Source organism: Muntiacus reevesi, chromosome 12, assembly GCF_963930625.1.
Source record: "Muntiacus reevesi chromosome 12, mMunRee1.1, whole genome shotgun sequence".
Classification (NCBI taxonomy): domain Eukaryota; kingdom Metazoa; phylum Chordata; class Mammalia; order Artiodactyla; family Cervidae; genus Muntiacus; species Muntiacus reevesi.
This window is the reverse complement of record NC_089260.1, coordinates 52,636,519-52,780,697: the sequence shown is the minus strand read 5'-3', so window position 1 is coordinate 52,780,697 and position 144,179 is coordinate 52,636,519. Positions and strand designations below refer to the sequence as shown.

The 144,179-nt window shown below is 41.1% G+C and overlaps 1 protein-coding gene across 2 annotated transcripts; it reads right to left on the bottom strand.

The window, feature by feature from the left end:
* Window positions 1-34,513: 34,513 nt before the first annotated feature.
* On the bottom strand, window positions 34,514-118,740 carry CA8 (carbonic anhydrase 8). Of its 2 annotated transcripts, none has more exons than XM_065902746.1 (9): window positions 118,350-118,740; window positions 116,711-116,902; window positions 106,772-106,896; window positions 70,565-70,660; window positions 65,402-65,464; window positions 63,870-63,918; window positions 62,760-62,872; window positions 54,156-54,325; window positions 34,514-38,008 (listed from the first exon to the last, which is right to left on the bottom strand). In XM_065902746.1, exons 1-8 carry the CDS (start codon window positions 118,447-118,449, stop codon window positions 54,191-54,193), a joined length of 873 nt encoding a protein of 290 aa, XP_065758818.1. In that variant the 5' UTR covers window positions 118,450-118,740; the 3' UTR covers window positions 34,514-38,008; window positions 54,156-54,190. The 2 variants fall into 2 exon arrangements, with proteins under 2 accessions (XP_065758818.1, XP_065758819.1); XM_065902747.1 differs by lacking the exon at window positions 34,514-38,008 and adding an exon at window positions 41,477-42,038.
* Between the last annotated feature and the right edge of the window lie 25,439 nt (window positions 118,741-144,179).

Here is a 144,179-nt window from a genome sequence, read left to right as displayed (position 1 = left end):
GAACTTTGAAGACCTTGCAGAAAGTGAAATAAGCAAAATAGGCACAAAAGGACAGACTCTGCATGACTCCAGACATGTAAGTTATCTACAGCAGTCAAAATCATAGACTCAGAGAGTGAAATGATGGTTACCAGGGTCTGGGGAGATGGAATATGCAGAGTTGCTAATCAGTGGACATAAACTTTGCTTTTCAAGGTGAATAAGTTCTAGAGGTTTACTGTACAATTCTGCACCTACAGGTAGCACTGTATTGCACATCTAGAAGTCTGTTAAGAGGGACTTCCCTGGGGGTCCAGCAGTTAAGATGCCTTGCTTCCAATGCAAGGGGCATGGATTTGACGCCTGGTCAGAGAACTAAGATCCTACATGCCGCGTGGTATGGCCAAAAAAAATTAAAAAATAAAATAAAAATCTGCTTAAAGGGTAGATCTCATGTGAAGTATTCTTAACTAAATAAATAGCATTTTTTATTAAAAGCAGTGATTGACCTTTGAAATATGTATGTTTTATTTGAAAAACACTTTTTGTGCTCTTTATTGATTGTGTGTAGACATACAAATACATACACAGGCACACATGGACATACACACACGCACACAAATGACTTACCTTCAGTAACATAATACACTTACCTGTTTTCACATATATCATGTATTCTCAAGTGTACTCACAGCATGCAAAAAAGGCTATAATTAACATAATGAGGTAAACTGACGGAAAACCTGTTGTTTTTCGGCTTCACTGTGTCTCCTGGGCTGCCATGAGAATCAACCTCCAAGTCGTTTTTGACATTTGATAACAGACTTTGCTTTGCAATACCAGTTTTTAAAGTTCTTATCTACAACAGGTGTTCTTGCTATTCTTCCGACTGCATTTTACAGCTTATTTTGGAGGTGACTGTAAGGCAATTTCCCCATCCTACCCCTTCCTTATCCAAAGAACATGACACTAAAATTCCCCTAAAAATATCTCCTTTATTCTCTTCCCTGTGTCTCTTCCTATTCCAGTCTCACCACAGAATTTTTTTTAATCTAATAACAAAAATGGCTGCTTGCCCAAAGCTCAGAAAGAATTGAAATGTGGGTAACCTGGCTCTTTTCTCTATTAACCATGCAGTCAAGGGCTGAATCTGACAGCTTTCTCAGAAATATTTTTGCTTGTCAGTATCATGGTAATGATTCAAGAATGGTTGGGCTAAACGCTTCAGACTTTTCTAAACACACAGCTGATGCCATGTTCTTTTCCTTTTATGAGCTGCTGTTGACATTGAGATTTTCCACAGCCTCAGAGTTCTTCTACCTCTGTTGGAAGGATGGGCTATTGCAGTTAACCTGAGTTGCTCTGACAAAAAACGTGCTTAGAACATCCTCTGGTGGTGATAACGGGAATCATCGGTTTCAACACAATTAAAGGGTCACTGCCCCATTCCACACAATCAACACGTCCCTGGACACATAATAATGATAAAAATACCTGCTGCTTTCAAGACATTTCCATGCCCAGGCCACTTGCTTTAATCCTTCTGCTGTCAAAGCTCTTAACACATAGTGGCAACATCTCATCACAGGACTTGTTTTCCACTTTTTTTCTATCATAGGTGTAAATCTGAAAGTGAAAAACAAAGAGACCTTACAATCTGGTTTTTCAAAAGTTCCACAAAACTTTTGGGAAAAAAAAAGTTCTCATGTGCAAAGTTCCACAAAGATAAATAAAATATTATTCCACAAAAATGAGCATTAAAAATTATTCCACACTAAGAAAAAGTCAAACTCATAGAAACAGAGAGTAGAATGGGGGTTGCCAGAGTTTGGGGGATGAGGGATGTTGGTCAAAGGGTACAAACTTTCAGTTATGAAATGAGTAAGTTTTGAAAATCTAATGTGCAATATGGTGACTGTAGTTAATGATACTGGATCATCTACTTGAAATTTCACTAAACAGGTTGATCATAAGGGTTCACTACATGCACACTCACACACAGAGGCAACAACTTTGTCTAACTCTGTGGTGGTAATCATTCCACAATGTATGCCATATCACATCATCAGGTTGTACTTTTTTATTTTGGCCACCCCACACAACATGCAGGATATGAGCTCCCCAAGCAGGGAAGGAGACTGTGCCCACGATAGTGGAAGTGTGGAATCTTAACCACTGGACCGCCAGGGAAGTCCCGCGTTTTACATTTTAAATACAAGCCATTTTATTTGTCAATTACCCCTCTACGAAGCTGACAAAAAAAACAAATTTTCATAAATAAAAATGAAACATTCCACAGAGCTAAACAATTGCTTGGATTTCTTAGTCATGAAAATTAAAGTCTAAACTGCCCAATTCCAACAGTTTGAGATTCCAGAGCTGCTCAGAGACATGTCCTCTCTCAACGGCTATGGTCTTCACGCTTTGTTTCAAAGCTGCAAACACTACAGAGACTTTTTTTCTTTCCCCAACAGTAAATTATAGAAATCTGTAAACAATGACAGTCTTTCTGGGGAAAGAAGGGCTAAGGCACCAATTATGAATTAATTAAGCTTATTGGCAAACAAAACCTGTGAATTAGGTGAGAATCAGCATTCATTTAAGCCAGCGATGAGAGGGACTGAGAGCATCACGCCTCCTGATATATGCACGTGTTCTCTGTATTTTATTACACATCATAGAATGAATTAAAACTAATGAGGCTGGCTGGTATGACTAATTTCTTTAATGATTTTGATTAATGCAAAGTTTAAGGAACGTGGCACATGACTATCTGTTAAATGCCATGGCACTGATGTTTCATACATCAGCTGGCTCCCATGGAGGTCATCGTCCACAGGAATTACTCTGTAAACGTTTCCTTTGTAAATCTTTCAGGATGTAAAAAGGTAAATATGAATATGCTTTTCCCATTCACGGACTGGAACATTGAACTTAAGGCAATCATAAGCTGAAAATAAGAACACTACGGTGTCAAAGGAGGCTTCCCAGGCAGCTCAGATGGTAAAGAATCCGCTTGCAATGCAAGAGATCTGGATTCAATCCCTGGATTGAGAAGATCCTCTGGAGGAGACACTGGCAACACACTCCAGTATTCTTGCCTGAGAATTCCAGTCCTTCAGAGAGCCAGAGTCCACACCAGAGCAAAGCCTGGAGACTGAGCACTCACAGAAAGCCAGGGAGGAAGGATGTACCTCAAGTACCAGATGCTGAGACCAAGGGCAAGACACTAAGGCTAGACGGGGCAGCCCTGTAGGAAGGACTGGGTTGGAACACATTTCTCAGTGTGGTCAAAGTTAGTGACGACAAAACACTGCATTTACAAAGTAACAATTCCCTGTGTGATGACATCGCCAGAAGGCAAGGGACCTACAAAAGGCCGCTGCCATCTCCATCTTGCCATTCACTAGATAGTTGTGTGGCCTGGACTGATGAAATCAGAAAAAACACAACCACAGTATTTTTTAGCCTTGCTCCCCTCACCACCGCCCATCCTCAAACCCAAGGAACAACAACAGAAAAAAGTTTTTTTTGTTGTTGTTGTTCATTGAGGGGTTATAGGGAAGGAGATCTCATTTTCTAGCACATAAGAGATCGGATGTAGAAATCAGCACCTACTCACCTGTTATCACAAGGTGGGAATGAATTAAGCATCTTTAATATATTTTCCTGACCCTTTGTTATTATTACTACCTGTGTGTTTGTGTGTATGTGCTCAGTCGTGTCTGGCTCTTTGTGGCCCCATTCACTGTAGCTTGCCAGACTCCTATGGAATTTTTCAGGCAAGAACACTGGAGTGGGTTGCCATGCCCTCCTCCAGGAAATTTTCCTGACCCAGGGATCGAACCCACATCTCTTGTGTCTCCTGCATTAGCATGCAGATTCTCTACCACTCTGCCACCTGGGAAGCCCCTTATTATTACCTAAATAACCATAAATACATATATAAAAGTCAGTATACTTTTAATACAAACATTGGTTCTCCTATGCCCAAAGAACATTACTATGTGCCTGGAAATATCCCTCAGGGCTGGGGAGAAATTGTTATATAAATGTAAAGCAAAGTGATGGAAGAGATTACCCTGGAATTAAGCTAGGAAAATATTAGAGAAATGTTAAGAAATAATCAGGAGAACTGGTTGTATTACTTTCTGGTGGGCAGGAACTATGCCTGCTGTTTTCAGTGTCATTTATCATAATTCATCATTGGACCTGATAGTAATACAAATGTCTAGCAACAATAATACTTTGTCTCCACTTAATTAGCTAATTGTTTTCCCAATTCAGATCATCAAATATTCTTGTACCCTCAATCAAATAGGTGCAATAGGGATGCAAAGAAGACATCACATGAGTCCTACTCTCAAGGAGATTACAACATGCATGTATGCATGTTCAGTTGTGTCCGACTTTTTGCGACCCCATGGACTGTAGCCTTGGGGCTACAGTAGGCTCCTCTGTCCATGGGATTCTCCAGGCAAGAATACTGGAGTGAGTTGTCATGCCCTACTCCAGGGTATCTTCCCAACCCAGAGATCGAACCTACATCTCTTAATGTCTCCTGCCTCAGGCGGCAGGTTCCTTACCACTAGACTAGCACCACCTGGGAAGCCCCTAATACAACCTAGTACTGGAGAGTAACTGTAAGGGTGAGTGACACAGTCGATGACCACAAAGGGTTAAAGGAACAAAGTCAAGACAAGTTACGTGGAAGGTGATATCCTCAGAAAGGCCAAACAGCTTATCCTGACACTGTATTTGGTAAGAAGATCTTTCTACTTGAGAAGGTCTTGTGTTCATTCTTCTTCTCTGGCACATATTATAAATAAAACAGTACCCTCCACAGCAGTGGACCTTGAACTTCAGTTTGCATAAGGATACCTAGAGAAATGGGAAACATGGAGATGCTACCCCAATTCCTAAGCATCTGATTCAGCAGGCTTACATTTTAATGTGTATTCAAGGTACTCTTGGTATGGGTCCTTGGGCCCTATTTTGAGGTATATCACTTAAACATTGATACTTGGCTCAATGTCCTTCAGAAAGTTTACTCCTTTTAGCGTTGCATTTGACTCATTTCTAATGAGGTGGATGAACCTACAGCCTACTATACAGAATGAAGTAAGTCAGAAAGAGAAAAACAAATAATGCATATATAGAGAATCTAGAAAGATGATACTGATGAACTTATTTGCAGGACAACATCAGAGACGCAGATGTAGAGAACAGACTTTGGACACAGTAGGGGAAGGAGAGGGTGAGATGAATTGGGACAGTAGCATTGAAACATATACATCAATTACCATGTGTAAAATAGATAGCCAGTGGGAATTTGCTGTATGACATAAGGAATTCAAACCCAGTGCTCTGTGAAAACCTTGAGGAGTGAGATAGGGTGGGAGGTGGAAGGGAGGTTCAAGAGGGAGGGGACATATGTATTCCTGTGGCTGATTCATGTTGATGTATGGCAGAAACCAAGATAATATTGTAAAATAATTATGCCGCAATTAAAAATAAATAAATGTTTTAAAAGCTGCCAAAGTGAAATGAAGCACAAGCTGGAATCAAGATTGCCGGGACAAATATCAGTAACCTCAAATATGGAGATGACACCACCCTTATGGCAGAAAGTGAAGAGGAACTAAAAAGCCTCTTGATGAAAGTGAAGGAGAGTGAAAAAGTTGGCTTAAAGCTCAACATTCAGAAAACTAAGATCATGGCATCTGGTCCCATCACTTTATGGGAAATAGATGGGGAAACAGTGGAAACAGTGTCAGACTTTGTTTTTTGGGGCTCCCAAATCACTGCAGATGGTGATTGCAGCCATGACATTAAAAGACGCCTACTCCTTGGAAGGAAAGTTATGACCAACCTGGATAGCATATTTAAAAGCAAAGATTTTAATGTCCATCTAGTCAAGACTATGGTTTTTCCAGTAGTCATGTATGGATGTGAGGGTTGGACGGTGAAGAAAGTTGAGCACTGAAGAATTGATGCTTTTGAACTGTGGTGTTGGAGAAGATTCATGAGAGTCCCTTGGACTGCAAGGAGATCCAACCAGTCCATTCTAAAGGAGATCAGTCCTGGGTATTCATTGGAAGGGCTGATATTGAAGCTGAAACTTTAATACTTTGGCCACCTCATGTGAAGAGTTGACTCATTGGAAAAGACCCTGATGCTGGGAGGGATTGGGGGCAGGAAAAGACGGGGCCAACAGAGGGTGAGATGGCTGGATGACATCACCAACTCGATGGACATGGGTTTGGGTGGACTCCAGGAGCTGGTGATGGACAGGGAGGTCTGGCGTGCTGCGATTCATGGGGTCGCAGAGAGTCGGACATGACTGAGCGACTGAACTGAACTGAACTGAAAGTGAAATGACAAGGGTCCAGTAAAGTTTTGTAAGACACTTTATAAAGACCCTGCTCTTCCCTCCAGATGACACCTATGAACTAGCCCTTTTGGCACAACCTACTCTGTACTTGAAGTTAATATGTGGCTGCATTTTTATCAAGGCTAATGAAGAAATCTCAGGTGGGTTAAACAATAGGAGAGCAAAACTTACACCATAAGGTCTAGATATCTTTTGTCCATAAACCATTATTTGGAAAGAAGTAGACACATTTGACATAAAATTATTTAGAAGAGACAGACATAGACACTTTCACTCCTTTGCATTGCAAATTTTATGTGATATCTTATCATTATATTCCCAAAATGTGTTCAGGTTTATGTGACATTGATTTGTTTTTAATAAATCCATGCTGCCTGAGTCTCAATTCATTTGATTGTAGAATTCTGAATAGACTATAAAAACAAATTTCTAGAGTTAATGACCTAAAAAATTGCCATTAATTGAAGTACAAGCATCTATTTCAATTAAAGAATGTCACAATATTTAGTTTACATCTCATAGCTACCACCGTAAATTTAATCATTGGCATAATTTATACTGAAGAGCAATTTGAATAATTTAATACACTGTACTTAATGTTGGTCATTAGATGTAATTGCAAATTTATACTATTATAAATGCAATATGCACTGTACTAGTCTTTATTCTCTTTATTTCCTGTCATATTGTTTACTATTAAAAAACAAAACAGAGGAAACTATCTCTCTTAACCAAATAGCCTTAGAGAAAGTCTAACCAATGTAATCTCATGGGCAAAATCCATCCTTCATAAATAAACTCATAAAAACAACAGACTTTATAAATATTTAACATGCAAGTACTCGGGATTATTCAGCAAATTTAATTATCTATATTCTGATTTCTCTTTTTGTGCCAATTAGCTCTTAATCAGCCAATATTCAATTTCTATAGAAAAAAGCAAAAATCAGTGATTACTTCCTACATCTAACATTCCCATCTCCAGGAGATGAAGGCTGACATCATCAGGGATAATTCGGGAAGAGCATGGACCCTTTATGCTGTGGTGACATGTTGTCTCCCCTCTTGGTGTCCTTCCCGGAAAACATCATCCCAGTCAAACTACGGAAACATATCAGACAAACAAAATTCTATTTTGTAAAACTGAGGGAGGTTCTACAAAATACATGACCAGTATCCCTCAAAACTGTCAAGGTTATTTAAAAAAGAAGACGGGAGAAGCCTGAGAACATGTCACATCCAGAGGAGGCCAAGGAGACTTGACAACTAATGTCACCTGGTGTCCTGAATGGAAAAGTGCGGCAGGAAAAGAGCACTGGTGAGAACTAATAAAAATAAAATGTGAATTCAGTGTGTTGATGTCATTGTTGTTGTTTAGTCGCTTTGTTGTATCTGACTCTGTGCAACCCCATGAACCGTAGTCCACCAGGCTCCTCTGTCCATGGGATTCTCCAGGCAAGACTAGTGGAGTGGGTTGCCATCTCCTCTCCAGAGGATCCTCCCGACCCAGGGATCAAACCCACATCTCCTGTGTGGGCAGGTGGATTCTTTACCACTGAGCCACCAGGGAAGCATGAACTAAGTATGGATTTAGTTCATAACAATATACCATTATTGATTCTTTTGTTGTGACAAATGTGCTATATAGTACTTGAAGGGTTAACAATAGGGGAAACTGGGTGAGGGGTATATGGGACCACACTGTACAACCTTTGCAACTTTTTTGTGGACTGAACATTAATTTAAATTAAAAAGATTAAAGTTGAAAACAATGCTATGAAAGGACCATGTAAGAAAACACTCAAACCATAATAAATGACATATGATTAATATCCAGATTATGGTCTACAAATTGATTAGGGAAAAAAGCCAAAATATAGTATAATATAGGAATATATTATATATTATAGTAAAATAAAGTAATATTTTATTACTATATAGTAATAAGGATATAGTAATATAGTAAACTATAGTAAATATTTTAAATATAGTAAATATAGCAAAATAAGGAAATATAGTAAATATAGTAAATATATTATAGTAAATATATTAAATATATTTAGTATATATAGTAATATATATAGTAAAATAAGGAAATATAGTAAATATAGTAAAATATAGTAAATATAGTAAAATATATATAGTAAATATAGTAAATAAGGATATATAGTAAATAAGTATACAGTAAATATAGTAAAATAAGGAAAGCACCAGAACAGTTTTTTTCCTGAAAACAAATAACAAATATTCAGTAAATATGAAATTATGCTAAAGGTACACAGAGATCAAGGAAAAACAAATTAAATTAGGAAATGTACACTGATTAAGTCTGGGTCAAGATTAGAGAAACTGGGTAGCCATTCACCCCTGACAGAGCTGTGAATTATTACAGCAACTTTGGAAAGAATTTGACAGTTTATATTAAAATTATAAATGCTTAGGCCATTAAGTCCAGAAATTCCAAGTGTCACTATTTATCCTAGACATACGGTGGCCAGAAAATAGGTATAAGAACATTTGTTGCTGCAATGTTTATCAAGGCAAAAATGACAACTATGTCCATGTTCATAAATAGCAAAGTGAAGTGAAAGTCTCTCAGTTGTGTCCAACTCTTTGCAACCCCATGGAATATACAGTCCATGGAATTCCCCAGGCCAGAATACTGGAGTGAGTAGCCTTTTCCTCCTCCAGGGGATCTTCCCAACCCAGGGATCAAACCCAGGTCTCCCACATTGTAGGCAGATTCTTTACCAGCTGAGCCACAAGGGAAGCCCATTCACAAACAGAGCAGTTGCTAAATAAGTTACATGATTTGATAGTATATATATATACTATGTATATGATACTTGAGATAATATAGAAAAGGAGAGAGACCCAAGATTTTGTTGAGGGGGGAGAAAAGCAAGCTACCAAAGAGTAAATTGCCACACTTTAAAAAATAAATAGGAAAAACATTAGCAAAATTATATTTTTCATCCAGGAACCCTAAATTATGTAAACACACAGAAAATAATGTGGAAGATGCTTCCTAAATTGATGGTAGTGGGTACATCTTGAGAGTTGGGGAGACACAACATGTGTTAAGGATGCTTAACAAAAGGACTCCAGCCAGTGCTGTCTGCTACAGATTTGACAACCAGCTCTCCCACTGGGGCTTCCCAGGTGGTGCTAGTGGTAAAGAATCCACCTGCCAATGCAGGAGATGTACGAGTCGTGGGTTTGATCCCTGGGTCAGGAAGATCCCCTGGAGGAAGAAATGGCAACCCACTCCACTATTCTTGCCTGGAGAACCCCATGGATAGAGGAGCCTGGCGGGAGTCCATGGGTCACAAAGAGCTGGACGTGACTGAAGCAACTTAGCAAAGACACCTCCCACTGTAGTGTCTACTGGTTTCTGAGGAATAAATCCATCTACCATGAATAATTTTATGGCTTCAAAAGCTACTATTTTAACAGCTGTATCTTCCAAGCCCATATAAGGTGGCTCTAATGTATTACTGACTCTAGCTATGCTCCTTTTTTTTGACTTGTATAGTTAGAACTATTTTTAAATAAGAAATAAAAATACTCTATCTGTATTATTCAGAGACTATCCAGAATCAGAAATGTCCTGAATGGCATATAAAAATCCTTGGCATGCCACCATGTGCTCTTGATGTCATTTAAAATTTCTATGCCAGCAATAGCAGGAATCAAACTCACATCCTCTGTGTTAGAAGTCAAAATCTTAATCACTGGGCCACCAGGGAAGTCCCAAACAACAAAAGTTTTAGCAGCACCGAATGTGAAATCAATGTTGTATTTATGAAAGAACTCAGATGGAGATGAAAGTTTCAAGATGTATTCAGTACCAATAAGATGAAGACACATTGACTTCTATAGACAATAGATAGGATGCAGCAAGGTTAATCAGGGAAGAAGAAAAAAACACTAATTGTATTCCTTCCATGCAGAGAAGGAATTTGGTTCTTAAAAAATACTGTCTCGGGTGGGGGGCCGGGGGAGGAGCCAAGATGGCAGAGGAATAGGATGGAGAGACCACTTTCTCTCCTACAAATTCATGAAAAGAATAACTGAACACAGAGCAAACTTCACAAAACAACTTCTGATCACTAGCTGAGGTCATCAGGCACCCAGAAAAGCAGCCCATTGTCTTCGAAAGGAGGTAGGACAAAATATAAAAGATAAAAAGAGAGACAAAAGAGCTAAGGACGGAGATCCATCCCCGGAAGGGAGTCTTAATAGAGGAAGTTTCTAGACACCAGGAAACCCTCGCACTGGCGGGTCTGGGGGAAGTGTTTGAATCTCGGAGGGCAACCTGACTGGGAGGAGAACAATAAATAAAACACACAGATTACGAGCCTAAAAGCAACTCCCAGCAGAAAAGTACCCCAGACGTCCGCATCCGCCACCAGCAAGTGGGGGGAACGGAGAGGAGCGGGCGGCATTGCTTAGGGTAAGGACCGGGCCTGAGTGCCCTGAGGGCAATCGGAGGGAGCTTTTGTGAGTTACCAACTTAAACTGTGGATAGCAAAAGAGAGAGAGAAAATTAACCGGCCCTAACACACTGCAGGCCGTTCGCAGAACAAAGGGACCGAGCAGGTCCAGAGAAGAGCTCGCAGGCTGCGAACCAGCCCAGCCCCGCCGGAGGCAGGAGGCAGGGGAGAGGGGAAAGGGGCAGGCTTGGCCCCAAGGACTGCATCCCCTACCGCACTGCAAACGGGCCTCCAGTTTCTAATCAAAGACCTCCTGAGATTCTGGATGGTCGACATCCGCAGGGAGGGTCGCGGCGAGACAGAGGGCTCAGGCACCCGACCGGCATAAGCGGGGATTGGGGCTGGGGACGCTGAGGGCAGAAGGTGGGACTGGGGACGCGGAGGGCAGAAGGCGCACGCACCCGACTGGCGCGGGCGGAAACTGAGGCTGGGATCGCGCAGGACAGAAGGCACAGGCACCTGACTGGCTGGCACTGGTGGAAACTGAGACCAGGACCGTGGAAGGGAGTAGGCTCGCCACACCCGGGGAGGGTGCACCCATCAAGCTTCTAGCTGCCTGAGCCGCTGGGACGGGGAAGGCACAAAAAGCAGTCGCAGCTTTTTATTCCGCGCTTTTGTGGAACACCCTAGGGCTGGAACCGCGCGCAGCACAGGGCACGCTCCAAATAGAGCAGCCGGGAGCCTGAGCCGCGCAGAGGGGAAAGCAGCGCCAGTCCCTCCCCACAGCGCGACGCAACTAGCAACCTGAGTAAGAGTCCACCTCCGCCAACCTGTGTCAGGGCGGAAATGAGGCACTGAAGAGACCGACAGACAGAAGCCAAATAAACAAAGGGAACCGCTTCAGAAGGGACCGGTGCAACAGATTAAAATCCTTGTAGAAAACACCGACTACACCGGAAGGGGCCTGTAGATATCGAGAAGTGTAAGCTGGAACGAGGAGCTATCTGAAACTGAGCCGAACCCACACTGACTGCAACAGCTCCAGAGAAATTCCTAGATATATATTTACTTTTTTTTTTTTTTAAGTAAGAAAAAAATTTTTTTTATTTTTCCTTTTTTATTTTTTCTCTTTTATTTTCTTTTAAAATTTCCTATTACTCCCCCATTACTCCTTACCTTTCATTTTCATAGATTTTTATGACTTTTTTAATTAGGAAAAATTTTTTTTCTTTTTTTTTCTCTTTTCTTTTTTCTTGTTTTTTTTCTTTTTCTCTTCTATTTTCTATTTTTGTTTTTCTCTTATTTCTTTTTAAAGTTCTCTATTACTCCTCTACTACTCCTTAATTTTCATTTTCATTACCCTATAACCTTACAAAAAAAAAAAAGAGAGAAGCCCTATTTTTAAACCGAACTTCATATATATTACTAAAATTTTTTTGTGTGTTTTGGTTTTTGTTTTTAACATAGTATTTTTAAGAGTCTAACCTCTACTCTAGATTTTTAATTTTTGTTTTTCTGTATATGATATAAATTGTGAACATTTAAGAATCCAATATTCAGTTCCCATATTTATTCAGGAGGGTGTTGATTATTCTCTCCCAATCTTGACTCTCTGTTTTCCACCTCAGAACACCTCTATTTCCTCCTTTCCCCTTCTCTTCCCAGTCCAATTCTGTGAATCTTTGTGGGTGTCTGGGCTACGGAGAACACTCTGGGAACAGACAACGGCATACATATGTCTCTGTCCTCTTGAGTCCCCCTTTTTCTCCTCCTGCTCATCTCTATCTGCCTCCTCCCTCTCCTCTTCTTCATGTAACTCTGTGAATCTCTCTGGGTGTCCCTAATGGGGGAGAATCTTTTTGCCATTAACCTAGAAGTTTTATTATCAGTGCTGTATAGTTGGAGAAATCCTGAGACTATTGGAAGAATAAAACTGAAATCCAGAGGCAGGAGACTTAAGCCCAAAACCTGAGAACACCAGAAAACTCCTGACTACATGGATCTTTAAGTAATAAGAGACTGTCCAAAAGCCTCCATACCTACACTGAAACCAACCACCACCCAAGAGCCAATAAGTTATAGAGCAAGACATACCATGCAAAGTCTCCAGCAATACAGGAACATAACCCTGAACGTCAACATACAGGCTGCGCAAGGTCACACCTAACACATAGACCCATCTCAAAACTCATTACTGGGCACTCCATTGCTCTCCAGAGAGAAGAAATCAAGTTCCATGCACCAGAACACCGACGCAAGTTTCCCTAACCAGGAAATCTTGTCAAGCCAATAGTCCAAACCCACCCACTGAAAAAAGGAACCACAGACCTCCAGAATACAGAAAGCCCACTCCAGACACAGCAATCTAAACAAGATGAAAAGGCAGAGAAATACCCAACAGGTAAAGGAACATGAAAAATGCCCACCAAGTCAAACAAAAGAGGAGGAGATAGAGAATCTATCTGAAAAAGAATTTAGAATAATGATAATAAAAATGATCCAAAATCTTGAAAACAAAATGGAGTTACAGATAAATAGCCTGGAGACAAAGATTGAAAAGATGCAAAAAATGTTTAATAAAGACCTAGAAGAAATAAAAAAGAGTCAATTAAAAATGAATAATGCAATGAATGAGATCAGAAACACTCTGGAGGGAACCAAGAGTAGAATAATGGAGACAGAAGATAGGATAAGTGAGATAGAAGATAAAATGGTGGAAATAAATGAAGCAGAGAGGAAAAAAGAAAAAAGGATCAAAAGAAATGAGGACAACCTCAGGGACCTCTGGGACAATGTGAAACACCCCAACATTCGAATCATAGGAGTCCCAGAAGAAGAAGACAAAAAGAAAGGCCATGAGAAAATACTCGAGGAGATAATAGCTGAAAACTTCCCTAAAATGGGGAAGGAAATAGCCACCCAAGTCCAAGAAACCCAGAGAGTCCCAAACAGGATAAACCCAAGGCAAAACACCCCAAGACACATATTAATCAAATTAACAAAGATCAAACACAAAGAACAAATACTAAAAGCAGCAAGGGAGAAACAACAAATAACACACAAAGGGATTCCCATAAGGATAACAGCTGATCTATCAATAGAAACCCTCCAGGCCAGAAGGGAATGGCAGGACATACTGAAAGTAATGAAAGAGGATAACCTACAACCTAGATTACTGTACCCAGCAAGGATCTCATTCAGATATGAAGGAGAATTCAAAAGCTTTACAGACAAAGCAAAAGCTGAGAGAATTCAGCACCACCAAACCAGCTCTTCAACAAATGCTAAAGGATCTTCTCTAGACAAGAAATGCAGAAAGGTTGTATAAACGTGAACCCAAAACAACAAAGTAAATGGCAACAGGACCACACCTATCAATAATTACCTTAAATGTAAATGGGTTGAATGCCCCAACCAAAAGACAAAGATTGGCTGAATGGATACAAAAACAAGACCCCTATATATGCTGTCTACAAGAGACCCACCTGAAAACAAGAGACACATACAGATTAAAAGTGAAGGGCTGGAAAAAAATATTTCACACAAATGGAGACCAAAAGAAAGCAGGAGTCGCAATACTCATATCAGATAAAATAGACTTTCAAATAAAGGATGTGAAAAGAGACAAAGAAGGACACTACATAATGATCAAAGGATCAATCCAAGAAGAAGATATAGCAATTATAAATATATATGCACCCAACATAGGAGCACCGCAATATGTACGGCAAACGCTAAGGAGTATGAAAGAGGAAATTAATAGTAACACAATAATAGTGGGAGACTTTAATACCCCACTCACAACTATGGATAGATCAACTAAACAGAAAATTAACAAGGAAACACAAACCTCAAATGTCACAATGGACCAGCTAGACCTAATTGATATCTATAGGGCATTTCACCCCAAAACGATCAATTCACCTTTTTCTCAAGTGCATACAGAACCTTCTCCAGAATAGATCACATCCTGGGCCATAAATCTGGTCTTAGAAAATTCAAAAAAAATTGAAATCATTCCAGTCATCTTTTCTGACCACAGTGCAGTAAGATTAGATCTCAATTATAGGGAAAAAATTGTTAAAAATTCAAACATATGGAGGCTAAATAACACACTTCTAAATAACCAACAAATCATAGAAGAAATCAAAAAAGAAATCAAAATATGTATAGAAATGAATGAAAATGAAAACACAACAACCCAAAACCTATGGGACACTGTAAAAGCAGTGCTAAGGGGAAGGTTCATAGCATTACAGGCTTACATCAAGAAACAAGAAAAAAACCAAATAAATAACCTAACTCTACACCTAAAGCAATTAGAGAAGAAAGAAATGAAGAACCCCAGGGTTAGCAGAAGGAAAGAAATCTTAAAAATTAGGGCAGAAATAAATGCAAAAGAAACTAAAGAGACCATAGCAAAAATCAACAAAGCTAAAAGCTGGTTTTTTGAAGAAATAAACAAAATTGACAAACCATTAGCAAGACTCATTAAGAAACAGAGAAGAACCAAATTAACAAAATCAGAAATGAAAATGGAGAGATCACAACAGACAACACTGAAATACAAAGGATCATAAGAGACTACTACCAACAGCTCTATGACAATAAAATGGACAACTTGGATGAAATGGACAAATACTTACAAAAGTATAACTTTCCAAAACTGAACCAGGAAGAAATAGAAGATCTTAACAGAGCCATCACAAGCAAGGAAATCGAAACTGTAATCAAAAATCTTCCAGCGAACAAAAGCCCAGGACCAGATGGCTTCACAGCTGAATTCTACCAAAAATTTAGAGAAGAGCTAACACCTATCTTACTCAAACTCTTCCAGAAAATTGCAGAAGAAGGCAAACTTCCAAACTCATTCTATGAGGCCAGCACCACCCTAATTCCAAAACCAAAGACGCTACAAAAAAGAAAACTACAGGCCAATATCACTGATGAACATAGATGCAAAAATCCTTAACAAAATTCTAGCAAACAGAATCCAACAACATATTAAAAAAATCATACACCATGACCAAGTGGGCTTTATCCCAGGAATGCAAGGATTCTTTAATATCTGCAAATCAATCAATGTAATACACCACATTAACAAATTGAAAGATAAAAACCATATGATTATCTCAATAGATGCAGAGAAAGCCTTTGACAAAATTCAACACTCATTTATGATTAAAACTCTCCAGAAAGCAAGAATAGAAGGAACATACCTCAACATAATAAAAGCTATATATGACAAACCCACAGCAAGCATCACCCTCAATGGTGAAAAATTGAAAGCATTTCCCCTGAAATCAGGAACAAGACAAGGGTGCCCACTCTCACCACTACTATTCAACATAGTGTTGGAAGTTTTGGCCACAGCAATCAGAGCAGAAAAAGAAGTAAAAGGAATAAAGATAGGAAAAGAAGAAGTGAAACTCTCGCTGTTTGCAGATGACATGATCCTCTACATAGAAAACCCTAAAGACTCTTCCAGAAAATTACTAGAGCTAATCAATGATTATAGTAAAGTTGCAGGATATAAAATTAACACACAGAAATCCCTTGCATTCCTGTATACTAACAATGAAAAAACAGAAAAAGAAATTAAGGAAACAATACCATTCACCACTGCAACAAAAAGAATAAAATACTTAGGAGTATATCTACCTAAAGAAATGAAAGACCTATACATAGAAAACTATAAAACACTGATGAAAGAAATCAAAGAGGACACAAACAGATGGAGAAACATACCGTGTTCATGGATTGGAAGAATCAATATTGTCAAAATGACTATTCTACCCAAAGCAATCTATAGATTCAATGCAATCCCTATCAAGCTATCAACGGTATTTTTCACAGAACTAGAACAAATAATTTCACAATTTGTATGGAAATACAAAAAAACCTCGAATAGCCAAAGCAATCCTGAGAAAGAAGAATGGAACTGGAGGAATCAACCTGCCTGACTTCAGACTCTACTACAAAGCCACAAGTCATCAAGACAGTATGGTACTGGCACAAAGACAGAAATATAGATCAATGGAACAGAATAGAAAGCCCAGAGATAAATCCACGAACCTATGGACACCTTATCTTTGACAAAGGAGGCAAGGATATACAATGGAAAAAAGACAACCTCTTTAACAAGTGGTGCTGGGAAAACTGGTCAACCACTTGTAAAAGAATGAAACTACAACACTTTCTAACACCATACACAAAAATAAACTCAAAATGGATTAAAGATCTAAATGTAAGACCAGAAACTATAAAACTCCTAGAGGAGAACATAGGCAAAACACTCTCTGACATAAATCTCAGCAGGATCCTCTATGATCCACCTCCCAGAATATTGGAAGTAAAAGCAAAAATAAACAAATGGGACCTAATGAAACTTAAAAGCTTTTGCACAACAAAGGAAACTATAAGTAAGGTGAAAAGACAGCTCTCAGATTGGGAGAAAATAATAGCAAATGAAGCAACAGAAATGGATTAATATCAAAAATATACAAGCAACTCCTGCAGCTCAATTCCAGAAAAATAAATGACCCAATCAAAAAATGGGCCAAAGAACTAAACAGACATTTCTCCAAAGAAGACATACAGATGGCTAACAAACACATGAAAAGATGCTCAACATCACTCATTATCAGAGAAATGCAAATCAAAACCACAATAAGGTACCATTACACACCAGTCAGGATGGCTGCTATCCAAAAGTCTACAAGCAATAAATGCTGGAGAGGGTGTGGAGAAAAGGGAACCCTCTTACACTGTTGGTGGGAAAGCAAACTAGTACAGCCACTATGGAAAACAGTGTGGAGCTTTCTTAAAAAACTGGAAATAGAACTGCCATATGACCCAGCAATACCACTTCTGGGCATACACACTGAGGAAACCAGATCTGAAAGAGACATGTGCACCCCAATGTTCATTGCAGCACTGTTTATAATAGCCAGGACATGGAAGCAACCTAGATGCCCATCAGCAGATGAATGGATAAGGAAGCTGTGGTACATATACACCATGGAATATTACTCAGCCGTTAAAAAGAATTCATTTGAATCAGTTCTAATGAGATGGATGAAACTGGAGCCCATTATACAGAGTGAAGTAAGCCAGAAAGATAAAGACCATTGCAGCATACTAACACATATATATGGAATTTAGAAAGATGGTAATGATAACCCTATATGCAAAACAGAAAAAGAGACACAGATGTACAGAACAAACTTTTGAACTCTGTGCGAGAAGGTGAGGGTGGGATGTTTCAAAAGAACAGCATGTATATTATCTATAGTGAAACAGATCACCAACCCAGGTGGGATGCATGAGACAAGTGCTCGGGCCTGGTGCACTGGGAAGACCCAGAGGAATTGGGTGGAAAGGGAGGTGGGAGGGAGGATCGGGATGGGGAATACATGTAACTCTATGGCTGATTCATGTCAATGTATGTCAAAACCCACTGCAATGTTGTGAAGTAATTAGCCTCCAACTAATAAAAAAAAATAAAATAAAAATAAAAACATTTATGGATATTAACATTATAAAAAAAATACTGTCTCGTATTTTCAGCTAACTGATACAGACACCATAATATAATCTTCACCTTTTGATAAGTATGTTTGATATCTAATTTAGTACTACAGTAGTTTGGTCAAAGTACTCAAAGGGTTTAAGTTTGTTAACTGTTAAATCCAACATGAGGACCAGATCCCAAAACCCAGAAGTTGGATGCTGCATGGTGCTGAGGTTCAGATGCTCAAACTGGCATCTGGTCTCCTCACCCAGGGAGGCAGGTCCGCCTCCATCTCGAACATTCAGTGAACTTTACATAGTGAAGGAGCTTAAGAAATCTAATGAAATATAATCTTAGTCTATGATGCTTCAGATAGCTACCTTGTTCTTTTCTTCATCCCTCCTTTTTTTACCCCTTAAGTTGAAAGTGAAAAAGTATTTGAATTTTTGAGAAAGATAATGAAAATGACATGGTTATCTCTGCTTCTTCCCCACCTCAACCAAAAAAAGCTTTTTAAAAAATTGAAGTGAGAAATTACTACTCCACTCAACAAATAAAAAATAAAAAGCAAAGAAAAATTAAATTACTTTCTTTTCAGAGTAGAGCAAAATGCAGAGTTTCTTTATATGAAAATGAAGGAAAAATTCATTTCTGCATTTTATCTCATTTTTGTTTCATTGTGTTTTGTTTCAATATGGTCTCCATGAGGAGATGGTAATATAATGAAGAAAAGAGGTTTGGGCAGAAAGAAAGGTAATAGATTCAAATAATATTAATTCTCTCATTATCTGTTCTTTTATCTAAAGTCTGGGTATGATTGCATTCCCTGTGGAAAGAGGAAAATACATCTGGTGGTCCGATTATAAAGAGACCAATATTTTATTCCTGTGTTGCAAAAGAGAGAAATTGTAAGTAAACCTATATGTGTGTTGCTTATTTGAGTAATATATTTCTAATCCTAGAAACATTTGGGAAAATAGTATAATGTAAAGCCTCATTTTCCCCAAAGGAACAATGTTATAATCAGAGGGATAACTGTGAGATACTTACAGTTAAAAGTAATAAAGTTGAAGAAAGAGTTAAAATAAAGTAAGATAATAGTCTGGCAAGAAATGAAAATGAAAAGGGAATTTTTATGACTTGCTGCAATTTGGTTTTATCTTCTTGTTGAAATGAATATTGAATTCAAGGAGGCACAATTATTGGCGGTTCCTAGAAAAGAATGAATTCCATGCTTAATAGTTAATAAACTCAAATTGTATCAAAGTAACTTTCAAAACTTATTTCTTTTATCTACAGTATTCTATAATATCAAGCAGGTAGCTATTCACTATAATCTCCAGGGGTCTGTATCACTGTGATCAAAATCTCATAGATTCTGTAAGAGGCCAACAGTATAATCAGGACAAATTACTGTGTAATATAGTGTGACTGTTCTTGTGCAAATGTAATGTGACTCCATTATTTGCATCTCATATTTTAAGATAGTAGGAACAGAAAGAAATCACATATAGAAATTAACTTTTTTAAAAGAACATTAATTTTTAATTCAGACAATATAAATACATTTACTAATCAGTTAAAACTGTGAAGGTCATGTGACTCAGAATATCATATCTGGAATAATTTTTTTATTGTTCACAGTATACAACAAGAAGCTTAAAAGGGAAACTAGAACATCAAAAAAATCAGTTCTAATGAAATATGCAAAACTCAGGGATACAAATGCTTGGTCTAGAGTTAGCTATTAGATCAAGTTAACTTCCCCAGGTTAAAGCTTTTAATAATATGAATAGATAGATTAAAGGTAGAGATACACATAAGCTTTTCAACAATACAATGGAATCACATTAATTTGAAACTCACAAATGTTGTAGATAAATCAAAAATTTTTTATAATTTAATAAATTCTCTAAAGATATTCAAGATAAGTTTATATCATCTGGGACCTCAGATTATTCCTATAATTTCAGATGTTCAGCAAGATAAGAGATAACTAAACAGCTGAAAACACAAGACCCTATAAATAAGAATCAGCAGAAATAACAGAAAACTGAAATGGATGCATAGGAACTCTCAGTTCAGTAGCTCGGTCATGTCCAACTCTTTGCAATCCCATGGACTGCAGCACACCAGGCTTCACTGTCTATCACCAACTCCCAGAGCTTGCTCAAATCCTTGTCCATTGAGTCAATGATGCCATTAAACCATCTCATCCTCTGTCATCCACTTCTCCTCCTGCCTTCAATCATTCCCAACATCAGAGTTGTTTCCAATGAGTCAGTTCTTTGCATCAGGCAGCCAATGTATTGGAGCTTCAGTATCAGTCCTCCCTGAATATTCGGGACTAATTTCCTTTAGGAACTCTAGATAGTAGAATTATCAGACTACAAATAAGTAATTTATTATAAGCCAAGGTTAAAATTATTAGCAGCATAATGGAAACTGTTGCACAATGACTTAGATGGTTTGGAGAAAAATAAAGTGCAAAATTTAAAGCTAAAAAATATAGTAACTGAAATTAAGAACTCAGTGGGAGAGTTTTCACAAGACATCCAGCTGAAGAGTTAGTGAAACAAAAGACAGGTTAGAAGAAATTAGTTGAGTGAAATATGGAGTAACAAAAAGATTTAAAATAATGTTTAAATGTAGGTGATATTGTTGCTGATGCTCTGTGGCCAAGTCGTGTCTGACTTTTTGGGACCCCATGGACTGCAGCACACCAGGCTTCCCTGTCCCTCATCATCTCCTGGAGTTTGCTAAAACTCATGCCTATTGAGTCAGTGATGCCATCCAACCATCTCATCCTCTGTCGTTCCCTTCTCCTGCCTCCATTCTTTGCCAGCATCACGGTCTTTTCCAAAGAGTTGGCTCTTTGCGTTAGGTGACCAAAGTATTGGAGCTTCAGTTTCAGCATTAGTTCTTCCAGTAAATATTCAGGGCTGATTTCCTTTAGGATTGATTGGTTTGATCTCCTTGCTGTCCAAGGGACTCTCAAGAATCTTCTCCAGCACCACAATTTGAAACTATCAGTTCTTCAGCGCTCAGCCTTCTTTATGGTCTAACATTCACATCCATCCATGACTACTGGAAAAATCATAGCTTTCGCTATATAGACCTTATCTGCAAAGTGATGTCTCTGCTTTTTAATATGCTGTCTAGGTTTGTCATAGCTTTTCTTTCAAGGAGCAGGTGTCTTTTAATTCCATAACTGCTGTGTCTGATCTGATGTTAATCTCATTCGGTCTATTTTTGTGTGTGTATGTATTATATTTTTCACCTCTCAAAGTTTCCTTTGGTCTTTATCATGTTTATCATTTCTTTCCTGATATTTTCCATGTTTTCTTCTACATCCTTGAGCATATTTAAGATTTGTAAACATTGTCTTAAGATCCTTGTCTCCTAATTTCTTTATCTCTGTCATTTTTGGTGATGATTTTCATTTGGGTATTGGGCACAGTTTCCTGCTTATCTGCAAACAAAGTAACTTCTTTATCATTTACTGATCACTATGAGGGTTATGTCATTCAGAGTTGGATTTTTTTGTTTGTTTTCTTTTAATGAGTATTTGCTTCTCTGGCACTTTCACTTGTACACCATTTTGACCCCTTCAAGTCTTGTTGCTAATCTTTATCAGGTGAGCCCAGAGAAGATGACTCTAGGAGTAATTTAGCCCCAAGATGATGGTGTGACCCCCGGGAGAATTTTGCCAATACCCCATGTCATACCAGTTTTCTTCACGCAGATTGTGAAGACCATGAACTCTCCCCAGTCCTGTGTGAGCTCCTGGAATCCTTTGGCCTACTGCTTCCTGGTGGCTCTTTTCTTGGCTTCTGTAGATTCACCTCCTACATGTGCAAATGAGTATTTAGCCAAAGACTCAGAAGGAACCCTCTGCAGATCTCCAGCACTCTCTACTTTCCCTGGTCCTCTGCTCATGAAGTGTGACCGCATTAGCCTCCCCAAACTGCCATCTCTGTCTCCGTAAGTCAGTAAGCCACCAGCTCCATATATGTCCTCCCGCCCTGTACCACAGCCTGGAAACTGCTCCACGCAGTTACCAGGGCACTTATAGGGCTCAGTCCATTGTTTTCCTTCTCTTGGGCTCACAGTCCAGTTTTCTAAGTTTTATGAAAGAAGAGCAGCTTCCAAAGCATTTAATTCTTCCTGGGCAGAAGTGAAAGTCCTGCAGTAGCTACTATTGTATGCTTTCTTAGGATTTAATAGTGCTCATGCAGCCTACATTTAAACCTATCTAAAGAACTTCCCTAGTGGCTCAGATGGCAAAGAATCTGCCTGCAATGCAAGAGACCTGGGTTCGATCCTGGGTTGGGAAGTTCCCCTGGAGAAGGCAATGGCTACGCACTCCAGTATTCTTGCCTGGAAAATCTCATAGACAAGGAGGCTGGGAGGGTACAGTCCATGGGGTCGCTAAGAGTCGAACATGGCTAAGCAACTAATAATTTCAAACAGCTTACAAGTTTTATCGTAGGCTGCATTAGCACAATTAATTACTAAGAAAGCATTCTTGCCTGGAGAATCCCTTCTACAGAGGAGCCTGGCGGGCTATATTCCATGGGATTGCAAAGACTTGGACACGACTGAAATGACTCAGCATGCATGCACACAAATGTAAAGATACAATATTTTGTCTATTTGTCTCTGAGAATTTTTAATCCAATCAAATTCCAGGACAAAAACTGTTGGCATCTAAGGTTTTCTTCCTCCTCCTCCTCACTCGGTCACTTGACTGTTTATCTCCTTTTGCTCCTTCAAATATTTGCTTAAATTCCTGTCTCTCATTATAAAATATTCAGTGATAAGATTTGACATATAAGAGAATGGATATGCCCTGCACTGGGTAGGCTGTCTAGTGCCCCTCCCTTAGGGAATACCAAGAAAATCTTCCTGCAATGAGCTGGTTGGTCAAGGGTTAAAGATTAGTCATTTCTGTTTCAAAAATGACAATACATTACTTGTCACTTCCTGACTGTGAGTCATTCATATCAGCCTGATAGCTGGCATTATAAAGAATAGATCTTTCTTTATGACTTTTTTCCATCAGATTTATTTTTGCTATTTCTGAGGCAAGTGTCACAGGAAAGCAATAAGTATATACATTCTCTGAACAAACTGCACCAGGTAAAACATTAAAAGGATTGGAGGCTGGCTTATAACTGTGTCTGTGAGGAGGGGCAGGGGCCATGTGGAAGGGTGGGGTAATTGAGGGAAAGGATGGAGGAAGAAATTTTCAACACTTGGCCAACAAGACACTGCTGTCAGTGCTGAAAATGTGAAGAGAATGTTAGCATCAACAGGATTCTACCTCCAAAAGAATTCTAAGGTTTTAATGCTGTATCATAATCTTTCCTACAGTACAAAATGTTTAAACGCTGTATGTTAGAAAGGTTCTCATATAGACACAAAGATGGATACTGATGGCATCTTTGGTGGTTAAAGGGAAGATTTCTGCTTCATGCCATGTTTCACATTTTTGACAAACAGCCTGAGCTAATATGACGTTTTCTTTATAGTTAATTCTTGATGTTTAGAAAATACATATTCTTAATTTTATTACCATTATTTTAACTTTCTCTAAACTTCAAACTTACAGATTTATTGTTCAAAAGAAAAAAGTAAAAAGATACTCAAAGCCTGAGAATTTAGTGATGATTTCAGTAGTTTGGCTTGGTGATAAAGAGAAGATGGAGAGAAGATCACAAGAAATCTTTAAGGAAAATACTACTATTATTCCAGTTTTACCAGCAAAAACCCAAAATGTCCTCGTCAAGACTCAAACTGGTCTAAACAAAATGAAACATAAAAAAAAAGTTGGTGGGGGGGGGAAGCTTGAAAAATTTTCCTCTACACTTATAAGTTCTTTTGGCTGATCTAATAATTAAACTGACATGAGACAGATTAATAGGAGAAAAGCAGATGTAATTTCCAATGTATGACAGGCTCACAAAGACATGAAAGGGTCAAAAGCAGTTAGGCAATTGAGGCTTATCCCCCATCCTGAGCTAAGGAGGCTGGGGTGGACTTCTGCTGACAGTTCTCTCTGCTGATGGTTCTGTTTTCTTGTTTGCTTATCTATCCTTTTTACTCAGCTTGTTTCATTTCACATAATTATTTTTAAATTTCTGATTTTGTGTATATCATGAGTGCATTCCATTTATTCCTGAATAGTACTCCATTATGGGGATATTGTTTTTGTTATTTACTCACTCAGTCACGTTCATCTCTTTTCAATCCCATGGACCATAGCCCACCAGGCTCCTCTGTCGATGGAATTCTCCAGGCAAGAACACTGGAGCGGGTTGCCATTTCCTTCTCCAGGGGATCTTCCCAACCCAGGGATCAAACCTGTGTCTCCTGCATTGGCAGGAGGGTTAAAGATTACCACTGAGCCACCAAGGGAAGCCTTATGTGGATATACCACAATTCATTTTTACGTTTACTTGTTGATGTACATTTGGACCATTTCCTGTCTGGGGCTGTCACATACATGATACGAATATGTGTGTACAAATATTCATATAGACATGTGCTATCCTTTGTCGTGGAGAAACTGCCAGACTTCCCACAGTGGCGGTACCATTTTCCATTTCCACCATTAATGTATGAGCATTCTAGCTGCTCCACCAAAAGCAGACAGTTCTTAGACCAGGCCCTCTATTTAAATCCTTTAGTCAGTTAAGGGGGACGTAAAAAGCTCTTTCTGAGCCTTTTGGACCTTGGTCATCTTCAGTTTAGAATAATCCACATACCAGAGTGGCACATTTTGGAAAGGCTCATTCCGAACTCCTTTAATTCCATGGAACTAAAACATCCAGAACTGGATCCAGTAAGCTTAAACACAACGATTCAAAGCACATTATCAGAGCTCTCTTGTGTGGACTCTTTACAGCTCCATAGACCTCCTCCTCTGTGGGTTAAAAGTTACTCTCTATGTGGTTTCCCTGGTGGCTCAGTTGGTAAAGAATCCTCCTGCAATGCAGGTTGGGGAGATCCTCTGGAGAAGGAAATGGAAACCCACTCCGGTATTCTTACCTGGGAAATCCCGTGGACTGAGGAGCCTGGCGGACTACAGTCCATGAGGTCACAAAGAGTCGGATACAGCTAGAGCCACTGAGTACGCATGCACGTGAAAACTAATTTAACACCATCCTCATAACTTGTGATCATGAAGAGCAGCTCTCTCACTCCTCTGTCCAGGAAGCTCCAGCAAAATTCTCAGACTGGCTCAGTTCAGGCCATGTATGCTCAGTCACTTCAGTCATGTCTGACTCTTTGTGACCCCATGGACTGTATAGGCTTCCAGGTTCTTCTGTCCATGGGATGTCCCAGGTAAGAATACTGGAGTGTTTACCATGCCCTCCTCCAGGGGAATCTTTCTGAAACCAGGGATCGAGCCAACATCTCTCGTGTCTTTTGCATTGGCAGGCAAGTTCTTTACCACTAAGCCATTTGGGAAGCCCTCAGGCCATGGGCCCATCCCAAATTAATCACAGTGGCCACGGGGGCTCAGTGTTTAGACTGCCCTCTCTGAGTCACTCTGTGGAGGAGGTAAGACCTTGGACTTCCCTGCCGGCTCAGCGGTAAAGAACCCGTCGGCAACACAGGAGACTCAGGTTTGATCCCTGGGTTGAGAAGATCCCCTGGAGAAGGGAATAGCAACCCACTCCAGCATTCTTGCCTGGGAAATCCCATGGACAGGCTGGCGGGCTACAGTCCATGGGATTGCAAAGAGCTGGACACAACTTGGTGACTAAACAAGAAGATCTTGGCAACTTTGCTAGGTGGGAGAGTTGTAGTTCCTGAAAGAAAATTGGTTAGAAGACAAAAGGTAATATATTTCCATAGAAATATACTCAGAAAAACAAGTTGAATATTCAAGATTCCATAACGGTTTGAGGCTGAGCACTGGAGCGAGTAGCATGTAAGTATTTTCTGACTGACTAAACTTGAGTCTGTGTTCTAAGCTCCAAACCCATGCCCTTTCCTGCACACACAGCCTCTTATTTTTCGAACAACATACCCACGTCTCTTATGTCTCCTGCATCGGCAGGTGGGTGCTTTACCATAGAGCCACCTGGGAAGCCCTACTGAACTACCCCTACCCTAAATTCTCAAAGCGAACAGAATTCACCATGTGAATTGACAAAGAACATTGAAACATGAAATGATAGTTCTTAGAAGAACAATGCTACATGACACTGCTCTATTGTCAGTTCTTTGTACTACTCTTGGTTGTAAGGATTTGCTAATGACCTTGCTAATTCTTTGAAAATGAAGCATTTTCTGTGCACTCAACCCTCCAACATCAGGGGTAGTTTAGCTTAAGAAGAATGATAGAATCTGCTCCCTTAACAGCCCGAGAACAGGACTATTATGCTGCTACTATTTCCATATGTGTCTTTCATCTATTGTGTTTTATCTCCTCTTTTTCTCAGATTTTATCAATAAGAACGCTTGATTTGAATTAATGGGAGAATGAGCTGCTAGTATCTGTTAAATGTTTTTCAAAATCTGTTTTAACTTTTAAAAATCAAAACAATTTTTCTTTTCCTTTCAAAGTGAAAAAGGAAAGAGAAACCTGAAAATTATCAAGCACGGAGGGAGACATTTGCATTTAGGCTCTGACACTAAGTTATTTTTCTGTTGTCAACAAAAGGAGAGCTTGATTTTAAGTGTTGCCAGCTTCTCTCTAAGCTTCATTACTCCATTTGGCTCCACAATAAAAAGAAAGAAGTTACAGACACTCTTTCTTTATCATCTAGGATTCCTGGGGAAACACTGAAGCATCCTTTCTGGCTTTGAGGGAAAATGCGTGACTTTCATTAACATGAACAGGAGTACTTTGCGCTGGAAGAAGAGATTCCATGTTTTAAATGCTTGAGTGATGATTCCTGCAAAGCTGGAAGAGGCTTTTTGTCTCAGGCGGCTCTGCCTACTGTTGCAGGACCAGAATTATGAATCACAGTAGGCTGTCTTTTTAAGACAGGCTCTCCATCCACAGTGATTCCAGGACACTTGTGCAGAAAAAGATGTCATTGGAAGCAATGCCATGTACCAGGCACGCTTCATCACTCCAGCATTACTAGAGAAGGCTTCCGGGCAACACACTTGTTACCACTGGAGAAAGAAAGACTAAGCTAATTGAAATCCTATGTAACACTCTTCTTTTCTCTGGTAGGTTTAAGGTAAAATAAAAATAATAGTATTTAAAAAAATAATAGTATTGCTTTTGAAGTTGCAAAGGCTGAAGAAAACCCATTGAAATATATGTGGACACAAAAACCTGATTTTTTTTTTTAATATTCTGTATGTACTATGTAAACAGAAGTACATGATTCTTCTTATGTTCACATCTGAATAAGAAAAATTGCCTTTTAAGTAAAATAATTATGGAATAGGAAGAGATAGCAATGGTTTTTTAAAGACCCAATAAATCATATAAACAGATCTTTCCAAAAAAATGTTTGTAGGTTGCTAAAGATATGAAGAGAAGAAGAAATAACTGAAATTAATTCTGAAGACAAATCCCCATCAAAATGAGAAAGTGCACCAGCTTACACTAAATGAAAAAGCACTCGTGTGGCATAAAGCAGATAGAATAAATCAGCTTTTAAAGTGGTACAAATATTCAAAAGGAGGGTTGTTTGAAAACAAACAAAAAAGAAGTTAGAAGATGACGAAAATGCCAGAGTGAGGAATGGGCCAGGCCAGTGGCCCAGGGGGGTTTACCAGTTCTCCTGAGGCTGCCCTGAATCTCCTCAGCTAGAGCCCTGCTCAGTCTGGGGACACACCCAGTCCAACTGGTACCCTCAACTCTCAATGTGAGGGCAGAGGACCACCCAGGGCACACCAACTCACCTGGCCTTGTAGACACCCAGTTCCAGAGTCCTTGGAGATTGGTCTTATGCTGCTTGGTCTGGAGAAAGGAGACTGGCAGGAGTCCAGGATGTTGAGAAAGAGTTGAAGGGTCTGGGTGTGTCAGAGCTGACCCAGACATCCTCTTAGAGAAAGTGTAGAAAATAGAAAAAGGGTCAAAAGCTGCTAGGACAATCACATGTCTGTTATTTTTTACCAAGAAGACACACCCATCCTGAGTGTATGACCCTTAACAATTGTGTTGTTAGCAAGTTGGAAAGAGAAAGATGCTTGCCTTTAGGATAATATTAAACACCAAGAATTTACTGGCTGTTTTCCAGGTTTTTTTTTTACCATGAAATCATGGATTTAGCAATGAGAGCTGAGAAAAGCTGGAGGAAGACACACACACACACGCAGAGGTTTATTTTGCATTTCCAAAAAGATAAGTAAATCTGAAGTTAGTTGTTACTGAGGCTGGCTTGTGTCTGGTGCAAGTTCAGAATCTTTTGTCTTACTGGAAAATCTGTCAGGCAACAAGGGTATGGGGGGAAGACATACAGTGGGAACCTACCTGTCAGAGAGTCTGGGAACACAGTCCTTAACTTTGAGGCGCTTCAACACTACCTGGGAGGATCAGACAGGAACACAATACAGTTCTTTTAGGGACAATTTACAAGCAAGACATTTCATAAGACAGAGAACTATTCTATATCTCTTGGAGCCTGAGGAGCCATGTAAAAAACTTGCAAATGACTCTCCCCAAACAGTAAGCTGAGGCAGCAGCTCACTCACACCGGCATACATCTATTTGTTAGATGAAGAGGCGAAGATGTGATACAGGAAGCAGCTTCAGGCACTGGCTCTCAAGCCCTAGCGGGTACAGCAGGCACTGTCCTGTCTTGTCTGTTTCTGTTTCGCTTCTTGGCCCTGATCTCTCACTCCATGCTCATACCTTGTCAACCCCCAGTTTTACACCATTCCAGCCCATCATGAATTACACATGGGGTAACCTCCAGAAGACATCAGCCTCATGTTCGAACCTCTTCTGAGTCTTGCTGCTGCCTCTAGTTTAAGGATGTGGGTGCATCATTAATCTCCAGTCTTTCTGGGGTCTATTCCAGTGCCTACTACTCAAGGACTCCATAATTAACATGCATAATGGATAGCTTGAAAGAAAGTGAAAGTGAAAGTCGCTCAGTCATGTCCAACTCTTTGCAACCCCATGGACAGTACAGTCCATGGAATTCTCCAGGCCAGGATACTGGAGTGGGTAGCCTTTCCCTTCTCCAGGGGATCTTTCCAACCCAGGGATTGAACCTAGGTCTCCCACATTGCAGGCGGATTCTTTACCAGCTGGGCCACAAGGGAAGTCCAAGAATACTGGAGTGGATAACCTTTCCCTTCTCCAGGGGATCTTCTTTGAACCCAGGTCTCCTGTACTGAAAGCAGATTATTAGCTGAGTCAATCTCCTGTAAATAAAGGTGTAACATCATCATCTAGCTCTCAAAGTCCTCAGGCTGACTCCTTCATCCTTTTATCATAACATCTCTTCACTCTCTTGTACATATTTTAATTCAGCTTCATGCACCAACTCTGTATCAGGTCACTGGCTTCACTTTCTTCACACCTTTTCTCCTACTGTTTTGCACACCTGGACCCCTTCTTCTCACCTGCCACACCACCTTTTAAGTCCTATGACACCTTCTCCATAAACATGCCGTCCACCTCAGGATAGTCTTTTTTTCTCTTTTGAACATATAATTTGTGCCACTCCTATGGCTTTTGGAATTCTAACTGGGTGTGTTCTGGGCAAGTTTTGAATTTTCTTTGCACCAGCACAGTAACTGACACACAGTAAGAAATCAGTAAAAGTGTTTGTTGAATAAACGAATAACAGATTTGTACCCTGTCCCCCTTACTGTTAAGGAAAAATATTAGACGTTAGCAACCATGTTTAGTTTGCAGCAAAAGAGGAAGTAAAAGAAAGTGAAGTTGCTCAGTCATGTCTGACTCTTTGCGACCCCATGGACTATAGCCTACCAGGCTCCTCCATCCATGGGATTCTCCAGGCAAGAATACGGAAGTGGGTTGCCATTTCCTTCTCCAGGAGATCCAGGAGAACCCTCACCCAGGGTTCGAACCTGGGTCTCCCACATTGTAGACAAACATTTTACCATCTGAGCCACCAGGGAAGAAGAGGAAGAAGAGATGCAAATAAGGGAGAGGGCCTTAATTACTGCCCTCAATTTTGCCCACTTTCCCATGCCATCCACACCATCCTCCATGTACCCTTCCTACTACCCAAAAGTCCATGCATTTGTGGATACAAATACCCACTCTCCAAAACAAAACAAAACAAAACAATCTGCATCAGGACAGGCATTGTATCAAAGAAAGCTAAGGACTAGGTGGGGGCTTCCTTAGTGGCTCTGTGTTAAAGAATCTGCCCGCAAATCCAGGAGACAGGTTTGATCCCTGGATGGGAAAGGTACCATGGAGGAGGAAATAGCAAACCACTCCAATTCTTGCCTGAAAAATCCCTTAGACAGAGGGGCGTAGCATGCTACAGTCCATGGGGTCACAAAAGATTCGGACATGACCTAGCGACTAAACAACAGCAACACACTAGATGACGAGCATCAAACGAAATCATCGTAATGGGCTTTTCTGACCCCAACAACACATAAACCTCATTTTATTCTATTTTCTGCTTCTGAGTGAGCCAGACCATCATCCCAGGTGGCATCTCGGTGAGTAATAATCCTCTGTCTCCATCATTTAGGGACCTCTGTCAGAGGACTGCTTTCCAGAAATCTCTGTATCTCCAAGAAAAGACAATGCATCAGTTAGATGCAAGTATGAAAGCACTTTGCTTCAGGGATAGTTTTATAGTAAAGGATGGGGACATTTTTTAAAATATTTCTGATGGATAGAAGTTGAAAGGCAGATAATAATATGTTGCTACATAAATTTCACTGGTCCTAAGTGGTCATGAAAATAAATGGAATGTGTATATTAAGAAAATTTGTCATTGGAGATACTATACATTGGGGTTTTGTAATATAAATATAAAAAGGAGCAAAATAAAGCAGTGGTCCAATAGGGTGTGATTAATTAGGAATATGAAGGGGGAGAATTAACAGGAATACTGTTACCTCATACTTATGTGAGGATCATCTCCCACAAACTGACATCCTGTCACGAAGGGACTGTCCAATGTGTAAGGAATCAAGAATTTTAGTCTCAGGAGTCCTCAAGCCTCATTATCACTTAATTCAGTAGTCAGTATGCTGACAAAAGTCTTGCCCACTTCTTACCTTTGCAATTCACTAATTCAGCAATTGCTGACTTTTTTAGCGATTCATCTAAAATCCAGTTAAGACAAAACTATCACAATTTTAATGTACTAGAACCAGGTCAAATTCCACTGCTTGTGTGACAGTGAAAGTGTTAGTTGCTCAGTCGTGTCTGACTCTTTGAGACCCCATGGAGGTGTAGTCCACCAGGCTTCTCAGTCCATGGAACTTCCCAGGCAAGAATACTGGAGTGGGTAGCCATTCCCTTCTCCAGGGGACCTTCCTGACCCAGAGACTGAACCCAGGTCTCCCACATTGTAGGCAGATTCTTTACCGTTTGAGCCACCAGGGAAACTGCATCTTATGACTCACATGAATCAAATGACCATCTATTTTATTTGCTTCAGATTCTCTTGCTAGAATATTTTCAGGCAGAAACTTTAGAAAGTTCAGCTACTGTCATCCATTTGGTTGGTAGCAGGAGGACAACTGAAAATCTATGTCTGTGCAGGTTTAAGAGGTCTCTGTGTACACCAGGATGAAGTGAAGGGTCCACGCACTGCATTCATTTGTCTTCAATGTTCTGTCATTATGACAAAGTAGGATTTATCAGTGTAGATGGGAAAATTGAGGAGCATACTTTTACTCATCCATCTGGCCCTCAAAGATGTCTTATTTTTTTATAATTTTATTTATTTATTTTTGGCTGTGCTGGGTCTTCACTGATGCGGGGAAATTTCTTCAGTTACAGTACACCAGCTTCTCATTGTGGAGGCTTCTCTTGTTGCAGAGCATGGGCACTAGGGCATGCAGGCTCAGTAGTTGAGGCTCCTGGGCTCCAGAGCACAGGCTCAATAGTTGTAGTGCACAGACTTAGTTGCTCCATGGTGTGTGGGATCTTCCTGACCCAGGGACTGAACCCATATCTCCTACATTGGCAGGTGGATTCTTTACCACTGAGCCACCAGGAAAACCCCCATGGTGTAGGAAAATACAGAATTAATTGCAGGACTCCAAGCAAGGAGAATGGGCAGTTCATGCGCAAAAGACCTGAACTACCTGATTGCTTTCAAGGAAGGGTTTTTAAAGGGTTTGGGGGTTGAAGGTTGCAGCTCATGGACTTTCTTTTCATTGGGTGGTAGTAAGGAAACAGGGCAATGTTTCAGGAATCTTAATCCTTGGTTTTCAGTTCTAACAAGTCTGGAATCTATGGGCTTGTGGTCAGGGTGCAGTCACCACCTTCCAAGGGGGTGAGTTAGAATCCTAGTTTCTGCGGAACAAGTCAAATATATGGATCAGATTACTATGTTTATGCCTTGAGGAAGAACTAGGTCTCTGTTTTATAACTGAAGTATTTTCTAAGCTGTTATCAACCTGTATCTGCACATTCCACAGAGAGTTTGGCTTCATTGCAATTCTCTCTCCTTTACTTGACTTTTCTCATGTCTGCACCCACCCCAAGTACATTCTCTTATTAGACATCACATCCTCCTGGGAGGTGCCATTGGCCTCCACTGACTATTGTGGTTCTCTTCCCACATATCAGCTGGAGAAGCTGTACCAAGCTTCCTTCTACTCATCTTCTGCCTCCCAAGGTGGTTGTGGAAACTTATACTGTTGAGGAAAACTGGAAATATCCTACAGGAATTCAAAATTAAAATAATTCTTCATTAGATGCATAGGTTTGACCATATGAATACTTGACACATTTTTCTATCTGGTTAAAAATAGGAAAGAAAGTTGCCCTTCATTAAATCAGAGGACAGAATTAAGAAACCCCCAAAATCAATTACATCAACCTATGTGGCCAGTTTTTAACATATGATTTAGAAAGGAAAATATAAAGCTTCTTTTGACTTAAATGTTATCTGTCTCCTTTAAGCTACCTCCCAACCTAGTGATTATGATGACTAAAATATATCTAATACAAAGTCATGAGATGGCAAAAACAATACAGACCAATTCAGAAATAGGAAAAGGTCTCCAAGAATGGTATTGAAAATACATGTTCTCTTGCTAAGGACGTAGACATTAGCAACAATGGACCCTTTAGTCTTCTGGGGGGAGTGGGTGGGAAGGGGTTTTGAGAACAGAGAAATGCAAGTCTAGAACCCAAAGGTGGGAACTGCATTGAGAAATAATAGGTGTACAACGTCTATTGGAGAAGGCAATGGCAACCCACTCCAATACTCTTGCCTGGAAAATCCCATGAAGGAGCCTGGTGGGCTGCAGTCCATGGGGTCGTGAAGAGTTGGACACGACTGAGTGACTTCACTTTCACTTTTCACTTTCATGCATTGGAGAAGGAAATGGCAACCCACTCTAGTACTCTTGCCTGGAGAATCCCAGGGACGGTGGAGCCTGGTGGGCTGCCGTCTATGGGTCGCACAGAGTCGGACACGACTGAAGCAACTTGGCTGCATGCAGCAGCAGCACAACATCTATGAAATGTTTTCCAGTAAACATTTTCATGCAAGGACTAACAGTAAGCATGGCCCTGGGCTCTGGGAGATGCATGCTCCTTGGAGTTAACTGCTCTCCTGTACTTATCTGGCACAAGAGGGTACCACCTAATAACTTCATTCACTTTTCTTTTCTGTGGATATAGAAAACCAAGATCTGTGGAAATATAGGTTTTTCTTACCTGGTCCCTGTATTTTCCAAACTGCTTCATGTTTCTGGTTATGTATGAAAATTGAGGTTTACCATCATAACTACTGAGTCTAAGAGGAAAATCCTCATAAGAGACTTCATAGACACGCATGTGAATTGTCTAATAGGGCCCCAAACATATTTCTTGAATTTTTGGAACTATGTCATATAAAGATCACTTCTAAGTATGAGTAGAAGAGTAAGGGGAACCATGTTAATTATAAAGATTTTGTTGTTGTTAAGATTATTTTATTCAAACAAGATTTGCTGAGAACAGTTTCTATTAGGAAATTTATTTAATATGACTGAAATTTCCAGGCGTTAATTTTCCTCCCAGTCTTTTACTATAATAACACTGTAGATTTCCTTTATGTCACAAAGAAGCATCTTCACATTATAAAAGATAACATGTTTTTCATGCAATGTATAGACTTTATTATGCTTTAAAAAAAAAAAATCCCTTTGGACCAGATTCTAATTTCAGAAGAAAATTCCTATTGAAGTTGACTGAATTCCAATGTAATTTGAAAGCAACTAAAGTTTATCAAAGGAATTTTGCAGTAGAGTCATTCTGGAAATGAATCCAGCCCAAAAGGGAATAACACAAGCGTATCTAGGTCTTTGGAGCAGTGCTAAGAAATTCTTTAAGTTTTATTGACTCACAAAAACTACAGTGTTCCATTGGATGGTAGGAATGTAAAAGCCTTACAAGTCAGTCATTTATGCAGATTCACTGAAGTTTTAGAAATTGAAAACTTTCTTAAAACTCAATAGCATCATCCTCAAATGGGTATTCCTATATAACCAGAAGTAGAAAATGTCTGGTATACTTTATTAAAATGTAATCTAAGTCAAACACAACATAAAGTTTCCAATAAAACTTTTTCTTCTATATTGTTATCATTCTTAAAAAAAAAAAAAGAAAGAAAGAAAAATCCATGTGAAGGGTCACGTGTCAGCACCACATGACCTGAGTGTCAGTTAACAGTGTCACACAGAAGTGGCACAGGAGCGACTTCCTGGTGGTCCAGTGGTGAAGAACCCACCTTCCAAGGCAGGGGATGCACTTCCATTCCTGGTCAAGGAACCAAGATCCCACATCTAACCCTGACTGGGGAATAACACCACAGGGGCGACTAGAACCGTATACGCCAACTAGAGAAGACCCTGAGCACCGCAATGAAGACCCAGCACAGCCAAAAAAAATTTTTTTTTAAACTAGTAGAAGAAAACACCTCCTAACAAAGGAAGGAAACACAGCAAAAGAAGAACAAATGTTTCTGTGAGCCTCTCTTTAGGGATTGTGTTACATTATTGATGTAGAATGCCTCATCGTTTACATAATACTCCATACTATGATGCAAATAATAATCTGTATGAAATAAAAGCTTGCTTTTTATCATATCGATATCTGCTATATTAATATACTCTAACAGAAGTGCATGGATTCTAAGGAAAATGAGGCTTCTGGGGTGCCTCTTCATGCACATGCTATTTTGAGGCACAGTCTTGTAGAGGTCAGACTTGAAAGTCATTAATCAGCACATACTAATTAATTGTTCTTAATTAAATAGAAAAATAAAATGGAGAAAATTTCAGAGTAATAAACACAGTAGGTTAATGACTATTATTGTTATGTCAACTTCACTTTCAAGAAACTTTAAGTTATCCAAAAGCATGAGTCTACCTTCAATCACAATGATGGTATTTGACACACAATTTTGCTTACTCAAGTGAAAATCCCAAAAGGAACTTGACAGCCTAACCTTTTGAGTAATGTACCATCTTAGATGACAGAGCATTACAGCCAGAGTGGCCACATGAGAAGCTCCACAGACCCGCTTCCAAGTGAAATAACCATACTGATAGAATTTTTTTTTAAAGTGAGGGGAGAACTTCCCTGGTGGTCCAGTGATTAAGATTTTGCCTTCCAACAGGAGGTGAGGGTTCAATCCCTGGTCAGGAAGCTAAGATCCCACATGCCTCATGGGTAAAAAAGGGAAAACATTTAAAAAGAAGAAGAAGAAGCAATATTGTAACAAATTCAGTAGAAACTTCAAAAATGGTCCAGAAGAAAAACTTTAATTAAAAAAAAGAAGAAGAAATGCAAAGTGTCCAGAAATTTTCCTAAGGACATGCAACAAATGGAGAAAAATGTATTCAAGAAAACTCTCCTGAATCTCAGTAAGATTGTTTGGAATCTGAACCATAAACACACTCAATGCAGTTTAGCAGGATTAAATACCCATTTTAGGTGGATATGGCCAGGAAGATGGGGTTCCTTCTTCCCTCAAACCTCAATCAAGGGATCCTTAAAAGGTTTACAGAGGCTAACTTTCAAGAGCTCCTAAGCCCCCTTCCTCCACCCAACCCCCACTCACAGAGCAGAGTTTTTCCACCCAGAAGCAGACGGAGAATACTTAGCACCTTTCTCACCTTAACCTCAGCTTATTCATAGGGTGAAAGTTTCATGCTGGGCAAGGCAAGCCACAAAAACCAGAGGCTTCACCCTGACCAAGAACCCTGCTTGCAAAGCACGAGAGTCAATCCACAAGCAAACCACTGTCCCCACCCACAGCTCCAGAGATATGACTCCAACTGCCCAAGTCTCCACCATGAACCATCTTGGCTTCCATTTTCAGGGACATTTGGTGTGATTTTTTTTTATTTGCATTTAATGCTTTTGATTATTACAAACTCCACCCAACACATCTAAAATCTCTCAACACATACTTCCTAATTCCATCCTAATTCCATCTAACTTTGATATTTTGTATCACGAAATCCCTCAAAATTGGGTCTATGTTACTGAAGTTTTACAAGAATAATTATAACAATGACTAATAACATATACTAAGTACTAGCTTTGTGCCAGGCACTCTACTGCTTTACATAAGTTATCTCTTTCTGCCACATCTAATTGCATCTAAGCATATGCTTAAATTTGCCAGTAGCACTTAATATTAATTAAAATAAGGATATTGATCATCTTCAAAAGAAATATCTCAATATACTGACGTGAAACCTATAGAATAAAATATTCTAAAGACTTACAAAATGTATACCACTTAATTGTTATGCCATACTATTAAATTTATGTTTCTATTATGGAAAATAAACCTATAAAATAAAAATAAAGTATCTGCTTTTTATCCTATTTATTTCTTACACCTTTCTCAAATTCCTAGAAACCACAGCATCTCATATGTCAAATAAGTATGATTAGATTCATATATTCAATTAAATCCTCTAACTATGAAAGTAATATATAAAGTAAGTATTATGTTCTTGCATTAACTCCCAAATTATGTTGTATAACAAATCACCCTGATGTTAATCATGGTACGAGGGTTGAAAAGTAACACAGGATAAGATTTTTACTAATCCTTCACATTCCATTTTGAAGCTGTATGCTGCTCTTGATCAGAACTCTCATTTTATTATCAAGAATTACATTATTCTCCGAATGAGTGAATTTTCTGTTGGAGACAGGAAATGAAGGACTGCAAATGCTGGAAATGTATTTTTCCTGTCTCAGTGTTAATACATGATATATATGCATTCATATTAACAATAACTCTGAAAACTAGTTTCATTTCCTCTACACATAAGCAATAAACAGTAAGTGCAAAAATGTGAATACTAGCAGCAGTGATGTGGATACAGAATACGGGGTTCCATTTGAATGTACAGCCATTTCTAATATTTCATTAGAGCATGTGTACAGGCAACTGTCGCAGATGTCCATCACAGTTGGATTAGATGAAGAAAACAATGCAGGCTTTGAGGATAAACCGAAGCTGCAGCTCAAAGTTTTCATTTCTTATCCAAGGGCACCATAGGACCACTGTCTTCCTCCTTCAAGGCAAAAAAGAAGGAGTCAATTATGTTACTGACATTCTTCCACAGCAAACTGAAAAGTCTTTTCTACAGTCCAACAGGAGGCAGCAACAATGAGAAGTTTCATAAGAAAACATGGAAATTTCAAAAATATCTTCATGCTCAAGTTTGTCATCTCTGCAATTTTTCCACCAAGTCTACCATAACTTCATTTCTTTGACAGAATCTATTAATGCAAAATTTCATAGAAACATATATTTTTAACCCAAATAAATGAATGCTTGAACTGTTTTCTAAAGAAAAAATTTGTATGTCATGCAAAATAATAAATAAAGCTTTTAAGTTGTCATTAATTTCCCGTGTAATAGTTGCAGGTGGTAACTAAGCACAAAGACCACTTCTTCCTAGTCCCCAAATTCTATTAAATAAATGAAGAGATAATAAATACAGAATAGCACAGGAAACAATCAGACATTTTGAGATAACTAAGAGTCTTCTCATTTAGAAAACAATATCAGCTAAGATTTTCATTCAATACGTCTACTTATGTTACAACAGATGGACTGGGAAAACTGACAACTGGTTCATACAGTTGCTAAACATAAACTAGTCCAATTTTTTGGGCAACAAATATCTATTAAAATAATGTATATACTTTTTACCCAGAATTACACTTCTTGGAACTTATGATAGAGATCAATCACCTAATTATACAAAAATTTTATGTATAAGAATATTCACTGCAGAAAAAAAAAACCTAGAAAAAAACCAAACAATTTCCTTCTTTAATAAACTATGATACAATAGAATACTTTAAAATTGTTCATACATGATACACATATAGATTTCCTTGTATATATGTACATACACATGACTACACATTTATTTATATATTCACATCAGTTCAGTTGCTCAGTCGTGTTCAACTCTCTGCAGCCCCATGAACCACAGCACGCCAGGCTTACCTGTCCATCACCAACTCCCAGAGCCCACCCAAACCCATGCCCATTAAGTCGGTGATGCCATCCAACCATCTCATTCTCTGTTGTCCCCTTCTCCTCTTGCCCTCAATCTTTCCCAGCATCAGGGTCTTTTCAAATAAGTCAGCTCTTCCCAACAGACAGCCAAAGTACTGGAGTTTCAGCTTCAACATCAGTCCTTCCAATGAACACCCAGGATTGATCTCTTTTAGGATGGACTGGTTGGATCTCCTTGCTGTCCAAGGGACTCTTAAGAGTCTTCTTCAATACCACAGTTCAAAAAGCATCAATTCTTTGGCACTCAGCTTTCTGTATAGTCCAACACTCACATCCACACGTGGCCACTGGAAAAACCATAGCCTTGACTAGATAGACCTTTGTTGACAAAGTAATGTCTCTGCTTTTTAATATGCTGTCTAGGTTGGTCATAACTTTCCTTCCAAGGAGTAAGCGTCTTTTAATTTCATGGCTGCAATCACCATCTGCAGTGATTTGGGAACCCAGAAAAATAAAGTCTGACTCTGTTTCCACTGTTTCCCCATCTATCTGCCATGAAGTGATGGGACCGGATGACATGATCTTAGTTTTCTGAATGTTGAGCTTTCAGCCAACTTTTTCACTCTCCTCTTTCACTTTCATCAAGAGGCTCTTTAGTTCTTCTTCACTTTCTGCCACAAGGGTGGTGTCATCTGCATATCTGACGTTATTGATATTTCTCCCAGCAATCTTGATCCCAGCTTGTGCTTCCTTCAGCTCAGCGTTTCTCATGATGTACTCTGCATGTAAGTTAAATAAGCAGGGTGACAATATACAGCCTTGACGTACTCCTTTCCCGATTTGGAACCAGTCTGTTGTTCCATATCCAGTTCTAACTGTTGCTTCCTGACCTGCATACAGGTTTCTCAATAGGCAGGTCAGGTGGTCTGCTTTTCCCATCTCTATATGGAACAATTTATTAGAAAACATTAGTAATGCTAGGGTATATATTTCCAAACTAAATTTCTAATAAGATAGTGAGCCATGATCAAATATTTTAAGATTATGCCTCAAAGACATGATTTTGAAGGTAAAACAGGATGCTGTTTATATACGTATTTGACAACTATAACCCAACAAATTATAAATCAAAGTGACTGACATAAAACTGATGATCCACATTGTCAAGCCTCAGCATTAGAACTTTTTAAAGGAAGCCTAAAGGTCAGCATGCATGAATTTTTTGCAAAAGGGAAATAAACTGGAGGCCCCCCTGCCACTTGCTCAAATATGTTCCACATAACTCTGGAAGTTAGGTGGAAAAAATGGATCTATAGTCAAAAAAACAGTGAAAACTCTGATCAAATTGAGTAAAACATGATTCTTTTATACGAAATCATATGTCTCTAATATGCTAATGTGCATTGTTAATCTCCAAAAGGAAAATATCATATTCAGGATTCCCCAAATGTACGGCAACAGTCACCTCTTGATTTAACAAACATCTCGAGGGAATACTGCTCTGCAGAACATAGTTGGGAAAGGGTGTTCTACAGGTGGAGATTACAAGTTTATGAAAGTAATTCAATTTCATTTTAAGAATATATCCAATTATTCTAAAAATTAAGTTGTGTGTGCTGTGCTTAATCACTCAGTTGTGCCCGACTCCTTGCAATTCCGTGGACTGTAGCCCGCCAGGCTCCTCTGTCCATGGGGATTCTCCAGACAAGAATAATGGGGTGGGTTGCTGTTCCCTCCTCCAAGGGATCTTCCCAACTCAGAAATTGAACCCAGGTTTCCTGCATTGCAGGCAGATTCTTTACCATCTGAGCCAGGAGGGAAGCAAAAAAATTAAGCTACCATGGTCCAAAACATCAATTAGGCAAAAGATAGATAGATAGATAGATAGATCGATCCTCTTTTCCTTCTGTCAATCACCATCCCTCTACACACACACACACACACACACACACACACACACACACACACACATCACATCACATACTGTAAACCCTTCCCTTCAACCTCCCAATACAGTATATAGCAATTTTGGTTGGAAAAACATTCAATTTCGTTTATTGTGATTACGTAAATATTATTCAGCTTCCCAGGTGGCATTATGGTAAAGAACCCAGCTGCAAAAGCAGGAGACATAAAAGACACAAGTTTCATCCCTGGGTTGGGAAAATCCTCTGGAAGAGGGTATTCAAACCCACTCCAGTTTACAGAGGAGCCTGGTGGGCTACAGTCCATAAGGTCGCAAAGAGTCGGACACCACTGAAGTAACTTAGCAAACACAGAAATATTATTCAGAGCTGAACTACCTGTATTAATATATCATTCATTTTACTTTCTTGCACAACTTTTTGTTTTCTCTGGAATGAACCGTTATCTCAAGCTTTCCTCACCTAGGTACTCAATCCCAAATTGCCTACAATTGTCTGACACTCCTCTTAAGAAGTTAAGACATATCACACAGTCTATCAAATTTGTATTCCTGGAGGAAGCTCTTCTAGAACCTTCTCGCCTGCTCATATCTGGACTCACACCCTCCACACTGGCCACCTTGCTTCACCATCACTCTGGGGATCTCCTTTGCCTTTCTCTTTGTCGGGTTTCCTGGTTCCCACATCTGTTTCCTTGGATTACTTTGGTCAAGCACATCAGCCATTTGAGTAGAGGTCTTCCTGCCAGGGTATTGACAGATGAGTGGGGGAGGAGGTGCACAGTAAGGATGTTATTTAATCACCCTGTCTTCAGAAAGGTTTCCTGACCCTCAATCGAGCCTATGTGCCTTAAGAGAGGAACTCTCCCTTCATCACAGCATAAAGACTTCCGGGGATCCACCACAGATTAGGGGGGCACCTGGAGATGTAACTGCTTCTCCCACAGCTATTAACAAGTCCAGATGATTTGAGCCTCCTTCAACTTCTAGACACATCTGTTGCCACCAAGTCCAGGGACTTTGAGAGATTCCGTCATATAAACAGCCTTGTTCCTCGTGTGTGATAAATCCATTCCCGCACAACCACCTGCTTCCAAAATACTCTTCCTGCCGTCTCTTCTTTTCTCTATTCTTGTAGGTTTTCACACTTTAAAAAAAAAATCTTTCCTGTTATTTAACACACTTCATGGCAGAAACAAAATTAAACGCCTTTCTATTTAATGGATTAACCATGATTTGATACATAAGTTCCTTTTTATGCATTTGTATATTTTCTAAACTTTCTCTAATTATTCTATCATTTGGTAATCAGAACATAAATTTACTTGCAGGGAGGGAAAGGTGACACAGATGTACAGAATGGACTTGTGGACACAGTGGGGAAGGGAGAGAGTGGGACGAATGGAGAAAATAGCATCAATATATATACGCTATTGTGTGTAAAGTGGATAGCTGGTGAGACGGTGTTATAAAACACAGGGAGCCCAGCTCTGTGCTCTGTGATAACCTAGAGAGTTGGGACGGGGGCGGAAAGGGAGGCTCAACTGGGAGGGGGATATATATACAATTATGGCTGATTCATGTTGTTGTATGGCAGAAACCAACATAACACTGTAAAAAAATTTTTTTAATTTACCTGGTATAATAATCTAAAGAAACGACATTTGGAATATACAAAGGTAATCAGGCTGACTTTCTCCCTCATTAGGACTTCCTCCAAATACTCATTTGTCTATATATAAATAATAAGAAAGTTTAACTATAAAAGGAAATTTTCTATTACCCAATGATCATTGTTCATAATGAGACCTTGAAGTAAGGCCATAATCTTAAGAAGTCTTCTAAATCATCAGCTATTTCAATATAATTATAACAGATGCTATCTTTCATGTGACTATTTCTGAACCTTAAATTATCTTCTATGAAGACACCCTAGGGAACGAGTGCAAATCAAATTACCATTGAAGAACTTCCTGAAAAGCTCTCAAAAATAAAAAAGCACATGTGCACGTGTGTCCTTCTTAGAAGTTGCAGTTGCTTGGCTGACCTTTGTTCCAGGGAGTTTGGTTCAGCTAATTGATAACCCACTGCCGTGTCCCTCTTTAAGTAAGATAATTCAGTAAAAAAAATCTCCAAAAGCAGAGTCTTTATACTACAATAAAAAAAAATATTAAAGAATTTTTTAAAAAGAAAGAATGAAACTCAGAGATATTAGTAATTTTGTCAAGGTCACACAGCTAACTGGTGTTGGAACCATCCTTCCACCGCTGCACCACAGGGGGCCTCCACATTCACCCCAGTGCTCGTCACTGAGAGGAGGGTTTGAGAGATGCTTGTTGTTCCATTCTATTATGTATTATTTGAATTTTCTGCTGTGAACATGTATTCTATTTAGAGGCACAGGGACAAAGAACAGAAAGAAAATCAAAGAGTGACTCTTGCCACAGCAATTTCAATAGGTAAATGGAGATGAACACATTTCAAGACAGTGAGGAGTTAAAAAGAAGATGAGAAAGAGGAGAAAAGCATAGAGTGACTGGTTTTTAAAAGGGCAAAAACACCTTGAACCCATGATGCAAGCATAAATTAGACTAACACTTAGGGGATATTGGGGCTTCCCAGGAGGCACTATTGGTAAAGAATCCACTTGCCAATTCAGGAGACACAAGAGACATGGGTTCAGTCCTTGGGTTGGGAAGATCCCCTGGAGAAGAGAATGGCAACACACTCCAGTATTCTGGCCTGGGAAATTCTGGCTGCCTACAGTCCATTGGGTCACAAAGAGTCGGACACAACTGAGTGACTGAGCACCAACTGGGGATGATATTAGCAATGTGATACCAAAAATGAAAACTTGGATGTCCTTTTTCCCTAGAAATCTCAATCCTAAGAACCTATCTAAAGAGATAAGGAAGGACTTCCCTGGTGGTCCAGTGGTTAAGACTCTACCTTCTAATGCACAGAGCACAGGTTCAGTCCCTGGTCGAGAAGCTAAGATCCCACATGCTTTGTGGTGCAGCCAATAAATAAATACATTTTTAAGAAAGAGAGATAAGGAGGCAAAGATATGCAAGGAATTCATAATGATCTGCCCTTTGTTATTTGAAATGTGCAGTGAAAAGAGCTCAGGGTTTGCAGTGAAACCTACCTGGGTGTGAACCTTGGGTTTGCCATGTACTGTCTGTGACCTGAGCAAGTTACTCAACCCCTCTCATGGAAATAAGAGAACATGCCTCACGAGATCAATGTGAGGATTAAATGAGATAAAATACAGCCTAGGGTCTGAAACACGAAACAGCGTTCGTTCGTTCTTTCCTGTCATCACTCACTAGAATGTGTCACTTAGAATGAAGGTGTGGGGTTTCTCTGGCGGCTCAGTGGTAAGGAATCTGCCTTCCAGTGCAGGGGGCATGGGTTCCACCCTCGGTCCAGGAAGATCCCACGTGCAGCAGAGCAACTCAGCCTGTGCGCGTAACTACTAAGCCTGCGCTCCAGAGACGGAGCCACAACTACTGACGTCCACACACCTAGAGATCGGGCTCAGCAACAAGAGACGCTGCCACAATGAGAAGCCTGTAAACTGCAACAAAAAAAAAAAACTGCCTGTAAACTCTGACCCAGCACAGTCAAAATAAAAAAAAAAGTAAATAAAATTTTTTTATAAAATAGATTGAATGTGTAAACTTTAACCAAAACTCAAGAACACATCAGGTTGCTTTGTATATCGCGTACATGTTGTTATTGTTTAACTGTTAAGTCATATCCAACTCTTCTGCACCAAAGTATCATAAACCACTAAACATAGCTTTTAAAGTTCTTCCCAAGCAAATCTACCTTATGCTATTTTGACACTTTCTCAATCTCAATTAGCACTAAACTCATTAACAAAACTGTTTTATACACAACAGTAAGTCACATTTTTCTTCCTTCTTCCCTAATCCCAAGTGTGTTGTATGGGTGATTGAGTATCTAATTACTTCTTAATTGAATGCACATATTACACATTTTTCACTAGGTTCAAGTTTAATGCCTTCAGTCCAGAAATCAAAGTCAATGAAATTAAGCTGAATTGGGATTTGAGCAACTATTTTCAGGAGAAGGTTTGTATTATGTCTAATTATAAGTAAATGTGGATTTTAGCATTATTTCCCATGGAAATATTTCAGGTTCAGAAATGTGCCATAAATGACTAATTTAGATGATTAATAACACTGTTATTCTTATTTACAATCTTTTATTCCTCATTACAGTGATTTTATTGCTGGGACCCACCAAATATAATCATTCTTGAAATAAAAGATACCATTAGAGAACCATTGGTTGTACCCCGACTAAAATTAGAATGAACATTCATTCATGTTTGTGAAAAATTACATGAGTTTCTCTGTACCATAAAGGTTACTGGAACTCTCACATGCTGCTAACACAAGAAAAACATAAATCTTGGAATATATTCATCAAAAATATTCATTTATGGCCAACCATAAAAAATATTACTATCAAAATGGTGCTTCAATTCAGTTCGTACTTTAGCAGGACACTATTTCTTGAGGCTTTTTGTTTTTATTTTTCCTTTTGCATTATGCAGGAGTTAAAATAAAAAACCTCTGAAGTAGGTATCTCATACAATGAGATCATTGTTTGCTTGTTCCTAGATATGGAAATCAACCATCTGTAATAATTTAGTTGAAGGCCTCTTCAGGCAGAAGACTAGATTAAATAACTTTCTGAGATCCAATTCAACTCCATGCTTTTAAGATGCTTTTGAAAATGTATTCTGCAGACAAGCCCTCAAGACTCATGAGTTTCTAACCACTAAAAGTATAAGAATTCAGAAACTGCGCAGGCATTTAAAGAAGCAATGTGATAGAAAATTTGTTGTTTTTCAGTCGATAAGTCATGTCTAACTGTTTGCAACCCCATAGACTGCAGCATGCCAGGCTTCTCCGTCTGTCACCATCTCCCAGAGTTTGCTCAAACTCATGTCCTTTGAGTCTGTGATGCCATCCAACCATCTCATCCTCTGTCATAGCCTTCTCTTCCTGCTTTCAATCTTTCCCAGCATCAGAGTCTTTTCCAAAGAGTTGGCTCTTTGCATTAGGTGACCAAAGTATTGGAGCTTCAGCTTCAGCATCAGTTCTTCCAAAAAATATTCAGGGTTGATTTCTTTTAGGATTGACTAGTTTGATCTCTTTGCAATCCAAGGGACTCTCAAGAGTCTTCTCCAGAGCCAGAATTCAAAAGCATCAATTCTTCAGCACTCAGCTTGCTTTATGGTCCAACTCTCACATCTGTACATGACTATTGGAAAAATCACAGCTTTGACTATACAAACAAGATAGAAAATAGACTCATCCAAAACCAATATGGTTTTACTGTTTTAACAATTAATTTATTCTGAGAATGGTATTACTGTGCTTAATCGCTCAGTTGTGTCCGATTCTTTGGACCTCATGAACTGTAGCCCGTCAGGCTCCTCTGTCCATGGGGATTCTCCAGGCAAGTATACTAGAGTAAGTTGCCATGTCCTCCTCCAGGAGATCTTCCCAATCCAGGGATCAAACCCAGGTCTCCGGCATTGCAGGCAGATTCTTAACCATCTGAGCCACCAGGGAAGCCCATGAATACTGGAGTGGGTAGCCTATCCCTTCTCCAGGGGATCTTCCCGACCCAGGGTCTCCTGCAATGCAGACGGTTTCTTTACCAGCTGAGCTACCAGGGAAGTCTGAGAATGATATTACATAGTGTCAAATTTCTTAATAGGAGAAACCTCCAAATTATCCAACAAATATTTCAGATTCTGTATAAGATACTGGGCATTGTCTAGGCTATTTTAGCATTGTATGCTACCAAAACTAGTTTTAACTGGCATGTTTGTTCAATTAAAACTGAAGGATCACAATGATCAAAATGGCCATCATAAAAAGACTACAAGGAGTAAATAAGGGAGGAGTGTGAAGAAAAAGGTACCCTCCTGCACTGTTGGTGGGAATGTAAATTGGTACAGCCACTATGGAGAATATACGAAGGTTCCTTAAAAGACTAAAAATAGAGTTACCATATGACCCAGCAATCCCACTCGGGCATACATTGAGCGATAGTTCAAAAAGATACATACATATATAGTTCAAAACAATGCATGCACCCTAGTTTTCACTACCACACTATTTACAATAGCCAGGATGTGGAAGCATTCTAAATGTCCATCAACAGAGGCATGGAAAAAGAAGACGTATTACATATACACAATGGAATATTACTCAGCCATAAAAAGAATGAAATAATGTCCTTTGCAGCAATATGGATGGACCATAAGGAAACTGGAAGAAAGGCTAGTCTGCAAAGGGTGATCATGGGACTTTTCTGGTGGCCCAGTGACTAAGACTCTGTGCTCCCAATGCAGATGGCCTGGGTTGCATCCCTGGTCAGAGAACTAGATCCCACATGCTGCAACTTAAAAGAGATCCCATGTGCTGCAACTAATCCCTGGCTCAGTCAAATAAATAAATAAAAATAAAAATTTTTTGAAAAACACACAAGAGTAACCAAGTGGATTTGAACAGCAACAAAGGAAAATTTTTTTTAAAAAGGAAGATCATAAATTCAATCTTTTATATACTGAGTCTGAGATTCAGTATACAGGTCTTTGGCACATGCAGAAGAAAAGTCATGCAAAGAGTTGGGCATCCAATACCAGAGCTTAACAGGGAGGCCTGGTGCAGGCATATAAACGAGGGTTGTCTGCATTTGGTGGTAACAGAGGCTGTGAGTGTAGGTGATTCACCTACAGAAAGGAGGCCCCCTAGGCTGAACCATGAGGAGTCCAACAGCAAGTGCCCTCCAGAAGGGTCCCTTTATGTGCTGGGTTTTCACAGTTCCCTGGGTCTATGACAAACATGCTTTCCTAAGTTTCGACGACAGAGGGGATGACAGAGGACAAGATGGTTGGATGGCATCACCAATTCACTGGACATGAATTTGAGCAAGCTCCGGGAGATGGTGAAGGACAGGGAAGCCTGATGTGCTGCAGTCCATGGGGTTGCAAAGAGTCAGACACGACTGAGCGGCTAAACAACAACAAAGTATCTATGAACTTCATCATGGAAAAGAAGAACTAGAAAGAACTGACAGTAAATGAGGTGGAAAATGAAATGAATGCTTCTTGGTGAATAATCTGTTCTTAATAAGCCCCAAACTGAAAAAATAAAACTGAAAAATCGATTTGAGGGAATACTAATAATGAGCATCCATGAGGAAAGAGACACAATACAACATGTTTAGGTGAGATAAACCTGGTCTTGGTGTTTCTTACGGAAAATACATGAAGTTTAAAATAATGAAATCTACTATACTTAAGGTATCATAACATATTAATGTTCAACATAAAAGCTGACCCATGACTGCAAAATGTTTTCTTTTCTTCCTCCCAAATACAGTTTTGTTTAAATTCAAGTGAAGGGGGGAGGGAGAAATCATTCAGCAATTTCACCCTCAATAAATCATTAACATTTCAACACACACAAAAAAAGAGACAGATATGGAAGTAAGGATTATTTTCCTTCTTTGGTCATCTTGAAGAAATGTCTATACAGCTTTGATATTTTTCATTCTTGGGTTAATAATAACTTTTATATCATACAATCAACACATAATAGATGGGTTGAGCATCCTTGGTATTTTGGCCTTTTCTTGAAATCATTTTGAAGTCCTTTAGGAAATTCATTCATTTTTGGACAATTCTATATGATACAGTAAATAGAAAACAGCTATATCCATCGAGCTCTCATTTTTCACCTTAATGCTGTATATCATACTAAATTATTAGAGTGAGTCAAGTCCAAGTTCTATTGACTAAAAATATGGCTCTGAGCTTTCCATTTATTCTGGAAGGATAATAGCTTTTGCCTACTTGATCATTCAGAGTTGACATTATCCCTTCCCCACACAGCCCCTCCTTTTCCATAATGGCCTGGCCTTTTCTAACCTCCAACTTTGCCAGGTTATAAAAGAAAACTGATACGAAATTGATGCTAGCTATAGCATTTATTAAACTTAAGAAGACAATGTTATTAACTGCAAAGGTATACATGGGGAAGAATTCAGTACAGTCTGAATGTGACTTCAAAGACCCAGAAAGGGTCTTTGCCCAAATATGAGGGTAAGTTTGACACAAGAATCATTCAGAGATACTTATCTTTTCTCTTCTGTTTTTTTTTCTGTTTTGTTTTTTTTCTAATCTATTTGGAGCACACGTATTCAGTTCAGTTCAGTTCAGTCGCACACTTATAGTTTCCCCTTATTTAGAGTTCTGCAGCATTGGTTTTTACAGAAAATAACTATAACTAACTGTAGCTACTGTAAACAAGTATGCTGCTTAACAATTAAACTGAGTCACGGGGGAACAGGAAAATTTTTAGACAGAATAGCTTTCTAATAATTGGCTAATATTTAATGAAACAAACAGGCAAGTAATTATTTCATTCGAAGATTAGTATCAATATTATGATAGAGTCCAAAGCCATATTCAGACTGTACTGACCTCCTCCCCATGTGTACTTTTGCAATTTATAACATTGTGTTCTTAGATGTAATAAATGTCACAGGTAGCATTAAGTACTATAACACTAACCTTTCAATGAAATAATTACTTGCCTGTTTGTTTCATTAAACATGAGCCAATTTTTAGAAAGCTATTCTGATTGTTCATATATTTGCCTGAATCCCCTGTGACTCAAATATTGTTAAAGTGTACACATGTTTGCAGTAACTATAGCTAATCATAATTGTTTTCTGTAAAAACCAATGTCAAAATTCTAGATAATCTCCTTTCCCTCCCTTAAAAGGGAAAATGAGACGTGTGCTCCCAATAGATTAGAAAACGAAAAAACGGAAGAAGAAAAAAGTTAAGTATTTCTGAAAGATCCCTGTGTCAAACTTACCCTCATATTTGGGCAGAGACCCTTTCTGGGTCTTTGAAGTCCCAGAATAATTACATTATTATGCCAAGAGCAGCAAAGAAACTGGCCAGAAAGCTTGGTCTTATTTTTGGTTTGTTGTTACTAAAGTTTGGTTCTCCAACATCCATACAGTTTAATGGGTAAATTGTCTCCCAGAAATCTGAACTAGCCTTGCATCTGGATGAGTTATATGTGAACTCTTTAAACAAGTACAAAACCATAGTTCATACTTCTTAAATGGTAATATAAAAAGTCCCAGGTAATTCATAGGAATAATAAGTCTCGGTTATCAAAACCCTCCAGATGTCTAGACATGTCATGTAAAAATGAATGTCATTTTAAATTCCAAAACTAAAGTTATTTTAGTAAAGCACAGCTAAAATAAATCTGAATTATTTTGAACATTTTTTTAGAAAGCTATCAGAAAAAAAGTTTTTTTCCTTCTCAGTTCTAAGAGCTTAAATGAAACATTCATGCATTAAATTCAAAGTCTGACTGTCAAATCATTTCACTTTAATAAAAATTTGAATTACCTGCCTTAGGGCATTATTAAATATCAAATAAAAAGCACACATCCATAAGTCTGATTTCCCAATATAATTTTTATGTAGAAGTATGACTAGATTTGTATTACACGTTTCAAGATAAAAGGATCAAAAATGTATTCATGAAAAGATACAGTCAGAAGTGAACTCATCTTTGAGAGAATTTCTGCACCATTCTTAGGAATCTGGGAAAAAATGACCCCCTTTCAGGAATCTCAGCCACCAAGACAAGGATAGCAATCCATCCTCTCTCTTAAAATATCTATACTGTAATTAACTGAAGACTTTGAGAATTACACATTGACTTCCTATCATACAATGAATACAAAACATATGTATCTGAAATATATGCAATCTCCTCATAAACATTTAAGTGTGTATGTGTGTGTGTAAAGACAGAGATAACATAGGGACGATTATTTAGATATTTAGAGAGGCAATTTGCATGGAGGGCAAGATATGGATCAAAAACTCAAGCCAATAATCTCATTTCATAGAAAGCGTCATTTATAGTTACTGATATTCACAGAAAAGTATACCAAGCCTACACTGGATAAATTCATAAACTCATATCCACCAGCCTCACTGTGCCACTCTGCCTGCCCTCCAATGAGTCCTGTCTGCAAGCTCTCCCCCCACCTCCTGCTCCAAACTTCCTCCAGCTTCCCTCCCCGACTCTCAACTCTTCCCCAAGCCCCCTTAAACAGTAAAGCAAGTCACAAAAGGCTGTCTATAAACCACCACCTCCTTCCTTCCTCTGACCGCATGGGAAGTGTCCATTCCCATAATAAAGTCAGCCTCCACTTGTGCTTAGAATTCCACCCCCTGGCAACTTTTCAGAGACTTCACTGCTAGGATTAGCCCCTCGATAAACAGCATCTTCAGGCTGCCCACCTACAGGCTCGTTCCCACCCCCATATAGAAAGTTCCAGTATTTCTTAAAAAAAAAAAAAAAAAGCCTTCATTTGGAATGAAACTGGGTTATCTGTAGAGATACAGACAGACCAAGAGATGGTCATACAGAGTGAGGTCAGAAGGAGAAAAGCAAATATATTAATGCATATATGTGGAATCTAGAAAAATGGCACAGATGAATCTATTTGCAGGTCAGGAATAGAGATGCAGGCTTAGAGAATGAATGTGCGCACACAGCAAGGGGAAGGAGGGGTGGGATGAACTGAGAGGGTAGCACTGATATATGCACACCACTGCTGCTGCTGCTGAAGTCACTTCAGTTGTGTCCGACTCTGTGTGACCGCGTGGACTGTAGCCCACAAGGCTTCTCTGTCCATGGCATTCTCCAGGCAAGAATACTGGAGTGGGTATACGCCACTCCATACTGAATACTGTGTGTATGAGAACACTGGAGGAGTGCCCTGCTCCAGAGGATCTTCCCGACCCAGGGGTCAAACCCAGGTCTCCTGCATTACAGGCAGCTTCTTCACTGCTGGGTGACCAGGGAAGCCCCATATATACACTACCATGAGTAAAATAGATAGCTAGTGGGAAGCTGCTGTCATCACAAGGCATCTCCACCTCCTCCCTTCAAACTCCACTTCTGCCCCCTGCAGCCTACACCCCTCATCCTCCTGCTACCCTGAGGGCCTGAGTGCGGAGATGCTCCCTGACCTCTGACCCTCAGTGCTTATGACAGAGGGCTGTCAGTCAGGCTGCCTGAGTGAGTCCAACTTCCACTTCCACTGCTCAGCAACTTTGGGCAAATGACCTAACTTCCCGGTGCTTTGGTTAACTTGTCATAAAGCAACACATAAGATTTTATGAACACATGAGGTCGTCCCCATGTAGCATTAGAACATTATATGTATACACACATGCAGACACACATAATCTATGCCCACGACTCCCACATTCTGTTCAGACCTCTTTTCTGATCTCCACTCTTGAAATTCCAGCTTTCTTCATGACAGGTCTACCCAGTGTAGTGATTGACAAGCCACTCTCAGTTCTCTCTATCTCTCCGTCTCAGACAGAACCTCCTCCAGCTTCCCTGTTGTCACTCTGCCTACACAGTTTCTAAAGCCCCAAAATCCGGCTGTTATCATTGATAATTCCATCTTCTCTCCCTCACATCCAACTTACCCCTAGATATCACTTTCAAGGACTCTTTCACAAATGTAAACCTCCCTCCATCCTCACTGTTTCTAGTCTGGTACCCAAGCCTCCATGCTTTGCACCTTGGTTAACCAATGGACTTCTAAAATACCTTTCTACTCTCCCAGCCTGACCCACAGTAATCCAGTCCATTCATTCTCCAGCCACTGTGATCTCCTGAGAATATAAAGGGGTCAGGCCACTCCCCTGGGAACCCTTAGATGTCAACACATTGACAATGAAATAAAGACATCTAACTCGGATGACAAGGCCCTTGAAGACAGGGCCCCGCCTGACTCTCCCTTTCATTTCCACATCCCAGACTCAGAGGGCTTCTATCAGGTATCTCAGTGCATCGAAGTCTTACCATCTCCACAGAGACAGGACCCTCGAGGGTCTTTGCAAAGGTATTCCCTCTAGCCAAAACCTCCTCCACTCCACTTTTTGTTCTTCTCATTCACGGAATTTATTACAATTTGTAACTGTACTTTTGAAATGTTTTTACATTGTCCTGCTCACTATCTCAGGCTTAAGCTTTGTTTTTGAAAAATATTTTTTGATGTGGACAATTTTTGAAGTCTTTATTGAATTTGTTACAATATTGCCTCTGTTTTACACTTTGTTATTTTGGCCATGAGGAATGTAGGATTTTAGCTCCCTGACCAGCATGGAATCCACACACTCTTCTGGGAAGGAAAGTCTTAACCACTGGACCACCAAGGAAGTCCCAGACTGAGCTCCTGGAGGCCATGAGATTTCAGTTCCTCTGTGACTCGCCCATCCACTGGGCCACTGACACAGGTTGAGAGGACATACTCCCAGTGGACCACTAAACAGTCAGAGCTCTGTCCTGACTCTGAGGAAACTGTTCCAACAAGCACTTTCCTCTCACGGGAAGCAGTGGTTTCATAGCAACACAGTGACCTAGGTATGTGACCTTGGGCAGTCTACAAGGTGAAGAAGTAACCCAGTACACAGGCATTTATATTTTCCTTGTTTGTGATGTTTATTTTGTTAGCTCCTTAAGGGTAAGTAACACATACATTAAATCCAATATATTAAAATGTATAGATTATGTTTCCATCAGTAAAGAAACATGCTACATTTATATAATCACCAAGTGCTTCTTGATCTATCGAATAAAACCACTTCCATAGCGTAAGTATTATCACTCTGGCCCGATCTACCCTCACTACCTACCCGAATAAGCAAGATGACCAAATCTGCACTGGACAAGTGGCCAGCTTTGAGGATCAACAACTCCCAGTCCCTTTCTTCATGCTCCCCATTCATCAGGAGATAACAGCTGCAGTTTCAAGCTACGACAACACAGCAGAGTACCAAAGAAGAAGTACTTGCGTGTCACCATTACCCTGCCTCGGGCGCCTTCCCTTATGAAAGTTAATATTAAAGCAAAACTTATCAATAGAATGAAAGGCTGCACTGCTGGGAAAACATAAGGAATGTAGATTTTTCCCTAATAGGGCATGACATTTTTACAAACCACCTGACTTGTAATGAATGGGGCTTGAGAATGTGTCCTAAATTTCAATGAAGTGCATTCACATTGTGAAATTAACAGGTTCATCATGAGAGCTGCTTTCAAGCGCAGGTTCAACTGTGTGCCTATTTCATTTAATCTCCACGTACCCAGATGAAGACACATCAGCTCCTGTTTTCTTTGGCTACTGAAACGCAGCTCTAATGACTCTGTCACTGAGCGGCTGAGTGGGTCTAAAATTGTCTCCCAAAATCCCATCACAGCCCTCCACGAGCTCTGCCCCCTTCACATGTGTCCTCAGCCTTCGAAATTCTTCAATCTGAAAATAAAAGCAGAACAAAACAGATTAATTGTCGACCGGCCATGAGCAAGATGGGAATCTCATCAATTACTTAAAATAGGCATAAATTACAAGCATTTAAAAAGAGAAAATTAAACTTCAAAAAAGAGAAAAACTGAGTTCATTCTTCCAGAGCTAAGACATTAGACACAACCTCTACAAGAGGAAAGAAGACAACAGAAGCAGAGATATGAAGGCCTCCAGATAAACCCAAACAACTGTCAAAACCTGCTGGATCTGCTCATGCAAAAATGATATACACCTCTCTCAAATAGCTCTTATGGGGACATCTCTAGCAGTCCAGTGGTTAAAATTCAATGCTTTCAATGCAGGGGTCACTGGTTCTATCTATGGTAGGGGAACTAAGATCCCCACATGCTGCTTGTTGCGGCCAAAAATAAAAAAGATAAAAATAAAAAGGAGATAATCTGTAATACCTAAAAGAAAAAAACTTCTATGTCTGTTGTAACATAATAAGAAAAAGTGAACAAATGAAGAAATGTTCTGAAATGCTTCCCAAGTATATCTCTATAATGAATCATGGTGTTACTGTGTGCTAACACTGATTATAAGTTAAATATATTAGATGGAGGCTTTTCGTCAAAAAACTCCCTTTGCTGCTTGTTGAGCCCTCCAAAGAGCAAATAATGCCTCTGATTTTTCAAAAGTTTAAGCCCATCTTCTTCCTGTGGCAACAGTGGTTTTCAAGTTCATCTCCCTTCTCAGGCAGCCTCCCCAGATCCCATGGTCTCCAGTTACACGCTATTGGTTGCCACAGACCCGAGGGACCGATCCCATCAGTTGCACTGCAGTATTCCTGACTGGCCAAGTTGTACCTCCTGAGAACTCACAGTCTGCCAGACACCCCTCGCTGGAAGTGTTTGAGCAAGTAGCAAACACATGATGAGCTTTCGCCAAGCTCACTGCCATCTAGCAGTTGATTTACCTTTGTCAAATCATCTGTTATTTCCTTTTAATGCCACATAAAATCACATGGGACATTCTTCATTCCTTACACAAGAGGAGAAACTGAGGCCAGGCAGGTTAAGGAAGATTCCAGATAATCTGGGTCTGACAATTCCAAGGCCACGTGCCCCCTTCCCAGTCCCACAGCCACCTCTTCAGAAATTCTGGTCATCAGTAGACCCTATAGCCGGCATATATCCCAGGACATTGAGCAATTGTGACCTGAACAGTATCAATCAACCAAAGCATCGCCATCTGTGAATCAGAGGCTTTTACCTACAAAGGTTCACACAGCACCGACACAGACTTAACCTCATCAGGAGGGGAAAAACCCACAAGATGTTAACTAATTCAGGATTCTAATAAAAATCTAGAAACCCCCATACTTTAGAGGACCCATGGGACTCCTATAAAATTTCACCAGTGCATTCTCCTAAGAAGAGGTTCCCTGACTCCAGAAGAGTTGAATCTCATAAGATTCTAATTCAATCCACTCACATCTGAATTGGAAATCAGAGCTGAGAAAAATTAAATGGCTTGCTAGATCAGAACCCAAGTTAGAAATTTGACTTCTTGGGCTTCCCTGGTGGCTCAGCAGTAAAGAATCTGCCTGCCAATGCAGGAGACACGGGTTCTATCCCTGGCCCGGGAAGATCCCACATGCCACAGAGCAACTAATCCCACGTGCCACAACTACCGAGCCTGTGTGCTAGAGCTCAGAAATGGCAACTACTGAAGCCAGTGCCCCCGAGAGCCTGTGCTAGGCAGCAAGAGAAGCCATCACAACAAGAAGCCCTTGCACCGCAACGAAGAGCAGCCCCTGCTTGCTGCAACTAGAGAAAAACCTGCACAGCCATGAATAAATAAACAGAATTATAAAAAGGAAAGAAATTTGACTTCTAAAGTTCTATCTTCTTATGTCTTCAAATACTGTTTGATTTCCCTAAATGGGTTAACCCTGATCCTATTAGAATTGTCCTGTTTTTTAAAATAACATCTACATGCTGTTTTTATATAGAAGTGCCAGTCATATAAGCCACGAGCTGTTAAATCTATATAATGGTTTCTCACTAGACCTTCTCAGGGGTTTATAGGAGGGAATATGGCAGCAGGGAATATTGCTTGTTGCACTTGAAAAATGTCTAGAGCCAAGTCTTCATGAGAATCCCTTATACTTATTTGTGAGGTGCATTTTTCTTAGTTTTCCCTAAGAATGGAGTGAAAGGGAACCTTCTTAGTCAGAGGAGCCTACGATTTTTCAAAACGAAGATGAAGGTCAAGGACACAGACTGCATCCAAAGGCTGGTTCTTGTCTGGTCTCTGCTACCCAAGACCCAAACGACCCAACTGCTCTTCCTTTCTAAGCTCAGTTTCCACCTGTGAATAACAGAGATGATGATGATAACAGTAAACCAGGGTTGATATGAGGTAAATAAGGTCATTCATGAAAACACTCGGCACAGTTCCAAACACACAGAGAATGTTCATAAATAACCACAGGACTTCTGAAGTCCAACCTTCAGCATTTGGAGATGATTATTTAGCTACAATTTTGTATGCAAAAAAAGGAGACTAGAAATAATAAACCAATTGACTAAAAAACAGAAGGTTCTCTTTCCTCCCATTCCCACTGTGTGTGATCATATGTAAGAGCTGCAATCAGAACCTATAAGCCCAGGACAGGGTCACCAATGATCACTGTGGACTCAAAACTTGACTGTCTCAAGGTATTTCAAGAAATACTCCATTTCTTATTGACTCTGAAGCTTATTGCAAAGCTGAGTTAACTTTATATTTATGTATTCTGAACTGAAGCTAAATCTTTCAAGCCCCAGGCCTCAGCCTGAAACAACTTCTGTGAAAACAACTTCTTCTGGAAGAGAAGATCTGAGTCAATAGCCGGCCAGTCTCCAATCACTGCCTTCTCGGAGAGAACTGCTTCACAAGAAATGTTTTTCTCTGATCAGAGTGATGCTTTGAAGACTTCAAACATCAACAAAGACAGGGGAAAAAACACATCTCTCTGAAATGCCAATTTTTCTGAAGTAACCACCCCTCAGAACCCTTCAGTCACTTCAAATGGTTTCGAGTGCGCACTCTGTTATTGCACACCAAAATGAGACGGAGTGAGAAAGGAGGAGAATAATATTCCAAGATAAAAGACTTCAACTAAATTCAAATGTCAGGGCCATACAGGGGCCATCATTATCAATCAGTACGTACGAGTTCATCAGTTTTTAATGCTCCTCTACTTAAACATGGTATTTGTGTTCAGTCAATTTAAAAGAGAGAGATGGAGAGGAGAGAGATTTAACACCTGGGAGACACGTCCTCACCCGTGAAGGTAGAAAGCTGAGCAGCCACTGTTCTCTGAACTGGGTGGCATGACTGTTGGTCTAAGACGTTCGTTCCAACCTTTGCTGACGTCTGACCTTGATGATTCACTCAAAGTTCAGCTTTAAAACTGCTTTCTTCATGACAGCAGTTAATTTCTAAGGTCTGAAGTTTGGCACACATTACTTTTAGTAGTTCCTGGGGTCCTACGCACATTTTGTAATAGACTTGTTTTGATTTATATCTTATGTGTCACCATGCTAAAAGAGAAAACTAACACATAAAAGTCTCATCCTACTTTCCTTTATCATCAGGAAATTCATAATAATACATGAATTGCTGTTGTTATTCACTTGCTAAGTCATGTCCGACTCTTTGCAACCCCAAGGACTATAGCCCACCAGGCTCCTCTGTCCATGGGATTCTCCAGGTAAGAATACTGGAGTGGGTTGCCTTTTTCTCCAGAGGATGGGTGGGATCGAACCCACGTCTCCTGCATTGGCAGGCCAGTGACAATAGTTACAGATCACTTTTTTAAATGTTTTAAATTACACTTATCCAAATCCATTCAATTGTGTGGGTTTCTTCCCATAGCATAGTCTGCTAACCAGAACAACATGAAAAGTCAACCAACCAATCAGGGGCTCCCAGTCCCAGACACCAGGATTCTAGTGCTCAGGAAGATGTCAATGGTTCACGATGGGCTCAGCTGTCAGTACTACACTATACGCACCGACTCCTTCTCCTGGACTAGCAAGCAGAGGTTGGAACCCGCAACTCCTGCATTGGCAGGTAGATTCTTTAAGGCTGAGCCACCAGGGAAGCCCATAACACCCAGCTACTTAGTTACATATGTTACCCCTATAAGAGGACACCCTATATCTTCAACACAAAGTTTTGTTTCTCAATATAATCAACTTAGTAGCCATAGTCATCCGCCTGCCATTTGCTATTCCTTTTGTTATTTTCTGTATCAATCCTCTCTCTCTGCCTCTGTCTCTATATTTCTCAGCTCCTCTTCAAGTGCAACAAGGTGAGGCTCCTCAATTCTTGGTTTTGATTCTAGAATCACACCTTTGCCCTTTAGTTCCTCTCATTTTTACTGCCCTCTCTGGACCTTCTCTATTTTGGACTCTATTTTCTCTGGAACTATATGAGCAGCAACAGTGAAACATTCAAATCTAGGACAGACTGATTCATTTTCTCCTAAGATTACAATTTTTTTCCCTAAATCACTCTAAATTGCAATTTAATGTCCATGTGAGTGTGTGTGTGTGTCCATTTCCACACTCCTGCCCTCTGAATAGATGCTGCAATGCAACTCTTCACTAACAGCACCTACCTCTTCTTTTCTTGAAAAGCTAACTGGAAAGTTATTCATTTACAAGAGCAGCTGAAATTATCCCTTCAAATACACATTCCTTTGGCTTTGACTCCCTTTGAGGAAGACACATTTTATTTCCCAATAATTGAGGAGCATGATTTAGTGAGTTAGGGTTAGACTTTATCATTGGCCTCACTCAGGGGGGTGGTACAAAGCAAGGCTCCCTTTGAAGCCTGCAAGACCAAGAGGCATGATGAGTTGTCTCTGGGTTGTTGCATAATTTACTGGATGACGTGGAAGTAAATCATCACATTATAGACTATTGGTTAACATCCCCAATATTGTACTAGCAAGAGAATCCTATGTGGAATTCTAAGTGGAACTGAGAATTTTCTATGGCTCAGCCAGGTTCATTCAAACTGACTTTCAACAAATAGACATTAATTGTGGTTATAGAGGAAAACGTCATTTTTCATTAAAGATTTGACTTATTTTTAGAAAATTGCCCCTAAACTGCTAAACAAATGTGACTGCAGACCCAGAGCTGCTTCTGCTTCCTCTGCCAGTCTGACCCCTCCCCTGTGACTAACACAGTTGAAACTCTTACCCTGGGTCCCTTTCAGCTCAATGCTCTACAGAAACATCTCACTTCAGTTAATGATTCAGTTAACTGGCAATGACAGTCCCTGTTCATGAATCTTTTCTTGCATGATGGCAACTCTGAAAAGAGATGATGGCTTTCTCCATGGCAAACTGGCTGGATGGGCTGGGGTGTGGACCTAGAGCAGCCAGAGCAGCATAAAGGAAGGGATGGTGGAGGAATGATACTGGAGAACATAAGCCAAAGCTCAGCAACAGAGAAGCACCAAGATCCACCAGTGAACACACCAGGGCACGAAACAAGAGTCAAGGGTGAAGACTTCCCTGGCTGTGGATGAGAGTCTGCCTGCCAATGCAGGGGACACAGGTTTTATCCCTGGTCCGGGAAGATCCCACATGCCGAGAGGCAACTAAGTCCATGAGCCACAACTATGGTGCCTCAACTCTAGAGTCCAAGAACCAGAACTACTGGCTTCTTCTCCACACGCAGTAACTTCTGAAACTCTGCGCCCTACAGCCTGTGCTCTGCAACAAAAGATGCCATTGCAATGAGAAGCCCTTGCACCGCAACTAGAGAAAGCCCATGTATAGCAACAAAGACCCATCACAGACAAAAATAATAAAACATATAAAGGAAATTAACTTTAAAAAAAGAGTGAAGAGTGAGAAGTGAGCCGTGGCTCCCCGGACAAGTGTTTATAAGGCATAGTTACGTAAGTTTCCTACAGAGGAAAGAGTTCTGTTCCAAGAGCATGTTGGTAAGTCCAGTTTGTAAGTCCTACAAAGTTAGCCCAGGTACCCAGCTAATACAACTGGCTATATAGTATTGCTCTGTAATAGGTTTATTAGGCTTTTCACAGAAATGATATATAAACAAACACAAAAAAGAAAAAACTTTTTAACCTTACAGTACAGTACCTTGAAAAGTACAGTAGCATAGCACAACTGCTGGCATACAGGGGCACATTCGCACCTTGACAGTTCACAACTTAAAGCTTCGCATGTAGGGGATTTACTGTATTTTCTACCTGGATGAGCTGCACGCATCTTATTTAGAGTCTCTATAGCATTTGTCACTGTTCACTTCCCTTCTCCACAACTTGGAAATCCTCTCTCCTGTCCCAGATCCCAGGACATCACTCCCTCCTGGCTGTCCCCAAGGCCCGTGGGCAAGCCCCTGACTCCCTGTCTCCTCCCTCTGCACTGAGGTTTTGCACTCCACTGGGCTATCTTGTCTCTTTCTCAACTTGAGCTGAATCATCAAATCTACTTCTTTTTCCTGGACACGAAGCTAGAATTCACTTCTCAGCTTCCCCTACAACCAGGTGTGGCCATGTGCTGAGCTCCTGCCAATAGAATGGAAGCATAAATGGTGTTCTCCATTTCTGTCTAGTCTTTAGAAAGCAATCTCCCTTCAGACCCTCCCCACGCTTTCCCCTCCTGCTCACTATATGCCCACACCTAAGAGAAGAGAGGTATTAAAGATGGCAGAGTGTCCTGCAACCCCTTTCCCTAAGTGGCTGCACAGAGAAAAGCCTTGCCTATGAAGCAAAAATACATCTGTTGGATTTTATGAGTGTAAAAAAAAAAATAAATTCTTACTGTGATTAAGTCACTGAAAATTTTTTAAGATTTTTTTAATGTGCATCATTTTAAAAATCTTTATTGAATTTATTACAATATTGCTTCTGTTTTATGCTTTGGTTTTTTGGGCCCTGAAACACGTGGGGTCTTAACCCTCCAACTAGGGAAAGAGCCCATACCCCCTGCATTGGAAGGCGAAGTCCTGACCAAGTCCCCAGTCATGGAAGTTTTGGGGTATATCTGTTACAGCAGCTACCATCTGCTGTTAAATTCCATCTATATCTCATTAGTCCAAACCTCTATTCTTAACATTCAAGTCAAATTTCTAATTTCTTCCCTCTCCTTTAATAGACTAACTCCTAATATTTTTCAGGAGTTATTCCCTGAACCTTCCGGTCTGAACTGGGTTTTGGTCCTATATGTTTTCAGAGCTCCTTACTTATGACACAATATAGTCGCCTGTATGAACATCTGCCTCCTCAACACCACAGTGAACTTCTTAAGAATAAACACTGTGTTTTAATCTCTGAATCCTCCATGTCCGGTTGGCACTCAGGAATAGTTTCTCATAAGAAAAAAAAGAAATGACTGAATAGATAAAGGAATTGGGGTTTGTCATATTAAAAACAGGACGGCCCAAAGGTGGTGTGATCAAAGCTTCTAAAATAATGAAACAATGAAGGTGCTGAATGGGTATCTTTTAAAATTAATCCTCAGAAAAAGAGAAATAAGAAGAAACTGTTCAAAGCTGAAAGAGGTGTTTTAAAGATTTAAGGACAAACAAAAGAAAACTTTTCTGAATAGTGAGTAAACTTGAACTTGTTGTAAAATACAAGAGGTATAATAAAAGTTTGTAAAGAATTTCTAAAGGAAACTCGGCTTATTTATTTAGCATATTGCCTAAGTCTTTTGCGATTGATCATTAATAAGGCTGTCTTCTTAGCATTAACAAATGCTATAGTTAGTATCAAATATTATGATACTGATAACATCAAAACCAACGTTTAAACACATTGTAGTGACCTTGCATCCTGACCCACCAGTAACATCCCAGTGACAATTCACCTTGGTGCCTCACACCTGTATTAGCATCTAAAGCACCTATGCTGCACCCAAGGTCGGAGACAGCAGACCAAAAGTGGGCTAGAGAACAATCCAGAACTTCACAGGGCATTCTTTCCCTCTCCATACAGAATTTTCCTGTATAAGCCAAGAAAGAGCTGTTATAAAGCCCAAGTGTGACTTACAGAAATAACCAGAGTTCTCACCTCACCTCCAACAGATTTCTCCTCTCCAATACCTGAGAAATCCCGCATGAAGCACTAACTAGACTAATAAACAGTTTGGGTATTTCACTGACTTCTATTTACTCTATAAAAACTGACTTTTAAAGTACAGATGGTAAATGGGAGCTGGGTTTTGTTCATCCTTGACCTTTCAACTGCTTTCACTGGCTCAAGACATTTAACTTTATCTGAAGAGATGTGACTGACCTAATTGAGCCAAAAGGAGCAAGAACATGAAACAGACATTTCCCTTTTACAGACAGAAAATTTACCCTTTAATCCAAAACTTCATCATGGAAGGTTAAAGCCCTCCTCTCACCTGTAGCTGGGATATCGTCAGAGGATATCGGAATAATATCCAGGTCACACCTTCACTGCATGGCGGGATGGTGAGAGAGCCTTCGTAGACCCAGTAATCACGCAGCAAGGGGTCTGTGCCACCGCAAGGACCGGTCATGGAAAGGCGAGTTAATGAAAAATAATTTGAAAGAGTCCAACAATCATTTTCAATATTACAAACGGTCCAGATAACATATCTCAGATGGATGTCATTTTTAAACTGGAGCCTCACATATATAGTTTTAAACTAGTCATATGAAGAAAACAATCAATAGAGAACATGCTGCTGCTGCTGCTGCTAAGTTGCTTCAGTCGTGTCCGACTCTGCGACCCCCGTAGACGGCAGCCCACCAGGCTCCCCCGTCCCTGGGATTCTCCAGGCAAGAACACTGGAGTGGGTTGCCATTTCCTTCTCCAATGCATGAAAGTGAAAAGTGAAAGTGAAGTCGCTCAGTCCTGTCCGACTCTTCGCGACCACATGAACTGCAGCCTACAAGGCTCCTCCGTCTAAGGGATTTTCCAGGCAACAGTACTGGAGTGAGTTGCCATTGCCTTCTCCGATAGAGAACATGATGTATCCTCTATTATTTATAGTGATTTTGTATCAATGAATTCCTACACATATTTAAATGTGGTTATATAAACTAGATATATAAACACTTGATATACTATACCAGATGTGTGTGTGTGTATGTTTGTGTGTGCTAAATTGTGTCCAACTCTTTATGACCTCATGGACTGTAGCCCACCAGGCTCCTCTGTCCATGGAATTCTCCAGGCAAGAACACTGGAGTGGGTTGCCATGCCCAGGAGGGCTCTTTCCCACTCAAGGATCAAACCCTCACCCCCTGCACTGCAGGTGGATTCTTTACTATCTGAGCCACCAGGGAAGCTCAGCGGTAAAATGTTTATTATCCCAAAAAGTTTACTCCCAAGTTTAGAACTATCTGAAACTGGTAACAACTACAAAGAATATTAATTATAAAGAAAGCTCATTAACTCATAAGATACAGTTGTGTTTATTCTGAGAAAAACAATGCAGTCACAGCCACAGTTAAAATTCACCCTATGCAACCAAATAAATGCTTACCTGGTAATAAAGTGTTAGGATTAAAGCAGGGTATTATTTTGGACTTCCCCTGAAAAAAAGAAAACAATGAACTCCATGTTAACACAAAATTTTAGAATAAAAACATTTATAGGCACTAAAAATCGAGGTTGAAGTTTTTTCTTATTGGCCACACTGCACATGTGGGATCTTACTTCCCTGACCAGAGATCAAATCCATGCTACTTGTAGTGGAAGCGTGGATCCTCAATCATTGAACCCACCAGGGAAAGCCCTGAAGTCTTTTCCGAATGCCAGACCCCATAGGTTTGTGGGTGTGCCAATCTGTCTTCTCACTGGAGTGACAGGGCTTGGTTCCAACAAGACGTTCCTGCTCTGAGTCTGTAGCTATTTCGCTATGGCCACAGCTCAGAAATTTCCCCATAATCCCTGGTGTGGAACTTAAAATTGTCTGTCCAGTGTCTGTCTGCCCCACGTCACTGCCCTTGCTGCTCCTGGCGTAGAAATGTGGGCCTTGACCCAGGGATTCTTTAGAAACAACTTTCCTGCTGAAACTCGGCTCAGTGTCTAACCTTCTTGGCAGCACAGGATGTACAGGCTCAGTTGCCTAGTCGTGTCAACTCTTTGCGACCCCATGGACTCCAGAATACTGGAGTGGGTCACCATTTCCTTCTCCAGATTTTCCTGACCCAGGATCGAACCTGGGTCTCCTGTGTCTCCTGTCCTGCAGGCGGACTCTTTACCTGCTGAGCCACTGGGGCAAATCAACCTAAGTCACCTTCTCTGGGAGGTGTCATCTTACGACTTATGTGAGCTTCTGTTGCTTTTCGTTTCGCACAAATACTCTGAAGTGTAGTTGCTACAATTTTTATTTCCTTCATTTATACCACCTTCCTATATCCAGAGGGCAGAAAGAGGTACTCAGGAGGCCTGGGTTGCTCCAATCCTACACAATACCCCCTATAAAGTCCTGTCTTCAAGCCTGGCCCTTGGCTGCCTCCTGGGAGATCATCTCTGAGTCCTTGGAATAAGCTGCCTGATAAGAGTGGCTCTGTGAGCCTGAGGCCTTGGGCAGGCTGTACCAGTTGGACCAGATAAGTTTATCCCAACAAAGTAATTTATGGTGGAAGCCTGGTTTTGCTCAGGGTGGGGGTGGGAGGGCTGGAGTCAGCATAACTGAGGTCAGTCCCTGAGGCACTGCCCAGGCATAACTGACCCCCGATAAAATCCCTGGACACCAAGGCTTGAGTAAACTTTCCTGGCTGGCAGCACTTCACAAGTGCTGTGACATCACTGCTGGGAGAATCGGGTGTGCCGGCAGGCAACTCCACTGGGAGGGGACATCTGAGAGCTTGCGCCTGCTTTCTCCAGGACTGCGACCCATCCACCTTTTCACTGTGCTGACTTTTGACCTATATCCTTCCAGGGGAATAAACCTCAACTAGGAGACTAACAGCTTGTCTGAGTCCTTTTAGGGAATCCTCAAGCCTGAGAATAGACATGAAAGGCTCTTACATAACCAGTATTTTTATTTTCTTTTAGAGAATGACTTACCTTATACTGAATATCCTGGAGGATTTCAGTCACAGCCTTCAGGCCCACATGCTCTTTTCCGATCTGCAATGTATAAAGTATAAACCATAGCTACTAAGCATTTAAAAACGTAAGTAAAATAACCAACTGAAGTGAAGTTCAAGTTCACCTGAAAGTCCTTCCTCGGACTACAAGACTTACTTCTTAATAAATAGATCAACATCTACTAAAGGCAATTAAAGTACAAGAAAGTATTAGATATGTTCCTGGGCATTTCCAAGAATCTATTTTAAATTTACCTTGCTAGGTATAGATTTTACCCACTGTGCTACATAATTATATTTATATACTTATAAATATATTTATGTTTATATATATAATCATATGACACTGTAATATAAAAGTTTCAAGGATATTTCTGAATTAGAATTTTTCACACATGCCCAAAGCCTTCTATTTTTACTTTTAGCATTTCTAGATCATTACTATAAAGACTGCATTCATGTTGAAAAACTTCTATTAACTTCAAAAAATAAGTATGTGATTTCATATACTAAAGTCACTGAAATCAAGACACTTATTGATTATCATTGGACATAACTCTATAATCACCTATTTATTCTTAAATAAGAATATGCTGTTTGTAGCTTTCTATTTTAAAGCATTATATATCATTACATATTTTCAGTGCCTAAAATGTCCCAAGGAATTTGAGACTTTAAAAAGAATATGATGCGAAGTATTCTTGATTCTAACTTTAAAAATTATAAGCATAATCTCATTTCTACTTTTCAGTCAAGTTTCAACAGTTTCTGTCCATGCTAATGGAAGGCAGTCACAACAGAGACTATTTATAACCTCAGATAAACAATCCTTGTTATGGTTTGCCTTTTCTCTTGCACATACATTTTTGGAGAATGATCCACAAGGACCTACAATAGCTGTCACCATGCTCACATGCCCTGTTTCTCTCCATTGTGAACCAACTTGGAAAAACACTAGGTCAAAGGGGATCAAAGGAAAGAGGTGTGACAGGAAACTTATACAACCTAAGACAGGCCAATCAGTTCCAAACAATCAAGATTATATTTTCCAAGTGTTTGCAATTCCTGAGATAGGCTCTAGAAATAGAAAATGAATTCTCTTAAGTGTGTGTGTGTGTATGTGTGTGTGTGTGTGTGTGTGTGTGTGTGTGTGTATCTTAGGCAAAATGTACTCCTTGGTGTCAAAGCGTGGACCTATAGGCAGATGCCTGCACCCCACCTTCAGAGAAAAACAGACTCCTTTGTTGTATTGGTGGCTCAGACAGTAAAGAATCTGCCTGCATTGTGGGAGACCCGGGTTCAATCCCAGATCAGGAAGATCACCTAGAGAAGGAAATGTCTACCCACTCCAGCATTCTTGCCTGGAAAATTCCATGGACAGAGGAGCCTGGCAGGCTACAGTCCATGGGGTCACAAGGAGTCAGACATGACTGAGCAACTAACACTTCCACTTTCTGTTGTACTGGTTTAAGCAGAATATAGTATTTGGACGCTTACACCCACAGGTGGGCTCTGTCGTCACTTCATGCATCTCTGATCAGAGCATAATTCTTTGAACAGCTCACATCTGAACACTGTGAGGCCACACAGTTTAGTGGCCCTGGAACAAGGTCACTTGCGTCGGATGCTGGGTTCTGACCTTGCCTCACTGTTCAGTCTTGAGCAAGTTTACCTAACCTCTCTGTCCTTCAGCTTTCTCCTCTATACAGCAGGGAGGATTAAAAGTGATAGAGTTGAAAATAAGACTCAGTCAAACAAAAGCCTTAGAATAGGGCACGGTGCATCAAAACTCAGTGATTATCACCCAGATCACTCTTACTCAGAATGCTACACAGCATCAAATAGAGTACTTAATAACTATTACTGCCTCTTTCTATCTACAAAGGCTCTATACTTCGTGGACATAACTATATTTTGCAACCAACTCCAGCTATCGCTCCATCTCGTTCCTTCCTTTCTTTGTCAAAGTCCTGTCTGAAGAGGTTATAGCCACCAAAAAGAAAACACGGATGATGCTCTGCACAGCCCAGTCCCTAAAATCCTACAACAGTGTGTGTGACAATGCAACCTGGGGCCAAGAGTCCACCCGCCACCAGGTAACTTCTGACCTCTGCCCTTCACCATCTTTCATCAGTGCCCAGAATGCCAGCCCTCTGGTCAGTTTCCTCTCCGAGAACCTCAGCCCTGCAAAGCCCTGAATTTTTCAACTTCTACAGCTAATCCCCTCACTTCCCACCACACCCTCTGGAATGAGACGATGCCACATCCTTGACAAGCTCCCTGCCACCTCCTGGATCTGCTCAAGGTCTTCATTCCAAGCCTTTTGAGTCGACACTCTATAGCCTCCTTCAAAGATGAGATTAAGAGCTCTGGCCAGTGCCTGGCTGTTACCTTCTGATGGGTCTTCTGTTTCACAAGCCCAAGGAGAGGCCCCTCCGAGTGGAGAGCCCCCTCCGAGTGGACCACCTTCCTCCCATGCTATCCTGCTCAACTATCACTCACTGATCCACTGGTCACAACCAATGGTCGTTCCCTCCTGCGGTCGCCCCGGAGGACTTCAGCATCCCTGGGTGTGACCTATGCCCTCCCTGGCCTCTCTCTTGACCCCTCATCCATGTCCCTCAGCTCCATCCCACCTCTGTCAACCAATCCTGAGAATGTACCTTGGATTTGTTTTCACTCTGACACCCACAACTCCACAGACCATCCCCTCTGATCGTAACTGCCCACCCATCCATCCTCTCCTCTCTTCTCTCTCTTCCTATTCACTTATCACAAGGAGTCAAGCCCTGGGGTCCCTCTTGGCTCCGTCTCTTTCCTTTCCTGCCTACCCTGAAAGACATCTCTCCATCTTCTAGTCCCTCTGCCCTCCTAAGTCATCTGCTCTGCAACCCATCGATGCAACAATTAATTTGCTAGAATTCTCTGCTCCTCGTCGTGGATGGAGAGACTAGCCCACTGTCAGCTGTCCTAGACTGTCTGTGATGTCCAATCTCAAGAGGGTCTCCCACCCTGACGGTCAAGTCTGTTGTCATTCACCTCCTGAGCTATTTCAAAACTCAATCCCACACCCACATTTCCTCTGCTCTATAAATAATTTTGCTGCGCATGTCTGGGAGATAATACAGGTCATCAGGCATGAACTCCCCTAATTTCCTGTCTTTCTTCACCTAAAAGTGCTTGCTGTTGGTGCCCACCCTTTCCTGCTAGCCCTCTGTTTTGGAGAAAGGGTGGGGCCCCTCCTGTCCGGGATCAGTGCATCCACATAAACTCTCATTCGACACCCCCCGCTTCCTCTGGGGCTCTTCTACATCAATCATCTCCTTTCCTGCAGTATTTTCAAACTATATCTGCACTAGCTTTTAATAAATATATATAATTATTTATTTGGCTACACTGGGTCTTAGTTGGGATAGGAAAGATCTTCGATCTTCGCTGTGACATGAGGGATCTTTTTTTTTGTTTTTGGGAAGCAACTCTCAATTGCAGCCTGCAGTATCCAGTTGCCCAACCTGGGATCAAACTCGGGCCCCCTGCACTGGGAGGGCAGAGTCTTAGTCGCTGGAGCACCAGAGAAGTCCTGCACTCGCTCTTTTTGCTCAGAATAAAAACACAGGCCCATCTCGGATCTCAAAATGAAACAAACTGAACCTCGCTGTGCACATCACCGCTAGGTATCACCCCTTCTGTCTTTGAGTCAAGTTTCTTGAAAGGGAAGTCCATCCTCACGGCCTGGACACGCTCCTCTCCGCTTTCCCAGCCTCTGGTCCTAAGTGCAAGACCCTGGATGTGGTCCTTTCCTCTCTGCCTGGGCTGACACTCAGGATCAGCCCTTCTTTCCTCCGTGAACATCTGTGCTCAGTTTCTGTGATACTGCTCTTTCCTGAGAAAAGCATCGTCACATAGATAATCTGCATCTTCCTTCATGCCCTGCATTGGCGGGAGGATTCTTTACCCCTGAGCCACCTGGGAACCCCCTCCAGGGTCTCTTTCAGCTCTAAATCTTTTATTGCATCAAGAAGATGATACAACAAAGTTTAAAAGAGTCACCTGACAAACGAAATTAAAATCTTACCTTTGAAAGCATACGGTCCAATTTGTACATTTTACTGTAAGCGTGTTAGATGCTCAGTTGTGTCCAACTCTTTGCAACCCCATGGACTATAGCCCACTAGGCTCCTCTGTCCATGGGATTCTCCAGGCAAGAATACTGGAGTGGGTCGTCATTTCCTCCTCCAGGGGTATATTTCACTCAATGCCTATAATATTCTTTGCCCACCACAGAGCTCAAATCTAAACTTTATACCCACCAAGGTCTTTACCAGTCTTATTTCATCAGTGTTTTTCTACAAGGCACTTCCAATCATCTTAGAAGGAAAATTACTCATAACAAATAGCTAAAGGAATCTACTGCATGATTATACTATTGACTTTTCTTAGATTTTGCAGTGAGGCGGGGTGCAAAAACATTTCCTGAAATTCTTTTTCATTAATAAAATGAATTCTGCCTTTAGGAGACATTTTCTAATTCATTTCTCCAATGACTCTGGATGCCATTCTGAAGAAAATTTCTGATAACAAAGTTAACCATTTTCTACCAGTGAATATGGCTGAACTTGATCCACAGAGACCACATTTTTTTTTAAATTTCATTTCTTTATTTTTGGCTGTGCTGGGTCTCTGTTGCTACACACAAGCTTTCTCTAGTTGCTCTGAGTAGGGGCTACCCTCAAGTTGTGGTCCCCAGGCCTCTCATTGTCATGGCTTCTCTTATAAAGCACAGTCTATTAGGCCCTCAGGCTTCAGCAGTTGCAGCATACAGGCTCAATAGCTACTGTTCCCAGGCCCTAGAGCACATGCTCAATAGTTGAGGCACATGGGCTTAGTTGGACCAAGGCATATGTGATCTTCCAGGACCAGGGATTGACCTGTGTCTCCTGCATTGTGGAGCAGATGCTTTACCACTGAGCTACCAGGGAAGTCCCAAGTTTTCTATTTTTAAACTATCAATGTTCTCTGTATAAGCGCTTAATGTCCCTTCTAAGTAGTAAAACTGAGAGAGAACAAAAAAACTTCTGCAAAATGAATTAGAAAGAAGCATCTCTGAACCATGTAATAATCTTAGCAGGAGACCATTTACCTGGACAAACAAAGCGATGATAGCGATTCCATGGGGCTTCCCCACAGCCTCATCAATGCTGCCAAACAAGGTGGAGTTCCAGTGGATCAGGTGGAGCTGGACAAGCAACGACAGACAGGCAACCTCGTTACTAAAGGTACTTCTGTTCAGGAGAACAAGGATACATCAATTTCGCCTTGACCCTATCCACGTGGCATGGTATGCAACAAGAGTATCACAGATGTGGACAAAGAGATGACTGGTGAATCCAGGTTCTCTGTGTGAATTCCTTCCTTCTTATTTCTCAACAGAAGCAGGGCTCAGTGCCTCTCAAGTTCTGCTTCTGTTCTGATCAGGAGCACATCTGAGGGGTCTTGCAGATTTCAAATTGATTTCGTTGCCTTCCTTAGAGGACATCCCCTCTGGCTGTCACTGAAATGAAACTCCAGGTCTGGTCACAAACATGAGAACTCATTGAAAGGATGAGTACCTATATACTCCAGTACTGTGTCACCCACCATCTCCATCAAGAATGACACAAAGCCAGTCTCACATTCTGTAAATTAGTTCAACTTTCTAAGTATACATAGAGATAGCATCCTATGAAAAGCACTGCATCTTATTTAAAGCACGGTAAAGTAATGAATGCCAATGTGGAGCTCTTTTTTAAAAAAGGCCATTTCCTGCACTGCAGATAAAATTTTATCTGTGAAGGAATGACAAATAATACTCTAGAGGACTCTCTCACTCTTAGCCCTAGAGAGCTCGATGGTTTTCAAGTTTATCTAGAATACCCACTTGCTTCTACAGGGCTGATAAAACACTCGCAAGAAGCCAAATTCAATTCCCTGGTTAAAATCAAATGGCCGCTGAGGTTCTCAGTATAACAGTAGTTAGGTAAACCTTCTGCCGAGAATACTAATCATCGCTTTACATTTTAATCAAGTTATAATTACTTACCTCCTGAAAACACTGTTTCATTTAAGAATTAAACCAAAAAGACACACTAAAATTCAAACACCTTGTCCTTTTAGCATCCATATTAAAATATGAAGGAAAATTATCAAGGAAGATCGCTGTAATTTTGAAGCTTCTCTTGCTGAGTTTTCCCAACTAGAATCCAAAATTATAAAGCTGACCACTAGAGGGAAGTAATGAGGCTCTCTGTCTATAATATAGAAATGGTAACACAGAACAAGGCTCTCGGGAGTTTCTTGGACTGCAAGATCAAACCAATCTTTTTTTTTTTTTTTTTTTTCATTTATTTTTATTAGTTGGAGGCTAATTACTCTACAATATTGTAGTGGTTTTTGCCATACATTGACATGAATCAGCCATGGATTTACATGTGTTCCCCATCCCGATCCCCCCTCCCACCTCCCTCCCCATCCCATCCTTCTTGGTCATCAGTGCACCAGCCCCGAGCACTTGTCTCATGCATCCCACCTGGACTGGTGATATGTTTCACACTTGATAATATACATGTTTTGATGCTGTTCTCTCAGATCATCCCACCCTCACCTTCTCCCATAGAGTCCAAAAATCTGTTCTGTACATCTGTGTCTCTTTTTCTGTCTTGCATATTGGGTTGTCGTTACCATCCTTCTAAATTCCATATATATGCATTAGTATACTGTATTGGTGTTTATCTTTCTGGCTTACTTCATTCTGTATAATGGGCTCCAGTTTTATCCATCTCATTAGAACTGATTCAAATGAATTCTTTTTAATGGCTGAGTAATATTCCATGGTGTATATGTACCACAGCTTCCTTATCTATTCATCTGCTGATGGGCATCTAGGTTGCTTCCATGTCCTGGCTATTATAAACAGTGCTGCAATGAACATTGGGGTGCATGTGTCTCTTTCAGATCTGGTTTCCTCGGTGTGTATGCCCAGAAGTGGGATTGCTGGATCATATGGCAGTTCTATTTCCAGTTTTTTAAGGAATCTCCACTCTGTTCTCCATAGCGGCTGTACTAGCTTGCTTTCCCACCAACAGTGTAAGAGGGTTCCCTTTTCTCCACACCCTCTCCAGCATTTATTGTTTGTAGACTTTTGGATAGCAGCCATTCTAACTGGCATGTAATGGTACCTCACTGAGGTTTTGATTTGCATTTCTCTGATAATGAGTGATGTTGCGCATCTTTTCATGTGTTTGTTAGCCATCTCTATGTCTTCTTTGGAGAAATGTCTGTTTATCTTTGGCCCATTTTTTGATTGGGTCATTTATTTTTCTGGAATTGAGCTGCAGGAGTTGCTTGTATATTTTTGAGATTAATCCTTTGTCTGTTTCTTCATTTGCTATTATTTTCTACCATTCTTAAGGCTGTTTTTTCACCTTGCTTATAGGTTCCTTTGTTGTGCAAAAGCTTTTAAGTTTCATTAGGTCCCATTTGTTTATTTTTGCTTTTATTTCCAATATTCTGGGAGGTGCAAACTAGTCAATCTAAAAGGAAATCAACCCTGAATATTGATTGGAAGGACTGATGCTGAAGCTTAAGCTCCAATATTTTGTCCACTTGATGTGAAGAGTCCACTCATTGGAAAAGACCCTGATGTTGGCAAAGATTGAAGGCAACAGGAGAAGGCAGTGGCAGAGGATGAGATGGTTAGAGAGCATCATGGACTCAATGGACATGAATCTGAGCAAACTCTGGGAGATAATGGAGGACACAGGAGAAAGATGTGCTGCAGTCCATGGGGTCGGAAAGAGTCAGACACGATTTGGTGACTGAACAACAACGAAAACAACAACCCAGGACAAGTCAAGCTATTCAGAGCTCTCATTAACTTGGCTATTGTTGTTCAGTCGCTCAGTCATGTCTGACTCTATACAACCCCATGGACTGCAGCATGCCAGGCTTCCCTGTCCTTCACCACCTCCCAGAGCTTGCTCAAACTCATGTCCATTGAGTCAGTGATGCCATCCAACCATCTCATCCTCTGTCGTCCCCTTCTCCTCCCACCTTCAATCTTCCCCAGCATCAGGGTTTTTCCTAATGAGTCAGCTCCTCACAACAGGTGGCCAAAGTATAGCAGCTTCAGCTTTACCATCAGTCCTTTCAAGGAATACTCAGGACTGATCTCCTTTAGGATGGACTCGTTGGATCTCCTTGCAGTCCAAGGGACTCAAGAGTCTTTTCCAACACCACAGTTCAAAAGCATCAACTCTTCAGCACTCAGCCTTCTTTACTGTCCAACTCTCACATCCACACATGACCACTGGAAAAACAATAGCTTTCACTAGACAGACCTCTGTTGGCAAAGTAATGTCTCTGCTTTTTAATATGCTGTCGAGGTTGGTCATAACTTTTCTTCCAAGGAGAAAGTGTCTTTTAATTTCATGGCTGCAATCACCATCTGCAGTGATTTTGGAGCCCAAGAAAATAAAGTCTGTCACTGTTTTCACTGTTTCCCTATCTATTTGCAATGAAGTGATAGGACCAGATGCCATGATCTTAGTTTTTTGAATGCTGAATTTTAAGCCAGCTTTTTCACTCTTCTCTTTCACCTTCATCAGGAGGTTCTTTAGTTCTTCTTCACTTTCTGCCATAAGGGTGATGTCATCTGCATAGCTGAGGTTATTGATATTTCTCCCAGCAATCTTGATTCCAGTGTGTGCTTCATCCACCCTGGCATTTCACATGATACTCTGCATAGAAGTTAATAAGTAGGGTAACAATATACATTCTTGACATACTCCTTTTCCTATTTGAAACCAGCCTGTTGACCCATGTCCAGTTCTAACTATTGCTTCTTGATCTGCATATGGGTTTCTCAGGAGGTAGGTGAGATGGTCTGGTATTCCCATAACTTTAAGAATTTTCCACAGTTTGTTGTGATCCACATAGTCAAAGGCTTTAGCGTAGTCAATGAAGTAGAAGTAGATGTTTTTTTCTGGAATTCTCTTGCTTTTTCTATGATACAATGGATGTTGGCAATTTGATCTCTGGTTCTTCTGCCTTTTCTAAATCCAGCTTGAACATACGGAAGTTCTCGGCTCACATACTATTGAAGCCTAGCTTGAAGAATTTTGAGCATTACTTTGCTAGCATGTGAAATGAATGCAACTGTGTGGTAGTTTGAACATTCTTTAGCACCGCCTTTCTTTGGGATTGGAATGAAAATACCTTTTCCAGTCCTGTGGCCACTGCTGAGTTTTTCAAATTTGCTGGCATATTGATTGAAGCACTTTAACAGCATCATCTTTTAGGATTTGAAATAGCTCAGCTGGAATTCCATCACCTCCACTAGTTTTGTTCATAGTGATGCCTCCCAAGGCCCACTTGACTTTGCACTCCAGAATGTCTGGCTCTAGGTGTGATCACACAGTTGTGGTTGTCTGGGTCATTAAGATCTTTTTTGTATAGTTCTTCTGTGTATTCTTGCCACCTCTTCTTAATATCTTCTGCTTCTGTTAGGTCCATATTGTTTCTATCCTTTATTGTACCCATCTTTGCATGAAATGCTCCCTTAGTATCTCTCATTTTCTTGAAGAGATCTCTAGTCTTTCTCATTCTATTGTTTTCTTCTATTTCTTTGCATTGAACTTGGACTGCCCAGTAATGTCAAGGCACTGCCTTTAAGAAAGCAATGTTCTATAACTCTTCAATTAATAATGAAAGGCAGACCAATTTAATCTTTCCATTTCTGGCTGCAACTGTAGCTTTGGCATCCCAGTGGTACAGATAAGTGTACAGTGAAATAGATAAGAACTGTTTGCCGTAATTAAAATCAACAAGAAAAAAAGGCCAAGGTTGAAATCTATCTTGATTTCACAAATTACAAAGTTCAAATAAACGATTTTCTTACTTCTCATAGCAACAGTAAGGAGTATTTTTTTCTGAAACAAACCAGAAATGCATGTTTTGTGGTTGGCTGCTTTCAGTCTTTTTGTTTTCATTTCTGTTTCTTTGCCACTCCTCCTAATTCAGTAACATCCCATCACTCACACCTGCTTTTCCAAAACTACTTCATATGTGTTTTTGTTTAAAAAATGCAGAGTCCCCACTCCTTGATTGTGTGCTGCTCATGGTGATTTCGTTTCAAAGAGTAGGGTGCAGGATACCAGACAGTGGAGAAACGTGGGCAATGGCACCTGGGCCAGGTGATCAGTGGAGAAACATGGTCAATGCGACCTCGGTCAGGTGAGCAGGCCAACATGAGCAGTCATCAGACATGCTGATACAGGCAGCCTGGACATGATATGATGAACACAACATTTTACCTCTATGCTCTTCCTCCCAGTAACCCATAACCCCACTGTAACCATGAAGAAAACACCGGACAAATCTTAACAGAGGGATACTCTGCAAAATATCTGGCCCGTACATCTCAAAACTGTCAAGGTTATCAAAGACAAAGAAAGCCTGAGAAACTGTCACAGCCAAGAGGAATCCAGGGAAACAGGAGAACTAAATGCAATGTGGTGTTACAGATGAGGTCTTGGAACAGAAAAGGGACTGTAGGTGAAAACAAATAAACAATAAAATAAAGACTTAGCGTATCAAGAGTGGACAACTAATTACAGTCAATGTACCATACTAAGATGTTAAAAACACGGCAAACTGGGGCTAGGTTAGATGTGAATTTTCCATGCTCATGCTCAGTCACTCAGTCGTGTGCCCAACTCTTTGCAACCCCCATGGACTGTAGCCTACCAGACTCCTCTGTCCATAGGATTTCCCAAGCAAGAATACTGGAGTGGGTTGCCATTTGTTTCTCCAGGGGATCTTCCCAACACAAGGACTGAACCTCCATCTCTTTTGTCTCCTGCACTGGCACTCTTGTGCCACCTGGGAAGCCCAATTTTATAGACTTTTCTGTACTATTTTCATAATTTTCCTATAAATCTAAAACTGATCTTAAAAAAATACAATCTATTATAGAAAGAAAGGGGGAATTTCCTATCCGTTCAGTGCTTAGAACTCCACACTTTCAACTGCCAAGGGCTGGGCTCAATCCCTGGTCAGGGAACTAAGATACTGCAATCTGCAGAGTACAGAAAAAAGGAAAGAACGAAAGAAGGAAGAGAAAGAAAGAAAAGAAAAATTAAGGAAAATGCCGTCACTTCCACTAACCCAAGCTAAAAAGGATGACAGAAGACTGCTATAACCTTCATGTGACTAGTAAAATAACAGAATGAAAACAGCAAGACAATCTCTACCACCTGGTTTTCATCCTACCGTCTGGACCTTAAATAATTACTGGAGACGTGATAGCAGTCAAGGAGCAAAAGAGAGTCTTCCCTCACAGCCCACAAGGAACCCAAGCTTTATTAACAAAGCTCTGGTCTGAGAAACTCCCTTCTCGCGGAGGTGCTTTCTCTTGTTTAGTTGCTCAGCCGTGTCTGATTCTTTGTGACTCCATGGGCTGTAGCCCGCCAGGCTCCTCTGTCCATGGGATTTTCCAGGCAAGAATACTGGAGTAGGTTACCATTTCCTTCTCCAGAGTATCTTCCCAACCCAGGGTTTGAACCAGTGTCTCCTGCATTGGCAGGTGAACTCTTTACAGCTTTGCCTCATTTAGACCAAACAAAGCATCATCAGAGATCCCCTTTCCACAAAATTAGAAGGTAGTTAATGCAAGTGTCAGGAAAATTTCCAGCACGTTCTGAAAATCCAGTTATAACTATTACTGGTGACTTAAATGCTCAGTCCTCATCCATCACACACTCTACATTTTTGCTTCAGCTTCAGCATCAGTCCTTCCAGTGAGTATTCAGGGTTGGTAAGTATTCATCTTATATTCTGCCTTATATTAGTGTTGGTTCAGTTTCACAGAGCAAAGTCACTGTGCTTCAGTGCCTGTGATGAACTGAGAGCACTTTGGGGGTAATGGGGCTGGAAAGTTAGAGGGCTTCAGATAGTACAGAGGTTTAAAGGTTAATCAAAACTGTGCTTTGGGAAATGTTAAAGCAATATATTACTGCAGTGAATATGATTATTACTTATGCTGCTTAGAACCAAACACCCCCACACTGACATCTTTCCTTCAAAGGTCTTCTTAGCAGAATAGGGATGAATGGAAGTATTTGGCATGGGAGGTGGGAAGATAAGCTAGGTTCAGTTCAGTTCAGTTCGGTTGCTCAGTCATGTCTGACTCTTTGTGACCCCATGAACCTCAGCACGCCAGGCCTCCCTGTCTATCACCCACTCCCAGAGTCCAGTCAAACCCATGTCTATCGAGTCGATGATGCCATCCAACCATCTCATCCTCTGTCGTCCCCTTCTCCTCCTGCCCTCAATCTTTTCCAGCTTCAGGGTCTTTTCCAATGAGTCAGCTCTTTGCATCAGGTGGCCAAAGTACTGGAGGTTCAGCCTCAACATCAGTCCTTCCAATGAACATCCAGGACTGCTCTCCTTTAGGATGGACTGGTTGGATCTCCTTGCAGTCCAAGGGACTCTCAAGAGTCTTCTCCAACATCACAGTTCAAAAGCATCAATTCTTCGGCACTCAACTTCCTGCATAGTCCAACTCCCACATCCACACATGACCACTGGAAAAACCATAGCCTTGACTAGACGAACCTTTGCTGGCAAAGGAATGTCTCTGCTTTTTAATATGCTATCTAAGTTGGTCATAACTTTCCTTCCAAGGAGTAAGCGTCTTTTAATTTCATGACTGCAATCACCATCTGCAGTGATTTGGGAGCCCAGAAAAATTAAGTCAGGCACTGTTTCCACTGTTTCCCCATCTATCTGCAATGAAGTGATGGGACCAGATGCCATGATCTTGGTTTTCTGAATGTTGAGCTTTAAGTCAACTTTTTCACTCTCCTCTTTCACTTTCATCAAGAGGCTTTTTAGTTCCTCTTCACTTTCTGCCATAAGGGTGGTGTTATCTGCATATCTGAGGTTATTGATATGTCTCCCGACAATCTTGATTCCAGCTTGTGCTTCCTTCAGCTCAGCGTTTCTCATGATGTACTCTGCATGTAAGTTAAGTAAGCAGGGTGACAATATACAGCCTTGAGGTACTCCTTTTCCTATTTGGAAGCAGTCTGTTGTTCCATGTCCAGTTCTAACTGTTGCTTCCTGACCTACGTACAGGTTTCTCAAGAGGCAAGTCAGGTGGTCTGGTATTCCCATCTCTTTCAAAATTTTCCACAGTTTCTTGTGATCCACGTAGTCAAAGGCTTTGGCATAGTCAATAAAGTAGAAATAGATGTTTTTCTGGAACTCTCTTGCTTTTTAGAGGATCCATCAGATGTTGGCAATTTGATCCCTGGTTCCTCTGCCTTTTCTAAAACCAGCTTGAACATCTGGAAACTCAGAGTTCACCTATTGCTGAAGCCTGGCTTGGAGAATTTTAAGCATTACTTTACTAGCGTGTAAGATGAGTGGAATTGTGCAGTAGTTTGAGCATTCTTTGGCATTAAGCTAAGACAAAAGTTCTAACAGAAAATTATTCTAAGGGTGCATCCTTTGTGCTAAGTCGCTTCAGTTGTGTCTGACTCTTTATGATCCCATGGACTGTAGCCAGCCAGGGTCCTCTGTCCATGGGATTCTCCAGGCAAGAATACTGGAGTGGGTTGCCATGCCTCCTCCAGGGGATCTTCCCAACCCAGGAACTGAACCCACATCTCTTATGTCTCCTGCATTGCTGCTCTTTTACCACTAGGATCACCTGGGAAGCCCATTCTAAGGATATCTGATGGTTAACTTTGTGTGACAGCATGGCTATGGTGCCCAGTTGTTTGGTCAAGCACCAGTCTAGATGTAGCTATGAAGGTATTCAATATTTTTAGCTCTGATAAGGTTTAAATCAGTCGACTGAGGGACTTCCCTGGTGGTCAAGTGGTTAAGAACTTGCCTTCCAATGCAGGGACACAGGTCTGATCCCTGGGCGCAGAACTAAGATCCCATATGCAACTAAACTCATGCTCCACAACTAGAGGCCCACATGCTGCAACTGGAGAAAGCCCACATGCCTCAAGGAAAACCCAGCACAGCCGAAAAAAAGACAAAGACCCATTGTTATTCTCTCAGCATCATGACCCTCATTCCTTCCTATTTAAAAAATCTGACCTAGGATAAAAACTGTAAAGCATCGTTTAACTGTTTTAGAGGAACTCTCTGCTCTTCTGCTAAAGGACTCACAAATTCCAATTTCCTGCATTGATGATGCCACTAGGCCATTAGAATCTGCAAAACGTTCATCTTAATGTACGTAACTCACAGTGATGGATAAATTTGTCCAAATTTATGAAACTGTGACAGGCCATAGCCTTATCATCATTTATTTGTCACTGAGAAAAATAAGTTTGAAGAGTTTGAGGCAACCTAACAGAAAGCTATCTTCAAGATAAACAAGGTTTATTATTAACATAAATAACACGCCAGCATTAAAGTACAGAAGAGTGAATCATGAGGAATGGAAAAAGCCGTAAAAACTGAAAAGGCATCTATGACTCACATGTTCCTCTCCTGGCCCTGTATTCATACAGGTTCATGTCTTCTACCTTCAAACGTTTGATGCACTTTTCCTCTCCAATGACTCCCCATCTCCTCAAGCTGAGCATTTCCAAAACTGACATCCAGTCCCTGTTGCCGTTTCTGCCATTGAGCTCCCAATGCTCGGGGACCTCTACTGTTTTATCTTCAACTCACCAGGGCTCTCCTGACCCCTAATGCAAATGCATTTCAATGCTCAACCGGCATAGCCAAATAAATAAATGAAAATATTTTAAGTGACTATTAAAAAAAAAAAGTTCAACCAATCTCTGCCAACACTCTCATCATATTTCTCTGTTCGAAATCTCTAATTTTCTCATTTCCTACCCATGAAAGTGTCAGTGTGAAAGTGTTAGTCATTCAGTTGTGTCTGACTCTTTGTGACCCCATGGACTGTAGCCAGCCAGGGTCCTCTGAGATTCTCCAGGCAAGAAAACTAGAGTGGGTTGCCATTTTCTTCTCCAGGGGATCTTCCCAACCCATGGATTGAACCCAGGTCTCCTGTATCACAGGTAAATGTTTTATGATCTGAGCTACCAGGGAAGCCTACCCAAACAGGACTTAAATTTCTCTAACCCCATCCTTCCCCATTTTATTATAACTATCCTCCAAGTATTCAAATCAAGAGTGACTTCTGATCCCTCATGACACCCTCCCCATTCCCCTTCTGTTCCGCTCACTTGGAATGCTGGCCTCGCAGTCCTGCCACTTACCCAGAGTCTGCCCCCACTCCCTGACAGGCATCTGCTGGACACAGAGATCAGAGATAGGGATGATGGAGACGAAGACAAATATGAATCACCAGATACAAAGGAGACGGAAAAAATGGAACTTCTAGCCTAAACCACTGCCCCAAAAGAAGGATGAGTCTAGTTTTAGGGAAGAACTGAAAGTTACATCTTTAGTCAAACTGGTTCCCATCAACTTCCCTTGGTGATCCAGTGGCTAAGATTCCACACTCCCAATGGAGGGTGCCCAGGTTCAATCCCTTGTCAGAGAACTAGATCCCACATGCCACAACGAAGGCCTGGCACAGCTAAATAAATAAACATAAGTATTTTAAAATTTTGGAATTTTAATAAAGAAAGAAGACAAAGTAAAATGTCTGAGTAACAAAATGAGAGCTTTGAATAACTGAAAACAGCAAAGAAAGCACCTCCTCTCTCTAGAGCCACTCCTAAATATACGGTGCAGTCATCCATCTATAGATAAATTGAGATTTAGTGTATATTATTTTCAGGTGTGGTGGCACTTAAGATGTCATTGTCAATATATTAAAGTGTTATTATTCAGAGAAGGACATTCAAGGTGTAGACACAGTAGCGACAAAGCACGTAAAGCAAGAAATGGAAAATAATTTATTTGAAATTCTATCTCTGTCACCTACTTGTCATGTTTGCCTAAACTTAATTATATACTTTCTGATATCATTAAAAGAGAAATAGGAGGCTATGTTGGAACATTTCAGAGCAACTTCATTTATTAATATATTAATACCAAAAGCGATTTATATGTTCTTAGGGTTCAGAATCCTCAGTCTGAAATGGCACTCATAAATCAACTATACCTCAATTTTTTTAATGTTAAAAAAAGAAAAGCACTAGTTCCATGCAATTTATGAAAAGATTTTTTTTCCAAAGCAGAATGATTTCCTCTTTGAATGCTTATCTCCTTTTGTTTACCCTGATTTGGCTGCCCTCTTAGGAGCAGGGCATTGTAGTGTGGTTGTTGTTGCTCTTCAGTTGCTAAGTTGTGTCTGACCCCTTGCAACCCTATGGGCTGCAGCACGCCAGTCTTCCCTGTCCTCCACCATCTCCAGGAGTTGGTTCAAACTCAAGTCCAGTGAGTCCATGATGCCATCCAACAATTTCATCCTTTATCACCTCCTTCTCCTCCTGCCTTCAATCCTTCCCAGCATCAGGGTCTTTTCCAATGAGTCAGTTCTTCAAAAAACATGGTCAAAGTAGTGGAGCTTCAGCTTCAGGGATAGTCCTTCCAATGAATATTTAGGGTTGATTTCCTTTAGAATTGACTGGTATGATCTCCTTGCAGTCCAAGGGACTCTCAAGAGTCTTCTCCAACATCACAATTTGAAAGTATCAATTCTTCGGTGCTCAGCCTACTCTATAGTCCAACTCTCATATCTGTACATGACTACTGGAAAAACTAGAGCTTTGAGTGGTTATGACTCTTTTCCCCCCCAAAAAAGAAGCTGACTTTAAGCAATTCACTGTGAAAGGTTGGGAAAGGCTCACTGGAGCAGTCATGCGAATCAAAGAAAAAAATACATCATTTTGAAATATTTTATATGTAATGTAAGATCAGAAGCAATTAACATGATTCATTGACATTGGTTTCTTGGTTTTCCAAGAAATATCCTCTGTCTTATTTGCGAGTTATGGCTGCAATTAAGCTGCTATGACTTAAATTCTCTGCATTTCATGTGTCATTCTATAAAGCAAAAAATGTAAAGAGACCATGTCAAAAGGTCTTGGCATTATAGAATTAAGTCATGTAGAGACTGCATCTGTCATCCGAGCCCCTCTGCTCCCAAATGAGAACCACATTTGACAACAGAGCTCTGAAATAACCATGGCATTCATTAAAACATTTACTGAGCACCAGTAACATCAAGGGTTTTCATGTGCTCTGCTTTCAACATTGGAAATACAAAGACCTCAAATAGTTTTATAAAAGAAGCCAGGATGTGAATAAATAAAACTATGAAATTGACAGCTCATCAGAAGAAAAAGATGAGCAGAAAAGGTGCCTGTGCCCCATAAGTGAAAGAGAATGCTCTGAGGATATGTATTTATTTAATGGGCTTCCCAGGGGGCTCAGTGGTAAAGAATCCACCTGCCAATGCAGGAGATGCAAGATACTTGGGTTTGATCCCTAAGTCAGGAAGATCCCCTGGAGAAGGAAATGGCAACCCACTCCAGTATTCCTGCCTGGGAAATCCCATGGACAGAAGAGTCTGGCAGGCCACAGTCCATGGGGTCTCAAAGAGTCAGACACAATTTAGCAACTAAACAACAACAGTTTATTTAATGAGCACCGGTGCTATCTGCTCTGCTAGGCACCTTCCTTACAAACATCACCTTGCTCAGCTCCCAAGATCATCTCCATCATTGTTGTTGTTGTTCAGTCACTCAGTTGTGTCTGACCCCTTGCAACCCCATGGACTGCAGCACGCCAGGCTTCCCCTGTCCTTCACCATCTCCCGGAGCTTGCTCAAACTCATGTCCACTGAGTCGGTGATTCCATCCAACCATCTCGTCCTCTGTTATCCCCTTTCCCAGCATCAGAGTCTTTCCCAGTGAATCAGTTTTTCACATCAGGTGGCCAAAGTAATGAAGCTTCAGCTCTAGCATCAGTCCTTCCAATGAATATTCAGTGTGGATTTCCTTTAGGATGGACTGGTTTGATCTCCTTGCAGTCCAAGGGACTCTCAAGAGTCTCCTCCAACACCATAGTTCAAAAGCATCAATTCTTTGGTGCTCAGCCTTCTTTATGGTCCAACTCTCACATTCATACATGACTACTGGAAAAACCATAACTTTAACTATACTGACCATTGTCGGCAAAGCAATGTCTCTGCTTTTTATCTCCACCATGGCAGATGCTATGACCACTTCCGACACCACACTTTAATGAGAAGGGAATGGAAGCACAGTGGAGGGAGTACCCTGCCCAGGGTTGCACATCTGACAAGTGACAGAGTCAGAGCCTGGCCCAGGAGGTTTGGTTCTACCACCTATATGCCAGCTCTTTCCTCCAAAGAGAAGACTGATCAGAGTGGAACTCACAGCATGATTATTCACAAGATACATGGAGGAACTACAAACAATATTCTCTGTAGAGACAAGAAAACCCGGGGAGGAAGAATGGAGGGTGGACTACCCAGGAAACTGCTAGAATCCAGCCAGACTGTGCCCAATGCCAAGGGCACAAAGTGCCAAGTGCACACTTGATATGAATGAACACGCTTTCTCACTGTGAGCTCCTGCAAAAGTTACCTGAGCCCTGGGGCCTCAGCTGTAAAAGAAGGATCAGACCACCTCACTTGTAAAGCCATTATGGGGACAAGGGGCCTCATTTGGAAAGTTGCTGGTGAGTATCAGGTAGGTGATGGTGAGAGCCAATTGAGGGGGGAGAAGCAGGAGGTGCCAGTGGAAAGGTGGGCAGGGCTGGTCTTTGAAAACGAAGATGTGCTTATCTACCTTCCGTTTGGTTATTTTCTCATGCTGCCTGAACTCACTAGTTACTTTATTAAGGTTTACCGATAATTAATAACGCTTTATAGAAAAGCAGGTCACCAAAGTCAGTCAGCAATTCAAAGGCTTCCAGGAAGCAGGCTGATAAATGGGGAAAAGATGGAATGGAGCAGGGAGGAGGGAGCTGTGAAAAAATGGAAACTCGGCGTTCTGCCCAAAGGTGCTTAAATTCCCAAATTTCAAAACCATGGCACCAGGGGGGATTCAGCCCTACATCCAGCCCCAAAGGCCGCTGGTCTGCAACCCCTCGTGAACACCATTAATATTCAAACAGCAAAGTCTCCTGCCTGGAAGTGAAAAGTAAACCATCCGAAAGGAACCGTCTCTCCTTCCTGCCAGGGCCCCCCGCCTGCCTCCCCATCTCTCTCCATCCCCCTCCTCCACCCTGTCTCCTTCCTCCAGACTCATGGCCTAGTCAACATCTGCCTCTGCTCCGTGCTTCCCCGCCCCCTCCATGGACCTTGGGGCTTTGGCCGGAAGCCTCCCTCTCTATTAGCTCCTTTGTCATCATCACTTAAATATGTGCAGATTTTTCTCATCTTAAAAAACAAAAAAGAAACACTTCCTTGACCTCCCATCCCTTCCTACTGCTTTCTCTTCACAGCAGAGTTTTTCAAAAACTCTATTCTCCCCATCGCCACTTCCTCCAGGCCATTTCCTCCATGATCCACTGAAATCCATCTCTCATCCTGTCACTTTAGTGACACTGCTCTCACTGAGTCCATCGGGGCCTTCTTCTACCTCACACATCAGGCATGGGCTGACCTGACTGCCCCAGAGCATCTGAGACCCTCCTGATCTCGAATCGCCCCTTCCTATGCACTCGGTGCATCGCACTCCGCAGGTTTCCTTCTCCTCAACACCAGTTTCATCTTGGGTTTCTTTCCTGGTTTCCTTGTCCTGACTCCCCCCACCCGCCACCACCCCGAGGGGTGGTGCTATTAGGGCTCCATCCTTTCACCTCTTCTCTTCTCACGGAGCATATCCTTGCTGGGTGACCCCATGGCTTCACTTGTCATCTAGGTGCCCACGATTTCAAGGTCAACATCTTTACCCAAAATCTCCACCCCAGGTCTAGATCCTGCTACCCAACTGCCTACTGAGATACTTTATAGTCAGCATTTCATAACTGAAGCTCCTCCACCACCCCTCAGACCTCTGTCTCCCGCTGCTCCCAACTCAGTTAACAGACTCAAGTCAGAAAACTCTTCTATCCACCTCCTGCCTTACAAACAACCAAGAACTATGTCCTGACACTTTCCATCTCCTTACAGTCTCCCAACCACCCAGCTTCTTCCCAGGAGCAACTCCTTTCTTTAGACATCCATGACCATTGCTAGAATTATGGTCCAGTTCTCTTAACTAGCTTGTCTCTTTGCCTCTGAAGCCGGCTTTTCAAATTCACTGAAGACTTCACGTTGCAGTTCTGTCATGTTGCCTGAGTAGGAAAGTTCATCCAAGGTTTTTCCCTGTCCAAACTCTTTGGGCACAGTCCAAACTCTTTCATATACAATGCACTAAAAGAATATGTCTTTCTATGATCTTGGAAAGTGTGGCAAATTTGGTTTATCATGTATTAACTGCTTCAGGTGAGTTGATGATAAAAATTACAGCAATAAGTTCTTTTTAGTAGTAAGAATGCATGAAAAGCGATTTTAATTGGATTTAAAATTCGGAACTATTTCATTTCTCTGTGAAATACCATTGTCAATTTTCACCCCCAACTTTACATATCCCAGTCCATTGCCTGATAACCTAATTTTCAGGAACCTTTTTTTAAATCCAATTACAATATTCAAAAGATTACAGTTTATAATAAAATGCATTTATCTGAAAATGTTAAAGAAAATCCATTTTACTCCTCACTGTACCTGAAAAGGTACTCATCTGTGAACACAGCATACTCAGAGGTTTTCACTTTCTGAATGGCAATTATCTAGAGCAAAAATCAGGACCATTTCATTAGAAATATGAGAAGGCACAGACTGTAGACAGAAAACAATGGTAGTTGGTCCAGGGCTCAGTCATTCCCAGTGTAACCTTGAGCAACTTATTTAATGCCTCTTGACCTGATTATTCAGCTGAAAAACAGACATAACTCTACCTCTAAGGGATGTTTTAATGATTAAATAAGATATGGCATGTGCCTGGCACATGGACAGCCTTCAAAAGCATTAACACCGTCCCCACAATTCCCTGAGGACTGCAGTAAACTGAATCTTGCATTAACTCCATGGCTATGAGATAATGCAAAAGACATAAAACTTGGCAACAATATGAAAAGTGAAAGTGAAGGTCACTCAGTCGTGTCTGACTCTTTGAGATCCCATGGACTGTAGAGTCCATGGAGTTCTCCAGGCCAGAATACTGGAATGGGTAGCATTTCCCTTCTCCAGGGGATCTTCCCAACCCAGGGATCGAACCCAGGTCTCCCACATGGCAGGCAGATCCTTTACCAGCTAAGCCACAAGAGAATAGCATCCTGAATCTTTGAATTATGGTAAGAAAAGTGAACTTTGACAAGCTACACAAATAAATGTATATGTAGAGACATATGTAACAGAGTATTACCAAAACCATTCCCCAAGAAATGGTGGAATTCTCCCCACGTACCCACAACTTGGACCGCAAGGAGATCCAACCAGTCCATCCTAAAGGAGATCCGTCCTCGGTGTTCCTTGGAAGGACTGATGCTGAAGCTGAAACTCCAATACTTTGGTCACCTCATGCGAAGAGTTGACTCACTGGAAAAGGCCCTGATGCTGGGAGGGATTGGGGGCAGGAGGAGAAGGGTACGACAGAGGATGAGATGGATGGATGGCATCACTGACTCGATGGATGTGAGTTTGAGTAAACTCTGGGAGTTGGTGATGGACAGGGAGGCCTGGTATGCTGCGATTCATGGGGTCGCAAAGAGTCAGACACGACTGAGTGACTGAACTGAACTGAACTGAACCCACAACTAGATGAGGACACAGAAAGGCTACCCTAATCTCATGGACAAAAAAGCTCTGTAAGTATCAACACCTATGCTATTCCCACAAAGTGCTTCCTTATTTACATGTCTTGTTATTTACTTTAAAATCTTAACAAACTGATCGAACTCCCTCATTGCTCAAGAGAGTTGCACAAAGGACCATTCTTTGGCAAACTCACCCTAAACCACATTTCTCAGGGCTCATTAAACGGGATCATGCCTCCCAGGTAAGTCTTCAGCATAGGACTCTGATGCCAACACAGGAGTAGGGCTGAAGAGAACCAACCATGAATCAAATGATTTTCAAGGACATTCTAGAAAACTGGATTTTGACTCATTACTGACCTAAAACACAGAGTCCAAGTTCCTTTTCAATGGCATGATAAGGTGAAGTATCAATTTCCTTGATTGAGGTGGAACTTGGACCAAAACAGCCTGGGTCAAAAAAGGTCAACTAAGAACAGGAAAGACATCAATGGGTGTGAACCAGAAAAAGCACAATTCAGATAGGAAACTTCACCTACATTTACACGGCAATGCACTGCAATTTCACGCAACTCACATTGACATGGGGGAAAAGGATTTCCAAAACAAGATGATAACGTGTTGCACATATTCCAAAATGTATAATCAGCAAAGCTGAAATGCTTTAAAGGCTAAGAGGGCAGATGTGGGGGACCAATTAGGAAGTGAGGATTTTTACCCCTGGGCTAGCTTCTCCAGGACTGGCTAGAGTCTCTACTTTAAAACACTCCTGATTGACTGGTCTGTGCAGTCACTGATGTCTAAACTAGTATATACTTTCTACTACTCCAAGCCCTTAGCATCTTGGCCATCCAAGCCATTCTCTAAAAAACTATAGAAATTCAAATAATACAAACAAAAATGTTCCCAAAAAGTTTATATTACAGATAGCATATATATTTCAGAGAAATGAAATATGACAAAATATTTTATATAATCTATGTACTCACTGAGATGCTTCCTAGGAGGCTCTGTGGTAAAGAATTCACATGCTAATGCAAGAGACTCGAGTTCAATCCCTGGGTCAGGAAGAGGAAGGAAATGGCAAACCAATCCATTATTCTTGCCTGGAGAATCCCATGGGCAGAGGAACCTGACAGGCTACAGTCCGTGGGGTCACAGATTCGGACAAGATTGAAGCGACTTAGCACACATGCAGAGCTGATCTTGACATCTTCCCCCCATTCCCTCTCCCTCCTGGTATCCCCACATCATTTAACAACACCCAGTGCTTCCTAAGCCTCCCAACCAAAATCTCCATTCATATTTGACAAGAATAATACTATGTACATGCTCACCAAATATCATCTGCACCCCCGCAAAATTATAGTAGCTGGTCATCCCAATTTTGCACCTACTTTCCTTCCCAAGCTTCTAAAAATAAGGTCAGGGAGAAAAAGGCAGAGTCATCTCCATTCTCTCAAATCTTTGTCCCCACAGGGCTCAGTATTTATTCAGTAAGAGATGCCACCTACATGTTTCTGACATTAGACTCAAACAATCAAGGATAATTTTTCCTAGCAACAGGGCTCAAATTTAACTAGAATCAAGAAGCAAAAGGTCTAGTTCTGCAGAGGTTTTTATCTCCCCTGGATCAGTAATGAAAGTAAGACAAATTCTAATCATCTAAAGAAAACTTCCATGGTGTTTGCACAATTATGGGCCCCCTACAAACTTTGAAATGAAGTCTTCATTAAAATTGAGATGGATGTAAGTATAAATAGCCACATAATCTGAAGCATCTTCATTTGTTTCTTTCAAAGTCAATACTTTCTTACTTCTGCCGCTTCTTTTAATTTTTAAAATACAGAAACTTAAGAGAACACATGCTAGTAAAGTAATGTTCAAAATTCTCCAAGCCGGGCTTCAGCAATACGTGAACTGTGAACCTCAAGATGGTCAAGCTGGTTTTAGAAAAGGCAGAGGAACCAGAGATCAAATTACCAACATCCACTGGGTCATCGAAAGCAAGAGACTTCCAGAAAAACATCTATTTCTGCTTTACTGACTACACCAAAGCTTTTGACTGTGTGGATTACAAGAAACTGTGGAAAATTCTGAAAGAGATGGGAATACCAGACAACCTGATCCACCTCTTGAGAAACCTATATGCAGGTCAGGAAGCAACAGTTAGAACTGGACATGGAACAACAGACTGCTTCCAATTAGTAAAAGGAGTACGTCAAGCCTGTATATTGTCACCCTGCTTATTTAACTTCTATGCAGAGTACATCATGAGAAACGCTGGGCTGGAAGAAGCACAAGCTGGAATCAAGATTGCCAGGAGAAATATTAATAACCTCAGATATGCAGATGACACCACCCTTATGACAAAAAGTGAAGAACTAAAGGGCCTCTTAATGAAAGTGAAAGAAGAAAGTGAAAAAGTTGGCTTAAAGCTCAACATTCAGAAAACTAAGATCATGGCATCCAGTCCCATCACTTCATGACAAATAGATGGGGAAACAGTGGAAACAGTGGTAGACTATTTTGGGGGGTTCCAAAATCACTGCAGATGGTGACTGCAGCCGTGAAATTAAAAGACGCTTACTCCTTGGAAGGAAAGCTATGACCAACCTAGACAGCATATTAAAAAGCAGAGACATTACTTTACCAACAAAGGTTCATCTAGTCAAGGCTATGGTTTTTCCAGTGGTCATGTATGGATGTGAGAGTTGGGCCATAAAGAAGGCTGAGCGCTGAAGAACTGATGCTTTTGAACTGTGATGTTGGAGAAGACTCTTGAGAATCCCTTGGACTTCAAGAAGATCCAACCAGTCCATCCTAAAGGAAATCAGTCCTGAGTGTTCACTGGAAGGACTGATGTTGAAGCTGAAACTCCAATATTTTGGCCACCTCATGCGAAGAGCTGACTCACTGGAAAAGACTCTGATGCTGGGAAAGATTGAAGGTGGGAGGAGAAGGGGACGACACAGAATGAGATGGTTGGATGGCATCACCGACTCAATGGACATGAGTCTGAGTAAACTCCAGGAGTTGGTGATGGACAGGGAGGCCTGTCCATGTATGGATTGCGTGCTGCAGTCCGTGGGGTCGCAAAGAATCAGACACGACTGAGCGACTGAACTGAACTGGAGAGCCATCAGGCACACTGATGGGATATAGACATCAATGTTGAAAAGTGATACCAAGGAAAGGGTGTGACCAAGGAAGAGAAAGACTCTGGGACCAGCAACTCACAACAGCAACGTGCAGCAATTCCAAGGAGCTTAAGCATCAAGAAAAATGGGGGACTACCCTGGTGGTTCAGTGGTTAAGAATCTGCCTTCCAATGCAGGGGACTCAGGTTTGATTCCTGATCAGGGAACTAAGATCACACAGATGGAAGAGTAACTAAGTCCTTGTACCACAACCAGAGAGTCAGAGCACCGCAATGAAGATCCTGTGCACCCCAACTAAGATCCAACACAGTCAAATAAATATTTTCAAAAACACCAAAGTGGAGAGGTTCTGGTGGGTGCTACCCAGAAAACCCAGACAGAAATGCACACGACCCTGTGAAAATCAACAAATTCAAACCATCAGACTACTGAAAATGTTGTCCCTCAAGAATACAAATCAACTCCAATTAACAAGTAAAAACTGAAATCCAGTCATCTTTAGTTTAACTCACTCTTCCATTGTGTCAAGAAATATTAGCTCTAATTAAGACTCAAATTACACAACGTTTAGTGCAGCTTCAAACATTATCCTCTTCACCCTACCTACAGCAAAGGGCGTCTTCACAATTTTTAAAGAACTATGACCCCAACTACTACTGTTCTTTACTTAATTTGAAAGCATGCTGGGATGAAAAGTACTGCAGGAAGTAAGAGGATAAAATGGCACTTGCTAAAATAACGTCATTTATTAATCTGATTCTATTAGCTTCTCCCCAGCATGGTCCCTCACTTGCTAACTCCCTCTCTTTCCTATTAATTGTGCCATCACTATTTCAATTACTCGAGTTCCATCTCACAGCATCATGCTGGCCATTCTAATCACTCCTCAAGCCCCAGCCCATGTCCTCTCCTACATCTTTACATCCACCTCTTTTTTTCCCATCCATGTCATTTTTATCCAGCAAACTCCTACCCAGCCATCAAAAGCCCAGTTCCAATATCCACCCCTTCCCACAGTTCTCTCTGAGGGCAGCAAAAATCCATTATTCCATGATGTGTGTCCCCATTTACATTTTATCCCTTAAAGCTATTTTCCTATATAACAGGCATTTTTAATAGGTCACATCTTCTTGGAAATAGAAAGTTCTTCTAGACCTAGATTATTTCTTATGTATTATCCTATATCAGTACCAACCACAGCAGCAAACATGAAGGAATTGCTTCCTACGAGTATCGTGAACTGTTTTGCGTGGTTGTATAACCTCTCTGAAAGCGAAAGTCACTCAGTCGTGTCTGACTCTTTGAGACCCCATGGACTATACAGTCCATGGAATTCTCTAGGCCAGAATACTGTAGTGGGTAGCCTTTCCCTTCTCCAGAGGATCTTCCCAACCCGGGGACCGAACCCAGCTCTCCCACACTGCAGGCGAATTCTTTACCAGCTGAGCCACAAGGGAAGCCCATAACTTTTCTAGAGTTATCAACTTACATGCATGCCCTGCGTGCATGTGTGCTCAGTCATGTCTGACTCATTATGACCCCATGGACTCTACCCCACCAGGCTCCTCTGTCCATGGAATTTTCCTGGCAAGAATAGTGGAGCGAGCTGCCATTTCCTCCTCCAGGGATTCAACCCTCGTCCTCTGTGTCTCCTTCATTGCAGGTGGATGATTTATCACTGAGCCACTGGGGAAGTTCATCATTTCACATGTTTATATCTTAATTCTGCCTCTTCCAACCAGACAACAAAATCATTAAAAACAAATATTATCTAGGAAAACAAAGGCAGAACACTGACAGAAATCACAGCAATACCTAAAAACAAAAATAAACAAACTGGACCTAATTAACTTAAAAGCTTCTGCACAGCAGAGGAAACCAGAAACAAAATGAAAAGAAAACTCACAGAATGGGAGAAAATATTCACAAATGAAGCAACTGACAAAGGATTAACCTCCAAAATATACAAACAGCTCGAACAGCACTATGTCAAAAAAACAAACAACTCAATCAAAAAATGGGCAGAAGATCTAAATAGTTCTCCAAAGAAGAACATTCAGATGTCCATAAATCACATGAAAAGATGCTTAAAATCACTATCAGAGAAATGCCAATCAAAACTACAATGAGGAATCACCTCACACCAGTCGGAAAGGACATCATCAAAAAAACTACAAACAACGATTGCTGGAGAGAAGTGTGGAGAAAAGGGAATCCTTCTACACTGTTGGTAGGAATGTAAATTGATGAAGCCACTATAAAAAACAGTAAGGAGGTTTCTTGAAAAACTAAAAACAGAACTACCATATGATCCAGTAATCCCACTCCTGGGCATATATCCATAGAAAACCATAATCTGAAAGCATACATGCACCCCAGTGTTCACTGTGACACTCTTTACAATAGCCAAGACATGGAAGCAACCGAAACGTCCAGCCAGATGAATGGATAAAGAAGATGTGGTATATATATACCATGGGGTATTACTCAGCCACAAGAATGAAACAATGCTATTTGTAGCAACATGGGTAGTCTTAGGCATTATCATCCTAAATGAAATCAGATGAAGACAAATATCATGTATCACTCATACATGATACCTAGTATTTTTTTTAAAAGATACAGATGAACTTATTTACAAAGCAGAGACAGACTTACAGATATTGAGAACAGACTTACGGTTATTAAAGGGGAAATGTGAGCAGGAGAGATAAATCTGGAGCTTGGGATGAGCACACACATATTACCTCATATACAGGGTAGATGACCAACAAGGACCTACTATATAGCACAGAGAACTCTACTCAATATTCTGTGATAACCTCTATGAGAAAAGAACCTGAAAAAGAAGGAATGTGCATAACTGAATCACCTTGCCGTACACCTGAAACTAACACAACACTGTAAATCAACTATACTCCCATAAAATTAAAATACGAAACAACAACAAAGGCTGTCTTCTTACCTTTCATATTTCTCACAGAAAAGTGTGGAAGTGTTAGCTGCTCAGTCATGTCTGACTCTTTGTGACCCTCATGGACTGTGGCCCACCAGGCTCCTCTGTCCATGGGATTCTCCAGGCAAGAATACTGGAGTGGGTTGCCATTCCTGTCTCCAGGGGATCTTCCCAACCCAGGGATTTTTTACCCAGGTCTGCCTGGCTTTAAATACAGACACTTAACCAATGCCTGCTAACTGAGTGGTATACATCAATGCTATCATCTTGCCTTCCTAGCAGACTCAAAAGTTAGCATTATCTTTCTTTTCACTTGCTCATGAGCTACTAAGTACCCCCACTGAGCTCAGCTGAGGAGAGGGCAGCAGGATCACTACAGCCTCTATCCCCACTATGACCCAAGCCACTGACCAAATACAGTCAAGCTCTTTAATACAGTCAAGTCCTACATCTGCTAGAAAACAGCAAGGTTAGCAACACAGTTAAGGCACGTCAGGGCTGGTAAGTTCATTAGGAACAATGCCCACTGATAAAAATCTGTAATATTTGTTCTCCGTAACAAGGTGGATAAGTGATATTTGTGTTTAAAAATTATTGAAAAATATTTCCAGAGCCATACAATGCAAATTCAGAACAGGATTAACGATTTTAAGTCCTGGACATGGGTCACAAGTTTTGAAAAGTGAAGCATCTATAAACTGTCCTCATCTCTTTGGTTTAAAAGCTGGTCCAAGCTGAGATGGTGAATTGGGCAAAAATCCACCCAAGTAAATTATAAAGAAAAATAAATAAATAAATCCTGTACATGTTTCGAAATCCCTGCTCACTCCGAGCCTCAACTCCTTCTAAAAAGAAGAAAACTGTGGGACTAAATTAGGCATAATGGAGAGCAGGCAGGAAGGGATGTGGTCCCAGATGGTTAAGTGAACAAACCTCCAGTAAAAGGAAGCCAGACTTCCTTCACTGACCACCAGATGCAGCTGGTCTCTTGCTCGTGTCTAATGCCATAGAACTGTAAAGGCTACTTGGGAGAATTTTGAAGAGTTAGTCTTATTAACAGGAAATACCTCTTCCCTGTTCCTTGTTCCCATAAAGAGAGATTTTTCCCTAAACAAAGCTGGCCTGCCTTCCACCCCTTCAACTAACTCCTCCCTCCTCTTTATTCCTCTTGTGAAGTTTGAGCTACCCTTAGAAAGCAGGCTAATAAAGCCAACCTAGAACCTCTCCCCCACAACCCCCACCTCCTTACCCACCTTCTTTCCCTCCCTTCTCACTTCCCCCCCACTCCCACTGCCTGTAACTGAGTAGGCTGACCCTTCTCTCTCTCATACTAAGCTACGTCTGCAATGTCCTTGATCTACAACAAAGGTGATGCTTTGTTCTCCATTATCTGATGACTCTAACGATGCCTACTTCCTATTTGCTTAGAGCTCAGACTTGGGATAAGCGATCTCTTTATGGGATCTCCTGGGAGAAATCACCAATTTATAGACCCACCAAGGAATATCCATGAGATGTACATTAACTCTGAAGGCAAACAAACTGGTTCCACTGAATAAACTCTCTCATTCAGAGCTCTAAGTGATTCGGTAAGCTGGATTTAGAAAATACACTTGCCTTAGGGTTTTCAGTGAAAACGTTAATTGATTTTTTTTTTTTTAAGTCCATCTTTCATTTGTCAGGTCTAAAAATTACAAATGTTTTCCTTTTATACTTAATGTTTAAAATCTGGATTTCTTTTTTTCTACTTATTTCAAGGTTTCTTAAGGAAAACAAAAAAACAACAAAAAAAAAACTGTACCATCCCAAGTTACAACATTTGCATCCAACAGAGCTAATTGTGCCCTTACAATGCTTTTAGGAAACACCTTAATACCAGATTTTGTAAGTAAAAACAATTGAGAAATGGAATACTTCCTGCCATATCAGTAAACAAGAAAGTCACAGCCATCAGCGATTGCAGGCACCCCAGGGATGGTGAACTGGTGAGCCCTGAGGGGACTCAAGAAGGAAAGAATACCTGCCCTCTTGCAGCCACCAGACTGCAGCAACTCCCTACGGTGAGCCCTGAGGAAACTCAGAATGTGAAACACAGGACACTGGCCCCAGATAGCTGAGGTGCAAATCAAAGGAATAATTTCAGTGAGCTCAGACTCTTGCATCTTCCCCTACATGGAAAAGCTCTAAATCCCTTAACTTGGGATATCTGCTTTTCCTTTAATTAACAACCATCTTTTGACATTCAGGCTACTTGTTCTTTGTCCCAAAACTTCTATATAACCTGGCTCCTCTCTTCATTTCCTTGGGGGCAATTCTCTCAGGGTCACTTGAGATGCTGCCTCCTGAGTTTGAAGACCTAAAATTTCCCACAAATAAAACATAACTCTCAACTTTTAGGTTGTGAATATTTTTCTAAGTTGACACAATATTTTCCACCACCAGATTCAGTGAATTGTGCTTCCAGTATTACACCATTAATTTTTACAGCCTCTCGCTAAGTTTCATAAGGGTGGGCAAAACTTCATTACCCTTATGTACCAACGAAGGAACTGAGGTTAAACACCCATAGAGAAGTCCGACAACCAGTACCATGGTGAATTGGAATGAGAGTTCAGCCCTCCTTGACTGACAACCCATGTCACCGTGATGGAGGAAACAGAACAAGTTCTATCTTGAAAACTGGACTCCATCTTGGGTCGGACTGTGGACTCAGCTCTCTGCCCAGTATCTATGGAAACGTCACGCCAACTGGAAAACCAGGCCCCCAAAAGGAAGAGCCCCAGGGCTCTCCATCACCTAACAGAATACCCTAATTATCTGTGTAACTGAATAGAATCATACATTCTATTATGCTTATTGGGGTATGACCACAAGCCTATTGATAATTGTCCACTGTTAACTACCTAGGCTTAAGGCATAAGAATCACAGGTTAACTTTGACTGTCAGGGAATTTGGGGGGGTAGATTTGTGCACGTACACTTAGGGTATATAAGGTTTTCACAAAACTGTCTGGGGTCCTTGGCTAAGAGGAGACTCTGCCTTGGGCCCGCCGGTGTAAGAAACTGCACTCCACTATCCGCATTGTCCTTCCGAGTGAGTTTGTTTCCTGGGATGCGTGGCTACAACAGCACTAGTGGTAAAGAATCTGCCTGCCAATGCAGATGTAAAAGATGTGAGTTCAATCCCTGGGTCGGGAAGATCCCCTGGAGTAGGGCATGGCAACCCACTTAAGTATTTTTGCCTGGAGAATCCCATGGAGAGAGAAACCTGGCAGGCTACAGTCCATGGCACTTAGCACGCACACAGGGGTTTTAAAGAAAAAAAAAAAAAACAACACTTCAAACTTTTTTCTCCATTCATAGTCTCTGTATTTCTTATCTGTAGGAACAAAAAAAAAGCTTCTGGTTTCGCCCTCATGGTATTTTCACTAGATTTTTATCATCACAACCACAACTACATCCCCCATCTCTTCCTAATGATAGGAAATACGTCCTGAAGGGTTTACTTTGCCAGCCTCTGATCTTAGGCTTCCCTGGTGGCTCAGACAGTAAAGAATCCACCTGCAGTGTGAGAGACCTGGGTTCAATCCCTGGGTCAGAGAGATCCCCTGGAGGGAGGGCATGGCAACCCACTCCAGTATTCTTGCCTGGAGAATTCCCATGGACAGAGGTTCCTGGCAGGCTACAGTCCCTGGGGTTGCAAAGAGTCAGACACGACTGAACTACTAAGCACAGCACAGCCTCTGATCTAGTTTCAAGCCCCTTCTAAGGACAGGAACATCAAGGCTGTGTGCAGTTTACTAACTTGCTCAAGGCTCCAGAGCCTGGATTTGGATCCTAGTTTTCCGACTTCCAGCCCAAACTCTTTCCAGCTACACCATCCTGACCCCTCCTGCGAGGTTCCACTGTTACTGGAGGCAGCAGCACTGGTATCAGGTTCTCCGGTTGCTTTCCTGAACAAAGACCTTTCCCAACTCTTCCCCACCATCAAAACTCTCCTGTCCTGTCTCTCACTGATTCTAATGTTGCCAGGTTACCCTACTTACTCTCACCTACGGCTACCTGTAACAGGGTTGGACCTAGCACAGTGCCTTCTGCATACTAGTTGATAAACATTTCATCTGGCTGACAATCAATTACATCTTAACATATCTGTTTTCTAATAAGTGCCTTCAAAAGTCTTCCTCTAGATATTTCCAGAGAAAACTATAATTTGAAAGGATACATGCACCCCAATGACCACTGCAGCACTATTTACAGTAGCCAGGACATGGAAGCAATCTAAATGTCTATCAACAAAGGAATGGATAAAGAAGGTGTGGTACACATATACAATGGAATATTATTCAGCCATAAAAAAGAACAAAGTAAAGCCATTTGCAGCAACATGGAAAGACTTAGAGGTTATTATACTGAGTGAAATTAAGTCAGACAAAGAAAGATACATATCACATTGCTCACACGTGGAATTTTAAAAAATGGTGTAAATAAACTTATTTACAAAACAGAAATAGAGTCACAGATGTAGAAAATAAACTTACGATTACCAATGGGGAAGAGGGGAGAGGGATAAATTGGGAAATTGGGATTGATATATAAACATAAGAAGGCTGAGCACTGTGGTGCCAGAGAAGACTCTTGAGAGTCCCTTGGACAGTAAGGAGATCAAACCAGTCATTCCTAAAGAAAATCAACTCTGAATATTCACTGGAAGAACTTATGCTGAAGCTGAAGCTCCAATTCTTAGGCCACTTGATGCAAAGAGCCAACTCACTGGAAAAGACTCTGATGCTGGGAAAGATTGAGGGCAGGAGGAGAAGGGGGTCACAGAAAATGAGATGATTGGATGGCATCACCAACTCAGTTGGACATGGGTTTGAGCAAACAAGAGTCTATTTTTTATTGGAAGATCAATTAAGAGGATATGTGTCTTACTAGAGGATTTAGATCTGTTGCTGCTGGTGCTGCTAAGTCACTTCAGTCGTGTCCAACTCTGTGTAACACCATAGACAGCAGCCCACCAGGCTCCTCCGTCCCTGGGATTCTCCAGGCAAGAATACTGGAGTAGGTTGCCATTTCCTTCTCCAATGCATGAAAGTGAAAAATAAAAGTGAAGTTGCTCAGTCGTGTCCAACTCTTAGTAGCCTACCAGGCTACTGGAGTGGGTTGTCATTTCCTTCTCCATTAGACTTGTTAGAACCCCATTTTAAATATTTCTAGGGACTTTCTTGTGGCCCAATGGTTAGGAATCCACCTGCCAATTCAGGGGACACGGGTTCGATCCCTCATCTAAGATCCCACATGCCTCGGGGCAACTAAGCCGTCGAGCCACAAGTACTGAGTCCATGTGTTGCAATTGCTGAAGCCCACACACCTAGAGCCCATGCTCCGCAACCAGAGAAGCCACCACAGTGAGGAGCCCGTGCACCACAGCTAGAGAGTAGCCCTGCTCACCCCAACTTGAGAAAATCTCCACTCAGCAACAAAGAGCCCCTGTGCCACAAGGAAGACCCAGCACAGCCCCCTCCAAAAAGGATAACTTCTGTATTAAAAATAATAATAAACATCTTTTTAAAATGTCTACATGCAGCAAGTCTATAGCCACCTATAAATTCATTATATATCATATTCATTTATAGGAACTAATTCATTTTGCACAAATTTGCCTTTACATGGTAAAACCAGCTACAATATTAATCCTTCTTTCAGTTAGCTTAGCAAGAAAAGCCTCCCATACATTTTCAAACAATGATAATGAATAATCTACTACAAGAAATCCTTATAAATGTAAAATTGAAGGTAGGTTCAAAGTAACTACTTAAAGGTCAGATTAGCCTTATACAATCCTGTTTCAAAGAGGAAACGGCAAACTGCCACATCACGTAGTACAGCTAAAAGAACATTTCTGTTTGCTCAGAACTATAATTTATTTTCTACTCACTAAAGTGTGAGATTTCTGCTCTAAATACATTTTAATAAATGAAAAAAAAACATGCTGAATCAGAGCAGGAGCTATGATTTTTATGGAATAAAAAGGCAAGTGTTCATTAGAATTCTGTTTTTATTTTTCTTTACCCAAATGTGACAGGGAGTTCCCCAATTAAGACCACTGAAGAGGCCACAGCACAAGGTTCTAATTTTTCCATCTGACTATCCAAAAGGCTCAATCTGCTAGTCCTGTGGATAATTCCTGGGTATCCAAATGATCACAATCATTACAGTTGAGAGAACTTTTTCTGGTCAAAATGATAACACCACCCAGAGAAGCTGAACATTCAAATGTGAAATTGCTTCCTTTAGTGTCAGTCTTAACTCTTCTTATTGGCAAGATTCCCTTTATTTCCCATAAAGCAACCACAATCCCAAGTATTAACTATCATGGCAAATAAACTGCTTTCAAACTAGAGCTTCATTTCCTAGTAAGACTTGGCTTTGGAAGGTGAAAAAGTAAAAAAGCACCTCTCAGAACACAAGTCAGTTCACAGATCCTGCGTGTCCTTTGCCATTTCCTGCAACAGCCACTTTCTCTCCAGATCTTTGGGAGCATCTCAGAAGGGGTGAGGGGAGTTGATGGTCCATTAAATCCACCCCAATTCTTCGGAGGTTGCAAGATTGCTCCTTGCAGACCCCTGTACCTTCACAAAGGCCCTCAGAGTTTTGTCTTCATAGCCCATAAGACCCAGGCACAAGGTCAGTTCAGTTTCACTAGAACAGAGCAAGTTTGAAACAAGCCCACCTTGGAGATCCCTGGCAGTCCAGTGGTTAGGAATCTACCTTCCAGTGTTGGGGATGCAGGTTCAATCCCTGGTCTGGGAACTAAGACCCTACATGGCTTGGAGCACAGCCAAAAAGAAAAGACCAAAAAGCAAAAACATACCCACATCTAAATGTGGGTGCATGCAGACATAAATGTCAGGGGCAGTGGAGAGGGGGACATAGATTCTAGTGTTGTCTCCTTCCATCTAAATCACCAAAGACAAAACCAGTAGCAAAGGATAATTCTTAAATGGAGCATTTAATTAATCAAAGGACATGCTTCTACATCATGGTTTCCTGTAAAGTGCTCTGTGACCCTCAACCTTTGGGAGCCTCAGATTTCTCTAAGGTTAATAAGAGTTTAGAAAGTTACTTCAGTATAACTTTTCTAAGTGATCTCTAAAGTTCTTCTCACAAATAAAATATTTGACCATATGCCTTGTATGTCTAATCCTCATCATGGTCTAACTCACTGAAGTTATCCTGTTATACTTCCTTGGAAAGTCAATGGAAGTCTCTATTTTGGAAGAGATTCACAAACTTTAAAAACTCAACTTGGGATGCCTGTGGAGATCAAATAACTTGAAAAGATCTTCTATTAACGAATGAAACTCTTCTTGCTATCTCCTCAGGAAATGAATAAAAATCAACATCTTTCTGTCAAATGAATATGCAAGTGAGTTGAAAGGCAGCAACCCAAAGGTCAGGAGTTATTCACTCAAAGAACACTTAAATGATAGACACTACTATTTGCCTGAAAACAACAGAAGAAATGCGGGATATCTGGAGACCTGGGGCATTGAGTGCATGGAGTATAATATTCAGGATTGGCATTTTATTATAAGATACATTCTTCATAGTGTTTTGTTGGCCTATTTTACAACCAAGGGCTGACTCTTCACAATTGAAGACTCTGCTCAGGACTTCTCGGAGGATCCAGTGGTTAAAGACTCCTCACTTCCAATGCAAGGGGCACCAGCTCAATCCCTGGTCAGGAAACTAAGAAACCACATGCTACACCATGTGACCAAAAAGTTGGCTTTTCTTTTTCTATTTTAAAAAAGGACTCCTGCTTCACACAACAGAACTTCATCTTATGCACTCAACTTTCCATAGACAGCTGGTATGTAGCTCAGTTCTCACTGAGCCCTTGAGAGTACACAGAGCAAGAGCTTCTCTTTGACTACAATGTAAATAAAGATAAGAGTCGGCCCTACAATAGCTGTGTCTCTGTCTGGATAATTCACTCTCAAAGGGTAAACTTTTAGGCCCAAAGGGGATGAAAGTCAAACCCGAGCTCCGATCTCCTGCTGGTGTGTGGGCAGGGTCGGTGCCCGTTCTGATAAAACCACCATTCATCTGTAGTGAAATGAGGAAAATGGAAATAACCCAGGGAGTTTTTTTAAAGTTCAGTAGATAGATAGCTGCTGGTGAGAAGTTGTGGTATAACACAGGGAGCCCAGTCACGTACTCTGTGATGACCTAGGGGGGTGAGATGGGGGAAGGGAGGGAGGCTTAAGAGGGAGGGAATATATGTATAATTACAGCTGATTTACCATGTCGTATGGCAGAAATCAACACATTGTAAAACATGTACTGACAATTCTACATGTAGGGCAGCAAAGGTGACACAGATGTAAAGGACAAACTTTTGGACTCAGTGGGAGAAGGAGAGGGTGGGATGACTTGAGAGAATTGCATTGAAGCATTGAAACATATACATTACCATATGTAAAACAGATAGCCAGTGCAAGTTTGGTGTATGATGCAAGGCACCCAAAGCCGGTGCTCTGTGACAGTCTGGAGGGATGGAGTGGGGAGGGAGGTGTGAGGTGGGGGTCAGGATAGAGGGGACACATGTATACCTATGGCCGATTCATACTGATATAAAGCAAAAACCACCACACTATTATAAAGTAATTATCCTCCAATTCAAATAAATAAATTTTTAAAGAAATTTTTAATGTGAAATCAAAATAAATAAATAAAAGTTCAGTCTATTCAACGTATAGGCTGGTGTTTATCCTGAGATCATATTCTTCCTACATTTAGTTATTAAATTAGAGAACCTCCCTTTGCAAAATGATAGGGAGAGCAGAAAGCTAATATTATTATTTAAAGGGAAAAAAAAAACTTAAACATACTATTGATCTCTCCATCCCCCAGATTTTTTCTTAATTTTGCTGCTCTGGCACAAAACCTGAATGCTTGGAATGTACTCTCCCATAAAAGTATGAGTGTAGCAATCCCTGTGTGAAGATTAATTGCAATTTACCAGGAGTTAAACATTAGACTGTGGTGTTGGAGAAGATTCTTGAGAGTCCCTTGGACTGCAAGGAAATCCAACCAGCCCATCCTAAAGGAGATCAGTCCTGGGTGTTCATTGGAAGGACTGATGCTGAAGCTGAAACTCCAGGACTTTGGCCACCTGATGCGAAGAGTTGACTCATTGGAAAAGACCCTGATGCTGGGAGGGACTGGGGGCAGGAGAAGGGGACGACAGAAGATGAGATGGATGGATAGCATCACCGAATCGATGGGCATGAGTTTGAGTAAACTTTGGGAGCTGGTGATGGACAGGGAGGCCTAGTGTGCTGCGATTCATGGGGTCGCAAAGAGTCAGACGCAACTGAACTGAACTGAACTGAACTGAACTGAAACATTAGACTACCTTGAAATAGCAAAGAACATGACAGTCTCCACATACAAAATGACTAAAACACAACTCATATCCTGAAAGTTGAATTTGAATGTAAATATCTAGAAGTTCCTCCATTATTTGGATTTGAAACAAAATTAATATGAATACAATAAATAATTCTAGTGATATGGTGGATTCACAAAGCATAGAGTTAATCACAAAATTCATACAGTATTAAAGTTGAACATCAAGAGCTAAGACATCCAACGACATCCAAAGAAAATACGAAGCTTCTACAGCAGCCAGAAGGACAAACATATGGGAATTAATTTGACTGGATCCCATACTTGTCTTATATCAACAACCTTCTACTCACACTTGCTGTCTTGATTAAATATCATGATGTAAAATATCCACACGGTAAGAATTCAAGCTGGTAGACATCACCCAGACACTTGTGAAAATAGTTAATACATGCAAACCCATTAAGTTTTAGGTAACAGGAAGAAAAATGCAGCACAATTTTCTTTTCTCTTGTTAAGGCACTGTCATTTAAGCAGAAATCTGGAGTCTTCATAATAGAATTTGGTTTACAAGATGAAAACATGGCAAGAAGCATCAGGCAGCCATGTTTCCGTGTTTCTCAAAACTGCAAATCTCAAGTAGGAAAAGCAGAAAGGACATGCTTGATCCATCTTGCTGCGAGCAAGAGCTGCAGTTTAAATTGTCTAATATCACAAAGTGTGTTAATTTTCGAAGTGATGTGTCTGACTACTAGTAGCATCAAACATATATTCAGGATTGTTTTTAGGCCTGCATTTATCATTTTAAAAGGGTTTCCCAGGTGGTGCAGCAGTAAAGAATCCTCCTGCCTATGCAGGAGATGCAAGAGATGCAGGTTCAATTCCGGGTGGGGAAGATCCCCTGGAGTAGGAAATGACAACCCACTCCAGTATTCTTGCCAGGAAAATTCCATGGACAGAGAAGCCCAGTGGGCTACAGTCCAGGAGGTCACAGTTGGACACAATTGAGCACACACACACATAATTTTTAAAAGTCAACAGGCAAGCTTGATGAATTTCTGTTAAAAGCTATCCCCATGTTATATGCAACAGACAAGTTAAATATCTGTTTACAGTGTTTGTGGAATAAACCATCCATTTAAGTTTAAGTAAAATCAACAAAAAGGAAATATGTATCGAAATATCTTCTGGAGATTAAAGTCAATCTTAAACTGCAAATAAGAAACAAAAAGTGTCCTAGAAAATTATTTTTTTTTTAAATCATGTACCCCAAACTGTACCTGGTCCCCTCACTTTCCACTGTTCCTTTGGTTATGTCCTTATGTTCCAAACGGCCGCTGATGGCAGTTCAGGACAGGGGGATGGTAGCAATTTATCTACCTATCTCCACTTAGGCATCTCATTCCCTCCTCAACTATTCTACATGGAGTCTGTCTCTCTTTCACTGAGTCAGCCCTCTCTGCCTGAAAACCCAACTTACCTTTCACTGCCTCCGTTAAAACAAAACAAAACAAAAAACACCTGACTCACAGTTACCTCCCTCTAACTCTGTGCACCCCCAGCACTAATGCACTCAACAGGACCCAGCACTAAAAACCAACATCAGATGACCAGTAGAAGTATTTCTCTCTAGGACTGGATCAGAGATAATCTGGGATAACACAGAATTCAAATATTATTCATCACCTATTTTGGAAAAATTACAGTCAGTAATTCCATCATTCTAAACATAAAAATATTTCTGCAGAAACAAAACCAGAATTTAATCTCCACTCAGCACAAACCATTACCTGTGCTTAATGGACCAGGACAGTTAAACCTTCATCAAGTAGCAGGACCAGTCTGAACGTTCGATCCGGAAGTTCTTTTTGACTTCGGGGAGAAAGCACATATCACTGACTCACTTAAGCGAATAAAACTCCCCAAGGCTGTAAATTCTGTGTGTCACAAGCAAAGTCACTGAATCTTCATCCAGAAGTTGGTGCTTTCCCAAGGACTCCCATCTCTCCCTAAATTTTTGATTAGACCAATATATCTTTGAAGGCTGGTTGAAATGGAGAAGCTTTTCAAACACAAAGAAGAGGGCAGGATGACAGCACAGTGTTTTCCTGTCCCTCCACAGCCCTCGGCTTCTCTGCAGATTTAGTTATTTGGAATTGTCTTTGGTCCTCTCTCTTCTCTCGTATGTTCTGGCGTGAACTCTTCCTTCTCACATTGGATGGGGATAGGGCAGCAGCAAGAGGTGACACAGAGACAGGGTGGAACTGTTTCAAGGCACTAGAAGTGAGAGGATGTCTATGGGCATTGAGGAAAAAAGCCCCTAGAAAGGTAACATTTGAAGACCCAACATCGCCCATCAAGTCCTTAAAGAAGTATCTCCAATTATTGTCCTTAGTATCACATAACACATATACTATTCAACACACTGCAATTGGTTTTTTCCCTCCATCCTCAAAACATGTAGTATTTTTTCATTTAATATTTCTTTTAAGACCCTGAGTTTTTTTTTTTAAATGAAGGGATATTTTGAGCTTTCAAAAGAAAACTTTTTTAATGATTATTCAAGCAACACTGAGAAATATTTTCTTTGATTTCATTCTTTAAGGTACATGTATCACTTATATAAACAGTATAGTGATTTCCAGGCAATGAGGCAGATATGAATGTGGCATCTGGTCATGAGCAATTCCATACTGCAGTACCTGCAGCTGGGAATGATAGAGAGGAAGACTGGCATTTTGATGGCCCCTCAGATATACCATTACTTGTCACTGATGGACTATTTCCCAGGTGAGAACTTTGGTCCTTATAGAAAGAAATATGAAAAAAAAAAAGAAAGAAATATGAACAACAGAGGCATCCTGTCAATCGCACCAACATGGGTTGTCTCGATGTTCCTTGCACTGGACTCAACATTGGAAGGAACACAGAGACTGAGAGGGAGACTGTCTTAGCTTGGGTTGTGATAACAAATTACCATAGACTGGTAGCTTAAACAACAGAATTTATTTCTCACGGCTCTGGAGGCTGGGAAGTCCACAATCAGGGTACCTGGTGAGAGCCCACTTCCTGGCTTGGAGATGGTCCTGTGACCATCAACCAGCAGTGAGCAAGGAGAAGCAAGCTCCCTCTGGAGGCAAGAGGGCACTAATTCCATTCATGAGGGCCCCACCCTCATGACCTCTTCTAATCCTAATCACCTTCCAAAGGCTCCACCCCCTAATATCATCACATGAAGGGGTAGAGTTTCCAACATATGAATTGAGGGGGTGGGGGGTGGCAAATCACAAACACTTCAATCCATAACAAGAGCCCACAGTTAGTGAGAAGGACTCTTTAAACACTAAAGGTTACAATGCATGAGATCAATGCCTCAGCAGCCATCTATCAAGGGAACTGGGAGCATTGAGGAGGAAGAAATTAATTCTGCTTTGGGAAGGAACTCAGAAAGAGGCCCATGAGGAAATGACATGCTAACTAGATACTGAAGAAGAGCAGGAGTTGACTAAGAAGATAAGTAGGAGAGTGACTTCCTCAGACAAAATAACTCTCTAAAAATCTCTTCTCTCTCCCCCTAATTGCTTGAGATGAATAAATCAACTTACCAATTTTAATCAAAACTAAACTAGATTTTAATTACCATTGAGGTTTCTCCAAAAGTTGCCTTCTGCTTATCATCTATTCATAGGATCCACAAAAGTGACCTGCTGAATCTGCAGAATTTTTACAATAATACTACTACTATGATGAAACTTTACAGCATAGATTACCTTTATAACCAACAGCCCCTGAGCATTCTCCAGGCCCACTAAGGCTAACGGGAAGTTTCTTCTGCTGCCAAAAGCTTATTGAGGACTTTTTCATTTTAATATTAATTGATAAAATTCAAGAACTACACAGCTACTTGGAAACTAAATCATTTTCAGTAAATCACCAAATACTCTACATGAACAACAAAGTTTTGGTGTTGTTCAAGCTGATTTGTTCTTCTTACCTCCATAGGAAAAGCTTTGAAATTAACTGTGTGCTCAGAACCACGCTGGTTTTCTCTTCCCCAATGAAATCTAACTTCATACAGCTCAAATTCATGTCCTTGAGGCAATGGACCTCCTGATAGAACTGAAAAAAGAAAATAAGTTCTACTTAATTACATCTCAAACACATTCATCAGCACAGCATTGTAAACATTTGGGGACATTTTTTGCCAAGAGGTCTCATAAATTCTACAGATTAAATTCACATAGCCAAAATGAGGAGAGTATAGCTACTGTGGGATGAGTTCATACTATCATCTTGATACAGCAGACATTCAAAAACTCTAAAATACTTGAGAATGACATGTATATGTTAACTTCTTATATATTTTAGGCATAGGAGCAGACAGGAGATAAACACAGCAGCTATAGCAGTTTCCCCTGAGACTTAAACTTAGCATTGATCAGGAGATAAGAATATGACCTGAGTCTCAGACTGACCAATAATTTTCTATAGACTTATCACTAAATTAAACATTGTTTATAGATAATCCATTACACAAGCACACTTTCAACTGAGAGAACAGATGTTAGCTGGCATAATTACCCATGAAGCCAATTATTATTAAGCCAACCTGGTTTTCCAACAATGAAATCACAATTTTTAAAAAGCTATCTATCATCCAGTGTTATGTAAATGCAAACAAAATAAAACTGTGATAAAATATTCACAATATTTAAAATATTAAATTTTAGTTCTATGGGGCCCTGACTCTATGTCCCACTTCTGGAGATAACCTAGAACTCTGTCCCAAACAAGGGCACTCTGAAGGATGATGGAAAGTACATCTAGTCTTGAAGCAACAAAATATTGGGCAGGGAACTAAGATCTCGCTTCAAGCCACTGCTCACTGCTGTCTCCCTGAGATCGAGATCAGCCTGCACCATTTGAAACTGAAGCACCCTTCACCCTCTGTGTCTATGACCCGACCTAAGGCTTTGGGGTACTGGCGGGGGTGGAGTGGCAGGGTTGTGAGGGGCACGGTTCCAACACTCCACTCTTAAAAAAGAGCAGAAAGTTGTCTTGAATGAGGCTTAGCTCCACAAGGCTAAGCGGAAAGAAACGGGAGTATTGTGAAAACAAAGAGGATTAAAAATATTTTTCCCCAAAACATTTTCATCAGGTACACACACACACACACACACACAGTTTCTGAAACCGTTACAGAGCAGTTCACTAGTACTATCTTATAGCAGTGGGTGAAGCTGATCCTGTTAGTGAGTTCAGGGGCAGAAAAGAGAGAGCTGAGCGTCACCAGTACACCTCCCACCTGCCTAGTGGCCAATATTTCTTCAGATTAAAACTTGGAAATAGAGATGATATTTTTAAATGCCCTGAAAATTCAAACTGCACAGATGTATGTCTTATTGAAAAGAAGTTCCAGGTCCACAGGGGTTTCACTGAAAAATACCTGAACAAATACTTTTTGATCACCTACACTGTGGCAGGCACATGGTGTTTAAGACACATGGATGTTGACACAACAGACAAAACTCACTGGCTTCATGGATCTTACATCCTGCTGGGATGAAATGCAAATGTATATATTTATGAAGATCAGACTTTTACTATGATATTTATTTGGTCATTACAGGGTTTCCCTGGTGGCTCAGACAGTAAAGAATCTGCCTGTAATGTGGGAGACTCAAGTTCTATCCCTGGGTGGAGAAGCTCCCCTGGAGAAGAGAATGGCAACCCACTCCAGTATTCTTGCCTAGAGAATCCCACGGACAGAGGAGCCTGGTGGGTTACACTCCACGGGGTCGCAGAGTCAGCCAAGACTGAACAACTAACACTTTCACTGTTGGTCATTACACGGTCCTCATGCTCAAGAAAATTCTAATGAAACCAGATCCCCGGGGTCTTACATTCTACTGGGCTGAAAAGGAACACAAAGAAGGGAAGCGTTTTTAACCAAGCCTGGTCCCCTGGGAGAGGTGACAAAGGGGAAGCTATCAGCCAAGAATTGGTTCTGGTACCTTTCACTTTTGCTGCAGACAAATAATCCAAAGTTAACTCACACTAAAATCACAGGGCCATGCAAAGCCATAAAAACTGACAATATCCTGAATTCAGAATTTTATGAGGTTCCAGGTAAAAGCATTACCTGGTCATCCCCCACAAGTGATTGTGTTTACAGACTACAAATAAATAGCAGCTCTCTTTCACCCATTTGGCAGCATCCTCTCAAGGCATTATTTTTCCTTTGGACCATTTACTTGCTTTACAAGAAAACTAGTCATACCAAGAGAAGAACACTTTTCCTGCATTTATGAATATCAAATTTTGCTGAGTGATATTTTGTCACTCTATGGCAGGTTTATTAGTTGTGGTATCATCACATCCAATAAAATTACCATGAAACATGAAACTCACAATGATGTTGTGCTGCATTTCCTGAGAATAACAAAACTGTGAAAAAGATACAGGATACACTGTTGTCATTGCTACCACCTCCGTTGTCTTGAACGCTTTTTCTTTGATAGGCGTGGCCACTACACTTATAATATAAAAGAGCTCCTTTCAGAAGCTTCTGCAAAATCTGAGAATCCATAGAGACATGACACATATACACTCCCCTGAATCAATCTAAGCTTCTATAATCCTTTGCTGAAAACAGATTTGCCAGAGAGTTCAAAGGTTGAGTCCCCCTCATTTCATTCAAGTTCAACACACGTTTTGAGATGGACTCCATGTCTGGCCATGTGCTGACCATTGTGTGTAAAAGGAAGGATATAGCCTTGCACTAGCAAGGCATTCTCAGTGCTGAAGGAACTAAAAGTGATTTCATAGGGGCAGAAGGGAAAGGGGCTTCCCCAATGGCTCAGCAGGTAAAGAATTCAACTGCAATGAAGTAGATAGGAGTTCAGTCCCTGGGTTGGGAAGATCCCCTGGAGGAGGAAATGGCAACCCACTCCAGTATTCTTGCCTGGAGAATCCCATGAACAGAAGAGCCTGGTGGGCTACAGTCCATGGGGTCGTAAAGAGTTGGACATGACTGAGGACAGAAGTTAAAAAAGAAGAAAGAGCAGAGGAAAATGCACAAGGCAGTTGGAACCCAGCAGGATCCAAACCAAAACCAAGAGTGGGGGTTGGGGGGGAGGGGAGGAGTTAGAAAGTAATCAGGGAAGACTTTATGGAGGAGGTGACAGCTAAGCAAGCCTTAAAGGGTCAGCTAAGTGCAGAAGTGAGAGACTATATTTTAGAAGCATAAAGAAGAGGTTCAGAAAGACTCAGAGGTGGGAAATGGCCAGAATGGGTGCCAAGAGAAGAAAGTCAGAGGTGTCCAATGGCCAAAGGCAGGCCTCAAGGTATTAAACTGGCCGAGTGGGGGTGGGCAGATGGCAGCCCATGCAGATGGGCTGGAGTTTATCTTGGAGAATCATCAATAGTTTTTAAGCAGTGGGCTAATATTTTTGCATTTTAAAATATTACTCCCAGGCCTGGGACTTCCCTGGTGACCCAGTGGTTAGGACTCTGTGTTTCCACTGCAGAGGGGTACCAGTTCCATCCCTGGTCTGGAAACTAAGATCCTGTGTGCCGCGAGGCACAGCCAAAGAAAAAGTGGATTAAAATGTTACTCCTAGGTCTGCATAGATGGTAGATCAGAAAAGTGCAAGCCCAACTGTTGAGAAAGCTGCAGCCACAGCCAAAGACAGCATGATTGGGAGACAGAGCCTTATGGAGTCATGACCCCAAATTCAGGAAGACCAACGCCAATGGCCCCTGATGGATCCCCCAAAGAATCAGCGGTCCTTAAAGTTCATTCTCAATAAGTTTTTTTAATTTATTTTAAATTGAACTATAATTGCTTCACAATGTTCTATTAGATTCTGCCGTACAACAACATGAATCAGATATAAGTACACATATATCACCTCCCTCTGGAGCCTCCCTCCAACTCCCTTTCACCACTCTAGGTCATCAAAGAGCACTTCTCAATAGGTTTAAAGACCTTATAACCTCAGTTTAATTTTTAAGGAATCCCAAATGTATTCATAAAACATTCTAAAAAATAGTATTAATTAGTTCTTTTAACATTTGAAGTCTTCAAAGCAACAATCAATATGTTTAACAGTCCTTAGCTTTTAACCTATAGCTTTATTTCACATTAAAGAATAAATATCATCAGCTCATAAATGCAGTGCTAACATCAAACAATAGGGCAAGGAGGCCAGTTAAACTGGGTCTATAAGCAAAGTGAAGCAGATGAAGATGACAGTCCAGATAATTCAAGTCCCCCAGAGTCAGCTAATAATAAATATGATCATAAAGAGATTCAAGTTTTGCTCTCCTAGTTGTCCTCATTTACATGAACTTCTCTAAGAAGAGATAAGTTAATATGTATTTCAGGTAGTAAATGATCAATAAATATGCATTAATGGAGGGAGGGCTATCATTTGAGGACCAGCTGAAGGAACTAATTATGTCTGGAAAAGAAAAACAGCAACTTCATGATGCGTTGGTAGTAGTGAATATTTTAAAGGATGTCATATGGAAGAACAATTGCAGGACCTCTCTGGTGGTCCAGTCCGCCTGCCAATGTATGTAGGGACACATGTTCGACCCCTGGTCTAAGATCCCACATGCTGCAGGGCATGTGGCACACCCATGTGCCACAACTACTGAGCCCGCGCACCCTACAGCCTGTGCTCTGCAACAAGAGAAGACACCGCAATGAAAAACCCACGCCCCACAGCTAGGGAGTAGCCCCCATCTGCCACAGCTAGAGGAAGCCTGCAAGCAGCAAGGAAGACCCAGTACAGCCAAAAATAAATGTTAAAATAAAATTTTAAAAATAAAAAAAAGGAGAAAGTACAATTACATGTGTTCTGTATAGATCCAGAATTCTACAGTAGAAGTGATGAAGGAGATCCCAGGACTTTTTGATGTGGTTTCACTCAAAAGCATAATGGATCCTCTCTCAGTGAGGCATGAATATCTTTTCCTGAGCTGTTTAAGCTGAAGACATGCAGCTACTGGCCAGAGGGTCTGAGATCGGGGGCTGGAATGGTGGCCTCCAGGGGGCCAACCCATTCAGTGAATCTATGATTCAGTCACCTTCCTAATCTCATCTGCTGCCTTATTGTTATCACCTACACAATCAGACTATTTTCTTCTCAAGAAGAGGGTCGAGGAAGAAACTTTGAGAAATTCCATCAATTAAGGATAATGGGGAATGAAGAACTGGCAGAGGAAAGGTAGTCAAAATTAAGAAGAAACATCCAGAGCTGGTGTGTCATTGAGACCAACAGGAGAAAGAGTTTCCAAAAATTTCACAGCAAATGCAGCAGAATTAAAGTACTGTAAAGATTTTAAAGTGGTCCTTTGATCGTGGGATGAGGAGCTTATCAATGACCTTGGTTTGGAAACTTTGAGCAGGAGGTCTGGAGTGAAAGACTTGTGCTCATGACATCTCTCAAATTTAAAACCCCAGATAGGGTTATTAAGGGCTTCCCTCATAGCTCAGTCAGTAAAGAGTCTGCCTGCAATGCAGGAGACCCAGGTTCAATTCCTGGGTCAGGAAGATACCCTGGAGAAGGAAAGGGCAACCCATTTCAGTATTCTTGCCTGGAGAATCCCATGGACAGTAGAGCCTGGCAGGCTACAGCCTATGGGTCGCAAGAGTCGGACAGGAATGAGCAACTAAGCATACTTACCTAAGGAAACTATACCATAAGGATTATGCTAGAAGCTTTCACTTAATAAGTGGAAGTATTTAAATTATACTATAGTTGTTCTAACTCCTTTTAGTAATTCTGTACTCTTTTTTAATACAAAACAAAAAAAATTTAAGACTTTTTATATAGACCATTTTTAAAGTCTTTATTGAATTTGTTACAATACTGTTTCCATTTTACGTTTTGATTTTTTGGCCACAAGGTATGTCTTAGCTTCCCAACCAGGGATCGAACCCACGACTCCCTGCACTGGAAGTGAAGACTCAACCACTGGACCACCAGGGAAGTTCCCCCAAAAAAATTTTAATTGTGCTTATTCTACAAATTTTTTATTAAATAAAAAACAAAACAGCATCCAAGGAACCTTCGATGCATTACTACCAAGCAAAAGAAGCCAAGTAGAAGCCTATAAAATGTATGATTCCAACCACATGACATGAAAAATGCAAAACTATGGAGACAGTATAAGGATTTGTGATCTCCAAGAGCTGGGAAGAGAGACAGAAGAAAAGGAGGAACACACAGAATTTTTAGGGCAGTGAAATCATTCTGTATGATATTACAGTAGTGGACACATGTCATTAAACATTTGTTCAAGCTCAAAAACACCAAGAGCAAACCCTAATGTAAACTATGGACTCTGGGTGTAGATGAGGTGTCAATGTAGGTTCATTAACTATAATGAATGTACCCTCTGGTTACACGCTTTTTCACCTGCAGTCAACAACCAGAATACAGACAGCCAGGTGTGAGCCATCACATGGCTTCCCCCAGAGAAATCCATAAACCTACAAAGGCTCCTCCAACAACACAGCCTGCTCCTACATAACCATGTTACTGTGACAGGCACCAGACCTCAATCCCTGCCCACATGCAGAGCCTCTAACTTGACTTTTAGACCCATTACTAAACGTGAACAAAGAGCCAAAGATCACTGGACATTTGAGAAGAACCTCCGGCATAAAAGAGAGAGACCAAAACAAACAGAAGAAGAACCCCAGAATAAAACAGAAACACAGGAGAACAGAAAAAAGATCCTGTAATCAAGAAATAAACACCGGTAGGTGTTTTTTTTTAAATTCATAGAATAAGCACCATATTTTAGAAATTAAAAATATAGGAGCAGATTAGAGATAAATATAAGACAATTAGAAGCCAAATATAAGAGAGTAGAAGTTTAATAGAAAGAAATAACACATGTAAATCCATGGCTGATTCATGTCAATGTATGGCAAAAACTACTACAATATGGTAAAGTAATTAGCCTCCAACTAATAAAAATAAATGAAAAAAAAAAGAAATAAGTTGAGGAAATCTAACAAAATAAAAGAAAAAAGACCTTAAAAAAGAGTTAAGGGAAAAAGAGGGGAAAAAACAGAAAACTTATCAATTAAATAGTATAAGAAAGTTCCTGAGAAATAAAAGACAATTATCTTTTGATTTCTGGGCCCACCAAGTACCCAGCACAGAGACACACAAGACATCTAAATATTTACTCTCACACGCCCTTCTTCTCAGCAAGTTACTAGGAGAGGAGCTGTGGGAGGAAATAAACCAAAAACTCTCTGAAAGGAGGGAACAGTCTCAAAGGAGGATCACATCATCCAGCAAACATGGGATAGAGCGCACAGACAGTCAGTGGACTTCCTAGGCCTGAGATCTAGGATGCTGCAGGCAATGGCAATCCAGGTGGGCTGGAGGAGAGAAGGAAGGGTGGATATGAGGGACAGAAGGACTTCAAAGGACTTTCTGAATGTCCTGGGAGAAGATGTGCCTGCCAGCCGTCAGAGAGTGTGGAAATGAAACCATGATGGATAAACAAAAAACCAAATAAACAAAAATACACTTACACCACGGGTGGGGGCCCCCCCCACATTATTCAATAAAGGAAACAGAACATAGCCTCAGCTGGAAACAATAGCTGCACAGTCATAATAATAAAAACACTGAGCTAATTTAAATAACAACTATAAGTATACAGGGATGATGGGGGGCAAAACTTCCATGTACTCAGTTGCTCTGTCATGTCCAACTCTTTGTGACCCCATAGGCTGTAGCCTGCCAGGCTCCACCATCCATGGGATTCTCCAGGCAAGAATACTGGAGTGGGTTGCCATTTCCTCCTCCAGGAGATCTTCCCAACCCAAGGATGGAACCTGGGTAAATAAATAAACTTCTCCATACACAGGTTTCTTTGTTATTTTCTTTTTTAAGTATGGAGAAATACTGAAAAAGGAGAAACAGTGAAGAAATGACTGTAGTGGTAGAAAGGAGACAGGCATCTGATGGAGCAAGGTCTCCAAAGAGGATGGAGGAAGGGGTCAGAGTGTGTGCGCCAAACAGGCCCAGACAGAAACACAGACAACTCTTCCTCCGTGGTCAAGGCAGGACCGTGTGGGCAGAGAGTCGAAACAATGCTTGATGGGCTCTGTTTTGGGGCGGCCATGAAATTAAAAGATGCTTACTCCTTGAAAGAAAAGTTATGACCAACCTAGATAGCATATTAAAAAGCAGAGACATTACATTGCCAACAAAGGTCTGTCTAGTCAAGGCTATGGTTTTTCCAGTGGTCATGTATGGATGTGAGAGTTGGACTGTGAAGAAAGCTGAGTGCCGAAGAATTGATGCTTTTGAACTGTGGTGTTGGAGAAGACTCTTGAGAGTCCCTTGGACTGCAAGGAGATCCAACCAGTGCATCCTAAAGGAGATCAGTCCTGGGTGTTCATTGGAAGGACTGATGCTGAAGCTGAAACTCCAATATTTTGGCCACCTCATGCAAAGAGTTGACTCATTGGAAAAGGCCCTGATGCTGGGAGGGATTGGGGGCAGGAGGAGAAAGGGACGACAGAGGATGAGATGGATGGATGGTACCACCATGTGGATGGCACCACATGGACATGAGTTTGAGTAAACTCTGGGAATTGGTGATGGACAGAGAGGCCTGAAGTTCATGGCGTCACCAAGAGTTGGACACAACTGAGCAACTGAACTGAACTGAACTGGATATTCACAATGAATAAAATATTCATAGTTGGAAATCAATACCTGTCCTATATAACATTAAACCCAAAGATTTTATGGCTTGAAATATCAAATTTATTGATTCAGAATTAATCTGAGTACAGTTGGTCTCTGTTTATTAAATACTCCCCAATATTTCAACATATTCCTGATTTTACATTCTTCCCAAGAAGTATAGTTAGTATTCACTATGAAAAGCAAGAAATTAATGCTAATTTTAAAATATTCTGCTCTCCTCTCCCCCATATATAAGCAAAAAAGCAATTTCCTTGGTAATTATCCAATAGTTTTTCTAAAAAACATTTCAGATCCATCTCAAATAGGTTCAGAAGGGAGGAGGAGAGTTAAAAAAATAAATAAAAGTAAGAGTTTTGTTTGCCATTTAAATCTTTCACTGAGTTTAGAGACTGATTTTGACTGCTATTAATTAAAATTCTTCTTGCCATATTAGTTATATTAATATTACTATTAATTATATTATATATAATTATATATTGATATAGTAAAGAAAATTAATTTGAAAAGTCTATCTTGGATGCCAAATTATATCAATAAATGCTGATCTTCAGTTTTACAAAGCAGTAAGACAGAATTATAATTATCTAAATGATTTGAGCTAATCAACACTTTGGACAAAACGAAGATTTGTATACTTGTGTATGTTGTTGCTCAGTCGCCCAGTCACGTCCAATTCTTTGAGACCCCATGGACTGCAGCACACCAGGCCTCTCTGTCTCTGGCCATCTCCCGGAGTTTGACCAAGTTCATGTTCTTTGCATCAGTGATGCCGTCCAGCCATCTCATCCTCTGACACCATCTTCTCCTTCTGCCCTCAATCTTTCCCAGCATCAGGGACTTTACCAATGAGTGGTCTGTTCACATCAGATGACCAAAATACTGGAGCTCCAGCATCATACATTTGTATATACTTTTCCTCAAATTTTACAGAGCTGGAATTTGACCAACTAAGGTTGTTCCAATAACATCATATAACATGGGACAACCAACTGACACCTTCATAATTTCACCCTTTCCAAAATGTTTCAGAAAATAATTCCCCCAAAATGCATGTTATGGTATATAAAGGTATCCTGACAACAGAGCTAGGCTAGTCCTACCATTAAGGTCATACAAGCTAAATCAGCTTGGCAATGACTGCTAGTTTAATAAGAAGCACACAGAAACATCTAAAATACCTGATTTCGACTTCAGGATAACCTGAATGGTATGCCCGTCATTGGCGACCTCACAGTCCCGGCAGACCACATAATTCGGGGAGAGGCGGATATCCAGCAGTGAGGGGTCATATCGAGCCTCTCTCGAGTTCAAGTTAATGGGAGACTGGTACTCCCCATTAGCATCTGGAAACACCAAGCCCCACTCAACACCTGAGGAAAAATGAAGCAAACTTAGAACGGATTGAAAAAATAAGCTACAGCAAAATTTAACATGGGAAAACTAGTTTAAACATTGTTTATGATCCTTGCCATTATTGAGAAAATTATGACTACTGTCTCTTTACAGATAAGACATGGTATTAATAAAGTGCATGCATTTTTGCACTCATAGGTTGAATGATCTAATGTTATCAAATATCACATTCGGAGTCCCAGATTAACAAAATGTTCTATTTGCTTACGTAGAGGTACTAACTTATGGATCTAGGAAATTCAGATCTTTAAGTGATTAGAAAAAGAAACAATACCACAAAAATTTCCTCTGCTCATTAGTTCAATTATGTTAAGTACTTGGAAAATTCCTATAACTCTCAACGTTCTTAGTGAGAGTCAAAAACCAAAAATCTGATGCTAGTGAGTAAAAATTTCTTATCAGAAATGCAAACAGTAGTTTGAAGTGTGCATATTCATATATACAGGGCTTCCTGGGTGGCTCAGTGGTCAAGAATCCACATTCCAAGCAGGAGACATGGGTTCTCTTCCTAGGTTGGGAGTATCCCCTTGAGAATGAAATGGAAACCCACTCTCCTAGTCTTGCCTGGGAGATCCCATGGACAGAGAAGCCTGGCAGGCTACAGGCCATAAAGTTGCAGAGTCAGACATGACTTAGCAACTGAGCACACACACACATACTCCTATATACACATACCTATATATCATGCATATATAGATAATACTCTTTCCATATTTGCATCATGCAAGTTATAAACTCTACATTTGTTGCAGATATGTAGTCAACATCAGCACCAATTGTCAGCTCCATTAGGAGTCCTACATCTTCAGGGATACATTTTAGGAAACTAAACTTTTTATACAAGGTCAATCCCCAGCTTGCCAGGCCCACTGATTCAGCTCAAAAACTTAGGACTTGTTCAGAAAAAGTTGAACGGGTCAGCATCCTTCTAGAAAACTCAGTAGCTCAAATACTTTCTCCCCGCAGGCAAGCAAGAAATAGTTTCACGGACGCGATAAGAGACAAGAATCTGGAAAAGAGTGAATATATGCGTTTGTACAACTGAATCACTTTGCTGTACATCTGAAACTAATACAACTCTGTAAACCAAAGAATTTTTTTTCAAAGAAAGAAAATAAGAGTTTCAGTAACGCTGCATTCTCAAGGTGTTCAGTAATAGTTAAGGCTGCTCTACTCGCTACTAGCCAGACGGAACTGTCACCAACGCAGCCTTCGGGCTCGCCCACCGGATGGCGGCAGGTGCCAACTGCTGCCGGCACCAAGGCCGGGCTCTCGGATAAGCACGAGGGCGACGCCCGCTCTGCCCCGAGCGCCTGCTGCCCCTAAACGGGCCGGGGACCCACGTGGGAAAGAGGGGCGGCGGAGGCGCGGGGAGCGCCAGCCTCCTGACGCGCGGCGGGTTACCTTCCTCGTAGCCCCACTCCACGCCTTCTTCCTCTTCCTCATCATCCTCCTCCTTCTCCGGGAAGGCCACGGAATCTTCGATGAAGCTCAGGTCAGCCATGGGGAGGCCCTGGGTCCCCTCGGCGCTGTCGCCGGCGGTGCCTGCGCGCCCCTGCAGAGCGAGCGCTCCGGGGCGCGAGTGGGGTGTGAGTGGGAAAGTGTGAGCGCGCGTTCCAGGGGGAGCGCTGCCGTGAGTGTGAGCGCGCGTGTGTGCGAGGGGGATGAGTGTGAGCGGGGATGAGTGTGAGCGCGTGCCGTGAAGGGCAACGTGAATGCGAGCACGCGCGCGTGCCAGGCGGGAGTCTTTCGGGCGGCGGGCCGGGGACTCGCAGCCCGAGTCCGGCAGGAGCCCAAGAGAAGCGGCGGCTCCAGGAGCTCGAGCAGGCAGGTTATAAACCCGACCGGGGCGGGGCTGGACGGGAGGGACCGCCCCCTGCGCTCCGGCCGGCCTGCGGTGGACCGCAGGGAAACGCCGGGGCTCCGGGGCGAAGCCGTGGAAACGGCGGACGCCGCCGCCCCCACCAACGACACACACAGCGGACCCCCCAACACACACACGCCCCGCTCCCGCGCCTTCCTTCTAGAGCCCGGGGTCTGCCCTGAGCACCCGGTGCGCAGAGCCTTGGCCAGGGCTCCCTACCCTTGTGTATTGTCATCTGACTCCAGGAAATACCACAAAGAACGAAGTGGGTCGGGAGAAGAGAGATGAATCACCCCGATGAGAGAGGGCTTGAGAACCCCTTACCAAAACCAAAAAACTTTCCCGCTCCGAATCTTTGTCATTGAATATTCACTTTTTAATTTAATTCATCCTTAAGACCAGTGGAAAGGAGTACGGAAAATTTTCCAGGAAGCCTAGAGTTCCTACCAATATTTAAGGGGGAAAAATTGTTTTAATCTAGAGAAGTAATTTAGGGAAATTTTTCCATTAAAAAAATATAGGCATAAGGAGTGAAAGGCAATAAAAGAAGGATTTCAAGCCTGGGTTGCTGCTTCGGACGCAGCTGGCTGTGTACACAGCTCCCAATCGCCCGGGGAAATCGTGTAAATAATGAAACGCACACATTACATAACAAACAGGAACTTTCCTGCTCCAAAAAGTCATCTTTTGAATATGCTTCTCAATCCAGCGTGAATGACTTCAACCTCCTGTTCCAGTCAATAACCTAGCGCAGGTTAACCTCGCATTTTTAGGACTGTGTGCATAATACAACCCACTCCAGTATTCTTGCCTGGGAAATCCCATGGGCAGAAGAGCCTGGCAGGCTACAGTCCACGAGGTCACAAAGGCTGGGACACGACTGAGCGTGCACCGGGGCGGCGGGGGTTGGGGGTGGGACAGGACAGAGGGGAATGGGGGATAGATATAGCCTTTAAAAATAATGAACACTGTCCCAAATATTAACCACTTTCCACTTAAGTTCTTCTAAAAGGAGCATTTTATTTCTCTTTATGTTTTTGAAACCTTTTTCACAGTCTTGAACATTTCAATCAAGTTTCTTTTTAGACGTAGGTTCATACATTCATCAAATGCTGCAACTCACAGAACCCAGGAAGATCTTGACAAGATCGTTTAGAGGCCTTGAGCTCATCGACAATGTCCATTCCCTTCTACCCCCAAAATTGCATGGATGCTAGGTGGCAGCCATTGTGTGACCACCAATTTCATTTAAAGGAGCATGTGAGTTAGAGATGTTTGCCAAATCAGAAGACAGCAAAATCTCCTGGAAAAGCTCAGTTTTCCGTGAATAAAAGGTATGCCATATGTCATATGCCATATCTCCCCACAGATAGGCTGAAAGCTTGAATAGTTAATGCTGGATTTTGCTTCTCATAGACAAATTTGCATACAGCCCACAATGTATCACCATTCATAAACCCAGTTAACTACTAGACAAATGTACATTTACCCATATTTGTTGTCTGTGAATTTTTCAACTTCATATGTATAATGTAACTGCTCTCTCCCAGCCTAGGGTACCCTGCCCAACAACATATGAGCCATTCCACCATGCATCCACATATTCAATTAACAGCCTTAATTGCTTTGAGACTGTGTGCTTCAGATTTCTGCTAATTAACTGCACCTTAAGACCTTCTCTTCTAAGATCCCCATACTGTATTATCACTAAAGATGGAATTTCTATTTCTAGTTATTATAAGATATCTGTCACCATAAAAACCTAAACATATAGATCAAAGATATAGGCCAATTCTTTGATTTACAAAATAGAACAAGCACACCTAAATCTAATATCAGAAAGTCTAAAAATATTCATGCTCTATATTATGAACGTAAGTACTCTACATAGCCCTCTGTATAATTTTAACGCATTTCAGTCCTATATCATATTTAAGTCCTCAAATTAACTGTATATTGCTCTCTTTGAGTGTTTGCATAACTGAGATCAAACCACATCCTAAAACAATTTATTGAAACTAAGACCTATGTAACTAATTACTATTTTATACTAAGAAAAGAAAAATAGAAACACCTAAAAGGAACAAAATAATCTAGGTAGCACAAGAACAAAGAGATACTGGTATTGTTTCAAAGAACCTCACACTTACACAACCCCCTACTCCCAATCCTTTCCTCCCCCTTTGCCTATCTTACCAAGGCTTTCTTACAGTACTGGTGAGTTTGAGCCCTAGAATTGTCATTAACAATCATTTCTTTCTTCTTTTATGCATGTAGGCTCTGGGAACACCTCACAGGTGGAGCTAACATTTGCCTGTCAAGAGGCTTCGAACCAGATCATAAATTTCTGAACTTCAGCAACAATGAATTATGTTCCTTTGTATGCACTTCTCTGTACTAGGCACTATGGGAGACCCTAAAATGTATAAATTCTTGTTTCTGCCCTCACAGTTGTCTTGGGGGTGAGGAGGTAGAAGTAAATAATTAACTATAATAAAGGCAATATATTAAATAGAGGTGCAAGTACCATCACATCTAAGGAAGATGCAATTCATACACAAAAGAGTGATCAAAGAAAGTTTCTGGGAAAAGACAGCATTGGAGGCAAACCAAAAAAGATGAGTAGAACTTTTGTCGGCTGCTGAGTGACAGAGTAGCGTGGCCAGCACAACTGATGATGCTAATCATGAAAGTGCTTGTTTTAGATCCATTTTATTCTCTAAATGCCTTGTGTGACCTGCCAAAACCCATCCATGATCCTCAAAACAGGTGGGCTTCGGTGGGCTCGTGTCTGAAGTAAGACACTTGGCTGGTTGTTTTGTTTGCTAGTCTGATTTTTGGTTTGTCGATAAAGACAGCAAAATTTTCCTCACTATATACATTTTTTATTTCTGAAGTTTTCAAGGTTTGTTTATTAGGCAAGTTCTGATTCTTTCTTGGGAGGGTGGAAGATGTTTCAGTCTTCATTGCAGCACTTGGGCTTTCTCTAGTTGCAGAGTACAGGCTTTAGATCATGTGGGCTCAGTAGTTGGGCTGAGCAGGCTTAGTTGCCCAGCAGACCGTGGGATGTTAGTTCCCCAACCACGGATAGAACCCAAGTCCCTTGCATTGGAAGACAGATTCTTAACCACTGGACCACCTTGGGAAATCCTTGATTTTTTCATCTTTCTTTCTTCAACAGATTACTCTCATATTTTTCCTGGTTCAAGTTGCACTTGTCAGTCTAATTTGTATAACATATTCTTGGTCTCTTGTCTTCAGAACCATCAGCTTTTAATCTTAGGGTTCTGTGTAGCTGTGGTAAATTGTGTAAATTATATTCTTATCATCTTCTGGTCCCTTCTGTGAGATTGAACCTTGTTGCTTTGACCAATTAAGTATGAGTGAAGTGCACATACCACTTTCCAATAGAAGCTTTAGGAGTTATTGAGTGGGCCCACCACCATGTTTGTCTCTCTGCCCCAAAATGACCCAGTCCAAGAAAAGCACTGCTCCTTCAGTCAGTCTGGATCCTGGAATGAAAAACACAGGGGTCAGAACCACAGCCATTCTGAAGTCAGCATGTAATGTCAATGAGAAATAAACCACTGAGATTGTGGGGCTATTTGTTATAGCAGTATAACCTAGCAAATCTGACTATTACAGTAGTCATTCAGGTAAGGGCAAGGGTAATCTTCATTGACTCAAATGCTTTTTTACATCTGTCTTTCCTTTCTTTTTTTCACAGTAAAAGTACCTCTCTGACCTGTAAGGAAACCAAACAGCCTTAAACAATGCCCTTATCTTTTCCTTGCAAACCTTTTAGCAGCCCTGGCTCTACCTGGGATCCTCACAACTTCACCACACCATGGGAAAGTCCTTATATATTGAAAACCCCCCATCTCTTACAGTAAACATGGGCCATTGCTCCCCTTGCTTCTCTGAGATCACACCAATTACACCTGGGACTCAAAGCTTCCTCCACCACAAAAATGACAGAGGCTGAAGTCGGGATGTCTGAGATCATTATATTGATGGCTCCGGACCTCTCTTTATGGCAGGTAAAAGGCTCTCTGCAGAGAGCCTTCCTAGGAGTCTGCCAAATGATAGCCCCTACTGTGTTGTGTTGTGTGTGTGCTCTGCTGTGTCTGGGTGATCCCAGGCACTGTCGCCTCCTAAGCTCCTCTGTCCATGGGATTTTCCAGGCAAGAATACTGGAGCAGGTCACCATTTCCTTCTCCAGGGGGTCTTCCTGACCCAGGGATTAAACCCGTGTCTCTTGGGTCTCCTGCATTGGCAGTCAGGTTTTTACCACTGTGCCACCTGATATCCCCTACTCAAGTGGTTAAAGTGTGTCCATAACAACCCTGTGTGGATCTCTAGCCCTGAAATGAAGATCATGTTCGAAGCTATTATTGCCCCAATAGACAATGAGCTCCCCAATGGCAAGAGGTTCGTCTCATTTCTCTCTGTATCCTCTCATAGTAGGACTCAGGAATTAGCCTCCATGCTCCCTCTGATTAACCTTTATCAATCTGTTAGTGCAATAAAAGTTATGCTTGCCACAGTGGAAGCTTTCAGGGTGCAGTGGAGCCTCGAGAAGGGAGTGACCACGTTTACTTGGTGGCAGGTGTGTCAACAGGGGCTTCATAAAGGAAATGACATGCGAGCTGGGTTTCAGAAGATAAATAAGTGTTCTTTTTGCCCACAGAAGGGAGGAGGAAGCCAGGTAAGAAGGGCATTCCAGTGCAAAGGAAAAACAAACAGCAAAAACTCGAATATAGAAGCCAGCCTGGGCTTATTTTTCAATCAGGTTTATTTTCTTATTCTGAGGTGTTAATAGAAGGTTTTCTGTGCTGTCAGTGAAAAGGTAAATTGATACCTTTAAATGGCATGTCTCTGTTTTAGTAACTTTTTAAAAGAGTCTCACAGCAGTCTCATGACCTGAAATATATTACAAAATAGACGATAGGTGGGTACACACTGTTGGCAGGACAACAATACTAAGCATGTATGGAGGGGAATTCACTGGTGGTTCAGTGGTTAGGACTCAGCGCTTTCACTACTGTTACCCAGGCTCAATCCCTGACTGGGGAACTAAGATCCTGCAAGCCACAAGGCACAGCCAAAATTATGTAAATAACATTAAACATAAATAGAATAAAATAAAAATGTGTTGAGCCCTCTTGACATGAAGGGATGATGCAGCGGCTAGGTTAGAGTAGCCTGCTGGCCACACTTGTACTTCCGTTCCCTCAACAACAAGGGCATCTCACTCTGCCTTACAACAGGCTGTTGGCAGTAAGAGAGGCAGCTATGCTTGTCATGTAAAATGACAGGGCAATTCACAGGAAAGTATTTGAGCACGCAATCATCTCCAGCAATGGCTGCGGTCATTCCTGTCCTGAGGCATGTGATGGGGGACTCCGGTTACCCTTCCCCCAACTCAAGGCTGGCTGTGTGATTTCTTTGTCCAGGAGCTATGTGGTGGCATGACCCTGGGCAAGTTCAGGGCTTAGCCTCTGAGAGGACTGGCCAATTCCTCTTTTGCTCTTAGGAACCAGTCATCATGGAAGAAACTCTACCATCCTGAGCCAGCTATGCTTGAGGAAGCCCAAGCTAGCCACGTGACAACACCACGAGGCATAGGTGAGCAGGACCTTCCAGCCCCTAGGAGCCCCAGCCAAGCACAGCCAGGTGAGTGGCCCCAGCTGACAATATGTGGAGCAGAAAAGTTGCCCTTCTGAGTCCTGCTGGAATTCCTAACCCACAGAGTTGTGAGAAATCATAAATCACTGTTTAAAGCCTCTAAGCTTCAGGGTGGTTGATTATGCAGCATAAAGAACTGAAACAGCAGTAACAGTGTACCGGATGCTATGCCAAGCATTTCTCATAGATTGTTTCCTTTAATTCTCATAAGAGTTTCAATAATATCATCCCACATTCAGATGAGAAAAGAAAAGCTCAAATGGTCTGTGGTCACAGACAGAGGAGGTAGGTGAACTAAGGTCTGTCTCTCTCTAGAACCTATGCTCAGAACGGCCCAACTGACTGCCTGAGAGCTGGTGAACCCAGCCGCCACTCTCTCTCTACAACCAGGAGAACATGGGTTGTAGAACAGTCAGAAGCCAGACAATTTAAATTTGCATGCCAGCTCTGTTGCATCCTGTCTCTGGGCAAACTGCAGGATCCTCTCTCACAGGCTGATGATTTGCTAATCATATATTATGTATGGAGCTTCCCTGCTGGCTCAGTTGGTAAAAAGTCTACCTGCAATGTGGGAGACCCGGGTTCAATCCCTGGGTCAAGAAGATCCCCTAGAGAAGGAAATGGCAACCCACTGCGGTACTCTTGCCTGGAGAATTCCATGGACAGAGGAACCTGGTGGGCTACAGACAATGGGGTCACAAAGAGGGGCTTGATGGAGTGACTAAGACTTACTATGTGTGTGTAATGTGATTTTGATCATTAATTCATAGTAATATAACAAAAGGTGTTTTTTTAATAGATGAAGAAACTGAAACTCAGAAAATTAAGTGCTAGACCAGTCTTGGCAGCCAGAGTCAAGAGTATCAAAAATAGAAGGATCAAGCAAGCTAAGGAAGGAAGCTTGGGAAAAGAGCTGTGCAAAACTAAAACTTTTTTAAATTAATAGACATTATTTTCTGAGCAGTTTTTGTTCCAAAACAATTAAGCAGAAAGTACAGACAGTTGCCACCTACCCCCTCACGTCAGCCTGGTTTCCCCTATTATTAGCATCTTGCATTCAGAGGTACATTTGTTTCAATTGATGAGCCAATAATAACGTATGTTATTATTAACTAAAGTCCATAGCTTACATTAGGATTTGCTCTTTGTGTTGTACATTCTGTATGTAACTTTAAGACTCTGATTAGGTGTACGTTATTCTGCAACCATGCATGAGTCCATCTCTGCTGCTCCTCTGACCTCTCCCCTGTCTGTTCTTGTATTTGCCTCAGCTCCAACTTCAGGCTTGCCCTGCTGACTGATTTGATTTCTCCTGATGAACTTCAGGGTCATTTCTCACTAGCTGGTGATTTGCTAATCACCTTTTACATATTATATGTGTAATGTGATTTGCTCATTCGTTCATAATATGACAAAAGGTATTTTTTATTGATGAGGAAACTGAAACTCAGGGAATTAAGTGCTTTGCCCTGTTCACACAGCTAACAAGTGCAGGAGTTAACCACGTATAACCAGCTCTATAGCCAACCCTTATTCCATACTCATTTCCTGCCTGTTACCTTAGAGTCAATTTCTAGCCACTGTTTTACCAAAATCCCATTCAGAATGTCATTAGTTATTCATCCATTTACATTTGCAACTGTCTGTCAATGGGACATAAATTAAGTGCTTCCTTAGTTGACCTAACAGGAGCTTCCCGAGTGGCAAGTGGTAAAGAATCTGCCTGCCAAAGCAGGAGAATCACAAAACTCAGATTTGATCCTGGGTTGGGAAGATCCCCTGAAGAAGGAAATGGCAACCCACTCCAGTATTCTTGTCTGGGGAATCCTATGGACAGAGGGGCCTGGCAGGCTGCAGTCCACAGGGTTGCAAAGAGTTGTACACGACTGAGTATGCACATGCACACGCTCTTGAAAACTGATGGAGACATGTATCTTATTAAATAGATGATTATCCTGAATAGAATATACTAGGTTGGATGGTGGGATAGTATAATGACTGTGTTGTGTAACAAGCTCTGATCTTGATCAAGTCATTTAAGCTCTCTTTGCCTCAGTTTCCTCATCAATAAAAAGAAGACAATAATAGTATCAAACCAAAGCAGGTGTTGAGAGGATCACCTAAGTTCAAATACGTAATGGACTTAAACTAAAACAGCCAGTCCTACTATTAATAGGATGCCTGTTATGAAAATGCAGATTTGTTCCGATGGAATTGATATATTAATAGGGAACAATCTGAGCGCACCAAGACTTCCCTGTTTGCTCAGGCCACTTTCTTTTCTGTGAGAAACACAAGACAGAAGCAGAAAAAACTGCACCCAGTTGACCTGAGTCTTGTAGGGACCATACATGCACATACTCAGACATCGGCCAGCTACATCTGACCTGACGGTTCTCCCATCAGACTTAAGGTGACCTTCTTTTCACCCCTTCGAAGTAAGTCATGTGCTGCAAACACTTCCACAAAAAAAGCATCAGGTCTTTTCCAAGTTAAAAATGTCACACTTATTTTTAGCATTTATGCATTTGTTAACCTTAAACAAGTGTTAAAAATCTCCTCCAAAAAAAAAAAAATCTCCTTCCATTTTATTCAGTTCCTTTGCTTTTTTTTCAGTATGTCCCTGTTGAAGGGTTTGAATGTTGTACCCCAATCCCATGTTCCCCAGAAGCCTTGTGATTATTTTTGCCAATTTTGCAGAGCACAGTGTTTTTTAGGAACACATGTATCACATTATAGCAAAACGGACTGTATCTGCCACTAATAAGCACTCAAACAGTGTAATTATTATCGTTGTAATTATAAGAAACTGACAATTGGTGTCAGTTTTTGTAGATCATGTTCTCTTTGAATTGATTATTGTCATGATTAGTTTGATTGTTGTCCATCTTGCTACTATTATTATTGTTGTTGTACTCATATTTAGGAATGTCTTTATGATTTACATATTTGTGAGATTCCCCAAAATTCTAAATGTTCTCTGTCTATTTTTTCATTGGTAAATAATTGCTTTGTAATGTTGTGTTCATTTCTATCATACACTCCAATACATACAATACAAATATCATACAACGTAAATCAGCTATGTGTATTCAAATATCCCTCCCTCCTGAACCTCCTTTCCATTCCCCTCCTATCCCCCTCCTCTAGGCCATCACAGAGCACCGAGTTGAGCCCCCTGTGATATATAACAACCTCCCACTAGCTATCTATTTTACACTAAATAGCTATCTATTTATCTATTTTACACATGGTAGTGTATATATATGTGGGTGCTTCCCTAATGGCTCAGCGGTAAAGAATCCACCTGACAATGCAGAAGGTATGAGTTTGATCTCTGGTCCAGGAAGATCACCTGGAGAAGGAAATGGCAACCCACTCGAGTATTCTTGCCTGAGAAAACTCCATGGAGCCTGGTGGGTTACAATCGATGGCATCGCAAAAAGTTGGACACAATTGAGCAACTGAATAACAGAAACAGCAGCAAAGTTTATCCGTGTTGATGCTACTCTCTTCTTCCCTCACCACGGTGCCCACACGCCCAAGCTCTATGTCCGAGTTTCTATTTCTGCCCTGCAAAAGGCCCATTAGTTTCATTTTTCTAGACTCTATGTATATTCATTAATATGTATTTGTTTTTCTCTTTCTGACTCACTTTGCTCTGTATGACAGACTCTAGGCTCATCCACTACAAATGACTCAATTTCATTCATTTTTATAGTTAACTATTACTTAAATAAATGCAATCAATGTTAATCCTATAAGCAGACAAGGGAAAACCACACTTCACACCAAAGCAGGGCGGGAAATGGGCAATGTGGACAAGTATGAGTTAAATACTATTGAACTTATTTACTCATTTAATCCTCATGATGACTCTGTGATGTCATTACCACTATTTGACAGATAAGGAAACTGAGGCTCAGAGAGTTTATTTAACTTCTCCCAAAATAGCAGAAACAATAATTGTGAAATTAGGATACGAGCACAGTCTGTGAGCTTCAGAGATCATAAAGCTCCCATTATTCCCATAACAGAAGGTTGTGACTCAAGAAACAGGTTGGACAACTGGTAAATACCTACTGACTGACCACTGAGGAGCTAAAGTCTGTCTTTCAGAAAGTCATTTGACATTCAAAATGTACTAGATCCCTACCAATATACACCATATAGTGTCAAGATGTTAGCTAATTCAGTTCAGTTCAGTTCAGTTCAGTCGCTCAGTTGTGTCCGACTCTTTGCGACCCCATGAATCGCAGCATGCCAGGCCTCCCTGTCCATCACCAACTCCCGGAGTTTACTCAAACTCACGTCCATCGAGTCAGTGATCCCATCCAGCCATCTCATCCTCTGTCGTCACCTTCTCCTCCTGCCCCCAATCCCTCCCAGCATCAAGGTCTTTTCCAATGAGTCAACTCTTCGCATGAGGTTAGCTAATTAGACCTCACTTTTTTTCACCCTGACTACTGCAGTTCCTATTAGCTGCCCACTCCTCCACACCCTATTCCCCACCACCACTCCAAAGTCTATTGGGTTGGCCAAAAAGTCCGTTCAGGTTTTTCCATAAAAGAGTACAGAAAAAACAGAATGAACTTTTTGGCCAACCTCGTATCTTGATTGTCCTATGCTCTCAAAACTCCCATGTGTGCACCCCACACAGAATCTATCTCGGCTAGGTTGGATCAACGTTGCTCTTCTATAACTCCTACAACAGTCCATGTTTTTCACACTGCCTGTGGTGTTTCCCCACCAAGTGGAGAACCTGTCTGACTCATCTTCCTGTTCCCCCTTCTCACCACCTACAAAACTCCGCTCAAATTATTTCTTGCTGGTGGTCCGGTGGTTAAAACTCTGTGCTTCCAGTGTAGAGGGTGCAGGTTCAATCCTTGGTCAAGGAGCAAAGATCCCCCATGCCCATGCCATGTGACATGGCCAAAAAAAGAACAAAACAAATTCTTTCTCTCTAGGAAGTCTTCCCCCACCTCCCACAGATTTCCAAAGAAGGTGCTATTCTTGAAGCATTGGTACCAGCATCATTGCTTCCATGTCTTTCTCCAGCACTTGAGTATAAGCTCCCAAAAGACAATGTCTACATTTTATTCATCTTGGAATCTCCCAGACTTAGTAAGGGTCAGGTACTCAAACTAAATGCTTGTTAACTGACTCACATGACCAGATTTTCATCGTTTTAAAAATAAACCAGAACAAATGTTTTGGAAAGTCCATAATTTGACTCTAAAATGAAAATTCTGGCTCTGCTAAGAATGGTTCGGAACACTTCCAAGCAAACATAACTGAATCGTATTGTCTCATGTACTACAGACGTTGAAGGTCAAAGTCCTATTCTTACATGGAGTCTCTGAGCCACAATACAACTGAATCAGTTCTTTTTATAGAACACTTCATAAAATTTTATTACATTTTGAAAGTCTTTACATTTTTATCTTTTAAAACCACTGAAGTTTTGTCCTGCTTGGGAATTGCCCCAGCTTGGATAAGCTTTTCTCTGTAACAGAAGCCTGATGGGAACCTGCTGTTCCAACCAGCCAGCAATCCAAGTCCATTTATGTTTCGAGGTGGTGGAAACCTTGTACATTTGTGATGACTATGAGAAAATGACCCTGCTGCCTGTCAGAACTTCCAAAGGAGGAGAAACTATTTGTTTCTCTGTAAGGGTCTGTGTTTCTTTGTATCTTCTAAGAAGAAACTTTGATCTTCTTGGCTACCAAAACTACCCAGACCTGTCTCCTTTTCCAAGAGACTGAAATGCAACTCCCCTTTCCCTTTTCTCCCTTTTCATAACTGCTGTGATATCAACTGATGATTTTTGAGGGGGCAAACCAAAAAACTTGTGCAAGAAATACGGGTTTTGATAGCATAAGCTGAAAGAGGATATGTATGGTTGGATAAAGTCATTTCATAAGCACCGGTGGGCAAAACCCTAACTGAGGTTCCCAAGGAGAAATCTAGATACATTCCAGCTGGTAAATAATTTGGGGTCAGTGCATGAGATGCAGTTTGTTATTTGCCAATTTCTGGAATAATAAAATTAAGAAAGCTCCTCTGAGAGACTAAAAGATTTTTAGGAAACTTTAAAAGGCCTATTTTATACAGTTAAAAAGTTTTGAAAAATTATGATATAATTTTTAAAATCTATAGCTTCAAGAAAGATTTAGATACATTCAGGGGTTCATCAGCCAAAAGAAGTAGGGTTATTTATGCTTCTGGGGCCTCAAACATTGGAAAGTTGTGTCCCATCACTGAATGCCCTTTATAAGAATGTAACAATATAAAACTGCACTTTTGACTTAGTCTTATGTTAATGTTTACTTAGTCTCATTGAAATCTGTAACCGGCTGTTGAAAGTCAAATGCAAATAAAACACTAGGTGCTCAAGAACAAGATAATGATATAACAGAGGAAACTTTAACAGAGTTTGAGAAAGGCAGAACCCTTTGGAGTCCCACCCTGAAAGTCTTAATTTCACTGAACAAAGAGTCAGACCCAATTTAGCAACTAAACAACAACAACGAGGCTAAAGCTGGAGAATGTAAATCTCTATGACTCAAAAGTATTATTTTAAGTGAATTTTGGTTAATGAGTTAAATAAAATATTTGACACATGCTCATTTTATTTTTGTGGTTTTACCGTTCTGGAAATTATGCCATAACACTCCTGAAATGGGACTCCTAGCACACAGGAAGACACATTGGATGCTGTCTGAGCACCATGGCCTCTTCTGCTTGCCTGGTTACTCCATCTCTCCTAACTCCAGGATGTTCTAGTGACCTCATTAGCACTGCTGAATCAAAGCACTTCATTCTTTTCTTCACAGATGATATTCTAGCTGAGTTTCCACTACCCAGTACCTCTAACTTTATAGCTCAAATGCTAGATTTGTTTTTTTACATCTATGCCCTTCAATTTTAATGTTGAGAATTTGAGTACATTATTCCAGCCTGAAGAAATGACTGTCATATCATTTAAGTCTTTATCAAAGTACAACTACGTGTTCGATCACTTCAGTCCTGTCCAACTCCTTGCGACCCTATAGACCATAGTCCACCAGGCTCCTCTGTCCATGGGATTCTCCAGGCAAGAATACTGGAGTGGGCTGCCATGCCTCCTCCAGTGGATCTTCCTGACCCAGGGATCGAACCCACACCTCTTATGTCTCCTGCATTGGCAGGCAGGTTCTTTACTACTAGAGCTACCTGGGAAGCCTATCAAGGTGTAAATGACTAGAAGTCACTCATAACTCAGTCAGAACTCAGGGAGGCATTTGATGAGCAAAGTCTGCTTCCACAGGTGGGTTGAGAGGCAGGAGGAGAGAAAGGATGCCTTGCTATAAACAAGGTCAAGCAGAGGCTGCTGCATGTAGGACTGAAACTTACAGTCTGCTCTTTAGGAAGGACAATGCAGAACTGTCTGCTATTAATGCCCTTATGTAATATTATATTTCAATAAAATGACCCTCCTCAAAAGTATATAAAATTAAGACTATAAAATTACTAGAGCCCCTTCAAGGGCCTTGCCAAGGACCCCATGGAAGTGAGGAGCACTGAGCCGAGCTTCTTTGGCTTCCCCATGAATCTGCTCTGCATCTGCCAACTGGCTGGCACAGAGCAGGTCCTCAGTACCTAGTGGGGCTGACTTATATACAGTCACAGTTTTTATGTCATTTGTTTCTGTGACTCCCTACCTCTTAAGAAAGGTATGTATAAGACTGTGCATCTGGTTTTTAGATTTATTTCAAAGTTATCCTGAGCTTATTCTGTTTTCTCTTTTAGATATCTCATCCACAGTTATTTTCAAGTGCCTGAAGTTGTTATTGTTCAGTTGCTAAGTCGTGTCTGATTCTTTGCGACCTGTGAACTGTAGCTCACCAGGCTCCTCTGTCCATGCGATTTTGCAGGCAAGAACACTGGAGTGGGTTGCCATGCCCTCCTCCAGGGAATCTTTCCAACCCAGGGTCGAACCTGAGTCTCTTGAGTCTCCTGCATTGCAGACAGACTCTTTACAACTAGCACCACCTGGGAAGCCCTACATAGCTTTAGAAGAATATAATTAAACAATACTTATATGGCACTGAATCACTATATGCCATTCTAAGCATTCTGCAATTGTTAATTCAATTAACAATCCAGTAGGGTATTGTAGGGAATAATCCAGCTTATTCCCATTTTCCAGATGAGAAAACTGAGTCTCTAAGAAGTTAAAAGGGCTGTATGATTCAGGCTGTAAGTGGTGGAGACAGGATTTGAACCTAGGCATGCTAGCTTCAGTTTCCACACTTTTACTGCTGTGCCAGGCCACCATAAGAACCTGAGTTTAACCTGATATGTTTGTCAGGAAATGCTTCTGAAACTTTAATGGGCATACACATCTCTGAGGATCTTGTTGAAAAGCAGATTCAGGTTTAGTTGGTCTGGTTTGAAGTCTGATATTCTGCATTTCTGACAAGCTCCCAGGTGGTGCCAATGTTGATGGTCCAAGGACCACACTTTGTGAGTTCAAGGGTCTATGATCTGCTGTAGATTTTTTTTAATATAGTATACTCATACATAGATATTTTTTTCCCATGTCTACTCCTGTGCTTGTGGGGAAATTCTCTGCAAACTTTACGTACGGCAGGTCCCCTGCATACATATGAGTTCAGGTACTCAGCTAACACAATCGGCTATTTAGTCCTGTACCGTAATAGGCTTATAATACTTTTCGCACGAATAATACATAAAAGCATTTATGTAATACATAAAAAAATAAAGAAAACATTTTTAATCTTACAGTACAATGCAAAGGACAGTAGTACAGCACAACAGCTGACACACAGGGCCTGGCATCAAGCGAACAGACAAGAAGAGTTACTGACCGGAGGAGGGAGATGAGGTGGGAGATGGCAGAGCTGAAGGATCGTCAGCAATAGGAGACAGCGGGCGAGCTGAGCTTGACTCAAACCTGATGTTGATGGCACAGGTGCAGCCTCCTTGCTGGAACTAGATGCATATTAGCATCTTTGAAAGTTCACAACTTGAAGGTTTGTATGTAGGAGAATTACTCTATCATCACCACCTTGAATACTTGTGGCTCCAATCAAAACCGTCCAGCACATCTGAGTGGAGAGAAGAGGTGGTCAGAAGTCAGGAGAGAAGCAGCACCAGGGAAGCAGGAAGAAAGAAAGTCCGGGCGCAGCTACACCCAAGCTGCTTGTGAAAGTTATGATGCATGTATGTTCATGTGTGTGTGTTGTATGTATGTGTATAATCCCCCTCTGGATTTTAATTTCAAAACGGATAATGCATTTCCAGGCCTTATAAATCATGCATTCTATACATATATGTCCGTAGTCCACTGAAGACTCCCACTGTGAGGAGCATGTGTGAGATGAGGTTATTGCAAATATCTGCATCATCACTGGATCTAGATTCATCCCGTTGATCAAAATTAATGAAACTTAAACCACCTTCTCCTTTGACTGACTTTTCCAGAATGCCTCATTTATTTTACAAACTACGGTTCCTCAAAAATTCCATGAACTCTGTAGTGTTGTCTTTTCACCCATTAAATAGGCACTTTCTTTTTTCTTAAAGGAATTCAGGACTTGCCCCACAACTCTTTTGAATGCAGATGACTTCCAAAGGCCTTGCAGTTTTGTTTTGTGTTTTTATTAAGAGTGTGTTCAGTCATGTCTGACTCCTTGCCACCCTGTGGACTGTAGCCTGCCAGGCTCCTCTGTCCATGGGATTCCCCAGGCAAGAACACTGGAGTGGGTTGCCATTTCCTCCTCCAGGGGATCTTCCAGATGCAGAGGGAGGACTTATTTCTTTTGAGGCCCCTGCGTCATGAACTGCTCTCTAAAAATCCAGCCTATGTCAGTGCGTTATTTCACAATTCACAGCAAATTCCAAAAATTTAGATTGGAAATTGGAGGAGGTAGTCCAAGCTCAAGAAAGCGTTTTGATGTAAACATGATTTCTTTGTTTTTGTGCCAAATGATACTGAGGTACACAGTACCTGTGTACACAGAGGTACACAGAGTGTTCTCTGGAAGCCAGGTGCTCCTGTAAGCACAGGTAACATCATTATGCCCGAGCACCCTGCAGGACTGTTCTCATGTAGCTGTGATGGCTCTGCATTCTAAAATAGCTAACCATTTCTAGTCCTTATATGCAAGAGGTACATGGTCATCTGTGCCCAGTATTACTATCACCCAATGGTTTTTGGTTGGTTTTTTCCTTTTAGATTTTTTTTTTAATGTGTGTGTGTGGACCATTTTTAAAGTCTTTATTGAATTTGTTACAATACTGCTTCTGTTTTATGTTTTGGTTTATTGGCCAAGAGGCACGTGGCATCTTAGTTCCCTGACTAGAGATCGAACCTGCACACCCTGCATTGGAAGGCAAAGCTTTAACCACTGGACCACCAGAGAAGCCCCTACCCAATGTTTGTTTGCGTTCACAGGTGTGCAGAGAGTGAAGCAGTTTGCCCAAGGTCACCAGCTCCATGTGCTGGGCCTCGGCCTCCACCCCAGATGAAAGGGACGGGAAGGGTCAGGGTCTTGGGTGGAAAGCCTGGCTTCAGGTCCCATAGCTGAAGGGCAGTTCCTAAGAAGGGGAAGGTGGCTCGATGTGAGGGGTTGAAAAGGAGTCCTCATATAGACAAGATAAATGGTAAGAGGCTTTGGATAGGAGTACGGTGAGATCTGCTGTGGGCAAATTCACCAGAATGACATCTCCCCTGCATACATACCCTCTCACTGTGGCCATTTCCCTCAGAAACTCTTGACTCCCTGACCTCCTACTAAGCAGCAGACACTCGATTAATATTGTTCAGTGACAGGGACTTCCCTGGTGGTCCAGTGGTTAAGACTTCACCTTCCAATACAGGGGGTGCAGGTTTGATCTCTGATCAGGGAGTAAGATCCCACATGCCTTGGGGCCAATGAAACACCAAAATGTAAAAAGAAGCAATATTGTAACAAGTTCAATAAAGATTTTAAAATAAAGTCCACATCAAAAAAAAATCATTAAAAAAAAAAACATTGTTCAATGATAGCCACTTGTGGGATTTGCATTAATGAGATGTGGTTGATAGGAAGTTAATCCACGGACCCTGCAAGGGGACAAAAATGGTGCTCGTCTAAGTTTTATCAATTGCTGCATAATAAATTATTCCAAAATGTGAGGTTAAAAAACATCATCTTATGGTTTCTGTGGGTCAAGACTCTAGGCTTGGCTTGGATGCCGACCTCTGTCCCTCACGAGGCTGTGGTCAAGATATGGGCTGGGGCTGCTGTCATCTTGAGGCTCGACTGGGGCAGGGTCTGCTTCCACACTCACTCACGCGGCCATGGGCACTCTCTGTCCCTGGTGACTGGTGGCTGGAGATGTCAGTTCCTTTCCACGTGAGCCTGTCTAGATGGCAGCTCAGGACATGCCTGCTGGTTTGAGAGAGGGAGACAACCAGGTGAATCCAGAGTCTTTTTTTATAACTTCACCTGGAAGAAGCCTTGCATCGCCCGCCCATGGCCCATTCTATCTGATAGAAGCAAGTCGCCAAACCCAGCCTACACTCAGGGGGAGGAAATAACACAAGGTGTGAGTGCCCTCAGGGCTGCGTCAGCAGCAAGAGGAAGACAGAGATAGTGGGAGAGGTTTGATGATGATAAGTCTTATCGAATCTTAAGATTATAATGTTTGATACAAACACACTTCTCCACACAGCTAAGCTGCAAGAAGCCTATCAGTCAAATCATAGAAATATACAAGAAAAATGCAGTGATGTTTTCTTTTTGGAGTTATCTCCAAATTCTTAGCAGTTTTCCTTTCCTAGCTGCCCCACTTGACCCTTTCAAGTCCCAGGACTGTCATCAGTGATGAAGCCGGCATTTGGGGCATGTATCTAGGGTAACAATTTGTCATCCATAGCTGACACTTTTAGAGTGAAGGGACACTATTTCTGATTATACAAGGACAACAGGCAAAGCAGGAAGTCTGAGCGTTTACCTCTGAAACCTCATCCGTGCTTTTCTGAGAGCCCTTCTCCCCTCCCTCTTTCTCTCTCTCCCCCTCCCCCTCACTTCTGTCCTTCCGTCCAGTCACTGTCCACACTCTGTTTCACTGCTGTTAAAAGTGAGCTGGAGGACTTCCGTGGTCCAGGGAATAAGAATTCTTATGGCCAAGGGCCCTTGCAATGCAGGGGACCCCAGTTCCATCCCTGGTCCAGAAGGATCCTACATCGTGCAGGGCAGCTGAGCCTATGGGTCACAACTATTGTGCCTGTGCTCTAAAGCCTGGGAGCCGCTCCTGAAGTCCACATGCCCCAGAGCCTGTGCTCCGCGATGAGAAGCCCACGTACCACAAGAAGAGTGGCCCCCACTCACCACGACTAGAGAAAGCACGTGCAAAGCAATGAAGGATCAGCACAGCCAAAAACAAATACAAGTTTTTTAAGTGAGCTGGAGACAGAGGGGTCATCCTGGAGTAGCCTGCTAGCAATGTTCCGCGGTTCACACCCCGAGGTGTCCTCCCCATCTCCTGGGTACCTTGTTCTGCATCTGCCTTCAGAGATGAAGGAGCACACACATGTGCTTCCTGCATGACACTGGTTCCCAACCCCACCCAGCGGTGCTGCTGCAGCCACTGAAGGGTGTGTCCTCTGTCCCCATCATCCACAACTCAAGAGGCATGTACGTGTCATGTGTATGCGTGTGTGTGTGTGTGTGTGTGTGTGTGTGTGGCATTTTCCTAGACAGGATATTGGGAAGAATTAAGAGAAGTACATGAGTATGGGTGGATTGGTTTTTGTTCCTTTTCAAAAAATATTTATTTACTTATTTATTTATTTGGCTGTGGTGGGTCTTACTTGCAGCACACAGGATCTTCCATCTGTATTGCAGCATGCAGGATCTCTTTAGTTACAGCATGCAAACTCCTAGTTGCGGCATGTGGGATCTAGTCCCCTGACCAGGGACTGAATCAGGGTCCTCTGCACTGGAAGTGCCAAGTCTGAGCCACTGGACCACCAGGGAAGTCCCAAGGTTTGTTCTTAAAGAGCCTCACTGAAGCTGATGTGCCATCACTTTGTGGTATTTGTTTAATTGTGCATTTGCAAGTTAACACATCATTAAAAATACGTACTCTGGTGTTTGCCCCAACTCAGAAATAGGAACTTTGTTACTAAAATTGAATATAACGATGAGGAATCATTGACCTCACTAAACAAGTATCTCCAAACCTGGTCCTTCTCTAAGGAAACAGATTTTTACAGCCTCTTTTAGCTATCACCCATGGATAGGCAGTAGCCCAATTGTTGTTAGAGAGGTGAAATTTAGGAAACTACATCCATGAACTGAGTTATTCATTACAATGATGCTGCTTTCCATTATTCAGTTACTCTCCTGTCTTTCTTAGTAGACATTCTTTAATTCATCCTAAGAAAGCATGCATGTGAACGGAAGAATATTTTCTTAAAACTGAAAAAGAAATTTCTTACCATCTTAATAGCAATGATTTCTGGATCATAAACACAGGAGCAATTCACACTGAAATTAACAGCTATAGATTCTAATGATCTGGAGAAGCCATATGTCTTTTTAACTGCTCAGTCACTCAAAACAGATGAACATAAAAGTGAGTTTTCTTCTTTTTCTCACCTCAAGCAAACTAAATTGGCAACAAATAGGAAACCATTTTTCAGAGCTACTGCAGTGTGCATGTACAGTATTATCAAATATAGTCTAGACTGCTATTAGTTTTGCAGCAAAGAAATATTTCTATCATACGGTCCTTATCAAGAGAATTAGCTAGAAGGATTGATAACTGGTAGGTAATATTCTCTCGTGAGCTGGCTTTTAAATGGGTCACATTGTTCTCCATTTCATTGGAAACTGAAAATAGATGCTATATCAGTAATGTTTGTGAAAAATAGCACATTATCTGGGGTAAGGGGGGTGTATATTTCTTTATAAATTAACCCTCTAGGAAACCATAACATTTTAAAATCTGACAGAGGCTTTATGGCTCATCTATTTCCAGCCTCTCATTTTTTTAATCTGAGGAAGCAGATACCCAGAAATATTCAGGGACCAAAGTAAAAGAACTATTTAGTACAAGTATTATGATTTCAACTGTAAATTCTATTTCAATGCAAGCATACTGAATGCAATTATTTTCTGAATAGAGTGGAGAGAAGCATAATTCGTCCTTAGGTTGTTGTTGTTGTTCAGTCACTAAGTTGTGTCCAACTCTTTGTGACCGCATAGACTGCCACATGCCAGGCTTCCCTGTCCTCCACTGTTTCCCAGAGTTTGCTCAAACTCATGTCTATTGAGTCGATGATGTCGTAGAACAATCTCATTCTCTGTTGTCCCCTTCTCCTTCTGCCCTCAATCTCTCCCAGCATCAGGGTCTTCTCCAACGAGTCAACTCTTCACATCAGGTGGCCAAAGTATTGAAGCTTCAGCTTCAGATCAGTCCTTCCAATGACTATTCAGGCTTGATTTCCTTTAAGACTGACTGGTTTGATCTCCTTGCAGTCCAAAGGACTCTTAAGAGTCTTATCCAGCACTACAATTCAAAAGCATCAATTCTTCGGCACTCAGCTTTCTTTATGGTCCAACTCTCACATCCATACATGACTACTGGAAAAACCATAGCTTTGACTACACAGACCTTTGTTGGCAAAGTAATAGCTCTACTTTTTAATATGCTGTCTAGGTTTGTAATACTTTCTGTAATAAATATCCTTTCAGAGTCTATAGATTTTTAGCCTTCAATGAGCTTTAATTATAATAAAAGTCAGCAAGTTGTAATAAAGAAAAACAAGGCAGGGGAACAATTTCCACCACAAACAAGATGAAAGTCACCTTTTTCTTTCCACTCTCAGCAAACAGGATCTGGATCCTGCCGGTCTGAGCACTGAGTGTCATGTCCCCAGCCTGAAAACCACAGTGCAATTGTCCTTTTTGTGTGTGGAGCCAAAGGACCTGCAGCCTCAGCTACAACCACTTCAGCCTGCCCAAAGTCAGACATTAAAAGAAAGGAGTCAGCAAAGACTTGTCTCTCCCTGCTCCAGAGGGGCCACTATTAACCTCCCAGAGCCCAGGTGACAGCCAGGCACATCCATCTGAAGCCGGCCTGCAGGAACCACTTCTAAACAGATCAGATCTTCCCTGGTGCCGGATCACCTTTGAACTCTCAGCTGCTCACCCTGCACTGACTAAGTTATGGATTGTATTTCATGTATTTCAGGCTTGATGGGGCTGAAAGTGAAAGTTTTGTGTCCAGAACACACTAAATCAAGTTCCCACTTAGCACAAGCTCTTTCCTGTCCTCTGCTTGCCACTAAAAGCCATTTTGAAAACCCAGAAGATGAACAGCTAGCAGGTTAAGCAATTGGTATTTTTTCCTCCCTATGTACTTGATCTGCATCTCAGTCAAGGACACACAGGGAGACACTGGGTTCTGCTAAATTAGTAGCTGATGGAAGTCCCTTGATAAATTAAAAAGAAATGAGTTAATATCAGCGCTCAGTAAGGTGAGGCCTGAAGCACCTCTCCGGCAGAGATGACTTAGGATGACCCAGTTATGATTATAATGAAGGGCTGAATAGGATGACATTCCCACTAGAATTTGAAGAATTAGAAGATTACGCAGCAATGTAACCCACATATAAGCAGCAGCTACCATTCTCTGAGCTCTCACTCTATAGCAGACACTGCTAACCTGAGGACAAACAATATCTCATTTATTCTCATCATGACCCTTAAAGAGGTTCAGTTGTTATCTCCAGTTTAGAGATGGTGCCCGGAAGCTCAGAAAGGTTCACTAACCAACCACAGGCCACTCAGCCAGGAAAGAATAGTATCAGGTTTTGAACCCATGGAGTTTGACTCCAGAATCCATACTTCACTGCTATTCTGTAATTATGATAAGGAAGACATTTATCAAGTTAATCAAGCATTTTTAATACGCAAAAATTATTTAAAGATCAGAATCAAGGGACTTCGCTGGTAGTCTGATGGTTGGGACTCTGCTTCCAATGCAGGGGGCATGGGTTCTATCCCTGGTTAGGGAACTAGGATCTCCCATGCCACAGGGAGCAGCTAAAAACTTAGGGAAAAAAATCAAAGTCAAAAGAGTTAGGATGGCTCCAACGTTAAGCTGCATGATGGCTCCATTATTTGTGAACAAGGGTCTGCATAGTCAAAGCTATGGTTTTTCCAGTAGGCATGTATGGGTGTGAGAGTTGGACTATAAAGAAGGCTGAGCACTGAAGAACTGATACTTTTGAACTGTGGTGTTGGAGAAGACTCTTGAGAGTCCCTTGGACTACAAGGAGATCCAACCAGTCAATCGTAAGGGAAATCAAGCCTGTATGTTTATTGTAAGGACTGATGCTGAAGCTGAAGCTTCAATACTTTGACCACCTGATGCAACGAGCAGATTCATTGGAGAAGACCCTGATGCTGGGAAAGATTGAAGGCAGGAAGAGAAGGAGGTGACAGAGGACAAGATAGTTGGATGGCATCACCGACTCCGTGGACATGAGTGTGAGCAAGCTACAGGAGTTGGTGATGGACAGGGAAGCCTGGTGTGCTGCAGTCCATGGGTCACAAAGTGTCAGACATGACTGAGTGACTGAACAGCAACAACAACGTTGAAAGGGGAAGGTTTGCAAAAATGGGCCAAGACATAGATATGGAAGTGGGAAAGCCTGGACAAGCCAGGGAGGCAGATATTGTTAACTGTTTAGAAGAGAAAGAAGCAAGTGCAATACTCTGTCTGCATTTTCTCCTTCTCAGCAATAACACAGAGTGAATTTTCCCCAAATGGCCCTAATTGCAAATAAGTAACAGTAAATATATTCACACAAGTGGCTTTCATTCCTTTTCATCCTCCTTGTTCTTCTCTTGGGAAAATGTCAGAAGGGATTAAGAAAGAACTGGTCCAGTGGCTAAGACTCCACACTCCCAACGCAGAGGGCTGAAGGTTTGATCCCTGGCTGGGCAACTAGATCTCACATGCAGCAACCAAAGATCTATGCCACAACTAAGATTAAAGATCCCATGTGAGGCAGCTAAGACCTGGGGCAGCCAAATAAATTAATTAATTAAAAAAATGAATAAGAAGGATTTGGAAAGGGGAGTCTGTGAGGCGCCCCCTGCAGAATTAAAAATATAGGTTTGGGCCTCAAAAATCTCCCTTCTGCATCTGTATCTTTTTGTTACTAGTGTGAAGAAGTCTGGATCTTTGGTTTCTAAGAACATTCCAAAGATATTATGCAGCTGGGAGAATGGGGTACAAAGAGCAACCCTAAAGGAAAATGAACCAAATTTTAACTCAGAAAACAGAAAATCCCCTATGTTACTCCCATGAAAAGGCCTATTTTAGAGAATGATAACAGCCTTGTCCCCAGTTTGTGTCATTCATGTTGTTTTTAATCTTGGATTTGCACATCTGAGAAGTTCTAAGATTTAGTGTTATTTTATGTAAACAGTTTCTAAACTTGGGTAATAGGGTTTCTCTGTGGCCAAGAAGGTGGAACTTCCCACATTCATGCCATTCAGCTGAAGCTTTCCCAAGTTCTCTTTTCCTTTGCAGAACAGCTAGTCAGTTGATATAGCAGTGTTTAGACTAAAACATTTTACCAAGTCCTGTACCAAATCCCTGGACAGTTTTAGTACAATTTACAAAATTAGAAAACCACAGGTATAAATTGTACCTATTTCTAATGTATTTCATGATATTTTCCAGTTGCCTACAAGTCCTTATTTTTAAGTGTTGAGATATTATAGGAATACACATTGGATTACATGTTACTTCCAAAGATCCTTTTGTTCAAGGAAAAGTTACAACATTGGAAATGTAAGCCATATTCATTTGTGTACTTTCCATTGAATCCAACATTGTGGCTTTTGCTGATTTAAGAGAGGCCAAGTGCCTGCAGAAGTTGTATAAACAGTCTGCTAATCTTCCAAAGCATTTCTTAAGTCATTAATAACAGAACCTGGCCTATGCTTTAGAGGAACCGAGCTGGGCTTAGACAACATCTATATTATTTCATTTCCAAAAGCACTTGACAGGTTGGAAAGGCTTGTTAATTAATGCAGTTTGACCCGATTGAAAAAATATTTATTAATTTTATCTCACTGTGAAAGGAAGTGCAGAGGGATAAAGCAATGACAAATGTGTGTTAAATGCCTTCTCTGGGTCGTAGACTCTTCACGTGATTGAACGCTGGACACAATGACTCTCAAGAGACTTCTGGAACCACCATCCTCCTGAAGTTTACAGTCCTGCTTAAGGATGGGGTGGGGACAGCCATTTAAGGCCTCAGTGGCTGGGGTCTGTGTTAAGTGTCGACATCAAGGAAGTAGAGGTCTGAACAGGCTGTATGCAGAGCGGGAGAGGGGAGGGGACTGAGGCTGGTCCCAGTTGTATGCATCAAAAGATTTCTTCAAGGGATATTTGAACTAGAACTTCAAGAATGAATAGGATACCAGGAGGCAGGGGTGATGGGAGGATTTCCAACCCAGCAAAAATTTATAGGCAGTAAGACACTGGGAGAATTCAGGGGACAGCAGGCAGTGAAGTGAGAGAGCAGAGAACTTAACTAAGAAGTGGAACCAGGGAGGCAGGCGTACAAGATTTTCAGAAGGGTGTCAAGAACCCCAGGACATGCAAAGCTAAGTCTTCCCTAAAGCAAAGGTGTAAGTTCCTAATGCGACTTTGCTCCATGTTAAACTATTAATTCAATACTAGAAACATTGATTATTTTGCTTCCAAAATCTCTAAAAGCAGAGGTCTCCCACAGACACAGTCTTTGGAGAAATGCCCGAGGCAATTCCTGTTCTCTTTCAAATTCCATTTGCCATTGGATTATTTATCAGGCATTCAGAGAGTTTGGCTCTTCAGTCTGGTTGCCTGGAGTGAAGGTATGTAGATGCTTCTGTGTTGTCAGTTTAGGTTTACAGTTTTACATTTTGATCGTTTTCTATCAAAATTAGATTAACATTAAACGTTAAATATATCAAACATTAAATCGTTTTCTATCACTGAAAATCAGAGAACTTCTGTCCTGTGCTCTAGTGACACCACACCCCTCGAGTTTGTTGTAAAATGCCGTCCCTCTAAAGTAATATCATAAAGTTGTTTTTTTTTTTTTTTTGCTAGTCACTTTGATAAAGTTCAAAAGACAAGGCAGGGCAAAGTTTGACAAATCTTTAAACCCCAGAGCAGGTTTATCCCAAATAAGCAGGCTTTATCTAGATGCTGAAATCCCAGATAATCGCTTAACTAGTTCAGGGATTACTTTTGCCAGTTGAAATTGCTCTACTGTCAAGAATAGATTTCTCAAAAGCCAGACTTGTATATATTCACATCTTGGCAGATTGCAAACATTACAAATGTATTTTGTTTTCCCAACTATGGGATTGGTCTTTTATCTGACCAATGGCTTCCATGAAGGATTATTTTGGTTTTTTCCCCCCTCAAACACAATTGGTCTTTTAAAGTACATTCTATTAAATTTTAACCCTTTATGATTAGATACTGTGAATTAATGGAAGATAATATTGATGCTTTTGAGTTTTCCTATGGTAATTGAGATACATTTGACTTAAAAGATGGGGGAAGTGGAGTTTTAAAGAAAATCAACTTCTTATCCATGACCTTGGCAT

Coding starts and splice junctions, on each gene's coding strand:
- CA8 (XM_065902746.1), bottom strand. CDS start 118,449: ATGGCTGACCTGAGCTTCATCGAAGATTCCGTGGCCTTCCCGGAGAAG. Junction 65,465..70,564: donor TCATCGCTTTGTTTGTCCAG/GTAAATGGTCTC, acceptor TATACATTGCAG/ATCGGAAAAGAGCATGTGGG. Junction 62,873..63,869: donor TCCTAACACTTTATTACCAG/GTAAGCATTTAT, acceptor GCGGTGGCACAG/ACCCCTTGCTGCGTGATTAC.